We start from the raw sequence: 128,198 nt of genomic DNA, 5'->3' as shown, positions 1-128,198 counted from the left end.
ATCAATTTCTTTCCCCTCTATGGCTATCCGGTTGTTCCCAAACCATTTGCTGCAAAGACTTTCCTTTCCACTTCGAATTACTTTGCTGCCTTTGGTGAAATGCAAATAATTATGTATCTGTGGGCCCAAATTACTGTTTTGTTCATTTTTGTTGTTCAATTAAAAATTTCAAATTGGCCAGGGGTGGCGGCTCACTCCTGCAATCCCAGCACTTCGGGAGGCCAAAGTGAACGTCCACTTTAGACCAGGAGTCCAAAGTTGCCGTGAGCTATGATTGCACCACTGTACTGCAACCTGGGTGAAGAGTGAATCCGTGTCTCCAAAAATATAAACAGACTCAGCATGGTGGCTCACTCCTGTCATCCTAGCACTTCGGGAGGCCAAGGTGGACAGATCACTTGAGGTCAGGAGTTCGAGACCACCCTGGCCAACATGGTGAACACTTATCTCTACTAAAAATACAAAAAGTAGTTGGGTGTGGTGGCGCGTGCCTGTAATCCCAACTACTTGGGTGGCTGAGGCAGGGGAATCACTTGAACCAGGGAGGCAGAGGTTACAGTGAGCTGAGATTGTGCCACTGCACTCCAGCCTGGGTGATGAAGTGAGACCCTGTCTCAAAAAAAAAAAAAAAAAAAAAAAAAAAAAAAAAAAAGAAAGAAAAGAGAAGAAAAACAATTTATGTTTAAAAATATTTTTAATATACCAATGATACGGAGATTACTATAATGAACGATCATAAACCACCAATTGTATTTCACAATTAGTACAATTTTGCAAAAATAGCTTTACATGTATAGCTTCAAAAATAAATATAATTGTTATAAAATTTTGTCCCTAAATACTTCAGTAAGCATCTTTTAAAAATGGTATTTTCCTACAGAGGCACATTGCAGTGGTTGTATGTAACAACAACCCCAATTAAATTTTCAACCTGTGCTTTTTGCCTTTAGACAGCCAGTCCAAGTGGCACCATTTAAAAGGAGTAGTGGTTTGAAGAGTAGAGTAGCCCAGAAACAAATACATAGAAACAAATCAATTCGTTGATTTTCTTGAATAAAGGCAAATGCAGGATTTATAAAAGAAAAAGAGGAGAGGCCAGGTACAGTGGCTCACGCCTGTAATCCCAGCATTTTGGGAGGTCGAGGCGGGTGGATCACCTGAGGTCAAGAGTTTGACACCAGCCTGGCCAACGTGGTGAAACCCTGTCTCTGTAAAAACACAAAAATTAGCCAGGAATGATGGCCTGGGCTGTAATCCCAGCTACTCAGGAGGCTGAGGCAGGAGAATCGCTTGAACCCGGGAGGTGGAAGTTGCAGTGAGCTGAGATCGGGCCATTGCACTCCAGCCTGGGCAACAGAGAGACTGTCTCTTAAAAAAAATAAAAAAAAAATAAAAAAATAAAAAAAAAAAAAAGGAAAGCAATTTCCAACTGGTCATGGCTATTGATATTATTTGGATATATGTCCTCACCAAATCTTACCTCCAATTGTATTTCCCAATACTGGAGGTAGGAACTGGTGATTGGATCATAGAGGTGGATTTCTCACGAATGGTTTAGCACCATCCCCTTGGTGCTGTTTTTGCAGTTGCGAGTGAGTTGTCCTGAGATCTGATTGTTTAAAAGTGTGTGGCTCGGGCTGGGCGCGGTGGTTCACGCCTGTAATGCCAGCACTGTGGGAGGCGGAGGCGGGCGGATCACGGGGTCAGGAGATCGAGACCATCCTGACCAACATGGTGAAACCCCATCTCTACTAAAAATACAAAAATTAGCCAGGTATGGTGGTGCGTGCCTGTAATCCCAGCTACTTGGGAGGCTGAAGCAGGAGAATCACCTGAACCCGGCAGGTGGAGGTTGCAGGCAGCCGAGATCGCGCCAGCTGGTAACAGAGCGAGACTCTGTCTTTAAAAAAAAAAAAAAGTTTGTGGCTGCGCGCTCTCCCTCGGGACAGCGCAGTCGCACAGTCTCGGAGGGGCGCCGCAGGGTACGGAGGGATGGAGGGCGCATGGCTTGCCTCTGCTTTCGCCTGAACGCTGGCGCCGAGGACGCAAGGAAGGGCTCTCCCGCTGGCTGCTTTAGGCCAGCACCTTCCTGGCCGCGCTCCGCGTGCTGGCCGCTGATGGGAACACCACCCAGCACCCAGACTGCAGCGCCCGTCTCCAAGATGACTCCGACGCGGTGACGTCCCTCCCGCTGGTCACCGCTCCGACACCAGAAACCTGTGAAGGCCGAAACAGCTGCGTTTCCCGTTTTAATGCTGGCACTGTCAATACGACCTGCTCTTGGATCGAACGTCAAGAAGGAGAGAGCTATCGTTCACATAATTCGACACTTAGTGATTGTCATGTGGTGAACGGGACAGATTTCTGTGCCCAGTGCCAGTCTGGTGCCAACCAGTTCTACAGTTAAACCCACAACTCGGCCTTTCCTGTCTGCATTTCCAGGTACTACATCAGGTACAACAAAAACCACTGTGACTCCAACCTCTCGACCTGGGCTGAAGTCTACCTTTGATGCAGCCAGTTTCCTTGTCCTTGTCCTGGGTGGGCAGGTTGTACTTTTTCTTCACAAATTCTGCAAATCTAAAGGACGAAATGACCACGCTCTGTAAACAGATCCATTAAATTAACAAGGACTGGCGATTCATTTGTGTAATTCACTGACATCAAAATACTATCTTTCAAGATGTCCCACAGGGATGATGTTATTCCAGGTTCCTTAAATTTCCATGGATGCATATGGGATATTTGGGAGCATTATCATTGAAGAAAAATCAGTTAAATCATTGTGCTCCACAAGATTATTTAAAATATTCTGCATGAATACTTGTGGTTGTCTTTTTTTTTTTTTTTTTTTTTTTGAGACGGAGTTTCGCTCTCCTTACCCAGGCTGGAGTGCAATGGCGCGATCTCGGCTCACGGCAACCTCCGCCTCCTGGGTTCAGGCAATTCTCCTGCCTCAGCCTCCTGAGTAGCTGGGATTACAGGCACGTGCCACCATGTCCAGCTAATTTTTTGTATTTTTAGAGAGACGGGGTTTCACCATCTTGACCGGGATGGTCTCGATCTCTTGACCTCATGATCCACCCGCCTCGGCCTCCCAAAGTGCTGGGATTACAGTCTTGAGCCACCGCGCCCGGCGTAAATAATATTTTCTGGAGATACACCCAACTGTTGCACTAAAGCCAGTTCATTTTTACTGGAACAAGCAAATCCAGTTCCAAGAGCGCCAAAATCTCAAGTACGGCTGGAGCAGAGTTGCACTTCACTGTGTAGAATGGCTTTATATGAGCGACTACATTCTGCCATTGACTGTGTTTCTTCACAATCTTTCCAAGATCTCTCACAAAAAATGCCCTTTTCCCTGTCAGGGTATGTTCACAAACATAGTTATCAATAACATTTCCAAGGTTTGTTCTCTCATCCAACAGGCCAATAGAGTAGTTTGCATCATTAATACATTCTTTCGTCTCAGCCGTATTCCACAAAGCCAAAAGTCGTAAACCAGGAAAAGCAAGAGAGGGCCACCGAGTCTTTAGAATACGCAACAAACTGCCGGGCGCGGTGGCTCACGCCTGTAATCCCAGCACTTTGGGAGGCCGAGGCGGGTGGATCGGGAGGTCGAGAGATCGAGACCAACCCGGTCAACATGGTGAAACCCCGTCTCTACTAAAAATACAAAAAATTAGCTGGACATGGTAGCGCCTGCCCGTAATCCCAGCTACTCAGGAGGCTGAGGCAGGAGAATTGCCTGAACCCAGGAGGCGGAGGTTGCGGTGAGCCGAGATCACACCATTGCACTCCAGCCTGGGTAACAAGAGTGAAACTCCGTCTCAAAAAAAAAAAAAGAATATGCAACCAACTGCTACAAAGACTTCTACAGTTGATCCTACTTCAGAACAAACTGATACATCTCTCAAATAATCACAAGATAATTCTGGCAGCAACAGCCCACTTGACACCAAGCTGGATGAATGTGAGTCTTGGATTTCTGAAGTGAAGACCTTCATGGACAAGTTGGGAGACGGAACCCGGCTATCATCAGCTGGGTTCCGAAGGTGGCTCAGCGTTGACGTCGAACTGCTCTCCAGACAGCCCTTCTCCTAGGCCCTCTGGGTAGTTGCATACTTGGTCATAAAGTTTGCTGTGAGATAACGGCCCAAAGAGTCAGGTAAAGCGTCGTCTCTTGTTTGGCAGAATTTTTAAAGAAGGATGTGATGACCTTGCGCAGAAATACCCTTGGCGGCCTGGGCCATAGGCCGCGGGAACGACACGGGGGTAAAGGCGCGGCCCCGACACCAGCTGTGTAGCCGTGGCGGTGGCGGGAAATAGAACAGCGAAAGCAAAAGAAGAAATGCCTGGGCTGGGTGGAGAGGATTCGGACTCATCACACCGCAGAACAGCAGAGAGAGAAAGGATGAGTTTTTCAGTATTAGAGTGAATCAGCAACCAACAGAATAGGAAACATTTTTTGCAGTCTACCCATCTGACAAAGGGCTGATATCCAGGATTTACAAAGAACTAAAACAGATTTACAAGAAAAAGCCCATTAAAAAGTGGGCGAAGGATATGAACAGACACTTTACAAAAGAAGACATACATGAGGCCAACAAACATGAAAAAATGCTCATCATCACTGGTCATTAGAGAAATGCAAACCAAAACCACATTGAGATACCATCTCACACCAGTTAGAATGGCGATCATTAAAAAATCTAGAGACAGGCCAGGCGCAGTGGCTCAAGCCTGTAATCCCAGCACTCTGGGAGGCCAAGGCGGGTGGATCACGAGGTCAAGAGATCGAGACCATCCCGGTCAACATGGTGAAACCTCGTCTCTACTAAAAATACAAAAATTAGCTGGGCCTGGTGGCGCGTGCCTGTAATCCCAGCTACTCAGGAGGCTGAGGCAGGAGAATTGCCTGAACCCAGGAGGCGGAGGTTGCGGTGAGCCGAGATCACGCCATTGCATTCCAGCCTGGGTAACAAGAGCGAAACTCCGTCTCAAAAAAAGAAAAAAAAAAAAAAAATCTAGAGACAACAGATGCTGAAGAGGATGTGGAGAAATAGAAACACTTTTACACTGTCGGTGGGAGTGTAAATTAGTTCAACCATTGTGGAAGACAGTGTGGCGATTCCTCAAGGACCTAGAAATAGAAATCCCATTTGACCCAGCAATCCCATTAGTGGGTATATATCCAAAGGATTACAAATCGTTCTATTATAAGGACACGTGCACACAAATGTTCACTGCAGCACTGTTTACCATAGCAAAGACCTGGAGCCAACCCAAATGCCCATTGATGATAGACTGGACAGGGAAAATGTGGCACATATACACCATGGAATACTATGCAGCCATAAAAATCGATGAGTTTCTGTCCTTTGTAGGGACATGGATGAACCTGGAAACCATCATTCTCAGCAAACTGACACAAGAGCAGAAAATCAAACACCGCATGTTCTCACTCATAGGCGGGTGTTGAACAGTGAGAACACATGGACACAGGGAGGGGAGCACCACACACTGGGGTCTGTTGGGGGGAAATAGGGAAGGGATAGTATGGGGTGGGGAGGTGGGGAGAGACAGCAGGGGGAGAAATGCCAGATACAGGTGACGGGGAGGAAGGCAGCGAATCACGCTGCCACATGTGTACCTACGCGACAATCTTGCATGTCCTTCACATGTACCCCCAAACCTAAAATGCAATAAAAAAATTGAATAATTTTAAAAAATAAATAAATAAAGCAATGCTCACATTAGAAAAAAAAAAAAAGTGAAAACAGTGGCCAGGCGGGATGGCTCACGCCTGTAATCAAAACACTTTGGGAGGCTGAGGGGAGAGAATCTGTCTGTAGAGGCCAAAAGTTCGAGACCAAACTTGCTAAAAGTTTTTTTTTTTTTTTTAATTAAAAAAATTTAAAAATAGCCCAGCGTCATGGCACACACACATGGCCCCAGCTACTTGTGGGACTAAGATGGGAGAATCACTTGAGCCTGGGAGGAGGAGGCTGCAGTGAACCGAGATTACGTGGCGCTGCACAGTGGCTTCTACAGTGTTATTTATAGTGAACTAGTAACTTTTAAAAGTTTTGTGGGCGCAGTGGCTCACACCCGTAATCTGAGCACTTTGGGAGGCCGAGGTGGGCGAATCACCTGAGGTCAGGAGTTCAAGACCAGCCAGGGCAACATAGCGAAACCCCGTCTCTCCCAAAATGCCAGTACTGACAGTTTGATATAATTTGTATTAATTTTTAGGTGCCCTGTTAATTTGGGGGTTTTAATCTCAAGAGCTTTGTTGATGTTTTTGGAGGATACTTGCTATTTTTCAAAAAGTAACTTTTTACCATGTAAATTTGAATACAGGCTTTACAAAAATATGATCTGTAGTTTTTCTTTTTTTTTTTATGTAGAGCAGTTGGAAAATTTTCCATTTAAATAACCCTTAAGATAATTTTATAAAAATGTATTTATTTTATTTATAATTAAAAATTTTATGCATAAAGTTTAATTTGTGACAAACTCTAGCTATTGACTTCTGAGAGAGTCTTATACTGTCTAATGCTATTAATGCACTAGAAAATTGTCTTCACTTTTATAAATAAGCAAATGTTCACTAATGCTTGCCTTGATTAATGAGAAAATTTTAAGTTGGTAAATTTATATAAAGTATTTATTTATTTTATTCCATGCCATTTCTAATAAAATGGAAATGAAGGCCATTAATATAATTTTAATTATTTGCCACAGATACATTTTTGGTGAAAACACACTTTGGACGCCATAATTTCCTTCTCTCAAGTGTAGGTGGCTTTAGTTTAAGAATATTTAGTTTTAGCCGGGCGCGGTGGCTCAAGCCTGTAATCCCAGCACTTTGGGAGGCTGAGGCGGGTGGATCACGAGGTCAAGAGATCGAGACCATCTCGATCAACATGGTGAAACCCCATCTCTACTAAAAATACAAAAAATTAGCTGGGCATGGTGGCGCGTGCCTGTAATCCCAGCTACTCAGGAGGCTGAGGCAGGAGAGTTGCCTGAACCCAGGAGGCGGAGGTTGCGGTGAGCCGAGATCGCGCCATTGCACTCCAGCCTGGGTAACAAGAGCGAAACTCCGTCTCAAAAAAAAAAAAAAAAAAAAAAAAAAAAAGAATATTTAGTTTTATTATATAAATTGGAACATAAACTTCCTTTTTCATAAAAACAAAATGGTGATTAGGTGCTATAGGCCAGATGTCTCACTCAAAGAAAGTTGAATTATAAGTAATAAAAATTTTGGCTATCCTCGGTGACTCACAGCTGTAATCCCAGCACTTTGGGAGGCCAAAGCGGGTGGATCACCTAAGGTCAGGAGTTCAAGACTAGCTTGGCCACCACGGTGAAATCCGTCTCAACTAAAAATACAAAAATTAGTAGGGCATGATGGTACACACCTGTAATCCCAGAAACTCTGGAGGTTGAGACTGGAGAATTTCTTGAATCCAGGAGGCAGAGGTTGCAGTGAGCTGAGATCATGCCACTGCACTCCAGCTTGGGTGACAAAGTGAAACTGTATCTCAAAAAAAAAAAAAAAGCAAAAAAAAATTTCATTAGCTTAGGTATAAAGGGAAAGTTTGGATGTATGCGAGAGTATGCCATGACATCCAAGAACAAGAGACATAGCTGGATCTCATGAAGACTTAAACCGAAACTAGGAAGTGACTGGAAACCAGAGCAGCCATTTAAATTTTCTCTTCCTCCCGCACCCTGCTTCCCTTAGTTATGAACCTTATTCCTGTATGTCTGCTTTTTTAAATTTTACTTTCGGGAGATCAGTTTCTTTTTCATGTCTCAACTATGTGGTCTCTTAGTGTTGATTACATATCTTGATTACAGTCAATTAATACTGCAATGAACTTGAGAGTGTAGATATCTCTTTGATATGTTGATTTTATTTTTTTGAATATGTAACTATTAGCGGAGTTGCTGAACCATATGTTTATTCTATTTTCAATTGTTTAATGAATTCCCAGATTGTTTTTTATAATATCTGCCCTGATTTACATTTTTATCAACATTTTATAAAATCATTGTTGTAAATACTTATCTTTCTTTTTTTGGCAATAGCTGTTGTAACAGATATGAGGTTCTATCTAATTATGGCTGTAATTGCCATTTCTCTGATGATGAATGATGTTGAGTATTTTTTTATACTCCCATTTGCCTTTTATATCTTCTTTTAAAAAATGTTCAGGTTTGGCCAGGCACAGTGACTCACTCCTGTAATCCCAGAACTTTGGGAGGCCAAGGTGGGCTGATCATTTGAGGTCAGGAATTTGAGACGAGCCTAACCAACATGGTGAAACCCCGTCTGCGTTAAAAATACAAACGTAGCTGGATGTGGCGGCACATGCTTATAATGCTTATAGTCCCAACTAATTGGGAGGCTGAGGCAGGAGAATCACTTGTACCTGGGAAGTGGACTCCATCTAAAAAAAAAAAAAAAAAAAGATTGGGCTCTTTGCTTATTTTCAGAATGAGGTTGTTTTCATACTATTGAAATGTCTGGGTTCTTATATATATTTTTGCCACAAAGTCTTACCCTGTCACCCAGGCTGGATTGCAATGGCTCCATCTTGACTCACTGCACCCGCCACCTCCCGGGTTCAAATGATTCTCCTGTCTCAGCCTCCCAAGTAGCTGAGATCAAAAGCACCTGCCACCATGCCTGAATAATTTTTGTGTTTTTAGATGCTTGTTTACAGGTGTGAGCACAGTGCCCAGCCCTTTTTATCTATTTTTTTTTTTTTTTTTTTTTTTTTTTTTTTAACGAGTTTCGCTCTTGCTACTCAGGCTGGAGTGTAATGGCACGATCTCGGCTCACCGCAACCTCCGCCTCCTGGGTTCAAGCAATTCTCCTGCCTCAGCCTCCCTTAGCTGGGACTACAGGCGCACGCCACCATGCCCAGCTAATTTTTGTATTTTTAGTAGAGACGGGGTTTCACCTTGTTGACCTTGATCTCTTGACCTCGTGATCCACCCGCCTCAGCCTCCCAAAGTGCTGAGACTACAGGCATGAGCCAGGGCAACCCGCCCAGGTATTTCCTTTCCATTGTTCAGATGATAACATCTCCAGTGGAAGATCCCTTAGGCTTGCTGTTGTCTCCTGAATGCCATCCCAGATGCTCTGGAAGCATCTTGCTTTCTCAGAATAGATGTCATAGGCACCAAGGTATAGCTACTTTGCATCAGGCTTGGTTCTCTTAGCGATGTGTTAAGAGACCCCGTTGAGGGTTCTAGGGCCACATGTCAAATTGTTCCATGTGCCTCTAAAATGGGTGATTCTGCTGTGGGCTATTTTTAGCAATAGTGCTAGAAAAGCTATGCTTTTAAAAAGTGAACAGTTCACAATTGTGTTTCCAATGTAATTCTCATTTAGCCAGTCCTTAATTGTTTCTCAAAATAAAAATGTGGGCTGGGTGTGGTGGCTGACGCCTGCAGTTTCTGCAGTTTGGAAGGCTGAGGTGAGAGGATCGCTTGAGCCCAGGAGTTTAAAACCAACCTGGGCAACATGGTAAAACCTCATTTCTACAAAAAATGAGTCAGGCACTGTGGTGCGTCCTGTAGTCCAAGCTACTCAGGATGCTGAGGTGGGAGGATTGCTTGAGCCTGGGAGGTTGAGGCTACAGTGAGCTGACAACACACCACTGCACTGCAGCCTGGACGACAGAATGAGACCTTGTCTCTAAAACAAAACAAGGCCAGGCACGGTGGCTCACGCCTGTAATCCCAGCACTTTGGGAGGCTGAGGCGGGCGGAAGGTCACAAGGTCAAGAGATCAAGACCATTCTGGCCAACATGGCGAAACCCTGTCTCTACTAAAAATACAAAAATTAGCCAGGCATGGTGGCACACACCTGTGGTCCCAGCTACTCAGAATGCCGAGGCAGAAGAATCGCTTGAACCCGGGAGGCAGAGGTTGCAGTGAGCTGAGATTGCGCCTCTACACTCCAGCCTGGGGACAGAGCAAGACTCCATCTCAAAAAACAAACAAACAAACAAAACAAATTCAAAAAACCAACGAACAAAATAAAGATCTTATGAACAGGCCAGGTGCAGTGGCTCATGCCTGTAATCCCAGCACTTTGGGAGACTGAGTGGGTGTATCACCTGAGATGAGGAGTTCAAGACCAGCGTGGCCAACAAGGTGAAACCCCATCTCTACTAAAAATACAAAAAGTAGCCAGGCGTGGTGGTGGATGCCTGTAGTCCCGGCTACTCAGGAGGCTGAGGCCGGAGAATCACTTGAACTTGGGAAGGGAGGTTGCAGTGAGCCAAGATCGTGTCATTGCACTCCAGCCTGAGGGACAAGAGCGAAACTCCATCTCAAAAAAAAAAAAAAAAAAATCTTAGGAACAACATATTTATTAAATTCAACACAGCATTCCCCACTAAATGTGCCAAAAGTGAGGGTTTCAAGTTGCTAAATATGTCAGTTACATTTTACGGAGATTGAAAGATGGACACCTCTTACCTGATGGGAGAAAGCCACCAAACTGTACAAGTCATTAGCTTTGATTTCTAAGAAGCAAACAAACAGAGGTATAGCGTTTTCTTGCCTAGATCACTCGTCTTAGAGCACAAGACTTTCTAGAATCCCGATTTTCAGAATGTGGCTAAGACCTGTCAGTGCCGTCTTTCTCAGAGGTGAGTTCTTAGCGGAGATAGAAATTGTTCCTTTTCTTTTCTTTTTTTTTTTCCAGAGACAGGGTCTCGCTATGTTGCCCAGGCTGGAGTGCAGTGGCTAGTCACAGGCGTGATCCCACTACTGATCAGCATAGGAGTTTTACCTGCTCCATTTCCAACCTGGGCTGGTTCACCCCTCCTTAGGCAACCTGGTGGTCCCCCGCTCCCAGGAGGTCACCATATTAATGCCGAACTTAGTGCGAACACTCACTTGGCACAGTGCACTACAGCCCAGAACTCCTGGACTCAAGAGATCCTCCAGCTTCAGCCTCCTGAGTAGCTGGGACTACAGGCACACACCACCACCCCTGGCAAAATTGTTCCTTTTCGATTTTTATTTCTAAGAGGAGTTAGATTTCGAGCCAGAGAGAACTATTTAAAGAAAAGGACGGGGAGCCAGTCCAAAGAGTGTTAAACTAAAGTCCGGAGACAGAACCTAGAAAGTCGGTAAACACTTGGAAATCATTTGAAAAACATTTCTTTGAGTGTGCTTTTTCTCAGGAAAAAGAGTTCATAAATCTCATCAACTTTTTGGAATAGTTTTGGCATTGACAAAACTAACCCTAACCACCACCACCACACAACCAAGCCACAACACTGAGGCTCTGACAGAGAAATGTTGTGACTGAGGCCATGCAGGTAGTCCGTGGCAGAGCCCAGGGTAAAGACAGCTAGACGGTGTGCTTGGTAAAGAAGTTAGAAGTTTTTAGCTCTCTGGCTAGGGATCTTCCTGTTACGTGAAGCCAGAGTGAGAATGATGACATGCAGAAATAGCAATTAAATTTACATATATATGTGTGTGTATTTTGAGACAGAATCTTGCTCTGTCACCCAGAGTGGAGTACAGTGGCATGGTCTCGGATCACTGCAACCTCTGCCTCCTGGGTTCAAGCGATTCTCCTGCCTCAGCTTCCCCAGTAGCTGGGATGACAGGCACCCACCACCGCACCCAGCTAATTTTTTGGATTTTTAGTAGAGATAAGGTTTCACCATGTTGACCAAGCTGGTCATGAATTCCTGACCTTGTGACCTGCCCACTTTGGTCTCCCAAAGTGCTGGGATGACAGGCATGAGCCACCACACCTGGCCTAAATTTATATATTTTTAAAAGGGTACATTGGTCAGGCGTGGTGACTCACGCCTGTAATCCCAGCTACTAGGCAGGCTGACGCAGGAGAATCGCTTGGGGAGAGGTTGCAGTGAGCCAAGATTGTGCCATTGTTCTCCGGCCTGGGCAACAGAGGAAGACTCCATCTCAAAGTAAAGCAAAACAAAACAAAACAAAACAAAAACAAACAAAACAAAAAAAAGGAAAAGAAAAAGTACGTTGAGATTTGAAGAAAAAGAAAAGAGAGCTGTAGGTGACGGACTAGAAATAATGTTGGGAGAAATAATGTGAGATGAGTCCATAGAATGAGACTCTGAGAATTTTTATTCCTATTTATGAGAGGAAGAGAGAATGAGGTGGTGAGGGGTACAGAACGATGAGAAAGTCCTTGTCAATCACATGGCTAGAGACTAATGATCACTGAGAAGGAAGTAACATATACAATCACATGCAGAGTATTTTCTCAATCAAAATTTCACTAGGGTGCTGCGGAAGTAAGCTGGCTTTACTTCCCCAGCGGAAAACCAGAAAGAAACACACGGCCCCGAGATCCTCAGCAGCCTTGTCCCAGAACTCAAATATGAGGATGAGACAGTCCCTGGGGTCACAGATGAAAAAACTTCAGAAGATGTCAAGAGAATCACACTTAAAGAAGTTTGTTTTTGTTTTTTTTCCAGATGGAGTCTTGGTCTGCTGCCAGGCAAACGTGCAGTGGCGCGATCTCAGCTCACTGCAGCCTCTGCCTCCTGGGTTCAAGCAATTCTTTTGCCTCAGCCTCCTGAGCAGCTGGGACTACAGGTGCCCACCACCACGCTCGGCAAACTTTTGTATTTCTAGTAGAGAGGGGGTTTCACCATGTTGGCCAGGATGGTCTCCATATCACTTGACCTCGTGATCCACTCTCCTTGGCCTTCCAAAGTGCTGGGATTACAGGTGGAAGCCACCACGCTGGGCCAAGTTTTTTTTTGTTTTGAGACAGGGTCGTCTTGCTCTGTCACCCAGACTGGAGCTCATTGCAGCTTATGTTTCCCTGGTTCAAGCGATTCTCCTGCCTCAGCCTCCAGAGTAGTTGAGATTACAAGTGCACACCACCACACCTGGGTACTTTTTGTATTTTTAGTAGAGACGGGGTTTCACCATGTTGGCCAGGCTGGTCTCAAACTCTTGATCTAAAGTGATCCACCCACCGAAGCCTCCCAAAGTGCTGGGATTACAGGCGTGAGCCACTGCTCCCTGTTTAGACTCAGACTTCTATCTCCATGATCCCCCTCCCTCAAATCCGCCCCACTCAAGCGTGCAGAAAACTCCCTGACTCATGCATTCTGCACTGGAAAAGTGAGATGGAGATGGCCAACCAGCTTCTCCACCATCGTGGGTTCACTGACAGGAGACCTGTCTCCGACTTAACCCACAGAAAGCATCTAGTGTGCCTGAAAGGAGAAATAATATCCCAGAGGACAGCCAGAGACAGAGGGGAAGGCAGGATTGTCTCCAGCTCTAGACTGTCTGCTCTAACTTGGCTGAAGGAGAGAGTGAATCAGCGTGGCTGTTCAGAAGCAGCACGTGGTAGGTTTGTTTCAGAGGTCCCCTGGGCACATCCTTCCCACTCTCCTGAATGTCCCCTTTGAGACCTCGTCCCAATGGGTGGCACTCAACTGCTTTCTACACCGAGGCAAACCTGGCTTATGCCACCATCTAGTGTCAAAAAGGAGGCGGGGACCCAGCTGGAAATCAATCAATCAATCCATCAATCAATCAACAAGCAAATTAAAAATAAAAACTCCGGTGGTCGAATTCCTCGCGTGCGGCGACCGTGGACCGCCCGGCATCCGGCCGGACGAAGAGCCCCGGTCCGGGGCGCCCGGGCGGCCGAGCAGGCGGCAGGGGCGGCGCTCGGCTGCTCCCCGATGCGGCGGTGACCCCCGGGGCTGTGAGCCCGGCGCCCACCGTCAGAGCCCCACCCCCACCCCGCCGCGGGCAGCGCCCCCCGGGCACCGGGCATGCCGGCTGCCGACTTGGGCTCGTGGAAGCGCGTCCACCAGCCGGCAGCGCAGGGGGGGCCCGGCCCGTGCACCCGCCCCCGCCGACCTGCAGCCCGTGAGCCCCGCGTGGACGCGGCGGGGCCCCGCGATCGGCCCCGTGCCAGGCCGCCCGGGTCCGAGCCGCTGCTCCTGCGGGAAGAGGGGTCGCGCCTCCAGGAGGAAGTTCGCCTTCTCCGGCAGATGAAGGAGATGTCGGCCAAGGACCCGGAGGAGTCACAGGGCGGCAAGTCCTCCGAGGTCCTGTCGGCCACCGAGCTCGGGATCCAGCCGGCCCAGAAGGCGCAGGAGCCGGCCAGAGCCAAGGAAGCCTTGCAGGCTGGGCAGTCCAGACGGAAACGCATCTGCAGAAGCGTGGAAGGAAAGGCGGCCTGGGCATTCCCGCCCCGCGGCGGGCTCAGGGGCTGAGTCCACCCGGGCCTGGGCTCCTCGCTCACCGCACAGGTCGGGGCAGGCCTTGGAGACCAGCTTTCAGTTCCCAGCTTGTGTCAGCTCCTGCGCCTCAGACCCCGTGAGCCTTACACTAGTGGGTGCCCACACTCACCCGTCTGCGCCTGCAGGCTCCCGCTCCCGGCCTGTGCTGACTCAGCCACTCCCCACCTGTGAGTCTCCGGGGGTGTCTCAGGCTCACCTGCACCCTGTGCTGATGCAGCTGCTCCCCGTCTGTGCGTTCCCGGGGCATCTGCTTACCTGCACCCTGAGCAGTGGCTTCCGTGCTGGTGACTATATGACATGCTGGGACACATCCCTGGTTTCTCCTGAGATACGACCCAGACTCAGGTGCGCACCGGGGCTCCGGCTGAGTTTGATTTTCACTGCGCTACTGCTCTTGGCGGTGGAAGCTGCTTTAGCTCCTCGCTGTGTTCGGATAAAAACGTGTAAGATAAAACCCCTGGCCCTGAAGAGGGAGACCCAGGCATCTCAGATCAACTTCCAATTGACTATCACACTGTCGTTCGACAGAAGAAAAGGCTGACTGACTGTCACCTCCTGTTTCACCTGCCTGTAGGTGGCAGGCTGGGTCTTGTGGAAACTCTCCGGAAGGCACTATTTTTACTTAAAACAAGATCAAACCTGAAACCTTTTCACGTGTGAGTCCTAACACTGTAAACCGGAATCCTTTCATCTGTGATTCCTGAAGCTGTAAACCGAGACCCCTCTCATATGTGATTTCTAAAGTTATAAACCTAAGATTCTTCCATGTGTAATATCTAAAGTATAAGCCTATATAAAGGCAGAACCTTCCTTTGTCAGATGAGCTGAATTTGGACCCCCAGCTGTAATAAAAACACTTTCCTTTCCCATTCGGCGCTCGGGAGCTCTGTTTCTCGTGGCCGATCCTGTTACAGGTCCAGAGACCTTGGCTGTGGGTGTCTTTCCACTGAGAAGCTTCTGTGGAGCCCCTGAGGAGCCGCCTGCCTCAGTGAGACATGCCCACGAGCAGGAGAGAGACAGGCAAACAGGTGGTGCCTTATCACAGGGCAGCCTCGGGCATCTGAGGCAACACAGCCCAATGCCCAGCCCCCTAGGATCTGGAGTAAACTAGTAGGAGTCAACACTGTTTTCTGTGCCTGGAAATCCCAGTCAGGACAGCCACATCCATCCGCACATGCGCTTCAGCTTCTGATTCTGCACAGGGAGCCTGGTGTGTCCAGTGATGCGTCCAGGGCTGACGCGCCAGCACTCACTTGCACACGGACACGCTCTCCTCTGTCCCAGCCAGACGACACGTGAGGGGGACACGGCCACTAACCGCCCTCACTGCTAACAGCCCCAGACTCTCCCTCCTCTTGTCGCCATGGCCGCAGCCTTCCTCAGGCCTCTTGCTCTCTCGTAGGAGCTCTCAGGTCTTAACCCAGCTCCATGTGACCCTGCTCCTGCTGTGGGTTCCCTTCTTCAGGGACTCCTCTCTAAGGAGGACGATCTCCAGACATCAGAGCAGCACACGGCCCTTCTCAGCCTGACTCCTCCTCCCAGCCCCATGGCCAGGCTGGCTGCTCCACACCTTGGTCAATCTCTTTAATAAGAGTAAATTCTTGCTGATTTCCTGCAAATGCTGTGTTCCTCCAGCCCGAGAGTGTTTGCAAATGGAGGCTGTTGATGCATTTCTTCTTTTTTATTTTTCTTTTTTCTTTCTTTTTATCTCCTTTCCAATGAACTAACCTCTCTGGGAGTTGCCTCAGGCCCTACACAAGGTGAGAAGTGAAGTCTCAGCAGATGGAGGGTGGGCAGCGTCTCTCACTGCAGGGCGCTGCTACGTTTTAGCTCCACAATTAGTTTTCCTAGAACTCCCAGGACAGCACTCAGCCACACAAACCATTTGGCACAGGCCTCTGAAGTCCCTTGCATGAGCCCTTTTAAAATATAAAAGTAGAGAAACTCTCCTGGTCACCTGCTGAGAGACAGCTGGTGATGGCGGGGCATGGTGGGCATGGCTGTGGTGTGGGGAGCAGGAAGGTGGGTCTGTGAGGTCCCCGCTGCCCTGGGCTTCCTGAGACCCGAAGTCCCCACAGCTGTGGGTCTTGCGCCTGCAGCCCAGACCTGCAGAGAAGACAGCGAATGGCGTCTGGCACTCTGCAGGCCTGGCCCTCTGAGGAGGGGGAATTGTTAACACTGGGCTCATCTGCCCTACATTCCTCCTCCCTACTGAAAACATAAACTGCTCCGAGACAGGTCTCGCAGAGAAGAACCAGCCCAGAGACGGATGTGCATGGAGAGCTGCCCTCTGGGTGTGGGGAGGCCACTCACACCTGCCTGGGAGGGAACGGCTCCCTGAGACCACGGGGCATGCTCATTCCTCTCTCCCTCTCTCACCCCCACACACCCCTCTCTCCTCTCTGAGCACACACTGTCCTGGACTCTGCAGTTTCCAGCTTCTCTGTCCCTCCAGAAGTCAGATCTCAGCCTGTGCTGACCCCGTGGTCCTCAGAGTTGAGCCTCCAGGAGGCAGAATCTCCACCCACAGGGAACACCAGCAACATCGGGGGTAACCGGGGTCCTGCTGCCAGGACAGCCGGGAAATGCCTCAACATCTGCTCTGCTGGGATGACCCTGCTCTGGATCCCAGGGCAGGTCTCAGCCCCAGTCAGCAGCTCAGCCTCCCAGAGCTTCCCTGGGCTCCGGTAAGTGCAGGAGGCTGATGATGACATTGACATGGGACAGCAGCCTCAGTGCTGATCACGCAGTGCTCGAGACCACGGGAAAGGAAGCCCTCAATTCCCCTGCACTGTCAGGGCCAGGGCCGTCCCCCACTCTAGCCAGGCCGCGCCTCTGCTCAGTTCTTCCACCCCAACCCAGGGTACAAGGCCTGACAGGCCTGAGAACGCCGTCCCTCTTGTCTCCGCCTCTCCATGACTCGGCCATGGGCTGCTTTGATGCAAATAGCACAGTAGTTCTGTGTTGAAATCAGTGTTACTGAAGTAGGCTTCATAAATCATACGTGTTTATATTAAGAGCACAGCTTGTGAGAAATGACTAATATGTGGAAATGGATAAACAAATGTGTGTGAGTGACTGTGTGTGTGTGTGTGTGAGAGTGTATGTGTGAGTGTGTGTGTGTGTGTCTGTGTGTGAGTGACTCTGTGTGTGTGTGTGTGAGTGTATGTGTGAGAGTGTGTGTGTGTGTGTGTGTGTGTGTGTGTGTGTGTGTGTGGAGAGAGAGACAGAGAGGGAAAATCTCTTAACTACTCTACAATGAACGTACAGACTAACCCACCATCCCTGGCCCCAAGTGCCAGGAATTTGCTTTCTGTCACTACAGATGAGATTTCGCTTGTGTAGGATTTCATCTTGTAGAAACATGTAACACGTCCTCTGTCATACCGACCTTCTAGCCCTCAACACGGCAGCTTTGAAATTCACTCATGTTGTGTGTTTATGTTGCGCAGGGCTGCTCTGGATGGACCTATTTTAATCTGTTCACCTACTGGCAATCACTTGGGTTGTGTCCAGCTTAATCCATTATGAACAATCCTGCAATGTCCCTTCCTCTGGATATCATTATGTGGACACACAGTTTTGTTTCTCTTGGGCACTTCACTAAGGCTAGAATGAGATACCTTCGGGCAGAGTCTATGTGAGCTTTGGGAAGAGTGAGCAAGCATTTGCAGGGCGGCTGTTGTCCTGGCAGCGGGTAACAGAGATGAGCTTGTCCACGTCCCTTCAAGAGATCTTCACGCTCGACTCCCTCTGCGCCATCACTGTGTTTGCGTAATGAGACAGCATGACGACTTAATTTTCCATTTGAGACTACGATGCTCTCTATACATGTTACATGCTTAGTGGGCATCTGCACAGATTCTCTGGCCAGGGGCCGTGCGGCACCCTTCACAGGTGCTCCCTGAGCAGTCCCTGTGGGTTCGCCAGCGTTGCTGCTGCTCTTCGTCCTGCGTCCTCCACGCTGGCCTGTGCGGTGCTCACTGGGAACGGGAAAGACCTGCAGGAGCAAGGACAGCTCCCTACGCCTCTGGGACCGCAGCTGGCACCTTGGGCCAGGCTCTGCAGAGCAAGGACAGTGGGAAGGCTCCTCCCGGTCCGCGTACCATGAGCCCACAGCGGCTGATATACAGCGACTCGGTAGTGGAGATTGTCCCATGAGTCCCCTGGAAAGGAGCTGCTGTGTCTGAGCCCCACCCCACAGGGCTCCAGTGTGACCCCAGGCGCTGGGGCTGGCCCTGCGGGAGTGGGTCTAGAACAGCACCGCATTGGGCCATCTACGCTAAGGCCAGGCTCCTCCTGCTCACTGTCCTGGCTGCCTGTGCAGCTCAGGGGACCTTCTGCACTGGGGGAGGGCAGGCAACACTGAGCCTTCCTGCCCCATCTCCCCGCCTGACCTTTTGGTCATCTGTTTTCAGGAGCCACCTCCCAGGCTGTGGTGACTCAGGAAGCGTCACTGTCCACGGCTCCTGGAGGGGCGCTCACTCCCCTGTGGCTGAAGTGCTGGGGCCGTCATCACCAGTGCTCTGCCTGCTGCGTCCATCAGAAGCCCAGCCGAATCTCTTCGCCCAGGGTCTCATAGGTGACACCAGCAACCGGGGCCCAGGGGTCCCCATCAGATTTTAGGCTCCCTGCTTGGTGTCAAGGCTGCCCTGTCATCGCGGGGCCCAGCCTGAGCAGGAGGCCGGTGTCATGGTCCGTGGCACAGCGAGCCTCTTCACAGGACGCAGATGGCCCCTGCAGGGCGCTGTGGTAAAGTCCTGTAAACTAGGTGGCCTACACGCAATGGAAATTTACTTCTCAGTGTTCCGGAAGCTGGAAGTCCAACACGGAGGCCCTGGGGAGGCCGCGCCTTGGGGGGCCTGCCCCCTTCCTTTGTGGGCAGCTGGCTTTCTGCTGCGTCCTTGCCGGGCGGGGGTGGGAGAAGCTATGGGAGCCTCTTTCGTTAGGCCTCAACCCTTAAGACCTGATCATTGCATAGAGACTGTGCTTCCTGAGGCCATCGCACTGGGGCTTGGATATCCACACGTGGCTTTGTGGACACACATTCAGTGTCCGGCTGGGGCAGCTGGAAGGGCAGTGGGGGAGGAGGACAGTGAGCTGGAGACCAGCAGGTTCTATGGCTCTTTCCACTGATGACCTCTTGACATTTTGTTTCTGGGAAAAAAGGCCAAACAGATTCTTGGAGAAGCCGCTTCGTGAAATGAGCGTGTCTAAGCAGTGCGTGGGGTGGACGTTCGGGGACTCGATGGTGTCCCTCACGACGCCTCTTCCGGGCGGCGTGTGCTTTCCCAAATGCCTGAGTATTACTGGTCAACCAGTGTCATCGGAGATGCCTTATGGGTCTTGCAATTGGATAAGGGGTCACTCGATTGCACTTCCAGGGGCCGCCGGCACTCCATGACCGAGCTGTGTGCAGTGATGAGGCCCTGGCCGCTCACCCAGGTCGGGACTTGGAGGGGCCGTCCCAGCTCCGGAGGTCGTCACGGAAGGCGCTGAGTTTGCTACAACTGCTCCACACTGAGGCCGATTCCTGAAATTCCGCAACCACAGGAGTGTCGTTAAACCAGGAGTAAGCGGAGGGGCCGAAACGCCAAGTTGCCGCTGCTAGACGTGGGAGTGCAGTGCAGACGGGAGAGGTCCACTCCCAACCCCAGCTGACGCTCTCTGGGAGAGCCGGGTCCCAGGTCCTAGTGGCTGGGAGCGAGCTGTGCCCGTGCACGTCCCGCAGTGCAGACCAGCACCAGCACCCAGCCCAGTCGCTCTATGCCCAGTTCTCAAGAGATGATAACCCACAACACCCAAGTGTCTGATATTTGATGGTGGCAGAGGCAGAAAAGATCAGGTCGTGTGGCGAAGAGAATCTTTGAGGAGCAAAGCAAGAAGGTGAGAAACAAGACACTCCACGGCCATAGACATAATTGCTTTTTAAATTGTATCATTAACGTTTCACAAATTACACGTATTTCCTTTTTTTTTTTTTGGTTTCATCCCCCTCCCGCTTCCTCGTCTCTGAAGCAGCAGGCCTGGCTGGGCTGCCCCTGGGAAGCCTCTGCTGGAATTCACTTGGGGTGGCTGGCAAAATATTAGGGAAAAATTACGGAAAGTTATAGATTCGTCTCAAGCCTTTTGGAAGGCTGAGAGGTTTTATCGGGACAGGCTGAAGGCAGCCGGTCCATTACGTTAGGGAAAAGACGGTAAGAGGCTTTCCCAGTTAAGTGTGTCGATCCCACATCCCTTTGTCTCTAGTCTTTTTCCTCCTGTAAACTTTGTGCTGGGTGGTCCAGTCAGGGGGAGGTGAAAGGGGAATTACCGGTTAACGGTGTTTGCTCTGGGCCACTCTTTTCACCATGTTAATTATCCACGGGTATGTTGGCTTAGAACCCCTGTGATGGAATTCATCCTGAATAAACGTGAGGATGGACAGGGGTCTGTCCACTGGCTGCAGTCACCCTCTGAAAGCAGCCGACGACCATCCCGAGCCCACTTGAATCACTGAAGCAGGTGTGAGTGCATTTATTCACCCATCGTTGAGTCCGGGACTGCAGGACAGCCCCCTGCGGGTGGCGGTTGACGTCTCAAGCCTCTTCTGTGGCGCTCTCTCTCCAGTGTGTGCATCTACCTGGAGTGTCTTCATTGTCACTGCTGGAACCATGTCTCCTGCGGCCAATCAAGCTCTGGAGACACAAACACCAGCAAGAAAGGCGTTACCCAGAGGAGCTGACCCGTCCTGCCTGCCGCAGGGGAGGCCACACTGGCTCCCATAGCAACTGCCTGCTCTGTCCTCTGCCTTCTCAGAACTGATCTGGGCTCTCTGGCATCAGAGGCCTTCATCAAGTCACTGCTCACATTTGCAAACTTTCCTATCAAGAGAGGACCGCCTTTCAACCTGCCACTCCCCTGTCCTCTAGGTCATTACGGCTCTCACCACCAGCCTTATCAATGTGGGGCTCCAACTGCTACGGGCAGGCTTCAGGTCGGTGATCCAACAAGCAGACCCTGTGCCAGGTCAGAGCCGCTGCTGCAAGACTATCCTGTGCAGACGGGAACGTTCTCTCTGCATTGTGTACAGGGCTGCTGGGTGCTGGAAACGTGCCCAGCGTGATGAGGGACTAGATAATACATTTAAAAAATTAATTAAAATAGATACCCCGGCTAATGACTGCCACCCTGGAGAGCACAGTGCCGGGGATCCGGACACGTGGGGGACATCACCCCACCTCCCTGGGTTTTTCCTTGCAGAGCAGCTATCAGTGGACACATGCGATCTTTCATCTAGTAGGTACTTCCTGCACACAGCCACAAGTACTGGCCACTCTGTGACGCCCTGGGGGTGCTAAACACTGGGTCGTATCCAGGTCCTAGAGGGGTTCACAGCTGGGGGCAAATTGTAAGCAGAGTGAAGAGCATGGCCCTGCAAACCTGTGCTGGAAAATCAGGAAGGTGGCAACAGAGGGGAGGGGACACCTCGCTGTCCCCAGGAGCCCACCCTCATCTCCCCTGGCCCTGGCCACAGCCTGGAGCGTCATGAACTACACACATACAAAGCATAAATTCGATAATATTTAAATAAATAAATACACGATCATGGAGATGCGAGTTTTTCATTTGGAAACTGACCATAGTGGCTGTGCTGCCGAGGGGACACGAATGCAGGGCCTCGCAGACAGCCGCACTCAGAGAGCAGCGGGCGCATCCACACGCAGGCGCCCACCCTGTACGCCAGCCTCCCACCCTCTGAAGGGAGTTCACCTGCTCCCTGAAACGCGCCCATTGCTCTTTATCTGGAAAGTCAGCTTCCATCACCACTTCCCTGATCCTCCCCCCTCACGGGAACCCAGAATCAAGGCGCCTCCCCAACCAAAGCCGGAAGGAAAGTTCCACTTTCCACGTCACCTCCACTTCTTCTCAGCAAGTGCGTGATTCCAGATCACGCACCCCTTTTACTCATTCTCGGATGGTCTGTGATGGAAACGGGAAGGGTTCCCTTGTTCCCCGCACAGGGCGTGCGGTGGGGGCGCGGCCCACTTCTGCGGACGGGCAGGCTGTGGGGCTCTGGCCCCACGGCGGTGTCTAGGGGTGAGAGTTTGCATCTGAAGCACCAGTGGGCGTGTGTCACAGGGTGTCTTCTAGCTTGCTGTCTACAGGTGGCACCTGTTAACCCGCTCAGTTAGACCCTCTACTTGTCACAGGGACACGGGGCTTTCTCGGTCCCAGGGCTTCTTGCCTTGGCGTAGGGAAGAATCGGATCACACGTGGGCTTGGAGAATGAGTGCGAGGTTTTACTGAGTGGGAGAAGCTCCCAGCAGATCGGGCAGCTGGCAGGGAGATGGCTTTCCCCTGGAGGTGGGACAGTGGCGGCCCAGCCCTTCCCCAGCGGTGGGACTCTTCTTCGACCACTCTGGCCAAACGCCACGTCATTCTGCCTCTGCCCGTGGCCTGCCCGCGTGCTGGCACCTCACAGGGCATCCCTCTCAGTGTCCAGCCGCCTCGGTGTTGCTCCATTGATACGCTTCTCTCAACGTGGTGGGCCAGGGTGGTCGTGGGAAATGCAACCTTTGAGCACAAAGGCAGGAGTGCTTGTCCTCACCTAGGTCCGTGGGGGTGGAGCCCTACCAGGGACCTCACCCTCCTCTACCCAGCCCTTCCCTTCCCCTGTTTCGTATCATTTAAAGGGACCACGCTCTTCCCCTCCCAGCACTTCTGTATCATAATTACAGAACGGGTTGCTTTAGAAAAACAGAGGGGAGACTGTAGTCCAGTCAAAACCCCACAGGGAGGGTGAGGACACCCGTGGGACATGCAGGAGCTTTCCCTGGAGGTTGGGTCTCCCAAGTCTATTTTGGCTGGCAATTGGGAAATTCGTAATCCCAGAAGGAGGAAGCACAGGTGCTGAGGGCAGCCCCTCTCCCGGTTTGTTTATGAGCTGAGGCTGCCGTCCACGACGGACCCTGTCTTGCCAGGAAACAGTATGTATCACATGGTATGTAGATTGCCAGATTTTCATACATGAGCCAACTTGAAATGAAATACATCAACAAAGTGTCGCCCCTATTTTGGACAAAGACAGGCACTCCTTCCTTGCTGTGAGGTGGGACTCCCCCAAGCAGCCTCTCAGGGAGGCTAGGAGGACAGAGGGGCTGGCTGGGGATGGCTCGGGGCCCTGGCTTGAGATGGACGCAGCCCTGCCGCGCATGGGCGTGGTGGGTTTTCTGCATGGGCTCCGCTGCTGCTGGGTCATCCTCCTGGGTGGAAGAGGCTTGGAAAAGAGATGCAGGACTGGGATGAGGCTCAGAGTCCTCAGCTGTGGAGCGAGAGGCCACCTAAATCATCAGGAAGTGCTCAGTGTCCCCGTGTGCCCAACTCTACACTGTGATGCAACAAGAAAGTCCCCTGGCCTCTCCTGCCATGTTTAACTGCTGCAAAACTGCCAGTATCTTCCTGACATCTCCCTGGACCTGCTCACACAGGCCGGAAGGGCGGCTCCTTACAGGGGGAGGTGTGGGCCAGGAGCCGGTGCTCTAACTCTGCCGTCCTGGGGCGCTTCAGCCAGGCTGACGGGCCCCACTGATCACCAGGGGTCCTGCCGGTTCTAATGCATCACTTCCAGGATGTGTAGCTCACAATTAATCACTTCCAGGATGTGTAGCTCACAGAACATTTCTGAGGATATTTTCCTGGCTTTATTGAGACAGAATTGAACAATTATAAATTTATATATATATGTTATACAATGTGAAGTTTTGGTATACGCAGACAATGTGAGATGGTGACCACCATCAAGCTCATAAACATTCCCGTCCCTTCACATGGCTGCCATTTGTGTGTGTGGTGAGAATATTCCAGGTGCGCTTTCTCAGCAGATTCCGAGCGTGCAGCTCGTCACTATCAACCACGGCCGCCATGCTGTGTGCCAGGTCTCCAGAACGCACTCATCACATAACCGAAACTCGGTGCCCTTCACCAGCTCTCCATGTTCTTCACTCTCCGACACCACCCTTCTACTCTGTGTCCATGACTTGGACTTTTTAGGCTAATGGCTGGGTGAAAATCTGTGACATCTGCACAGATGACCTGGGCTATGTGAGCCCTGGGGCCGCCTTTCAACCGTGGGTGGTGTCTTGGAACTGCACATGCCCAGGTACCTCCAGGCATATGCATGGGGCTGGATCACCCCTGCCCTGCGACCCAGGAGCCCGCTGCTGAGGGGGGAATGCCACCCAGTGGTCCTGAGCTTCCGCACGGGGCCCCGCCCCTCACTCACCTGCATCTCTTTCACAGAAAAGCTCAGGAGCGTGGGTCATTCTCTGTGCCTCATTTTCCAAGGCACAGGGCTAGAAAGTGAGCCCCTGGGCAAGGCTGTGGTGAGCCATGAATGTGTCAATGTGTGGAAAGCACACAGTGGTGGTGGGGTTCCCCTAGAGAACGTTGATGTGACACCTGTGCTGTGTAGGTGGGACACGTCTCCTGAGGAGACACACTGCCACACACACTCCCACACACGTCTCCTGAGGAGACACGCTCCCACCCACACGCTCCCACACACACTCAGTCACACTGCATGACACCCATAAAGACCCCCCCAGAGTCCCACGTACACAAACCCACCCACCTCGAGGGACATGGCTCCTCCAGGGACTGTACAATGAGGCCAGGGTTCTTCACCTGCAAAAACCTCTCCTTCCACCGCCCCGCCTTGTGCCCAGCGGGAAGCTGGAATCGGATCTCCAGACTGAAGGCCGCAGGAAAGCCCCGCCTTTCTTTCCATCTGGATTTTTCATCAGCGAGTCAGTGATTGCAGAATCCAGGCTGTTTTCCTGAGGTCACCTACAATTACAGGAGAGAAGAGACCACGAGGACCAGTCACGCCGCGTGGAGTTTCTCAGGCCTTTTGCCCCCTGCCCCGTGAACACAGAGCCCCAGATGGAAAGCGGTGGTCAGAGGCCCCAGAAGCCAGCACAGACACCCTGGGGGAGGTGCAGGCTTTCCCTGGAGGAGGCGTCTCTGTAGTTCACGTGGCTGCCAATCACCACCCTCTTAATCCAGAGAGAATTTGCGGCTGGGCAAAACTTCCCCTTTCACACAGCTCAAAGCCTGATACTGCCCCTCCCGACTGCCCTCTCCAACCAGTGTCATCTGGAAGAGTCGGCCAGGGGCAGTGCAGGCTGCTAGAACAAGGCTGGCTGGGCGAGGAGGCTCCCCGCTCTTACCCCAGCACCTTGGGAGGCCGAGGCAGGTGGATTGCTTTGAGACGTTGATCCCCACCTGCGGGGGCCTGTCCTGCAAACCCTGACCCTGTGACAGATGAATAAATACCCTCCACACACAAAGTACCGTGAACAAGTCAGCTGCTCTCAGAGGGCCATTGGGCTACCCAGCCCTCCAACAGCTGTCCCTCCTCGCATTGATTCAGTTTAGATTTAATGACAGAAGTTCTAAGTCAACATGCTCATGGATAATTAACACGTTAAAGGTTTGGTTCCAGGGCCCAGAGCAAACACCATTAAGGGGTAATCTGCCTTTGACCTTCCCCCAGACGGCCATGGGCTCAAAGGTTAGTTTTCAGACCACGTGAGTAAACAAGGGAGTTAGAGACAAAGGAACGTGGGGTGAACAGACGTAACTGGGGAAGCCTCTATTACCCCCAGTTTGTACCCGTGACCTCATGCTCTGAGGGAAGAGCCGGCTGCCTTCAGCCTGTTCCATTATTACAAGTTATGAAAACCTTCTGGCCTTCCAAAAGGTTTGAGACTCTACCTTATAACTTCCCCTGATATTTCCCTTAATATCTTGCCAGCCACCCTGTGTGAATGCCAACATTGCTTGAGGCCAGGAGATCAAGACCTGCCTAGGCAACATAGTACGACCCCCACCCCCATCTCTACAAAAATAGAAAGAAAATTTGCCTGGCATGGTGGTGTGCGCCTGTGGTCTGAGCTGAGATGGGAAGATCACTTGAGCCCAGAAGGTCAAGGCTGCAATGAACTCAGATCGCACCACTGCACTCCAGCCTAGGCAACACAGAGACCCTGTCCCCAGAAAAGAAAAGGTAACAAAATACCATGGGCTGGGTGGTATAAACACAGTTTTTTTCTTTCTCGCAGTTCTGGAGGCTGGGATGTTTCAGAGCAAGGTGCTGGCACCATGGACCAACATGGCATGATCCTTAATGTCTATGGAAGAAGCTACATATTCTATGATTCAAGCTAGGTGTCATTTTCTAAAAAGGCAAACTCTATAGACAATTTAAAAAATCAGCTGTTTCCAGCTGGGTGTGGTGGCTCATGCCTGTAATCCCAGCACTCTGGGAGGCTGAGGTGGACACATCACTCGAGGTCAGGAGTCAGAGACCAGCTGGGCCAACATGGGAAAACCCCGTCTCTACTAAAAGTGTGGTGGTGGGTGCCTGTAATCCCAGCCACTTGAGAGGCTGAGGCACGAGAATCACTTGAACCTGGGAGGTGGAGGTTGCAGGGAGCTGAGACCGCACCACTGCACTCCAGCCTGGGGAACAGAGTGAGATTGGTCTTAAAAAAAAAAAAAAAAAAAAAAAAAAAAAAGCTGTTTCCAAGGAACAGACAGAAAGAATAACAGGTGAAGCCCAGGGGGTTGTCAGCAGAGAACAGTGAGTGCACATGCAAGGTGGAGCCAGACATTGCAAATTAAAAAAAAAAAAAAAAAACCATGAAAATGCAAAATAGAAAGTAATCCGTAATGCTAAGACATAATAGTGTGTAAATGCTGGCTCATTAACCATGACAAATGCACCATTCTGATATGTCAATTACAGGGGAAATGGAGGAAAGGGGCCTGTGCTAACTTCAGTATCTAACTTTTGCTAACGTAAAAGTTATCCAAATAATAACGTCTATGAATTAAAGAGTCATTTTGCAACACTATTTTGGGGGCCGATCTACTGCAGCAAATGTTGAACAATCAGCTCATGTCTAATCAGGAGCTTCAGATGTGTTTCGCTATTAAATGTGAACCAAAGCTGAGCTGTGAGTGTATCTTCCTGCGGTAGTGAAACACTACTGATTGAACAGTAAATTAAAATTTTCTCACATGAATAACAATATGGCTTAGCATTTTTATTGATTTATTTTAAATATGCAACTTTGAAACAAACCTGCAATCGTTATTCTTGAATCAGCAGAAGGGCTGAGTCTCCGCAGTGCGGTCAGCTCACCATCTGCAGGTGCGCCTGTGCTTGGTCGGGGGCCCCTTCTTGACTTGCTGCTGGTCTGGGGCTGTATAGATTCTTGAAGGAGGAAAATGCTTTTCTCCTCAAATTCATCAGCTAAGAACCTGGGAAATGCACTCACAGTAAAGAGAGCTGCTGACATCTTGTTGGCAGAAGACCAGAGGAAACGGACCATACTTTATGCAGAGCTCAAACGGTGGGTCCCGCGGCACTGACTCCCCGATGGCCTCTGAGCCAACGCTGGGCTTTCGGAAGATCTTGGGTTTTCACGTGCACTTGAAACACCTAAGAGACAGGTTGTGTGGAAAATGCCTTTATGATGAGACGGTCCAGAAAGGCAGCTGAACAGAGTGACTGAGCATGGAGGCTGGAGCCCGAGGGCCTGGGCTCAGTCCCACTTAGAGCCACGAGATCCGGGGAACGTCCTGCAACCCCTCAGCCTCAGGTTCTCTGCACTGCCGTCTAAACACTTCAATAGGGCTGACTGGTTAGCACGATGAGGCCGAAGATCATTGAACAAAGTTAAAGCTTTAGAAAAAGCGGCTGATTCTTCAATGCTCCACGATTCCTCCATCATTAAATGCCTGGGAGAAGCTACACACTTGACAGCGGGTGACCAGAGAGGGGACATGGATGCTCCAGGGCAGGGAGGGTGGAGGTTGGCTTCTCTTCATTTGCCTGTGTGGGAGGCTTTACAGCCCACGGACAGTACATGTGATCATCTCCTGTGACGCCCACGTCAGCCCTGAGGGTGGGCAGAGCAGGAGCTGTGGCCTGCGCTTCACAGTTGGAAGAAATTCTCTCAAAGGCGTGTGACCTTCCAGTCACCACACTGCTGTGTGATGCACCTGGGGCAGAAACGTACCTGAGGCCTTGGGGCCAGAGATGTCTTCACACTCCAGACCTCCAGATCGTGCTCTAGACCCCCCAAAACACGAACTCCCCTGACTCTCAAGACGTCCTGACCCAGGGTTTCTGTGGGAGGGCTGATGTCCTGGAATAGATGCCTGAGCCCTGAAAAGAGCTTGGACACAAGACCCGGCCTCTGTCTCTCCCTTGCCATCCCAGACCCCAAACAGGATGTGGGTTTATCTCAAATGAAGCCCCTTGGAAAGGCGAGGGTGATTCAAAACAGGGCAATCCTTTCATAGCAGCGTCCCAGGCAGCTGCCATGGGCTACACGTTTCCAATGATAAGTTGGTTACAAGGGACCCCTGCAGCCAACTGACCCCTAACTGTATTAGGCTTTGTAACACCCAGCTGTATTAGAAAGCAACATTCTAAACGGTCACATGACCGCTTCGATTCCCTCCACTTGACCAGCCCTGGGTGAGCAGCTAATGCCCTTGTCTGATAAGGGGCACCTGAGCTGGAGTGTCAGTGGCTTGATGAACTCGGTTTATAAAGCTTCCCGCCTGACTTACTATTGATCTGAGCCACTGTCTGTGCAGCTGGACTAAGGCCTGGCTGAGGACGGGCAGTGGCTGCACCAGCACAGGGTGGACCTTTCTTCCTGTTCATTTCTTCCAAACCAAAGTCAGCGTCTTCAGACTCCTATTGCATCCCGAGCCCTGCAGGGACAATGCACAGAGTCCCTTCTCCTCTTAGAGGGAATCCTCCACAGCTACAGCCTGGACAGCCCACCCCAGGACTGTCGCTGAGGACCACCCAGGTCCTATTTCTAAGCAAATGTCCATTCCTCTAACCTGAGGGCCCTGTCTCTTCTCACCACTCTCCCCAGCAGCGCCCTAAACAGTAGGGATCCTGTCCTCATCCCACCACATTTATATGAATATCAAAACCCCAGTCTTTCCTTTACAAAACCAAAATGTGGCACACATACACCACGGAATACTGTGCGGCCATAAAAAAGAGTGAGCTCATGTCCTTTGCAGGGACATAGATAAAGCTGGAAGCCATGATCCTCAGCAAAGTAACACAGGAACAGAAAACCAGACACCGCATGTTCTCACTCGTAAGTGGGACTTGAACAATAAGAACACATGGACAAAGGGAGGGGAACATCACACACTGGGGCCTGTCAGGGGCAGGGGGCAAGGGGAGGGGCAGCATTAGGACAAATACTTAATGCGTGTGGGCTTAAAACCTAGAAGACGGGTTGATAGGTGCAGCAAACCACCATGGCGCATGTGTACCTGTGTAACTAACCTGCACATTCAGCACGTGTATCCCAAACTTAAAGGAACATTAAAAAAACAAACCTCGGAATCAAGATTGCTAAAGTACTGTGTGATATTTTGGCAACAGTATTCAAGAGTTTGACTTTTTTATTTTTATTTTTGAGACGGAGTTTCGCTCTTGTTACCCAGGCTGGAGTGCAATGGCGCGATCTCGGCTCACCGCCACCTCCGCCTCCTGGGCTCAGGCAATTCTGCCTCAGCCTCCTGAGTAGCTGGGATTACAGGCAAGAGCCACCACGCCCAGCTAATTTTTTTTTGTATTTTTTTTTAGTAGAGATGGGGTTTCACCATGTTGACCAGGATGGTCTCGATCTCTTGACCTCGTGATCCACTTGCCTCAGCCTCCCAAAGTGCTGGGATTACAGGCTTGAGCCACCGCGCCGGGCCGAGTTTGACTTTTAATTCACCTTTCTTGTCATGTCTTTTACAGAATTTGCTATCATGATTTTCCCAGTTAAAAGAGAGCAGTGTGAGCGTGTTCTTGTACATACAAAATTGAAGTTACTTCTATTTAAAATATAGATAGACTCACCGGGAGACAATAAGGATCGACGTTTGCATGATGGAAAGATATTACTTGCATTAATTTTTAGGTGATGGTTGTTTACCTGTGGCGCAGTGCACACATGTGACATGCACAGACTGCTGCCTTCTTAGAAACACTGTTACCACCACCCAGATGTAAATCCCTGGCAGTCCCTCTGCAGCTAATTTCCGGGCAGGAACCCCAGGACATACCTACCCTGATCATGATCAACACATTTTAACTTTATGTTTAAACATCATATAAATGCAAACCCACAGTATGTACTCTTTTGTTTCTGGTTGAAAATTACATGTGAATATGTGAATTTCACCCACGTTCCACGTGATGAAGCATCCGTCATTTTGTTCTGCTGAGTCAGTATATAACGTTGTAGAAAGTTGGCACAACTAGTTTACACTTCCGTGTTTTTTACATTCACTCTGCTGTTTCTCATGATGGTTGCTTGAAACAAGGCGTCTGTGAAGTCCCCCAGATGGACACCAACATCCTGGGCTCCTACATGTCTCTTGGACACAGATGGCAGGAGTGAGACTGTAGGGTCACAGGTGCTGATGACTGTAGTGCACACTAGAAAGCCACTTATCAAAATGGTTGAAACTAAGTATGCTCCCGGAGTAACCTGACAGTTGAAGGTCCTCCACATCCTCACCACCCTTTGCATTTTTGTCTCTGATAACGTGCCTATTCGGGCGGGTGTAAGAGTGAGAAACTAGTTTCAGTGTGGACTCTGCTAATGACTTGGGATTGAGTGCACTGTCATGAGCTGAACTTGCTGAGGTTTCTAGGATTTTGATAAGTCACATAACCTTCTGAGTTCCTGAATGACTATTTAAGGTGCTTTGTTAGAAGAAGGATCCAACAGGCAAAATTGCAGAGGGATATGGAACAATGGAAAGATATTAGCGAGGTCACTCTAGATTTCAGAAAAAAAAATAGAAAAGACATAAAATGGACATGTCACTAAAAATGCACAAATATCACAACAAAGCAATTTAGAGAAGGCAAAATGTGGGTGAATAAAAGTCACATGAACACACGTTCTGATCCTTTTGAGGTGAAAGAAACCCCTGGGGAGCCCAGCGCGTCTGTGTGGGAGGAGCTGCCTGGAAGGGCAGAGAGCAAAGCAAAAGGGCTTGTGGGGAGCAGGATGGGAGCGGCAGGAGCTGCCAGAGCCCCCTCAGCAGGAAGCCAGGGAGAGGGTGTAGAGATCAGCCAGCCAGGGGCAGGGGTCGGCAAAACCTATAGGTTCCTGTGGATGCCCTAGGATTGTGCAGTTACCTCTGAGTGAGGCATGAAACCAGTGAGTGTTGAGCAGACAACTAATGTTGCAATTTAAAAAACAAAAATAAATTTCCAGCCAGGCTGTGGAGCTTCAGAAGCTCTTACTCACAACTGGGATAACGAGGTCAGCGATCCGGCAGGACGTCCCTCAGCACATAGTAACACTAAGTGTGCACCCGCCATGCAGCTAGTCCACTGTGGTTCAGAGACGGAGGGAAACGCGCAGGGGAAGTCCTCACTGGTCACGTGGTGTCGGCAGCGACCTGGCTGCTCAGCACAGGGTTTAAACTAAAGTGTAGTTTACACAATGCTGACCCGCTGGAAGTGATGGAAATGGTTCATATGCATATGTGGATGAAATTAAATGTTTAAGTCTGAGTTTAAATCTTAGAAAAAATAACAAATAAACCAGATGAGGCCTAAAGAGGAAAAATTATTCGCTTAAGAAATGGAAACACATTATGAATTCTCTAAGTATCTCTAGGGATGATTTGGAAGTCGGACTGGAACCACATGATTTACACTTGAGTTAGTGACTCAAGAGAAGGAGGAAAACACGATTTGAAATGGTGATAAAGAAAAATATGAGAGGCCTTTAGGTGGCTGATGATGAGTGTTAATAGTGTGAGTAAACTCTGTGCTTCTGGGTCCCAGGAAACAACGACAGAAAGTGCCACACATGCTCTGCTGGCACAGCTGGCAGGAACAAGTGACCTCCCTTCAACCCACACTCCCTTTATTTTTTATTTATTTTTTGAGGCGGAGTTTCGCTCTTATTACCCAGGCTGGAGTGCAATGGCGCGATCTCGGCTCACCGCAACCTCCGCCTCCTGGGTTCAGGCAATTCTCCTGCCTCAGCCTCCTGAGTAGCTGGGATTACAGGCATGCGCCACCATGCCCAGATAATTTTTTGTATTTTTAGTAGAGACGGGGTTTCACCATGCTGACCAGGATGGTCTCGATCTCTTGACCTCGTGATCCACCCGCCTCGGCCTCCCAAAGTGCTGGGATTACAGGCTTGAGCCACCGCGCCCGGCCACACCCCCTTTATTTAGGATTCCCGGCTGCCCTGGCCCCTCTCTGACATCGTGAGCAGCTTCAGAAAGGAGGATCAGGACAGCCAAGGCTCCCCACCTGGGATGCCCCGGTGTGTCAGAGGCAGGAAGGCTTTGGGGTCTCAGGGCAGTGTGGGACAGTGAGGGACACTCCTGAGATGGCCTCTCCCAGCTGGAAAATGACTCAGAGCCTCCAGGGGAGTTTGGTCATCGTGGTGCCCACTGGGTAGGTTTGGGTGGCAACACAGACCTGCTAGGACACACCTTCACCCCACCGGGTCAGCTGTGAGAACTCAGGGCAGAGGGGCCCAGGAACAGGCGGGTGACAGCTCTTATTTCAATGCAGTGGCTCTGCTCCCGTGAAAGTTTTCCGAGATGTAAGGTGGCTTCGGAAAGCTCAGGCTCCACAGCAGAGTGTCAGGAAGCGGAGTCGCATCTGAACCATACCCGGGGCTCCTGTCTTTACCCTCCTCACTCACTGTACAGAGGAGGGGGCACCTCACCTGGGGACAGGGGATCCACAGTCGGCTGTGCTCCACACACCCGCCCTCCTCACTATGCTGATTCTGACCCACAGTCCCTCCCCTCTGTCCAATTTAGGGTCTGTGGCCCAGGCAGGGCCGGCTCAGCCACCCTCAGCATCCGAAGGTTCTGAACAAATGCCACAGCTGTCTGCACTGAGGACAGCAGCAACACTGGCAATGCTGACAGCTGGGCCAACATGACACATTCTTCACATATACACGCCGTGAGCATTTTCTGTCACTCTGCACTTTGTAAGTCATTTCCTTAAAGGGGATTTTTGCTATGCCAGATAATTTCAATATTTATGTAAACCAATGCTTTTTTCTCAAGATCAGTATTTTTGTGTCCTAAAACAACTATATATATGTGTGTTTGTATGTGTATATATATACACAACTATATATCTGTATACGTGTATGTGCATATATATACAACTATTTGTATATATACACACACACATATATGTTCATATAAAAAACATTAGAATTATATCTCAAAGTTCTGTTAAAAAAAATCAATGGCCTGATATTCTAGTGCTAAGGGATGGCTTAATTTAAAACATAGTTTCTAGTAGATTCCTTTAAAAATATTATAGCAGGGATTTCCAGATCCCCCCGACTCCCACCTTTTTATTATTTTTGATTATTTTCCAGAGTCTTGAATTCAATGAGGTGAAGGTAGAAGAAAGCATTTCGAAAGCCAGTGGGTACAGGAGAGCTGGTGTCGGGGGAGGCAGAGTGGGGAGAGATGCTCCTTTAAATGGAAGCCTCTGGAACCCGCAGAAAGCAAGGGTGAGGTGGGCCATCCTCCTGCAGAGCTACCAGAGAAAGGCTTTAGACCCAACACTCCTGTTCACAAATACAGACAGAGGCACCTGTTTTCTTAAAACAACTCTTTCTATATAGAAATAGAAATAATTAAAAGAGGAAAATTGCGGTTTAGTTATTTCATTCAATTATTAATGAATAACTTACGAAACAAACAAAAACTGTAAAAGTGGAACTCAAATTATTGTTTAATAATCTGGATCTGTGGCTCAGATACAGATTGAGCAAAACAGCCATAGATGATGCCCCAGCCGTGGAAGATGTCCCAGCTGTGGAAGATGCCCTCAGGTGTGGAAGATGCCCCAGCCGTGGATGATGCACCCAGTCGTGGATGACGCCCCATCGGTGTATGATGACCCATCGGTGGATGATGCCCCAGCAGTGGACGTGGAAGATGCCCCAGCCGTGGATGATGCCCCCAGCTGTGGATGATGCCCCCAGGTGTGGATGATGCCCCCAGGTGTGGATGACACCCCCAGGTGTGGATGATGCCCCCAGGTGTGGATGACACCCCTGGCCGTGTCCCATTGGTGAATGATGACGTATCGGTGGATGACGCCCCATCGGTGGATGACGCCCCATCGGTGGATGATGACCCATCAATGGATGATGCCCCAGCAGTGGACGTGGAAGATGCCCCAGCCGTGGATGATACCCCCAGCCGTGGATGACGCTCCCAGGTGTGGATGATGCCCCCAGGTGTGGATGACACCCCCAACCGTGTCCCATCGGTGGATGATGACGCATCGGTGGATGACGCCCCATCGGTGGATGATGCCCCAGCGGTGGATGACGTCCCATCGGTGGATAACTTCCCATCGGTGGATGATGTCCCATCGGTGGATGATGTCCCAGCGGTTGATGATGTCCCATCGGTGGATGATGTCCCAGCAGTTGATGATGTCCCATCGGTGGATGACGCCTCAGCGGTTGATGATGTCCCATCGATGGATGATGCCCCAGTGGTTGATGATGTCCCATCGGTGGATGATGTCCCATCAGTGGATGATGCCCCATCGGTGGATGATGCCCCAGCTGTTGATGATGTCCCATTGGTGGATGATGACCCATTGGTGGATGATGCCCCAGCAGTTGATGATATCCCATCGGTGGATGATGACCCATCGGTGTATGATGCCCCAGCAGTTGACGATGTCCCATCAGTGGATGCCCTATCAGTGTATGATGACCTCTCGGTGGATGATGTACCATTGGTGTATGATGCCCCAGCAGTTGATGATGTCCCATCGGTGGATCATGCCCTATCAGTGTATGATGACCCCTCGGTGGATGATGTCCCAGCGGTGGGTGGATGATGTCCCAGCGGTGGGTGGATGATGTCCCAGCGGTGGGTGGATGATGTCCCAGCGGTGGGTGGATGATGTCCCATTGGTGGATGATGACCCCTTGGTGGATGATGTTCCATCGGTGGATGATGTTCCATCGGTGGATGATGACCCCTTGGTGGATGATGTTCCATCGGTGGATGATGACCCTGATGCCCCAGCCCTGGATGATGACTCAGCTGTGGATGAAAGCCAACAGTTGTTTTCAAGAAAAGTCTAGTATACAAGTCATTAGTGAGATTTATCAAGAAAAAAGGGAAATCACAAAATTAATATCAGAAATTAATAGAACGACATAACCACAGAGAGAGCAGAGATGACAGAACAATGAGTGGACAGTATGAATACATAACTTGTTTTAAAGCAACATTTTGTTTCACTTGGGCTGGTGGCCATATGCTGCAGTAGCCGGCCAACAGTGAGAGTCTCCTCATGGAGGAGGCTTGGGTCGAGGCTGAGGGTCTTCAACCCGCATGCACAAGCAAGTTGCCATGAGGGGATGGAAACCAGACTACCACCCAAGTGCTGCACAGAGTTCCTGCCTGTCCCTCTCCTCGCCATTTTCAGCTGGCAGGGCTTGAGCACTTTAGGGCTTGGGAAGATACTACTACTAAATCTACTAAAAGGGCCGGGCGCGGTGGCTCAAGCCTGTAATCCCACCCACCTTGGGAGGCCGAGGTGGGTGGATCACAAGGTCAAGAGATCGAGTCTATCCTGGCCAACATGGTGAAACCCCGTCTCTACTAAAAATACAAAAATTAGCTGGGCATGGTAGCGCGTGCCTGTAATCCCAGCTACTCGGGAGGCTGAGGCAGGAGAATTGCTTGAAACCAGGAGGCGGAGGTTGCAGTGAGCCGAGATTGTGCCACTGCACTCCAGCCTAGCGCCTGGCGACAGAATGAGACTCTGTCTCAAAAAAAAAAAAAAAAAAAAAAAAAAAAAAATCTACTAAAAGACACCACCGATCCTTATGTGCTCCGGCCAGCTGCTGAACAAATGAACTTCACAGCTGAAGTGGGCAGCACTGGCCCGTGTGGTCCCCCAGTCCTCTTAGAATCTGTGAGCTTGGGGCCGACTGGAGGGTGGACAGTGGGAGGAGGCGGAGGATCAGGAAAATAACTGATACTAGGCTTACTATGTGGATGATGAAATAACCTGTGCCGCAAACCCTCATGACACACGTTTACGTATGTACCAAACCTGCTCATCATGCACAGGTTCCCCTGAACTGAAAAATTAAACAGAAAAGGACGTGTGAGCTGATCCAAACACCTGGGGATCTTTGTGCTTTTCACACTGATGACTACGCCGGTCTGTGGGGGGATGTGCCTATAACTGCCCTGGGTTGTGTGACCACAAAGGCCACTTTATAACGATGGGCAGTGTCTGGGACCTCCTTAGGGCTTATACACGAATGCTGGACTCCCTGCGTGGTGGCGAACACCCCCTGACTAAGAGCATGCCAGTAGTTTCCAGTGTCAGCACAGGTCCACACTCCTGGGCTCATGTTTTCACTTTTTCATTCAGGAACTCGGGAGCTGGGATCACCCCTTGGCCCTTCAGGTTCTCCACCTGAGCAGTGAGGATAATCAATGGCTCTGGTGAGGGTGGAGGAGTCACTGTACAGACAGAGTAGAGTGGGGCTGGATTTTAGTTTTTAGAAGTGGACACTGGCGAATGGGCTGTGTAAACGGGAACTCTCTCCTGACAACACACACCGCCTCGCCTGCACAGAAGCTCCACATTCACATCACATGATGCAGCCTCACACGAGACACCGCCAATCCTCACGCACCCAACTCAGTGCCACCCAAAAGGGAGCACAGCTGCGGCCTCAAAATGTGGCCATGATTTTTCCCTGGGGAATTCAGGTTTTCACAAAACACTTTCACTATGCTTACTCCTATCACAATCCCAGAATCAGGGTGGCACTTCACATTGAAACCAGCTTTTCTTTTTTCTTGACAATGATACCAGAATACTTACCAGAGTCACACTTCAGAGTGAACACCGGCACTACCTGCAATGCAGAAACAAAGCTTTATGAGGGCACGTCGTGCTGTGGATCGTTTGCACAACATTCTGTTTCTCTCAGTGAATACTGAAAACCTGATCAGAAACGTAGTCAACTGCTACAGTAATCAGAACAGCATGGTACTGGTACCGAAACAGAGACATAGACCAATGGAACAGAACAGAGCTTCATTGGACAGGACAGAACGGGCGGCCACAGAGGCCTGGGACAGATGTTTTGTCCCCGCAACACAGCAGGGAGCACACTTCATGGCGTGCTGATGCTTACTGAATGGTACAACTGAGGACTGGGTGATTCTGTTTGATACGGCAAGTCTACTTCGCCACGACAGGCAGTGCAGCACATTAGTTTACAGATTAGCCTTTGGTGTTAGGGAGATCCAGCTGTGGGTGTGTCTCGTGAATAATTTACTTACCTGAGACTCACATTCCTCATCTGTATAATGAATAGAACCAAATTAATAATGCCTCAAAGTGATGCTTCAAGGAGGCAACATAGAGAAGTGACCACATAGTATCCAAGACTCAAATGTGTATCAGTTATCCTTTTCATTTTAATAACTTAAGCACCTGTTATTAAGAACAGTCATGTGGCAAAGTGACATTTTGATCAATGATTACTTACATGGCTGGGGTCAGACGGGCGTACACAAACCTACTGGCCTGCATCGTTAGATGAAAACAAAATTTTTGGTTAAACATTTTAAGTAAGATGCTATACAAATGAAAAACTAACAACAGTGATGGAATTTTTAGGAAGAGATGAAACTAAGTTCACAAGGATTTGGAGAAATGTCTCCTCAAATATGCTGCTACAGGAGCATGAATTAGCATCACCATTTTGAAAAATATTTGGCAGTATTCATGTCAATAAAAGATATGTTCCCTTCTAACAATCTGCTTCACAGAAATGAGTGCCAGTATTATTCCAAAACCATTGACAAAAGTACTCAAAGCAACATTACTTCTCACAGCCATAATTACTTAAAAACAGAAAAAGAAAATTCGATGTCGATCAACAGTAGAGTGGATAAACTGTAATATGTGACTACGGAGGAATGGTGTGCAACAGGGAAATGGAAGAACTACAGTTACACTTACGAACATGAATGAATTTCAAATCATAATGGGAGCAAAAAAGCCAGACACCGAGAAACACATACTGACTTATTCTATGTATAACAGTCCAGACCTGGAGAGGTCTAAACGAGTCATTAGCAGTCAGAGCAGGTCCCTTAAGGGAGAAGATTAAAGGAGGAGGGAGATTTCAGGGAGGGACAGGGATGTCTGCACTTGTGCCATCTCACCCTCTCAGACGTCACGGTCCCAAAAGAGGGTGCTGGCAATATTTAGGTGGTTCAAAGGTGTCATGAAGAAAAGCAAATGACACACAGCAGCAAACTCAGGTCTTTAATGAAGTGCCCCAGACTGGATAGAGGGTGCCCACTTAGTTTTGTATCTTATTATGTAAAATGAGGATCCTCCAAAGAGAAAAATGTCATCCGTAGCATGGACAGAATTACGTGCTATCAGCACATTTTATCACAGGAGTTTCCAGCACAACTTTTAGAAATCTGTGAATAAAAGGTCCAGAACTTAACTTATAAATATCAACTTAGAGAACAACGGAAGCCTGATTTTTGAAGACAGGAAATAGTGTAATGCCATCTTCTGTGGGAAGGAACTCTTGGTTTCCCAAAAAATTAGAAAACTGGAGAGAAAGAAGCCTCATCTCAGCATCGGTGCTAGGGGTGGGAAGTGGAGGCTACAAATGTGATCAAGGTCAGACTTCTCCCGCCTTCCCAGGAGACTGGAGATGTGCCAGCGTGCCCAGAGTGAACATTCACTCTGCCATCCACCCCCTGGGAGACCCCTTTAAACCCACAGAGAGGACAGAGATATAAATATGCTATAACAAATCTTAAAGGGTGATTATCAATTTTCCTTTGGCACACAGCAGAACTTTTTCTCTAAGTTCAAGTAAATGCCTGTGAGAGAGATGTTCCCACAGATTCCTTCCTTCCTTTACAGATGACACTCAATGCTCAGCCCCGCATCCCTTGTGCATAATCCCAAGGAGTGCTGATTAATCCAAACCAAAGGTTCTGATGTTTCCCTGGGCAGAAAAGAGCAGGCATAGGAGCAAAGATCATCTCTAATGAACACAGCACCCTCACAACCCAGAGGGACAGTTCCTACCTTTACGACAACAAACTTTGAAAAGAACAAACCAAACCTCACACACATTTTCATTTTCTTTCTGATTTCATACCCCCTTCTTCAGCCCCTCAAGCAGCGGGGGTAACCTGAAGGCTCTCAGCAACCCTTTCCCATCAGGTCCTACCTGGAAAGTAGTTCCCTACCTTGGGGGTCGTCTTCAGTGAGCCTGAAGTCGCTCCCCAGAAGCCAGCCTTTAGAAACAAAAACATCAGGACAAGTCATTAGAAAGAGTGACTCACCCACACCTCTTCCTCCAGCTGAAGCCACGCTGCCTCGCACATCATTCCCTGGTCTTTGCTCTGGGTAGACACACCTTCCTACAGCCTCTCTGGCTGGAGTTCTATATTGGCCAAATCACTTTCTCTCAAGAGACCCCCAATCCTCCTTCCCAGCAGGATCCCAGAATCAGGTTTCTATACACTCAAGCAGCAAGTTGGTCCCTCATGAAGTGAGTTACTTCACAGTACTTACTTCTTACTCTCTCCTGGGATAGTTTCTGCAATTAAACAAGAGGACACATTATGAGGACGAGATTCTGCGGTGCCCTTCACATAGAGCTGTTGTTCCCTTGGCAAGGGTAGAAAACCAGAAGTGGTACAGTGGCTGAGCCACAGGTCAACAGCCCCAAAACCATGAGGATGCTTATGGAAAGATAAGATCTTTATTCACAGAACTCACCTTTAAAGTGGATTTAATGGGCAAACACACAATGTTTAATCCAAGGAGAAAAACGTGTTGAGGACAGTGCCTCTGCATTACAGCCCATAATGGATGCTGCCACTTGAAAACCTCTCAGCGCACTGCGTGTTAGTTGGGAAGACACTCCCACTGAACTTCACCCCCACAAAGAGAATTGCATACGCTGTACATAATGTACAATTTCAGATTTTCATATCAAAATTAATTGACAAGAAATCAGAAAAGCAAAATGTCTTTAAAGACAAAGAAAAAGAGTCTTACATAGAGGCTTTGCTCCTCCAGGTCTTCTTCCTCTTCCCAGGATCTGAGTCCGACCGTGCTCGCCTGGTCAACTGTAGACACTGGAAGGACACAGAGGGGTATAGAGGTGGGTGATTATCAAGCACGGACTGAGTTGCTGCTGGGCCGTCCCCATGGGTGGAAGAGGGCTGGCCAGGGAGGGCAGCAGGAAGGAGATGAGACATGGAGGTCTCCGCCTCGTACTGGAGGCATCATGCAGCAACACAAGGGTCAACCGAAAATGAAACTCAAAGGCAAACTAAGGTTCAATGGAAGAGTGCCCTTCTGCGTCTCACACGTTTTGAAGCTCTTTTAAACAAACAGCATATTCAAGACTATGTCAGTGCTCTAGGACCCAATCATGCTGGTGCCAGATTTAGCATCAGTTTTAAAGATGCATAATAAAAACCTGGGTCTACCCAGCCCCTTATCTGAACCCAGAGACTTTCTTCTATTGATTCCAGGTTTTAAAACTCTTTCAACCAATTGACAATCAGAAAATCTTGAAATCCTTCTTATGAACTGGAGCCCCGACCTTCTCCCACTTTCTGTGGTCCTGTCTTTCTAAATGGAAGAAATTTACATCTTGCATGTATTAATTGATGTCTTATGTCTCCCTAAAACATGTAAAAACCAAACTGTACCCTGATCACCTTGGACATATGTACTCAGGACCTCCTGGGGCTGTGTCACCAGCATGTCCTTAACCTTGGCAAATTAAACTTCTAAACTGATTGAGAACAGTTTTAGATAACTTTTTGGTTTGCAATGTGTAATCGTGGTGGGGTTTACTTTTTAGAGGAGGACACTAGGGATTTATTGTGTCAAACAGAAATAACAACAATATTTATTTATATGATTTACGTCCCAAGAATATTTTTCCGTTTATGGATTCACATACAGGGAAATGACTGTCACATAAATGGATGTCACTGCAGTTCTGTTTTTTAGACTTTTCAAACCTTGAATAAAAGCTAAGCTGAACAGACGGATTCAATTCTAGGCAAAACAGTCTATTGTCATTATGTACTAAACTTTTGTTACAGTAGAAGAATCGGAAATATTGAAATTATATTCTATAAAACAGCCGGTGTTAATCACGCAAGAGTCCCTTCTTCAGTCCACCTTTCCTTTGTCATGCATCTGTAGTAATCGCCTAGAGAGGATCCTGTCTTTGTACTCGCCAGTCCATTGAGCATAGTGTATTTCAGGAAGGGAGACATGGGCTGGATGCTGATGTGTTTTAACTCTGCAGTGCGGAGCTGCACTGAGTGTGATGAACTAGTAACCCAATGCTTTTTTGCTGTCTTAATTGTCATTGGGTCTAATGAATGTAGTTTGCAGGATTTGATCATTTCTCGGTCTTGTGGTGATAAGAGTTTTCAACTATCTAAAAAATATCTCATTCATCTTATTTGTTTGGGGCCAACTGCTGAGGAATGTTCCCAGCATTGAAAGGAGTTTCTCAATATTTCTAAGTACTGCTTCCTAATATTCTGAACTTGCATTTGACCCTGTTGTCAGAGGCATCTGGGGCAGCTCTGTATTATTCACACCAATGGCTGTGCCATATCCTGCAGTTACATTCACTGTTGTCTGCCCTAAGCCACGTGACTGATGCAGCCATCTTGGAATCATAGACAGCATTTGGGATCTCCATAGACTCATGTAAATCTAGGACTAGCACTTGTGAGGGATACAACCTATGGCTACCCGTGATGGCAGGGTTGAGAGCCATCCTCCTCAGGTTAATAACCGCAGTTCAACAATTCATTATCAATTCAGCATTAGAGCTATATCCCTAGGTTCATATCTTGCCTCCTTCCTCTAGGGGATTAGAAACATAGGCACATTCATTAGCACTTCGGTTTCTCCATTCAAGGAGTGTGTGGATAGTAAACAATCGCTGTTTATGTGAGGTCTGTAGTGAGGATTGAATGGGTGTATTAAGATAAACTGTGTATTGCAGATCTTCAGAATGGTAAATTAAAAAAGAACTGACTTGCTTGATATCTCAAAGCTTAACATCTTCCAGAGCTGCATGCAAACCCAAGAGATAAGCTCCCAAGTCAGGTGCGATGCCATAATGCATAACTGCTCTGTCCAAAAACAGTCATTTCAACTGCACGCTAACCTTGGGACAAAAGAATGAGATACGAGTGTCAAAAATGCTTTTGGAGACATCCTGATTCCACACAGTGGCTACTTCTGAAAAAAACAAACAATTTAAGTGGTCTACAAAATGAGCCAGTGACCTGATGAAAGATCAACAGATACCTATTCAAATGGAACGACCACCAGTTTACGTGGGGAGAATTATCTACCATAATGGAAGGTTCTAAGCATGTGATATCATATCCTGTATGATTTCTTTCTCTTAAATGAAAAGTGGCTCCAACTGAGGCTGCTGACAAGTTATGGAGATGACCGTAGCTTAGCCTTGGACGGTGCTCTGGATAGTGTCATGGGAGACCTGATTTGTGCATTGCATCCTTCTGAGGAGGGTCATAGGTTGGGTGAAAGCATATCTCTGTACATAGGGAATTCATATCTCTGTACATAGGGAATTTTGAATAATCCACAAAAGTATGTTTAAAACTATGTTTTGGTAAGTAACCTGGCCTAGACACAGATATTATCAGTATGTGTTTGGGAAAACTTGTGATATGAGTAGAAGCAACACGCTCTCAAATACTATGAACTAAACATACATTAAGGCTGATGTAAGGAGGGACGCCATGGGAATAGCAACATTAGGTTTCTTTCTTGTGCATTTTCCTTCACATTTCCATGTTCCAGATTCACTTCAGATTCTGAAGTCTAGAGTTTAAAAGATAATTGATGGTGGAAAGACAGAAGCACAAGAGACGTTCCAATATTCTTCCAGTCAACACGAAGAGGGAAGTTAGGTATGAAGAATCTAACCAGAAATACTGCATTTTACTCTATGGAAAAATAATAAATACAACAGCATGAACAAAGAATCAAAACTATAAATTATGGAATAAGTAGGCAAAGTATTTCCTGAACAACCTTACTATGCCAATCGGAAGGACACCATTCAGTAGGTGAATATGAACAGACCTTCACAGTAACAATATACTTGAGAAGAGAGGTATGAAGCTGAGAACTTCTTGAATATTCTGCATATGGAAAATCGGAGATAGTCTACAGGAGTGCTATTCATGCTAATAAATGCATCAAAATTGCAGAGTACAAGGTTAATGCTCAAACGGCAGTTGTGTTAATATGCACTCAATATAAACAATCCAATAGTAAGATTACAAATGTAATTCCATGGATAACCTCTGAAATCATTAGATACTTAGAAAAAAATCTAACCAATGAGATGAAATACTCGTAACCTGATAAGAACAGAATGTGACTGAAAGGAAGTAGAGAGGGTACAAATAACGGAAAAGGCATCCCGTATTCACAGACAGGAAGACAAAACCTGACTAATACACAATACTACAAAATGATCCAAAGACACACAAGAACTACTATCAAACTGGGAACAGTCATCTGTGCAGAAATGGAAAAGACAACCCAAAATTTCTTATGAATTCTTACATGTCTCAAATAATCATAACAATGTTGAAAAAGAATAGCGTTGGAAGATACGCAGTCATGAGACTGAAATCTACGAGAGGAAAAGATACAGAAATTCAGACAGCAGGGTCCTAGCATGGGGGAACCCGTAAGTATTGGAGATACAGAACAGAGAGCCCAAAATCCAATGCATGCATACACAGTCAACTGATCTTCAACAAAGGTGCCGAGAATACACAATGGGAAAAGGAGGGCCTCTTTAGCAAATGATGGTAAAACTCCATATTCTCATTTAAATAAGGAAATTGAGCAGTGTGCTCAAGGCTGTGCTTCTTCCTCCGTTTACAAGACACTGGAGCTCTGCAGTGAGCCCAGAGCAAATCTTCATCCTGTCCCCCACACCCAGAGAGAGCCCTTGATATCAGGAGTAAACAGCAAAGACAGACAAATGAATGTGCTGCCATGAAACCTAACCGTTCAGAAGGTGAGGGTCAGTTTCTCCCAAGCATCTGGGCACACTGTGGAAGAACTGTTGTCTCCAGGATTAAGTAACTGCCATGACAGAACTGTGTCCCAAACCAAAGGCTTTAGCATTTTGCAGTGGCAGAGGCAGAAGAGAGGTGTCCTCAGAAAGACCATCTTTAAATAATAAAGCAAGAAGAGGTGATCGCAGTCAGGTACTCACACTTCTCACCACTATGACATTAAACTCTGACAAGAACAAACCTCGTCCATGTTTTCTTTCTCTTCTCTTTCTACATGCTTGCTCAGGCTCCCAAGGAGCAGGCGGAAGCTGAAGGCTCCTGGGAACCTGCTTTATTAGATTCCACCTATAATCTTGTTGCCTACCTGGAAAGGCATCTTCTTCACCGTTGAGATTTTCTAGAGTCCATTCTTTAGAACCACGAACATCAGAGTAAGTCAGAGAGGTGCACTCACTTCTACTCCCGCTGAAGCCACGTAGGCTCACACAACATCCCCTGGCTGGTCCTCTGGGTTCACATGCATTCATACAGCTCCTCTGACCAGTTATACACTTGCACAATTATTTGCTCTCACTAGACTCCCAATATTCTTTAACCAGAACCCAGATCAGGTTTCTATATATTAAAACCAGCCAGTTTGTTCCTCAGCATGTGAGCTACTTCAGGGTACATACCATAACCACGGAGTGATGAAACCTGCAATTAGACAAAAGATGACGCTATGAGGATCAGATTAATTCTTCTGTACCCCCCTCCTCCCCCCAGATCTGTTAGTCTCTTGATGACTTCAGAAAACTAGTTGTAAGACAATGGTTGAGTCAAAGGCCAAGAATCAAACGTGCTAGTATAGAGGACGCCTGTGGAAAAGACAAGCCCTTTTCCCACAGAATTAATCTATGAAGCTGATTTCCATTGGCAAATACACAATGCCTAAACCAAAGAGGAAAACTGGTGTTGAGGAAAATTCCTCTGCGTTACAGTTGATAATGGATGCTGTCATTTAAAAACATTCTAATATATAATGTATCCGACGGGAAGACACTCCCACTGAATTCCACCCCCACAAAGAGAACTGGACATGTCATGCATAATGTGCCTTCTCAGATTATCATAATTAACAGAAGGAAAGGAATCAGGAAAGAAACAATTCTTTTTAAATTTTGTTTTCTTTTGAGTTTAAGTCCCAGGATGCATGTGCAGGACTGTGCAGGTTTATTACATCGGTGAACATGTGCTATGCTGCTTTGCTGCATGTATCAACCCATCACCTAGGTGTACGCCCCGCATCCATTAGCTATTCATCCTGATGCTCTCCCTCCCCGATCTCCACCTGACAGGGCATTCTTTTTTTTTTTTTTTTTTTTTTTGAGACGGAGTTTCGCTCTTGTTACCCAGGCTGGAGTGCAATGGCGCGATCTCGGCTCACTGCAACTTCCGCCTCCTGGGCTCAGGCAATTCTCCTGCCTCAGCCTCCTAAGTAGCTGGGATTACAGGCACGCGCCACCACGCTCAGCTAGTTTTTGTATTTTTAGTAGAGACGGGGTTTCACTATGTTGACCAGGATGGTCTCGATCTCTCGACCTCGTGATCCACCCGCCTCGGCCTCCCAAAGTGCTAGGATTACAGGCTTGAGCCACTGCGCCCGGCCAGGGCATTCTTTAGAGGACAAAAAAAGGGGTTCCTACCTTGTCATCATCCTCAAAGGTGGTGCTCCTGGAATCCTCAGGTGGAGCTGGAGGGAGAGAGTAAAAGTCAGTGCCCTGGTGGCTGGAGACTGTGAGTAACTCAGGGAGCTTTGCTGCGCGTGGCATATGGAGTGTGGGACTGAAGATTCTGAGACCGTTTCAGAGGAACAACTATGTTCAAATAGTACCGTGAGGGAGTCTCACTAGGTATCTTCCATCTCAGACAATGCCAAGACCTAATCATACTCTTGCTTACTCCCAATTCACAAGAGATAGTAACCAATCAAAAAGCAAGGCTTAGATGTTTGCTATGACATAGGCAGGAAAAACTGGTCTCCTGGGAAAAGTAATCATTAAATACCAGAGCAAGAAACGATGGTTACAAACACAGCCCACAAAGCCCACGGACATACATCCTCTCATCTCTATCTTATTAAAATACAACAGGAACAAGTCAGACCTCTACAGCTTTTTTTTTTTTTTTTTTTTGGTTCTGGCTTCATAGCCCCCTTCCTAGGTTCCAAAGCAACAGGTGTAACCCAACTGCTCCCAGAAATACTCCTAGGGTATCATTTTTGTTTGTTTGTTTGTTTGTTTGAGGCAGAGTCTTGCTCTGCCACCAGGCACCAGGCTGTAGTACAGTGGCGGGATCTCGGCTCACTGCAACATCCACCTACTGGTTTCAAGCAATTCTCCTGCCTCAGACTCCCGAGTAGCTGGGACTACTAATTTTTGTATTTTTAGTAGAGATGGAGTTTCAGTATGTTGGCCAGAATGGTCTTGATCTCTTGACCTCGTGATCCCCCCACCTCAGCCTCCCAAACTGCTGGGATTACAGGCGTCAGCCACTGCGCCCGGCCTAGGGTATCATTTCTACCTGAAAATTGTCCTATTGCAGCTTCCCTCATGGATGGTGCCCACTGGCCGATCTTTAGAGACACACATCTCAGCAAGAAGTTATTTCAGAGAGTGACTCGCCCACCCTCCTACTCCAGGTGAGGTCACACTGGATTACACGAGATCACCCTGAGCTTTCCTCAGTCTTCTCAGAATCTCTCTAGGCTCTATGGAGCCAGGTCTTCAACAAGGCATTGCTCACACTTTCCAGCATTCAAGTGAGAATGAAGAGCTGAAGGAATCACCTTTCCATTTTTCCTTCCACGGGCCCATTACAGGTCTCACCTCCAATCCCACAACACCGAGACCCCAACATTGATGTGCACGCTTTCAGTGAGATGAGTCCAACAATCAGATCCTGGGCCAGGCTCACAGCAGACATGCAAGATAGCGTTCTGTGGGGATGGAAATGCTCTCTGCTGTATGGCTGCTGGGCCATTGCATGGTGGCTGTTGTGAGGAGGTTTTGAGTATTTCATTGTAGATATTTAAGTTTATTTAACCAGAAAGAGACATGTATATGACAGAAGCACACTGGATGGGGCAGCTCCAGAGATCCAGACATGAGGAAGAGCTGACTCCCCTATTCTGGTGTTTTTTGCAGAATCGTTTGCTGTTCTGATCCTACCACACATTTACGGTTACTTCCTGGGCATCTGCACAAGGGCCAGGCACTGTGTGGGGCTGGGCGCATAGGACAGTGTGGACAACATCCAGGTCCAGAAGGATTCCAGCAGGTATGCGCTTACACCCAGTGGAAGAGGGAGGCCCTGCACACCCTGTCTAGACTAGATCAGAGCAGCAGGAGCAGAGGCGTGGGGGCGTCTCACTGTCCTCAGGAGCTTGCCCTCATCTCCAGGGACCCTGACTCAGAAGCGGGGCAGGCTCCAGGATGAGTGCGGGGCTCAACAGGCTGGGCAGGCTGAGAAGAACACCTTTCCACACCTGCACGAGATCCCAGCCCAGGGGTGACCTAGAGCTCATCCCAGGCATGTGTTCATTAACACATCCATGGAGCCTAACATGTCCTTCCCAGGACTGAGCTCTGGGGTGAGGACAAATGAGGAAGACACGGTCACTGCCCTGCTAGTAAACACCCACAGCCAGGGTTCCTCTATTCACCTGTGGGAAGACTCTGACTTTGAGACGGAAGATTTTAAACCATCTCCAAAATACGTGGAAACTGAGATGTTATGGATTCCACGGAAGAGTTGAAAGGATGACCTGGGCTCTGGGATCAGTCCCCATCGTTTGCTGAGATCACCCTGCACTGGAACTCATGTCCCTCCCCACCTGCCCTGGGAGTGCCGCAGCTGCCCAGGCCAAGAGCTGGGGGACTCTGTCCAGTTCAAAAGCATTTCTGGGCCAGAAGACCCTTGGCCAACAGGGTCTATTGAAGAAACATTCCTCAGGAGACTTCCAGAAGAGGTGAAAAATAAAAACTTACCTGTCTTAGCCCCAAAAAGATCAGGCCTGGGACCTCTGTGTGTCTGGCCTGATCCTGAGGTCCATTCCTACTGACTCGTGTCCTGTCTGCTCTGTGTCAGAAAAATGGGGACCTGATTCCTGTTCTGCCCTTCTCAGCAATTTCTGCTGGGGTCATTGCCATCATCACACAGAGATGGAGAGGACATGGGTCAGGAAGGAAGCTCCTTTCTCAAGGCATTTAGAGTGATGTTCACACCAAGCTTTCGACAGAGAGGAAGGCCAAGTGCTACTCACTCCTCCGCAGAAGGGGTCTCATATCCAGCTTGGGCCCCAGTGATGATGCTTAACTGATGCTCCTAATACTGCAACCTTGACATTCTCTTTTAACAATGTCCCAAATGTCCTCACTTTTTACCCTCTGATCCTCTAAATCATGTTCCCCTTCAGGTCTAGCGTGACACTCTCTCTTGCTCTCTCCCTTGGAGCCCACTGAGCAGCTGTCCATGAATTCTGAGAACCTCAACGTCAGTAACACTGACATTTTCCTTGACTCACACACCACAGCGACCCTGCAGCATTGGTAACACTGACATTTTCCTTGACTCACACACAGCAGCGCCCCTGCAGCATTGGTAACACTGACATTTTCCTTGACTCACACACAGCACCGCCCCTGCAGCACCACTGGGAAGCTTCGTCTAGCTCAGGCATCCCCAAACGACGGGCCCGTGGGCCACATGCGGCCCCCTGAGGCCATTTATCCGGCCCTCTGCTGCACTCCAGTAAGGGGCACCTCTTTCACTGGTGGTCAGTGAGAGGAGCACAGTATGCGGCAACCCTCCAACGGTCTGAGGGACAGTGAACTGGTCCCCTGTGTAAAAAGGTTGGGGACAGCTGGTCTAGATTAAAGAAGTCTAGGACAATGCAGTCATGAGAAAAATCACTTCTGGGGTGAACAAGTGACATTGCCCAATGAAACAGTTTTTCTTTTGTTCCATTGGAAAAATACTGACACAAACAGGACAATCAAATTTTACTGAAAAGCAATGCATTTCTACAGAATGCATGCTCCAAAAAAACCCCTCAAACCATCATGTGGTCCACTTGATCTTCATCATGACCTAAAGCAGCTGTCTTGGCTCTCTGTGTGTGTGAAGGTTTTCAGAAGGAAACAAAAATCTATTTCAACAGCAGCATCAATAGAGCATGATGGAGATTCTCCCATCCTAGAGCCGCGTGCTTCATGGAGACATCTGTTTCTCACACCACGCCCCAGATCCTCACACCTATCAGGAACCTGAAGCCAGGGGGTTCTCCAGACAAAAGTGAGCAAGAAAATCTCCCGAATCACCACGTAGATTTGTCATTAGGAAGAAAGTGGTATTAGAATGTGTACAATGTTAGAGAGGGGAACAACACGCACTGGGGCCTGCTGCGGGGGAAGTGGGAGGGAGAGCAGCAGCATAAAGAGCTAATGCACGCGGGGCTTAATACCTACGTGGGGGGTTGACAGGTGCTGCAGACCACGCCACACTTTTACCTATGTAGCAAACCTGCACATCCTGCACATGTATCCCGGAAATTAAAATCAAATTTAAATTAAAAAGGAAATTGCCAGAGTAGGCAAATCTAGAGAAACAGAAAGTAGATTAGCGGCTGCCGAGGTCCAGGGCTGTGGGGCTTGGGAAAAATGAGAAGTGACTACTAATGGGGTTTCTGTGAGGGGGAATGAAAAGATTCTAAAATTAGATTGTGACAATGGCTGTACAATCCTGTAAATACAGTAAAAACACTACATCACCCACTTTAAATAAGTGAATTGTTTTGCATGTCAACTGTGTCAATAAAGAGGTTTAAAAGAAAAAGAACACTTACGGTGGTCACTTGGGGCTGCAGCGGTGTTCTGCAACAAGAGAAACAAACACAAAACACCATGAGCATCAGATCATGCTGGGTGCGGCTGGTGCTGGTCTTTCCACTTGGTGACATTAGAAAACCACATGTCACTGGTCCCCAAATAAAGCACAGAAGATGCTTGTTGAAAAGGTAGCGGGTGTTTTGGAATATTTAGCAAGTATTCATGTCAGCTGGCAAATACAAAATAATTTTGAAGAAGACAAGGGCGCTACTGAGAAATATGCTCATGACCAGTTTGTAGGTGATGCCCTCTTTCGATGGACATCGTCCATCAGGCCTCAGTTGGTCATAACCTCCAGTGACCAGTCGCTAGAGTCCACGACCCCCTGAGGCCTGATTTATGATGGCAGTCAAAAATCATATTCATTTCATAGTCTAGAAGCCCCACACACAAAACAGTTCCAGACAAAGAAATGTATGTTACCGTGTCAGAGGCCACCTCCTCCTCCTCACTCCCAAATGGACACTCCTCTGGATGGTCAACAGGAGCTAGGAGAACATAGAGTGACAGTCAGGGCATTGGTGCTGCTGAGAAATCTCACAAAAAGCTTTGGGGAATGTGGACGGGGGCTGGTGTGGAGCTGCGCAGTTGACAAGCATGGACTGAGCTGCTGCTGGACCATTCTCCTTGGTGCTGAAGGAAGGCAAAGGAGAGGGGCAGAAAGAAATGAAAGAGCCTTGGCTTCCTGGCTAGGGCAACCTCATCAGTGTGAAACAGTCATTTGAAGAACCGGTGAATACAGAAAGGCAGTGTACTATAGAAACAGCAAGGAGATTAGAGCTGCCTAGAACGAGGGGTGTGGGGGTTGGGGAAACAGAGGAGTCACTACTAATGGGGTTTTTTGAGGGGGAATCAAGAGCTTCTAAAATTAGACTGTAACAATGGCTGCACAGCCCTGTAAATATAGTAAAAACACTGAATCACCTACTTTAAATGGGTGAATTGGTTTGCATGTCAACTACATCTCAGTAACTCTTTAAAAGAAAAAGAATACATACGGTGGTGATACTGGGCCTCAGGCTTCTCCTGCAATATTAGAAAAATAAACACTGTGAAGATTACATCATGCTGGGTCCCGCTGGCACAGGTCTTGTGTTCAACTGGTGACATTTGAAAAGCAAATGGCAGACTGGGCGCGGTGGCTCACTCATGTAATCCCAGTACTTTCCAAGGCCAAGGGGGGCAGATAATGAGGTCAAGAGATTGAGACCATCCTAGCCAACATGGTGAAACCCCATCTACACCAAAAACTACAAAAGAGCTTGGTGTGGTGGTAGTGAGAGCCTGTAGTCCCAGCTACTCGGGAGGCAGAGACAGGAGAATTGCTTGAACCCAGTAGGTGGACGCTGCAGTGATCTGAGATCACAGCACTGAAACGTAGCCTGGTGATAGAGAGACTCCGTCTCAAAAACAAAACAAAACAAAACGAAAGATGTCAAACAGTGATCAAGTCACTGGCCCCAAATGATGCATAGAGGATGCCTGCAGAAAATGTAGTGGGTTTAAAATATTTAGCAAGTGTCTATGTTGGCTTGGAAGTACAAAATTATTTTTCAAAAAGAAAATGTTGCTACTGAGTAATATGCTCACGACCAGTTTGTAAGTTATGCAACCTTTTGAGTGACATCGTCCATCAGGCCTCAGTTGGTCATAAATTGCAATGACTGGTCGCTAGAGTCCATGACAACTGAGGCCTGATTTATGATGGCAGTCAAAAATGACATTCTCTTGATGTTCTACAACGCCGAGAAAAAACATTTCTCTTCGAGATGAAGAAATGCATCTCACCAGGACAGAGGGCAGCTCCTCCTCCTCCACGTCCTCCAAAACCAGGTCCTGCAGGACCTCAACAGGACCTAAGAGAACACAGAGTGACGGTCAGGGCACGGGTACTGCTGAGGAATCTCACAAGGAGCTTTGGGGAATGTGGACGGGGGCTGGAGTGTGTGGAGCTGGGTGGTTGACAAGCACGGACTGAGCTGCTGCTGGACCATTGTCCTTGGTGCTGAAGGAAGGCAAAGGAGAGGGGCAGAGAGAAATGAAAGAGCCTTGGCTTCCTGGCTAGGGCAACCTCATCAGTGTGAAATAGTCATTTGAAGAACCGGTGAATACAGAAAGGCAGTGTACTATAGAAACAGGAAGGAGATTAGGGCTGCCTAGAACCACGGGTGTGGGGTTTGGGGAAAACAGAAGAGTACTTCTAATGGGATTTTTTGAGTGGGAATCAAGAGCTTCCAAAATTAGATTGTAACAATGGCTGCACAACCCTGTAAATATAGTAAAAACACTGAATCACCTACTTTAAATGGGTGAATTGGTTTGCATGTCAACTACGTCTCAGTAACTCTTTAAAAGAAAAAGAATACGTACCGTGGTGATACTGGGCCACAGGCTTCTCCTGCAATAAGAGAAAAAGAAACACCGTGAGGAATACATCATGCTGGGTCCTGTTGGCACACGTCTTGGTGACATTAGGAAACCATATGGCAGGCTGGGCGCGGTGGCTGACACATGTAATCCCAGCAGGTTGGGAGGCCAAGGTTGGCAGATCATGAGGTCAAGAGATTTTAGACCCCTGTAATCCCAGCACTTTAGGAAGCTGAGTGGGGTGGATCACGAGGTCAGGAGATTGAGACCAGCCTGGTCAACACGGTGAAACCCCGTCTCTACTAAAAATACAAAAAATTAGCTGGGCATGGTGGTGCATGCCTGTAATCCCAGCTACTCCGGAGGCTGAGGCAGGAGAATTGCCTGAACCCAGGAGGCGGAGGTTGCGGTGAGCCGAGATCGCGCCATTGCACTCCAGGCTGGGTAGCAAGAGCGAAACTCAGTCTCAAAAAAAAAAAAAAAAGAGATTTTAGACCATCCTGGCCAACATGATGAAACCCTGTCTACACTAACAACTACAAAGAAAGCTGAGTATGGTGGTGTCGAGAGCCTGTAGTCCCAGCTACTTGGGAGGCTGAGGCAGGAGAACTGATTGAACCCAGTAGGTGGACGCTGCAGTGATCTGAGATAACAGCACTGAACTGTGGCCTGGTGACAGAGAGACTCTGTCTCAAAAACAAAAAAAACTAAAGAAAACAAAAAACCAGATGTCCAACAGTGATCAAGTCACTGGCCCCAAATGACGCATAGAGGACGCTTGCAGGAAATGCAGTGGGTTTGGAATATTTAGCAAGTGTCTATGTTGGCTGGAAAATACAAAATTATTTTTGTTTTTTTTTTTTTGAGACGGAGTTTCACTCTTGTTACCCAGGCTGGAGTGCAATGGCGCAATCTCGGCTCACCACAACCTCTGCCTCCTGGGTTTGGGCAATTCTCCTGCCTCAGCCTCCCGAGTAGCTGGGATTACAGGCACGCGCCACTATGCCCAGCTAATTTTTGTATTTTTAGTAGAGACGGGGTTTCACCTTGTTGACCAGGATGGTCTCGATCTCTTGACCTTGGGATCCACCCGCCTCGGCCTCCCAAAGTGCTGGGATTACAGGCGTGAGCCACCGCGCCCGGCCCACAAAATTATTTTTGAAAAAGAAAATGTTGCTACTGAGTAATATGCTTACGACCAGCTTTTAAGTTATGTCACCTTTTGACTGACATCATCAATCAGGACTCAGTTGGTCGTATACTCCAGTGACTGGTCGCTAGAGTCCATGACAACTTAGACCTGAATCACAATGGTAGTCAAAAAGAATATTCATTTGATATTCTAGAAGCCCCAGAAAAAAACATTTCTCTTCAAGATGAAGAAATGTATCTCACCAGGACAGAGGGCAGCTCCTCCTCCTCCACGTCCTCCAAAATCAGGTCCTGCAGGACCTCAACAGGACCTAAGAGAACACAGAGTGACGGTCAGGGCACGGGTGCTGCTGAGGAATCTCATTAAGAGCTTTGGGGAATGTGGACGGGGGCTGGAGTGTGTGGAGCTGAGCGGCTGACAAGCACGGACTGAGCTGCTGCTGGACCATTCTCCTTGGTGCTGAAGGAAGGCAAAGGAGAGGGGCAGAGAGAAATGAAAGAGCCTTGGCTTCCTGGCTAGGGCAACCTCATCAATGTGAAATAGTCATTTGAACAACCGGTGAATACAGAAAGGTAGTGTACTATAGAAACAGGAAGGAGATTAGGGCTGCCTAGAACCAGGGGTGTGGGGTTAGGGGAAAACTGAAGAGTCACAACTAATGGGGTTTTTTGAGGGGGAATCAAGAGCTTCCAAAATTAGATTGTAACAATGGCTACACAACCCTGTAAATACAGTAAAAACACTGAATCACCTACTTCAAATGGCTGAATTGGTTTGCATGTCAACTATGTCTGAGTAACTCTTTAAAAAGAGAAAGAATACGTACGGTGGTTATACTGGGCTGCAGGCTTCTCCTGCAATAAGAGAAAAAGAAACACCATGAGGATTACATCACACTGGGTCCCACTGACACAGGTCTTTTATTGACTTGGTGACATTAGAAAAAACACCAGATGGCAGGCCGGGAGCGGTGGCTCACTCATGTAATCCCGGTAGGTTAGGAGGCCAAGGTGGGCAGGTCATGAGGTCAGGAGATTGAGACCATCCTGGCCAACATGGTGAAAACCGATCTATACTAAAAAGTACAAAGAAAGCGGGTATGGTGGTGTCGAGAGCCTGTAGTCCCAGCTACTTGGGAGGCTGAGGCAGGAGAACTGCTTGAACCCAGTAGGTGGAAGCTGCAGTGATCTGAGATCACAGCAATGAACTGTAGCCTGGTGAAAGAGAGACTCCGTCTCAAAAACAAAACAAAACAAAACGAAAAAAATAAACAAAACAAAAAACCAGATGTCAAACAGTGATCAAGTCACTGGCCCCAAATGACGCATAGAGGATGCTTGCAGAAATGCAGTTTGTTTGGAATATTTAGCAAGTATCTATTTTGGCTGGGAAATACAAAATTATTTTTCAAAAAGAAAATGGTGCTACTGAGTAATATGCTTACACCCAGTTTGTAAGTTATGTCATCTTTTGACTGACATCGTCAATCAGGCCTCAGTTGGTTGTACACTCCAGTGACTGGTCGCTAGAGTCCATGACAACTGAGGCCTGATTCACAATGGCAGTCAAAAATGATATGGACTTGATATTCTAGAAGGCCCAGGAAAACCATTTCTCTTCAAGATGAAGAAATGCATCTTACCAGGACAGAGGGCAGCTCCTCCTCCTCCACGTCCTCCAAAACCAGGTCCTGCAGGACCTCAACAGGACCTAAGAGAACACAGAGTGACTGTCAGGGCATTGGTGCTGCTGAGGAATCTCACAAGGAGCTTTGGGGAATGTGGACGGGGGCTGGAGTGTGTGGAGCTGAGCGGCTGACAAGCACGGACTGAGCTGCTGCTGGACCATTCTCCTTGGTGCTGAAGGAAGGCAAAGGAGAGGGGCAGAGAGAAATCAAAGAGCCTTGGCTTCCTGGCTAGGGCAACCTCATCAGTGTGAAATAGTCATTTGAACAACCGGTGAATACAGAAAGGCAGTGTACTATAGAAACAGGAAGGAGATTAGGGCTGCCTAGAACGAGGGGTGTGGGGGTTGGGGAAAATAGAGGAGTCACTACTGATGGGGTTTTTTGAGGAGGAATCAAGAGCTTCTAAAATTAGATTGTAACAATGGCTGCACAACCCTGTAAATATAGTAAAAACACTGAATCAATTTTTTTTTTCACTGAATTTAACTGAATCAGTGAATTGGTTTGCGTGTCAACTATGTCTCAGTAACTCTATAAAAGAAAAAGAATACGTACGGTGGTGATACTGGGCGGCAGGCTTCTCCTGCAATAAGAGAAAAAGAAACACTGTGAGTATTACATCACACTGGGTCTCGTTGGCACAGGTCTTTTATTCACTTGGTGACGTTAGAAAACCAGATGGCAGGCCCCGTGCGGTGGCTTACACATGTAATCCCAGCAGGTTGGAAGGCCAAGGTGGGCAGATCATGAGGTCAAGAGATTGAGACCATCCTGGCCAACATTTTGAAACCCCGTCTATACTAAAAACTATGAAAAAGCTGGGCGTAATGGTGGCGTGAGCCTGTAGTCCCAACTACTCAGGAGACTGAGGCAGGAGAACTGCTTGAACCCAGTAGGTGGAAGTTACAGTGATCTGAGATCACATCACACCGCTGCACTGTAGCCTGGTGACAGAGACTCTGTATCAAAACAGCAACAACAACCACAACAACAAGAGAACCAGATGTAGAACAGTGACCAAGTCACTGGCCCCAAATCACCCATAGAAGACGCTTGCGGAAAATGCAGCGGGTTTGGAACATTTAGCAAGTGTCTATGTTGGCTAGGAAATACGAAATTATTTTTTCAAGAAGATAACACTGCTACTGAGAAATATGCTCACGACCAGTTTGTAGGGATGCCCTCTTTTGATGGACATCATCCATCAGGCCTCAGCTGGTCATAATCTCCAGTGACCAGTCACTAAAATTCATGACCCCCTGAGGCCTGATTTATAATGGCAGTCAAAAATCATATTCACAGCCGGGCGCGGTGGCTCAAGCCTGTAATCCCAGCACTTTGGGAGGCTGAGGCGGGTGGATCACGAGGTCGAGAGATCGAGACCATCCTGGTCAACATGGTGAAACCCCGTCTCTACGAAAGATACAAAAAATTAGCTGGGCATGGTGGCACGTGCCTGTAATCCCAGCTACGCAGGAGGCTGAGGCAGGAGAATTGCCTGAGCCCAGGAGGCGGAGGTTGCGGTGAGCCGAGATCGCGCCATTGCACTCCAGCCTGGGTAACAAGAGCGAAACTCCGTCTCAAAAAAAAAAAAAAAAAAATCATATTCACTTCAGAGTCTAGAAGCCCCACACACAAAAAATTTCCAGACAAAGAAATGTATGTTACCATGTCAGAGGCCACCTCCTCCTCACTGCCAAGGGTAAACTCCTCTGGGTGGTCAACAGGAGCTAGGAGAACAGAGTGACAGTCAGTGCATTGGTGCTGCTGAGGAATCTCACAAGGAGCTTTGGGGAATGTGGACGGGGGCTGGAGTGTGTGGAGCTGGGTGGTTGACAAGCACGGACTGAGCTGCTGCTGGACCATTCTCCTTGGTGCTGAAGGAAGGCAAAGGAGAGGGACAGAGAGAAATGAAAGAGCCTTGGCTTCCTGGCTAGGGCAACCTCATCAGTGTGAAATAGTCTAGGAACCGGTTAATACAGAAAGGTACTGTATGGCTCAGCGAGAGCATCTCATCACACCTGCTGTCCATGTGAAGGTCCAGGCAAATCCCCACGTTTTAGGAAAGGTTACAGGTTTATTTAACTTCTGTGGAACTACATATCCTGCTACTACATTTATCATCTAACCTGGTGTATTTTAAAAATTGTAGTAAAGTATATAGATTTATTATTTTAATTAAGTGTGCATTTTAATGATATTATATTCAGTGAGTCACATTCATGATGATGTGTCAATAATGAGAAAAATCTACATTCATAATCTAGCTTCCACCTGTGGCAATGAAAGAAAAACAGCACTGTAATGTCCAACAGAGAAAAAATAAATAATGACTGCAGAAATTAATGGAATAAAAACCAGGAAATCATCAGAGAAAAGCAACGAAACAAAAAACCAGACATTGATAAACCTCTAACTTGTCTAACCACAAAGGAAAGAAGGAATTTTCAATGTAGTAATAATATCAGTTCAAGAGTAGTAAACTCAAAAAACAATAATAAAGGAATATTCTGAACACATCTGTGCTCACACTTAGATACATTATACGAAGTGAGCTAATTTTTTGGATCTGTTTCAGAAGGTTAAAAGTCTTCTCAGGACAAATTAATCAACTGAATAGGTCTATATTTATTTTAGAAACTAAATCAATAATTAGTATCTTCTCAAAAGAACAAAAACACTACCTTCAGATGATTTTACCAGTAAATTCTACCAAAATTCCTACAAAGAAACATGTAGTCTTTTTTTTTTTTTTTTTTTTTTTTGAGACGGAGTTTCGCTCTTGTTACCCAGGCTGGAGTGCAATGGCGCGATCTCGGCTCACCGCAACCTCCGCCTCCTGGGTTCAGGCAATTCTCCTGCCTCAGCCTCCTGAGGAGCTGGGATTACAGGCACGCGCCACCATGCCCAGCTAATTTTTTGTATTTTTAGTAGAGATGGGGTTTCACTGTGTTGACCAGGATGGTCTCGATCTCTTGACCTTGTGATCCACCCGCCTCGGCCTCCCAAAGTGCTGGGATTACAGGCTTGAGCCACCGCGCCCGGTCATGTAGTCTTATCACACAAGCAAGTAATCATAATTTTAGTATTGCCTTAGTTACATTTTTAAAATGATGTTTCCAAACAAGACACAAGAAGGTTTATAATTGCTGTATTCATAACTGCCCAAACTGAAAGCAAATGTCTAAACATTTGAGATGCCCTTTACCATCAAAAGTGAACCAAGCCTGGGCAACAGGGTGAAACTCCATCTCTACAAAAGAAATTAAAGTTAAAATAAAAAGCTTGGTATAAAGGCATGTGCATTACAGCCATCTGCTTGGGAGGCTGAGGTAGAAGAATCACCTGAACATGGGGAGGTCAAGATTGCAAGGAGCTGTGATTGCACCAATGCACTCCCACTGACAAAATGAGACCTTTTCACAAAAACAAACAAACAGACAATGTAACTTTACTTGTCTGAGTAAACGCTACCCTACCTTCACTTTCAGTGCGGCAAGTTTTCTTAGGCTTCCACTTTTTTTTTACCCAGCTCTTGGCGCGGCCAGCCAAACCTGCAAGGTAGAAATGTATCATAATAAAGACAGTGCTTGACATCTTGCTGGCAGAGGACCACAAAGAAATTAGTAAAAACTTATTCACAGTTTAAACTTTTGATCCTGGTTTTCACCAACTGCTTTTCAACTCTACCTGAATTAGATCTGGGACCTAGGAAGATTTGTTTGTGTAGGCAGATACCTTTATTCAGATGAGACAATATAGAAAAGCAGAAGATCCAAGTTACCGAGAACAGGCTGGGTTCAAATCCCACTTGGAATCTGCACATACATGGGAGAGGGATAAGAACCCATCTGTGCCTCTCTTCCCTATTCTGAGATGTGGAAACTAAGGTCTATGCTATAGATCTACTAAGGTCCATAGCGCCTAAAAGAATGAAATGCAGATAGACTTAAAAAGATTCATGTTTTTGTAAATGCCCTAAAATGTTCAATCAATGTCGGGAAGAATAATCCAGATACTTGGTAGAGGTTGAATAGAGAGAGGGAGCCTGCATGTCTCCTGTGCAGGGGAGGATCGGATGGAAAGTGACTTCTGTGATTTCCCTGATCCCCACATCAGCCCCAAGGGACAGGCAGGGAAGGGGCTACAACCCATATGTTCCAATTCAGTGAATTAAAACTCAGCCATTTTGAGTGACTTGTCCAGAGTCACCACAGTGAGGAGTGACAGATCTGAGGTAAGAATGTAGTTGGTTCCCTGGGGATACAGATCACGGAACACCTGAGTCCTCTAGATCATGCCCTGGACCCTGGACCGAGAGCTCTTCTCACAAGCTTTGTCAAATCCTGCTGCCCAATATATCTGTGGGATAGTTGATGCTCTGGAGACGTGGCAGGTGGTTTACCGCATTTACTGACCTACTTTTTTATCCATATGTTGTCACTTTTACTACTTTTATGACCCATAAGGCAAATATTTTAAGTCTCTCAGTTACCATACACGGTCTGAGATTTTACCTGAATCCACTCTTTCTACCCATCAGGTGATTCTCATCTGCTGGGCTGGAGCTGGTCTACCGTAAAAGAGGACACACGGCACACCACGGAGCTGCCGCGTGCCCCACTCCCGCGCACACGGCACACCACGAGCAGCTGCGTACCCCACTCCCGCACACACGGCACACCACGAGCAGCTGCGTGCCCGACTCCCGTGCAGGCGGCACACCGCGGAGCCGCTGCGTGCCCCACTCCCGTGCAGGCGGCACACCACGGAGCCGCTGCGTGCCCCACTCCTGTGCACACTCTCGCCTTGCTTCTGCTTTCCCAGCTCTGACAATCCTAATTCTGGCTTCCAAACCAATCCTGTACGTCCCTCTCAGTTCTCAGAGGTGCCTGAACCGTTGGATATTTTAATCACTGCTGTAGTGACCATGACTGAACTGTGAATTTCATTTACCATAGTATATGCTTATCTTTCTACATATTTCTTAATAGCATTTAACTTATTTCTTCAGACTTTTAAGAACATTTCCGGGCTAGGTGTGCTGGCTCATGGCTGCAACCCTGACATTTTTGGAGGCTAAGGCAGGACGATTGCTTGAGGTCAGAAGTTTGACACCAACCTAGGCAACACAGTCAGACCTCATCTCTACAAAAAATCTTCTAAACATTACCAGATGTGGTGGTGAGCCCTTGTATCCCCAGCTACATGGAAGACTGTTGTGGGAAGCTCATTTGAGCCGAGGAGATTGAGGCTGCAGTGAGCTATGATCGCACCACTGCATTCCAGCCTGGGTGGCAAAGCAAGACCCTGTCTCTTCAAAATAAAAAGCATTACTGTGTTACAAGTATACCCATTTCATTTCTAACTATCTAATATTGCTGTTTTTATCCTGAGGCTTAATTGCTTTAGTAAGCTAAAAAAAAGGTTTTTATAGAAAAGGTAGTATTTGAAGCAGGCCATATGCACACCTTTTTATAAATTCTAGTTGTATATGCCATATATTTAGAATTATATTCTTGATATACTCAGTCTTCTTAAAACCAGCCTCCTCATATGTAACACAGGCAAAATTCCCATTTTACTCCTAACTCAAAACATGGAGAGGATCAAATAAAATGAAAGAGCAGTCTGTATATTATGTAATGCACAATAAATTACAAAGCAAAGCTTTCTCTAATTAACTCAAAGGCGAAAAGTGCACAGTTAACATCCTTTGCAGAACCCAGAGCAAAATAACATTTTGAGAAAATATGCACTTTGGCTGCCCAGTGAAGTTAAGGAGAAAGCTAAGCTGTCACAGGTCTTCATCAAGACCTCACCAACGCTGGCTTTTATTTTTATTTATTTATTTATTTTTTGAGACGGAGTTTCGCTCTCGTTACCCAGGCTGGAGTGCAATGGCGTGATCTCGGCTCACCGCAACCTCCACCTCCTGGGCTCAGGCAATTCTCCTGCCTCAACCTCCTGAGTAGCTGAGATTACAGGCACACGCCACCATGCCCAGCTGATGTTTTGTATTTTTAGTAGAGACAGGGTTTCACCATGTTGACCAGGATGGTCTCGATCTCTTGACCTCGTGATCCACCCGCCTCGGCCTCCCAAAGTGCTGGGATTACAGGCTTGAGCCACCTTGCCCGGCCGGCTTTTATTTTTAAATAATGAAATACACCTTATTTCCCCTGCTTTCTTTCATGTGTATTACTGCATGTTCTTTTTGCTTTTCTGCGTACCCTATCTTCGGAATCACTCCATAGCAATAAAAAGACATCTTACTCTTTTTGACAGCTCCATACTTCTCCTCTATGTAGAAGCACCAGCTTACTTTACTAGTCCTTTACTACGCATGTCAGTTATTTCCAATATTTAACTACTGAAAATAATGCAACGAGAACTTTGTGCATAGTTTGTTTTACATTTATGGAGTATATCTTCAGGACAAAATTCCTCAATGTTGGATGTCTGGTTTAAATGCATTTGCAAGGTTGTGAGACTGTTGCCAAATTCCCCTTCATGGAGCTGAGCCTTTTTGCATTTCCACCAGCAATCTAGGAATGCAACTTTCCTTACAGCCAAACCAAAGAACGTTCTGCCATGTTTTTGGAATTTCCCTCCATAGGAGAGACAGTAGAGCTGTCATTTGCCTTTCTCTTATGAGTGAAGATGTGTTTAAAAATCGCCTGCATTTCTTTTTCTGTGACTGCTCTATTTACCGCTTTATCATCTACTTTGAGATTCACTTGATTTTCTCAAGTCAGCCTCTTTCAGGTCATCGTTACTCTCCTCTTCGCTGTCGGCTCTCACCTGAACTACTCCACCAGGCTCCGAGCTGCTCTTCTGCTTCCACCCGTGCCTGTATTACAGCATATTCGCACGGAGCCGCTGCTCAGCCTTTTTCTTAGAGAATTAACCGTAACCCCTGGGCTATAATCCTCCAGTGGTTTTCCATCGCAACTGAAGTCCACCTTCTCTGTGAGTGCTCACTATGTGTACAAGGCCGTCACCCACCTTATCCATCCCAGCGCCCTTTCACTCTGCTGCAGCCACCCTTGTGTCTTTCTGTCCTTTGCCTAAAACGACGTTGTTTCTATTTCAGGAATTCCAAAGCAGATATCCCTCCTGGAAGCCCTCTCCCATCATCCTCACAAGGTTCCCTTCACTTTTTTATTTTTAAAAACTATCAAGATGGGGTGTCTCTGTGTTGGCCAGGCTGGTCTTAAACTTCCAGCCTCAAGGAATCCCCTCATCCTGGCTTTCCAAAGTGCTGGGATTAAAGGTGGGAGCCCCGACACACAGCCCATTTCACTTTTAAGACTCTTCACGTGTCACTTAAAGAGAACTTCCAGCTCTTGCCCCCAACCCTCCATAAAACTGCCCTCCTCTTTAATTGATCACCCTGTTTTACTTTCTTCCCAGCACGTCATCACCTTCACTGTTCATGTGCTATCTGCCCTTACCTACGGATCGAATGTAAGGGTCAGACGTGGAATGGGGCTCTATGTTGTGTTCCACTGTTTGCCCCGCATCTGCAACACTGCCAGGCCATTAAAAAGTGCTCAAGAAATAGATTTCATTTTACCCCAAACTAGAATTCTCCCAGATCTGCTAAAGTTGTCTTTTGATTTATCATCTAAGACAGTATCAGATTTTTTAAACTGGTAGCTCTTTAGAATTAAAGACACAAGCTATCGAGATCCACAAAAACATAAATGAAGAATGTTAATGTCTATTTAAAAGTCAACGGTAACTGCAGTTTGACACAAGTATATTTAATACTAAAATACCTTAAATACAAAATGACTCATTTCATGGGTTTAATTATGTCACTAGAAAAAATATATTATCTGAATTTTATCACAAGATATCACGCATCTGTCATCAACATGTGCTTTATGTGCGTTCTTACAATCAAACATAACAGGATTGTGTCTGACTTTATGAAAAAAGACGGCCAATCGCAAAGGGTAGGTAAATAAATAATGCTCTAACCAGTCCATAGTAGACTAAGCAGTTATTCAAAGTCATCAGGTAGAGCAGGGTGCCCTGGCAGGGAAAGACATCCTGGAGTGCTCGCTAGGTGTCAAGTACGGTTTGAGAAACTTATGCCATTATTTCACTGCTTAAAGTAAAAGTTACAAGGCAGCACATAAAATGATCAAAAACTTTTATTTTATAAAAAAGTTTGTCGAATAAAATATGATATTCAAATGCATACCAAAAATTTCCAAAAGAACCAGTAATCAAATAGTAACACAAGTGAGCTCTGGGTATTCTGAGTATAATAAATAATTTTTCTTTATTTTCTACTTCTTTTACATGAAACACACTGATAGTTATTTTAAAAGGAGGGTTGAAAATGGCTACTAGAAAGCGGAAAGACCTGCTGCTCAGAGGTGTCTACATCGTATGCCCATTCTTTCCCTTCCCTGACCCCTCACTTGAGAGAGCCCGCAAATTAGCAGCGCTCCTAAGGTGAGAACACAAAAGGCTGCATGGAAAGTTGATGGGTCGTGATAAAATGGGATATGAGCTCTTACTATCTTAATCTGTGTTACTTATATTACCCCCAGTCATATTAAATACACTGCCAAATAAAGGCAAGATAAGAGGAAATATGCTTGAGTCTGTCTGACATCTAAAGTGGGTTCTTAGAACGTCTCTTTGAAATGGCTTCATGACACAACGTTCTTCTGAAATACTTCAGAAGAGAACAACGAAGCAGAGCATCATTTATGGCATGAGTTCCTGAAACTGGACTTGCCACCTAGAGAGCACTCCAGGATGTCTTTCCACAGCAGTGTGCCCTGCTCTACCTGATGACTTTACATGACTGTTTAGTGTGCCACAGAATGGTTGGAGCACTGGTTGCTGTGATATTTGTGTAAGTCACCAAAAGAATTCAATTCCTCATTACAGAAAGGCTAAAATCTTTCACATCTAAATAGGAATGTATCACTTTCCAAGAAAAGTGATACACAATTTTCTGAATAAAGATATTAACAACAAACTTGGAATGTGCCTATACTTTATATTGAGTGTTCTCAACATGTTTCTTTCTTGTTTTATTTGCCCAGCCAGGCTGGAGTGTATTGGCGCGATCTCGGTTCACTGTAACCTGCAATTCCTGGATTCAAGCGATTCTCCTGCCTCAGCCTCCCAGGTAGCTGGGATTACAGGTACGTGCCACCACGCCTCGCTAATTTTTTGTATATTGAGTAGAGACGGGGTTTCATCATGTTGGCCAGGCTGGTCCCCAACTCCTGACCTCAGGTAATCCGCCCACCTCGGCCTCCCAAAATGCTGGGATTACTGGCATAAGCCGCCACGCCTGGCCAAAGAATAAACACTAAAATTGAGGTTTCTGTTATCCCTCTATTGAATACCACAAAAATACATTTGAAGAGACACATAGAAACTGACTCTCATGCACATACACATAAAACGGTAGATTCTGTGCTCACAAACTACTTTTCCTTCAACTGCTCTGACCTAACACTTCTGACTCATATCCTGTGCTGAATGTGTGGGGCTTTACCTGCCCTCTGGCCAGCTTCTCCTGACCATGGCATTCTCAGCTTCACATCAGTTAGCAGAAGAAACTCTTCAACATTTATTAAACTGTTGATTTGACTGGTAAATTTAGGCCATTTTGTTACCTCTATTTTTATCCTTATCCATTTCAATAAATGTATAGACAGAAGGCAGAGCCAGGAGAGACGGCACAGGCCTGTATTGTCAGCTCTTCTACAGGCTGAGGGAGCAGGAGTGCTTAAGCCCAGGCCAGGAGTCAGAAGCCGGCCTGTGCCTCACAGCGAGGACCCATCTCTTTAGGACGAAAAATGGAGAGGTAAATGTTGCCTGTACGTTGTGTAAATTAAAATGCATAAGGAACTAATCAGGATGAAAGTAACTTCTAAGAGAGCTCTATGTTATGGGTAGACCTTACAATATAAGGCATTCTGGAGTTTGTCAAGTTCTTTAAGAACTGAGTTTGGCATCGCTACGACCTCCATGTCTACTCTGACGACTTAGAACCTCAGTTCTGTTCAGTAGCTGTCTCACAGTCCCTCCAGATCTCTAAGCCTTCCTTTCTGCATCAGCAACATAGGGAGAATACACACAGGCCTTATTGTACCTGGAAGGTTCCGATAAGATGTACATGAAAACACGTTTTACATCCAAAAGAATAACGAAAAGGCTCACTTTGTTCTCTCACTACCTCATCTACCAAATCGTACAGAATGTGACACACAGGCTTCCCGTACACACCAAGCAAGGAGTTTCCACAGCTACTTGCATGCTTGTGTATAAGGTACAGTCTATTAAGTCTCATCATTATTTGTTAATTCTTTCACAATTTTTCAATATTCTGAAAAGGGAGTACAGCACTTCCTCGTTACAAAGGCACACCCATTGTGAGGCTTAATTATTCTGTGAAAGAAAATAAGAGCCAAACGGAAGTTTAAATACAAGAGCGGTAAGACATTTTCTCCATACTAATAAAATCTCTGCCATTAAAATGAAAGAAATGAGCTGATCATGTTGCTGTGTCTTCATGATATAATGTTTTCTATTTCAGTGGACTTAGTTTTTGTTCAAGGGACTGGTTACCCATAATTATCTGTAGCTAGATTCATCTATTTCTAAAATTCTAAGGGATTTTAGACTGAAGGCTGCTGGCCCTGGCTGATGCCTATCACCCAAAAAGCCTATGTCACCCGGTTACCAGGAAACAACCAAGTCAGGCTAGTGGCTCTCAATGCCCCGCCCCACAGCCCCACCCAATGGCTCACAATGCCCATCCCTGCTGCTGCCCACCTTGTGGTCACCTGCCCCAATGTGTGACTGCATTATTCATCCTGGGCTGCCTGAGCTTTCCACTCCTGAGAACAGTGTGTGTGTGGAGGGGAGGGTGGTCGTTATCCGAAGTCACTCTGGGCGCTGAACTCAGCAGAAAACCCTGGTTACTAATGTCAGTTCCATTAGCATCTCGGGTTTTCTGAGTCCGGTAGCTTTCATTTGCTCAACAGGTGCAGTGATACACAATGTTTGACTGATTTTGTAACTGAATGCTCCTCTCCTGTCCTACAGGTGTTCGTTTTTGGCTTCAATTTGACCATAGCAAAAAAATGGAACGTTTCCTCCCTCCTCCCCTTTCCCATCCTGTAGGAAGGGGAGCCATGAAAGCAAACTGTCCCCCACAGGCAGGGGCTGCCTTCCCACTCTCAAGTCTCTACCCTACAAATTCAAGTCTGAAGTCATTTCATCTCTTTTGGAACCTGTAACCATGAGCTAGCTCTATCTGTCTCTCAGAACAAGGAGGTGAACAAAGCCCATGAAGTTCCTGGGGTAGGGCTGAAGAGTCATTCATGTCAAAGTGGGAATTTTAAAGTACTCAGAGCTCCACGGCTAAACTTTTGGGTACAACCAAAACAAAAACCACTTTTTTTTTTTTTTTTTTTACAGATCTGGCAGCAACATTTCAAACCTTTTGCAGTCATTTTAAGCATGTCCCTCAAGTTTGCCTTCAGTTTTCAAATTACAATTGGAAGAAATAAAGCTGCTTCTGTCAAGGTGACTTAAAACCATCTATTAAGAACAACATATAAAGGCCGGGTGCGGTGGCTCAAGCCTGTAATCCCAGCGCTTTGGGAGGCCGAGGCGGGTGGATCACGAGGTCAAGAGATCGAGACCATCCTGGTCAACATGGTGAAACCCCGTCTCTACTAAAAATACAAAAAATTAGCTGGGCATGGTGGCCCGTGCCTGTAATCCCAGCTACTCAGGAGGCTGAGGCAGGAGAATTGCCTGAACCCAGGAGGCGGAGGTTGCGATGAGCCGAGATCGCGCCATTGCACTCCAGCCTGGGTAACAAGAGCGAAACTCTGTCTCAAAAAAAAAAAAAAAAAAAAAAAAAAACAACATATACTCTCTTCCTTGGCAAAGTCTATTTTAAATTTAAGAAGTCTCCAAATATTTGAGTCTGAATTATCCCAATTAGGAGCTTCCTTATCGAATAGGAGAAAAGAAATGGCTGGGCCTTTAACCGGCTCCTTCAGTGAGGTACCATCCTAGCTGGATAGGCCAAGCCAGAGGATGGGATGGAGACTCCAAAACTGGAGTCTTTGAATTTTCATCGAGGAAAGAGAGAGACTAGACCAAAAAGGCCTCAAGCAAGAAGGCTCAACACCAAAGACAAGAGGCAGGACTAGCCTTTGCCCCCCATGCCCAGCCCTGGGAAAGGTGGCTATAGGCAGGAGGGAGCTGGAAGCTGAGGATGTCTCTGGGGTGACGGGATGGGTAGGAGGTGGGGAGGTGGTGGCCAGAGATGTGCCAGAGAGCAAATGGCACCCGTGGCTTCTTTACCTTTGCGCCTCTCTGAGTTGATGCGCCGCAAATACTGGACATCCACCACTCTGGGATATGACACGGCAGGCTCTGCAGTGGTGGATGCTGGCCCTGCAGCTGCCACAGACCGAGTCTCGGATTCACAGCAAGGCACCACCTTCTGCCTGCAGCAGGCACAACAGAGGCCAGCCCTGGGGCCTAGGCAGGAAAGGAATGTATTTCCCATGGTGATATAGAAGGGGACCTTCAATACAAAGCCACACACAAAATAAAAAAAAAAAAAAACAAAACGAACAAAGAAATACAAAAAACAACAGAAAAAACAAAACAAAGCAACACACAAAATTAAAAAAAAAAAAACAACGAACAAATAAACACAAAAAAGAACAACAAATAAAAAATAAAACAAAGCAACACACAAAATAAAAAAAAAAAACGACCAACAGAAAAGAAACAAAGCAACAGAGCAAGCGCCACGGGCACAGACGCTTCCGTGAGAGCAGTCGGAGCTCCTCCTCTCCCCACTAACAGCTTCCGACTGAAGGCTGCTGGCCCTGGCTGGTGCCTGTCACCCACAAAGCCTCCTATGTCACCTCGTTACCAGGAAACGACAAAGTTAGGCCAGTGGCTCACAATGCCATGCCCCACAACCCCATCCAATGGCTCACAATGCCCATCCCTGCTGCTGGCCACCTGTGGCCACCCTGCCCCTCTTGGTGACGGCATTATTCATCCTGGGCTGCCTGAGATATTCCATTTTCACTATACGCCTCAAAGGGCTCTGAAATGTCCCTTCATAGATTCTGTACAGAGAGCGTGTCTAACCTGTGAATAAAAACTAAGAACTAAGGTTTCATTCTGCGTGATAAATCCACAAACACAAAGCATTTTCCTCTGGGGCCCACCTCTCGCCTTCAGCTTCCTGCTCCTGGTTATCTGGGCTTCTGTCTTGTGTGCTCTGTCAGGTTTAGGCCTTGTAAGGGTGGGTTCCATGTCTCCACTCATTTATACGTGCCCAGTAGGGCTGGCTCTTGGGAGGGTCTTCATGGTGACTGAGGCCATGGATCCTTTACACTCTTCCTTGAATACACTTGACATGAAATACTCATCCTGAAACGATGCTTTGAAAGTGATGCTTCCAGTGAATTATGGGTCCACTGTATCATGGGTCCCTAGCACCCAATACATGGCACGTAAGAAATAAATGAAAAATAGTGAGTGAATGAACAAGTGTGCCTACAAGGTGAGAGAAAAGTGGTCCTACTAACTAGGTGTGCTACAAAGGCATGTGGGACTGTTGGATTCGCTATTTCTTTTTCTTTTTTTTTTTTTTTGAGACGGAGTTTCGCTCTTGTTACCCAGGCTGCAGTGCAATGGTGCGATCTCGGCTCACTGCAACCTCCGCCTCCTGGGTTCAAGCAATTCTCCTGCCTCAGCCTCCCGAGTAGCTGGGACTACAGGCGTGCGCCACCATGCCCAGCTAATTTTTGTATTTTTAGTAGAGACGGGGTTTCACCATGTTGACCAGAATGGTCTCAATCTCTTGACCTCGTGATCTACCCGCCTCGGCCTCCCAAAGTGCTGGGATTACAGGCGTGAGCCACCGCGCCCGGCCAGGATTCGCTATTTCATAGTAGGCCTGGGGCTTTGAAGCCTGGCATTTCCTCATTCTAAACCTCAAATTCCAATAAATTACAACCAAGTGGACAGAGGTCCACGGGCCAGAGCTCTTGGTGTGAACAACGTACCTTTTTTGGATGTGATTAATGGACAGGGACTACACAAAACTAAAAACAATGGTTGTGTGCTGACTACCTGCAAGCCACGGTGATAAAGCACTCTGTATACATGATCTTATTCAATGCTTGTTACAAATCCATGAAGTGGATTTTTAGACAAGCTTTCTATTCTGGAGCTTTTTGAACAAGAGGCTAGTATAGTGAGCTTTCCCCTACTCAGCAGCAGATTCCGATATTTGTTGTCTCATGGCCAATCTTGTTACATGTACACTCCTACATGCTTCTCCTCTTCCTCTCGTGATTTTATAGCAAATCCCACACATCATATAACTTTCTCCTGACTGTCTTGGTATATGTCTGTAAAAGATACGATTCTTGTTTGTTCTTTCAAGACAAGGTCTCTGTCACCCAGGCTGGAGTTCAGTGGCATTATCTTGGTTCACTGTGGCCTCCCCTGCCTCAGCTTCCTGAGTAGCTGCAACTACAGACTCACACCACCATGCCCAGCTAATTGTTTTATTTGTATTTTAGTAGAGACAGGGTCTTGCTATGTTGCCCGGGCTGGTCTAAAATTCCTGGATTCAAAGGATCTTCCTGCCTTGACCTCCCACACTACTGAGATTATAGGTGTGAACCACTGTGCTCGGAGACAAGAACTCTTTAAAAAATGTAATCCCAATACCATCATCAACCAACCTTCTCACACCACTGCTCTTTATCACTGTCAACTCTCCTGCTAGCTCCAGATTTCCAGTCATTTCATATATTTATAGTTTGAATCAGGATCCAAATAAAGTCTCTCTTTGGCATTGTTTGATTCACCTCTTGGGTTGTTTTTGATCATGACAGCTTCCCACTTGGATCTCTGTGTTGTCCCTTGCAGTTTATTAATTAAATCAGGCCGTTTCCCCATAGTTTGGATTATGCGAAGTGTATTCTCATTATGCTGTTTCCCATACTGTGAATTTTGCTAATTGTATCTTGAGATGTTGGTTAACTTGCTCTTCACTTTGTTCTAGTTTTTATAAATCAGTAGTTTGATCTCAACACTTGGTCACATTCAGGTTGGACTTGAGGGTCAGGACAAAAAGACTGTGCTAGTTTCTTCTGAGAGGAGGTGTGCACTCTCTGGACATCTTTTCTTTTTTAATTAGTGATGTTAATAGCCATTGATCAATGATGGATTGAACAATGAAGGTATTGTTGTATCATTCCTTCTTCATTTATGAGCTGCCATACTTCCAGAGAGAGATACTGCTACCCTAAGAAGGGCCTTGCATGAAAAAAACAGTAACGTAAATATAAAAGAGATGCTGCTTCTTATAAACTGTGTTACTCACTTGTACAATTTGTAGAGAAAACGCCAGGTCGTGGCTTGATTTCTTCTGTTTACCGTTTTTCAAAATGATGGGCTGTTTCATATATATCCTTCAATGGTGACCACTTCTATTAATTAATTTATGTAGACAGGGAGGGTCTAGCTGTGTTGCCCAGGCTGGTATGCACAGAAGCAGTCATGCCACTACAGCCTCAATCATCTAGGCTCAGGTGACCCTCCCATCTCAGCTTCCTGAGTAGCTGGGACCAAAGGCATGGGCCCTCATACCCGAGTAATTTTAAAAATGTTTTGTAGAGACAAAGTCCCCCTGTGTTGCATAGGCTGGTCTTGAACTTCTGGATGTAGTGATCCTCCTAACTCAGCCTCCCAGAGTGTTGAAATTACAGGCATCAGGAACTGTGCCAGCCCACTTTTATTTTTTCAAAAGGATCACTATGAATGCAGACATTCAAACATATCTGACATATCTCCATTCACTGCAACTATTATCCTGATTAATGTACAAAATGTCCTATCGTTGGTTAGAAGGAGTCCCTTCAGATTGGCCCTTCAGACATGTTGAAGTCATCCTAATGATTTTTGATGGATTCTCTACTATCCAGATCACAGTATGTTCCAGGCTCCTTACATATTTCTGGCCTAGACCTGGAATCAGCACTTTCTCCAGGAAGGCTTGTTTTCTTCCATTGGGCAATGGTATTTTGAGACTATTTTGAGACAACAATCTTGGTGCTTGGCGTAAATAGTATAATTTTAAAACTTAAAAAACTGAGTGGCAAAAAAAAAAAGAAAAAAAGAAAAAAAGAAAAAAACAAAAACTGCCTGGCTCATGCCTGTAATCCCAGCACTTCGGGAGGCCGAGACGGGTGGATCACCTGAGGTCACGACTTTCAGACCAGCCTGGACAACAGGGTGAAACCCCATCTGTACTAAAAATACAAAATATTAGCCAGGCATCATGGCGGGAGCTTGGGAGGCTGAGGCAGAAGAATCGCTTGAATCTGGGAGGCGGACGTTATGGTGAGCTGAGATTGCGTCATTGCGCTCCAGCTTGGGCAAAAACACCAAAACTCTGTCTCAAAAAAAAAAAATTAGAAAAAATTAAAAAACAGCTTTATAGAGGTGTAATTTACATACTAAAATTTACCCATTTTAAGTGTACAATGATGTGTGTGTGTGTGTGTGTGTGTGTGTGTGTGTGTGTCACAGAGAGAGAGAGAGAGAGAGAGAGAGAGCGAGCCAGGGTTCTCGCTCTGATACCAAGGCTGGGGTGCAGTGGTGCCATCATGGCTCACGGCAGCCTCAACCCCTTGGGATCCAGTCATCCTCCTGCCTCAGCTTCCTGAGTACCTGAGACTACAGGCTTGTGCCACCACACCTGTTTAAGTGTTTAAATTATTTGTAGAGATGGAGTCTCTCTCTGTTTCCCAGGCTGTTCTTGAACTCCTGGGCTCAAGTGATCTTCTTGCCGTGGCCTCCCAAAGTGCTGGGATTACAGGTGTGAGCCACTGTGCTTGGTCCAATTCAATGATTTTTAGTATATTTACAGAATTATGTAACAATCACCAAAATCTAGTTTAAGAGCATTTCATCATCCCAGAAAGAAACCTGTGCCCATCAGAGTCACTTTTCAGTCTCATTCCCAGCCCTAGTCAAACAGTAAGCTGCTTTCTATCTCTATGTTAAGCTGTTCTGGACCTCTCATATAAAGAAAATCATGCGATGTGTGTTCTTCTGCATCTGGCTTCTTTCACGAAGCATTGCGTTGTTGAGGTTGACCACTGTGGTAGCAGGCCTCAGAACTCATTTTTGATTGCTGCATAGTATTCCTTTGTATTCCTCACATGTGAATTCCTTGGTCAGTTGATGGGCATTTGGCTCGTCTCCACTTTTTGGTTCTTGAGAGTGTTGTGAACATTCACCTACAAGTCTGTGTGTGAACAACATTTTCATTTTTCCTGCTTTGATACCTAGAAGTAAAGTTGCTGACTTTAAGGCAAATTTGACTTTATTTTAATAGGATTTTTGTCTTCAGCCCCTTGCAGTTCTGCTAGAGAAGGCAATCTTATTTTTAACAATTTTGAGAAACTGTCAGACTATCTTCCAAAAAAGTGGCTGTACCATTTTACATCCCCAGGGGCAGTGTATGAGGGTACTGTCCTCCACATGCTCTCCAGTGCTTGGTGTTATGCGTCTGCTTGGTTGTAGTTATTCTAGTGGGTGGAAAGAGACATCTCATGATGGATTAATTTGCATTTTCCTAGTGACTAACAATGAACACTTTTTAGTATGCTTATTGGACATTAAAATATTATCTTTGGAGAAATGTTTCTTCATGTTCTTTCCCCATTTTTAACTGGATTGTCCTTTAATATTGAGTTGTAAGAGTTCTTCTGGATATCTCAGTTATTAGACATATGATTTATAAATATTTTCTCCCATTCCGCGGGCTGTCTTCCCCTTTCCTGATTGTATCTTTTCATGTGCCAAAATTTTAAATTCAGTTGATGTTCAGTTTTTTTTTTCTTGCTTTTTCCCTCTCCTCCTTTTCCAGGTCTCATTAGGTAGCCCTGACTGGTCTTCAACTGTGCTTTCGATGCTGTATCTAAGACATCAGTGCCTTACACAAGAGCACAAGAATTTACTCTCATGTTTTCTTCTAAGAGTTTTATTGTTTTAGTTTTACCTTTAGGTCTGTGATCTGTTTTCAGGTAATTTTTGTGTATGGTGTTAGGCAGGGACCCAAATTAATTTATTTGTACATGAATATCCAGTTGCCTCAGCACCATTTGTTGAAAAGTCTATTCGTGGTTCATGACTGTCATCCCAGCACTTTGGGAGGCCAAGGCCAGAGTACTGCTTGAGTCCAGGAGTTCAAGGCTAACATCTGCCTAATTCTCCCCATAATTTCTCCAACATCTGTCAAATTCTTCCCCCACACCCAGCCCTGGGTAACCACCATTCTACTCCCTGCTTCTATGAGCTCAACATTTTTTCTTTTTTCCTTTTTCTTTTTCTTTCTTTTTTTTAAAAATGAATCAGTTCCTAAGCAGAGTTCAACTTTTTAAGGATCCACACATGAATGACATCACGCAGTATTTGTCTTTTGGTGCTCTGCTTATTTCACTTAGCATAATGTCGTCCAGTTTCTTCCATGTCATCGCAAATATAACATTTATTTTCTATTTTAAGGCCGAATAATATTCCATTGTGAATACAGAAACACATATTCCTATATTCCTCACAAATCTGTGTTAAGGCTCAGTAGTATGCCATTGTGACTACAGGAATATATATTCCTGTATTCCTTAAATTTTATTGTATGCAAGGATTGTCTTTTCTCCACATCGTCACCAACACGTGTTATCCTAATCCCTGTGAAAATCCAGTGGTATTCCCGATAGAAATAGAAAAAACTGGCCGGGCGCGGTGGCTCACGTCTGTAATCCCAGCACTTTGGGAGGCTGAGGCGGGTGGATCACGAGGTCAAGAGATCGAGACCATCCTGGTCAACATGGTGAAACCCCGTCTCTACTAAAAATACAAAAAATCAGCTGGGCATGGTGGCACGTGCCTGTAATCCCAGCTACTCTGGAGGCTGAGGCAGGAGAATTGCCCAAACCCAGGAGACGGAGGTTGCAGTGAGCTGAGATCGCGCCATTGCACTCCAGCCTGGGTAACAAGAGTGAAACTCTGTCTCAGAAAAAAAAAAAAAAAAAAAAGAAATACAAAAAACTGTTTCTAAAACTTATATGGAAGCACAGAAGATCCTGAATAACCAAAGCAATTTTGACTGAATACAAGAACAAAGCTGGAGGAATCACACTACCTCATCTCAACGTCTACTATAAAGCCATAGTAGTGAAAAAAACATGGTACTGCTACAAAGATAGACATGATCCACCAGTTGAACAAAACAGAGAGCCTGGAAATAAATCCATGGATTTACAATGAACGAACCTTCCACAAAAATGCCAAGAACATGCAGCCCAGAAAAGACATTCTGTTCACAAAATGCCGTTGGGAAAACCTAATATCCACAGGCAAAAGAATGAAATTGAATCTCTCTTTCTCCCTATATAAAAATCAACTTGAAATGGGTTAAATGCTTAAATGGCCGGGTGCGGTGGCTCATGCCTATAATCCCAGCACTTTGGGAGGCCGAGGCGGGCGGATCACGAGGTCGAGAGATCGAGACCATCCTGGTCAACATGGTGAAACCCCGTGTCTACTAAAAATACAAAAAACTAGCTGGGCATGGTGGCGCATGCCTGTAATCCCAGCTACTCAGGAGGCTGAGGCAGGAGAATTGCCTGAGCCCAGGAGGCGGAGGTTGCGGTGAGCCGAGATCGCGCCATTGCACTCCAGCCTGGGTAACAAGAGCGAAAACTCAGTCTCAAAAAAAAAAAAAAAAATGCTTAAATGTAAGACCTGAAAAGCTTCTTGACACTGGTGTAGCAAAGATTTTATGGATATGACCCCAAAAGCACACGGAACAGAAGCAAACACAGACAAATGGGCTTTCATCAAACTAAAACCTACACGGAGCACAGGAAACAACAGAATATAGAAACAATCTACAGAATAGGAGGAAATATTTGGGGATCATACACGTGATAGGGAGTTAATATCCAAAATATTCAATGAACTCAAACAACTAGATAACAAGAACACAAGTAACCTAATTTTAAAAGGACTTGAGTATTTCTTGGTTAAAAAAAAAAAAGACATGAGACAGGTAAATGGCTGAAAATATGAAAAAAAAAATGCTTGACATCAGAAATCATCAGGGAAATGCAAATTGAAACGACAATGAGATGTCACCCCACACCTATTAGGATGTCTATTATCGAAAAGATAGGGTATCTATTGACTTCAGGTGTCATGGTTTCTTTCCAAAATTTCAATTATTTTTCAATTAATCAATTAATTATTTTTGAGATAGGGTCAGTAAGTGTTGTCTGGTGCGATCATAGCTTACTGTAGCCTCAAACTTCCGAGCTCAAGCATCCTCCTGCCTCAGTCTCCTAAGTAGCTGGGACGAAAAGTGTGTGCCACCATGCCTGGGTTTTGTTTTGTTTTGTTTTTTTGAGAAAAAGTCTCCCTCTGTTGTCCAGGCTGAAGTGTAGTGGTACGATGTCAGCTCACTGCAACCTCCGCCTCCCAGGTTTTAAGTGATTCTCCCGCCTCAGCCTCTGGGGTAGCCGGGATTACAGGCATGCACAACCACATCCGGCTGATTTTGTACTTTTAGTAGAGAGAATTTGGCCATGTTGGCCAGGCTGGTCTCAAACTCCTGACCTCAGGTGATCCACCCTCTTCACCTCCCAAAGTGCTGGGGCCTGAGCCACCGCGCCCGGCCATAATTTTTCATATAATTCAGTTTTCACAGAGACAGTCTTTTTATGTTGCCCAGGCTGCTCTCAAACTCCTGGCTTCAAGGGATCCTCTCGTGTTGGGACTACAGGGATGAGACACCACATTTGGTTTTCTTTCTTTTTTTTTTTTTACACATGTTTTCTCTCTCTTGCCAAGTTTAGAGTGTAGTAGCTAATCATGGCTCACTGCAGCCTCAAATTCCTGAGGCTCAGGAGATCCTCTCACCTCAGCTTCCTGACCAGGTGGGATTGCAGGCCTGTACCACCATGTCTGGTCTATTAAAAACAAATTTTTAGTTGTATTGATCTTTATTTTTTGTAGACGGATCTCACTCTCTATGTTGATCAGGCTGGTCTCAAACTCCTGGTCTCAAGGGATTCCCCCCACCTCAACCTCACAAAGGGCTGCAATTACAGGCAGGAGTGCCCAGCCTGAGCTTTCAATTCTATTCCGGTGACCTACACATCTGTCATTGAGCCAGTACAACACTCTCTTGATTCCTTTGCAGCAAGTTTTGAAATTAGGAAGGTAAGTCCTCGAACTTTGTTCTTCTTTTTCAGGATCATTTTGCTTATTCTGTGTTCTTTGCCTTTTCCACGTGAATTGCAGAAACGGTTTGTCAATTCCCTGCAGAAAAGGTAGCTGGGATTCTGGCAGGAATCAGGTTGAACGTGTAGACTAATTTGAGGAGTACTGACAACAATATTTAGTCTTCTGATCCATGAATATTGAATATCTTTCACTTATTTAGTTCTTCTTTGGTATCTTTCCACAGTGAGTATTTTATTCTTTGAGATGCTATTGTAAATGGAATAATTTTATGAATTTCATTTTTGGATTGTTCATTGCTAGTGTACAGAAATACAACTGATTTATGTATGCTGATTTTGTGAACTTGGTGAACGAGTTTCGTTTTGTCTTCTTTCTGTTAATTTTAAGTTCTGAGGTACATGTGCAGAGCGTGCAGGTTTGTTAGACGTGCCATGGTTGTTGGCTGCATCCATCACCACATCACGTACATTAGGTATTTCTCCTAATTCTATCCCTCCCCTAGCCCCCAACCCGAGAGTCCCTGGTGTGTGATGATCCCCTCCCTGTGTCCATGTGTTCTCATTGTTCAATTCCCACTTAGGAGTGAGAATATGCGGTGTTTGGTTTTCTGGTCTCATGTTACTTTGCTGAGAAGGATGGTTTCCAGCTTCATCCATGTCCCTGCAAATGACATGAACTCATCCTTTTTTATGGCTGCATAGTATTCCATGCTGTATATGTGCCACATTTTCCTTATCCAGTCTATCACTGATGGGCATTTGGGTTGGTTCCAAGTCTTTCCTATCGCAAATAGTTTTTTTTTTTTTTTTTTTAAATGTGAATGCCTCAGAATTTGCTGTATACAAGATCATGACATTCAGAAGAAGTAAGACAGTTTTACGTCTTGCTTTCTAACCTGGATCCTTTTATACATCGATCGCCTAGATGTCCTGGCCAGAACCAAAGGTGAAGAGACCTGCTGAACACGGCCATCCTTGCCTTGTTCCCAATCGCAGGGAAAAGGCATTTAGTCTTGCACCATTAAATCTGTTAACTGCTGGGTTTTCACAGATGCTTTCTACCATGCTGATGAAGTTCCTTCCTGTTTCTAGTTTGCTGCGGACTTTTTTCCATGCATGAGTAGGTAATTTTATTCTCATTTACAGAAAAGAAAACCATCATTCAGACAGTCGGCCTCCAAAGATCAAGCCCTGAATCACAGTGCTGTCTCCACAGCACACTCTTTCATTTACGTCTTCCTCTGCCCCTCCTCTGAATTCTCTTTCAGCTCACTTGGGAATGCTGGTGTTCTCCACGAGGCTCAGCCCTCTGCTCGGGTGCTTCTCTCCGGAGTGGGAGGATGGCTTCCGCTGTCACCTGCACGCTGATGACCCCACACTCCCTATCTTCTTGCTCTCACTGAGCTCTGCTGTATCTTCATGCTTCCAAGACTTTTCCACTCAGATACGTCACGGAATCTCAAACCCGTCCTGTCCTAGAATACACTGTCACCTCCCTCCACCCAAGTAGGCTCCTGTGACTCTATGTTCAATACTGGATGCTTCTGCCATTTGTCCTGTTCCAGACTGAAACCTGGTCGTGATCCCACGTCTCCCTCTCTTCGGCCCCTCCTCTCACCTTTTCTAATGAGTGGCCGCGTTCTACCTGTGTTTTTTCTTCACCTGCACTGCTACTGCCTTCCTCCTGCCTCCAGTCTCATTCTACTCAAACTCACCCTCCAGGTTGCCAGCAGAGTGATTTCTCCCAATTACAGATCCTCTGATACTCAGCCCTTCACCGGTTCCCTATTCCCCCAGCATGGGAACAAGGCCTTTGCTCATCAGTTCCACTTTACACACTAGGAACTTCCACCAAAGACTGAAGTCACTGATTCACTTTCTGATGTCAGTTTCAGGAGCTGCATGCTACTTTCCTCATTTGGAGACATTAGACATTATGTCACTAGTTCTACTCTGCTGTCTTTTGCATGTCATGTTGTCTCCTGCCTCAGTGCTTCTTGTTCACTCTGTTGTTGTTGTTAATATTAAGCTCATTTAAATAGAAACAGGGTTCCTGCTGTGTTCCTCAGGCTGGTCTTGAATTCCTGGGCTCAAGCGATGGTCCTGCCTCAGCCTCTCACAGTGTTGAAATTACAGGTGTGAGCCCCCACGCCCAGCCCTGTTTTCTTGTTTTGAGAGCTTCTTCCTCTTTCCACATCATCCCCTCCACTCCTTTCCATCTTGAAAAGCCCTCCTCTCTCGGCCCTCTTCTGTGAACCTCCTCCTAGGTCTTGCAGAGTTAATTATGCCCTCCTCTGTGTTATTTCAGAACATCACGTGTGTTTATAATGTTGCCTTTGTTGTCCTGTACCTGTGCCATTTTTTATTCTCACTCTGAGTTCAGCATTTATACTAGATTTATCTTAAAAACGTTTGTAATTGCCAGTATATAGAAAGTTCTTAAGAAATATTTGTTGTAATCAACTGAATTAGGATTTATTAATAAGCCTCTTTGATGTTAATAGCTCATTGTCTAATTGTCAGCTTAAATACATTGTTAAGATTTCACCCCACCCCTAAGCCAAATTGCTTCCTATGCTGAAAAAATAAAAACACTCCTGTGACTGCCGAAGCCTCCCCCTGCGTGGCCACCCTAGGAGACATGTGGCAGGAGTACTGGGGAACGGACCCCTTCCATCTGCCCTCACTTACCTTCCTCAGGTACTTGGATGGGGCTGTCACTCACGTTACATGCTGCTGCAGCTCCTTGATCAGCTGGTCCTTGTCATGGGACAGAAACTGTAGGGTCAGGACAATAAACGCCTTCATCACCTGCAGAAAGAGGGCAGAAGCAAAATGAGTGTCAACCTATTACACAGCACAGACAGTCAGTATTTATTGAATGAGTGAAAAAACAAGGTGACACTGGACCCTTTGGTGGTTCTGGAGAAGAGGACCAGGTACAAATGCCTGTGCTTCCGATCTCCACTCCATGCCTTGGTAAGTTGCCTAATCTCTCCTTAACCTCAGTTTCCTTCTCTGTGAAATGGGAAAAAGAAAGGTTCCATTCCTCATCTGCGTTCTTTAAAGCTTCCATGAAATAATACATATAAAACATCTAGGTAGTTTACACTATTATCCCTGTCATCAATACTTTCACCATCATTTTTACTATTATGATATACACAATTCTGTGCCTGGGACCCAATGAGCATTTGATAGTTACTGACAATTTATTATTCATACCTTAGTAATGCTATCCCCATTTTATTGCACAAGGCCTTTCATATAGAAGGTGCTCAATAAACACTTTTTAATAAACAAAAGCATGTATGTTCTGCAGCCACATTGCTGAAATGCCAATCTGGCTCCAGCCCATAGTAGCTGTGTGACGTGGACAGGTTACTTAACCTCCTCTGCTTCTCTTTCTTCATCTATAAAGAGTAGAAGAGCTCTTAGATTATTACCTTTTGTGACAGTTCCATTATTTGGCATACAGTAAGTGCTCACTAAATATAATGGGTCATCTTTATCGTCAGAGCCAGAGAGGCCACGGTGCCCCCAGGTCACCATACTGTGGTATCCTTCCCCCACGGTTGCCCAGGTAAAGCCTGGAAGGTGCCCTGGTACCTGCTTTCCTAGTGCCCGTACACAAACACAAAAATCCCTGCGTTCTCCTCACTTCCCCTGGAATCGGGTCTGTGCTGCTCGCCACGGCCGACCCCGCCACCTGTGGGTGCTCCGCAAAGCCCTCCCCACCACGGCAGGCCCAGTGCCAGACCTTGGATGAAGGAGCAGAGTCGGCGCTGGAGAGAACCAAGCCCTCAATCTCCTGCTTGCGAGTCACAGCTTCCCTTGGCACAGAGGGTAGAGGTCACAGGGAGCTAGAGACCCCTGACTTGTCTGTGTCATGGGCCCAAAATGTGAAGACCTGGACTCTGTAGGCCGAGAAACAAAAGACTCCAGTGCTCCCAGGGCTCCTCGCCTCACTGCCTGTGCTGACAGAGGAGGGCCAATGCTTAGTCCCCTGGGCGCTTGGCCCAAGAAACTTTGCCAAACATGGTATCTCTTGGAAGGCTCAAACTTGGTCTTAAACATTTGTGCAAAGTCTGCACACTATTTCCCATTCTATCAGCAGGATTTTTGGCTTCTGTTATGTATATTTAAGGCATAAAACATGATATTTTGATGTACATATACATAGTAACACGATTACTACACTCAAGCACACTGGTATATCCCTTATCTCACATAATTGCTTCTTTTCTTTCGTGGCAAGAGCATAATAATAAATCATAAACAATCACTAACGTTTAGCAATTATTATTACTATGTTCTGTGACATCTTGTGTTGCATTAGAGGAGCACAAACATGAAATAAGCTCCTTGGACCTATGGGGACCAAGACAGAGTCTCCCTTCTTAATCTTATTTCCCACACTTCTTTCAACTGCACAGTGTCTTATTCTGTCTTCCGGACCCTCTTGAATTTTAGTTTGACTCTTCTGTATGCAGGGGTTAGGGAGGTGCACCAAAACCTGGCACAAGGGCACTGTAGACACGGCTCTACTCACATTGAGCTGAGGGTTCTGTCACCAACACATGAAAGACTGTCTGGGCAAGGAAGATCTCACGAGGCATGTGAGGGTGACGGTCAGCCTGGCAGCAGCCACACCTACCCAGTCATTGATAGTGGCAGGACTCCTCCCCAGGAACCAGACGTCGCCCTCTTCACCCACAGTTGCTCTGTCCCTGGTGTAGCAGATGTGCCCACATTCTACTTCGGCTGTCTTCTCTGGGTTACCCTGCAAAGAGAAGAGAGCTCCTTTGTTGAAGGCACTGAATTGAGAGGTGATGAGCCACAACCTGGGTTCCATTCTGGGTTTGATTTCTGCCTCCGGTTCTACCTGGTACCTGGGCATATCTTGCCATCTCTCTGAGTATATTTTCATTACATGACGGGACAGGATGCATGGTACTGTTCTGAGTGGTTGTGATTAAACCAATTTCAATTACAAATTTAAAAAGTATCAATTTGCTTTTGCGTGACACTATACCAGAATAAAATTTCTGCTATAGTGCAAACCTCGCTCCCTGCTATACGCTCAGCATTCACACCGTCTGGACAGGTGAGAGCCATCAATAAACATTAGATGAGTGACTTTTCTTCCCTAAATATCATCTCGTTTGATCCTCACATAAAGCCTGTGAAGCTGGTGTTTTTTTTAAGTTAACTTTTTGCTTTAAGATAATTGTGGACTCCCATGCAGTTATAAAAAAATAATACAGATGGACGCCCCTATACTTTGTACTAGTTTTCCATAGTGGCAACACCTTGCAAACTACAGTTTAGTATCTCGGCCAGCATTCTGACATTAATACAATCCACCAGTCATCAGATCTCCCATTTCACTCGTACTTACGTATTGATTTTTATGCAGTTTGATCACATATGCAGGGTCGTGCATTCACCACCACATCAGGAAGATCTAATGTTGCTCTTTTATATCCACATCCACCTCCTTCTTCCCTTTTCCTCTCCTCTCCCCATCGCTAGCCCCTTGCCAACAACTAATCTGTTCTCTATTTTCTTTTTTTTTTTTTTTGAGACGGAGTTTCGCTCGTCGCCCAGGCTGGAGTGCAATGGCGCGATCTTGGCTCACTGCAACCTCCGCCTCCTGGGTTCAGGCAATTCTCCTGCCTCAGCCTCCTGAGTAGCTGGGATGACAGTCACGCGCCACCATGCCCAGCTAATTTTTCGTATTTTTAGTAGAGACGGGGTTTCACCATGTTGACCAGGATGGTCTCGATCTCTTGACCTCGTGATCCACCCGCCTCGGCCTCCCAAAGTGCTGGGATTACAGGCTTGAGCCACTGAGCCTGGCCCTTGTTCTCTATTTTCATAATTCTGTTGTTTCAAGCACGTTATATAAATTGCATAGTGTACAACTGTTTGAGACTGTTGTATTTTTTCAGCATAATTTTCTAGAGACTCATCCAAGTTGTGTGCATCAATAGTTTGATCCCATTTATTTAGGAAACTGAGTCTCCCTCTGTTACCCAGGCTGGAGTGCAGTTGCGTGATCTTGGCTCCCTACAACCTCTACCTCTTGGGTTCAAGTAATTCTCTGCCTCGGCCTCCTGAGTAGCTGGAATTACAGGCACCTGCCACCATGCCTGGCTAATTTTTGTATTTTTAGTAGAGACGAGGTTTCACCATTTTGGCCGGGCTGGTCTTGATCTCCTGACCTCATGATCCACCTGTCTTGGCCTCCTGAAGTGCTGGATTACGGACATGAGCCACCACGCCTGGCCCTGATCCTTTCTACTGCAGAACAGTATTCCATGTTGTGGGTGTAGCTCAGTTTTTAACTATTTACCTATTAAAAGGCATCTGGGTTGCCTCCAGGTTGTGGCTACTTTGAGTAAAGTTGCTACATACATTTGCATACATGGTTTTGTTGAAGACCATACATAGCACCTTTTTTAGTTCATTTTAAGTAAAAATACAAAACAAAACAAAACAAAAACCCTTATGCTCAAAGAGGCGTATCCACTTGCTCAAAGTCACTTAACGGTTGGTATTTAAGTTTGATTCTTGCTTCACAACCTAGTCACTTGACCCCTAAGCAATATCTCTTGTGGAACATGAAATGGTTTTAAGAGCTATCTGAAAAATCATTTTAAAAACACTGAATCACATCCCTGTTTGGATTCACCTCCAATTGTTCTCAGTGTATCAGGTTGATTCTTAGTTTAGTGCTGACATGCTTTGAACTCTCTGGAAGTCCCGTGAAGAAGATACACTTCAGAACCAGAGCTTTCAATGGGAATAGGATTTTAGTAGTATATGAGAAATTGTTTTTCAACCTGTAGTTACGATTATAATTGCCTTCTGTTTATGGCAAGTAATAATGTTTTCCACTTGTGATGCTAGATCAAGATAAGTGCCTTTATGGACTGAGTTGACAGGCACAAGATTGTATCAATATATGGAAGACTGAACTATACGTTTTTTGTTGTTTTTTTTTTTCAGATGGAGGCTTGCTCTGCTGCCAGGGTGGAGTGCAATGGTGAGATCTTGGCTCACTGCAACCTCCGCCTCCCAGGTTAAAGTCATTCTTCTACCTCAGCCTCCTGAGTAGCTGAGATTACAGGCAGATGCCACCACACCCAGCTAATTTTTGTATTTTTAGTAGAAATGGTGTTTCACCATGTTGCCCTGGCTGAGTTTTTATATGCAACTGAAGTAGGTGTTCATTCAAATTAGATCGTTAGAACCCTTGGATGTTGCATGTAATATTCATAGTAACTATGAAGAAAATGTCTATAGAATATAAACAAAAAGAAATCAGAGGGGAATAAAATGTGTCACTACAAAAAAAAATAAAAGAAGGCACTTACAAAGGCAATGAGGGTCAGAAAATATTAAGCCACACAAAAGACCAATAGCAAAATGGCAGAAGTCCTTCCTTGTCAATAATTAAATGTAAATGGAATAAACTCACTAATCCAAAGGCAGGAATTGGATAAACTAATAAGAAAACATGATCCAAATATACACCGTCTACAAAAGACTCGTTTTAGGCCGGGCGCGGTGGCTCAAGCCTGTAATCCCAGCACTTTGGGAGGCCGAGGCGGGTGGATCACGAGGTCGAGAGATCAAGACCATCCTGGTCAACATGGTGAAACCCTGTCTCTACTAAAAATACAAAAAATTAGCGGGGCATGGTGGCACGTGCCTGTAATCCCAGCTACTCAGGAGGCTGAGGCAGGAGAATTGCCTGAACCCAGGAGGCGGAGGTTGCGGTGAGCCGAGATCGCGCCATTGCACTCCAGCCTGGGTAACAAGAGCGAAACCCCGTCTCAAAAAAAAAAAAAAAAAAAAAAAGACTCGTTTTATTTAAAGACACAAATAGGTTGAAAGTTAAAGGATGGAAGCCAGGCTCGGTGGCTCAAGCCTGTAATCCCAGCACTTTGGGAGGCCGAGGCGGGTGGATCACGAGGTCAAGAGATCGAGACCATCTTGGTCAACATAGTGAAACCCCGTCTCTACTAAAAATACAAAAAACTAGCTGGGCGTGGTGGCGCGTGCCTGTAATCCCAGCTACTTAGGAGGCTGAGGCAGGAGAATTGCCTGAGCCCAGGAGGCGGAGGTTGCGGTGAGCCGAGATCGCGCCATTGCACTCCAGCCTGGGTAACGAGCGAAACTCCGTCTCAAAAAAAAAAAAAAAAAAAAAAAAAAAAAAAAAGAAGAAAGTTAAAGGATGGAAAATATATTCTCCACAAATAGTAACTAAAAGAGAGCTTGGGTTGTTATACTAATATCAGACAAAATAAACTTTATGTCAAAAAAAATTGCAAAAGATAAAGAAGGAAATTTATTACATTAATAGAAGGGCCAATTCACCAAGGAAACAATAATCATAAACACATATGTTATAAACTTTTCAGCCCTAAAATACATCAAGTAAACTGACAAAATTTAAAGAAGAAATATACAGTTCTACAAAAACAGCTGGAGACTTTAATATCCCACTTTTTTTTTTTTTTTTTTTTTTTTTTTTTGAGACAGAGCCTCACTTTGTCCCACAGGCTGGAGTGTAATGGTGTGATCTTGGCTCACTGCAACCTCTGCCTCCCAGGTTCAAGTGATTCTCCTGCCTCAGCCTCCCAAGTAGCTGGGATAACAGGTGCCTGCCACCATGCCTGGCTATTTTTTTTTTTTTTTTTTGAGACGGAGTTTTGCTATCGTTACCCAGGCTGGAGTGCAATGACACGATCTCGGCTCACCGCAACCTCCGCCTCCTGGCCTGCCTCAGCCTCCTGAGTAGCTGGGATTACAGGCACGCGCCACCACGCCCAGCTAATGTTTTGTATTTTTAGTAGAGACAGGGTTTCACCATGTTGACCAGGATGGTCTTGATCTCTTGACCTCGTGATCCACCCGCCTTGGCCTCCCAAAGTGCTGGGATTACAGGCTTGAGCCACCGCGCCTCGCCCTGGCTATTTTTTTTAGTAGAGATAGCGTTTTGCCTTGTTGTCCAGGCTGGTCTTGACCTCCCGACCTCAGGTGATCTGCCCACCTTGGCCTCCCAAAGTGCTAGGCTTACAGGTATGAGCCAACACACCCAGGCCTAATATGCCACTTTTAACAATGAGTAGAAAACTAGACTGATGATCACTAAGAAAATAAATGGAAGAACAACATCAATCAATTGGACGTAGCAGACACACACAGAACACCCCATCCAACAGCAGAAGAACACACATTTTTCTCAAGTGCACATGAAACATTCTCAAGGATGGACAATATTTTAGCCCAGAAGAGAATAATTAATCAACTTTAAAAGACAGAAAGAATACAAAGCATCATATCTAGTCACATGAAATTAACAGGAGAACTTTTTAAAAAATTACAAATTTTTCCATTGTTTGAAAAATTAGATTAGCTGTGGTAACTCACACCTGTAATCCCAGCACTTTGGGAAGCCAAGGTGGGTGGATCACCTGAGGTCAGGAGGTCGGGACCAGTCTGGCCAACATGGTGAAACCCTGTTTGTAATAAAAATATAAAAATTAGCTGGGCGGCCGGGCGCAGTGGCTCAAGCCTGTAATCCCAGCACTTTGGGAGGCCGAGACGGGTGGATCACAAGGTCGAGAGATCGAAACCATCCTGGTTAACATGGTGAAACCCCGTCTCTACTAAAAATACAAAAAATTAGCTGGGCGTGGTGGTACGTGCCTGTAATCCCAGCTACTCAGGAGGCTGAGGCAGGAGAATTGCCTGAACCCAGGAGGCGGAGGTTGCGGTGAGTCGGGATCACGCCATTGCACTCCAGCCTGGGTAACAAGAGCGAAACTCCGTCTCAAAAAAAAAAAAAAAAAAAAATTAGCTGGGCATGGTGGCAGGCACCTGTAATCACAGCTACTTGGGAGGCTAAAGCATGAAAGTCACTTGAACCTGGGAGTCAGAGGGAGGCTGCAGTGAACAGAGATGGCACCACTGCCCTCCAGCCTGGGTGACAGAGCGAGACCCTGTCTCAATAAAAAAGAAAAGAAAAATTAAAAAACATACTTTTTTTTTTTTTTTTGAGATGGAGTTTTGCTCTTGTTACCCAGGCTGGAGTGCAATGGCGCGATCTCGGCTCACCGCAACCTCCGCCTCCTGGGTTCAGGCAATTCTCTTGCCTCAGCCTCCTGAGTAGCTGGGATTACAGGCACGAGCCACCATGCCCAGCTAATGTTTTTTGTATTTTTAGTAGAGACGGGGTTTCACCATGTTGACCAGGATGGTCTCGATCTCTCGACTTCGTGATCCACCCACCTCGGCCTCCCAAAGTGCTGGGATTACAGGCTTGAGCCACCGCGCCCGGCCAACAACATACTCTTAACTAGCCAGTGTATCAAAAAAGATATCACAAGGGAAGTCAGAAAATCTTGAGATAAAAGAAATAAAAAACATAACATACCAAAAACTTACAGATTCAAGCAAACAGTGCTAAGAAGGCAATTTACACACATACCATTTTAGCCCATTCAGGCTGCTCTAACTAAATGTCATAAACTGGGTAGGTTATAAACAACAGACATTATTAGAGTTCTGGAGGCTGGGAATTTAACATCAACTCACCAAAAAATTTGGTGTCTGGTGAGGGTTCACAGATGTCTTGCTGTGGCCTTGGCTGGGAGCAGTGGTTGACGCCTGTAATCCCAGCACTCTGGGAGGCTGAGGTGGGCGGATCGCCTAAAGTCAGGAGTTGGAGACCTGCCTGACCAATATGGTGAAACCCTGTCTCTACTAAAAAGACAAAAATTCGCTGGGCATGGTGGCAGGCACCTATAGTCCCAACTACTCCGGAGGCTGAGACGAGAGAACTGCTTGAACCCTGGAGGTGGAGGTTACAGTGAGCAAAGATCGTGCCACTGCACTCCAGCCTGGGCAAGAGGGAGACTTCCTGTCAAAATAAAAATAAATAGAAATTTAGCTGTCTTGTTGTGGTCTCATATGGAGAATGAAACAAAGAAACTACTGAAGTTTCTATTTAAAGGGCACTAACATCACTAATCAAGGAAATGCAAACGAAATCCACAATGAGATACAACCTTACTCCTGCAAGAACTGCCACAATTAAAAAGTTGAAAAACAGTGTCAGCTTGAATGTGAAGAGGGAACACTTTTACACGACTGGTGGGAACGTCAATTAGTACAACCAGTATGGAAAACAGCACAGGGAGTCCTTAAAGAAGTGAAAGTAGAACTACCGTTTTATCCAGCAATCCCACTACTGGGTATCTACCCAAAGGAAAAGAAGTAGTCACATCAAAAGAGACACAAAGACGCGTGCAAATGCATGTTTATAGCATGATTTGCAATTGCAAAGATATGGAACCAACCTAAGTGCCCGTCACTGATGAGTGCATACAGAAACTGTGCTGTATATACACCGTGGGATATACACTCAGCCATAAAAAGGGATGGAATCACGTCTTTTGCAGCGACTTGGATGGAGCTGGAGGCCATTATTCTAAGTGAAGTAATTCAAATGGAAAACCAAAATATTGTATGTTCTGCCACTTTACTTAATGCCACTAAATGGTATGTTATATTTTACATAAATAAGGAGAAAAAACAAGAAGTCTCAATGGAGGCATACCAACATTTCATGGGCACATAGATATGGGTATACTCAGAGAAATAACACAAAGCAATATATTGACTTTTTAAAAATCAGCCAGCTAGTTTGTAATTAACGTATTAGAACATTCATTTAATTTGTTCTCTTTTATCTGCTGCAATGCTTTCTTAAAAACATCACGATTTAGGCCGGGCACGGTGGCTCAAGTCTGTAATCCTAGCACTTTGGGAGGCCGAGGCGGGTGGATCACGAGGTCAAGAGATCGAGACCATCCTGGTCAACACGGTGAAACCCCGTCTCTACTAAAAATACAAAAAATTAGCTGGGCATGGTGGCACGTGCCTGTAATCCCAGCTACTCAGGAGGCTGAGGCAGGAGAATTGCCTGAACCCAGGAGGCGGAGGTTGCGGTGAGCCGAGATCGCGCCATTCCACTCCAGCCTGGGTAACAAGAGCGAAACTCCGTCTCAAAACAAACAAACAAACAAACAAACAAACAAAAAACCCAAAAACATCACGATTTGCTCTTCTACGATGTGCTAGGACATGAACCCAGGTAAAGACAGAAGGTTGAGGCCTCATTTCGCATGGGCCTATATTACTTTCCTGGGTGTCAAGATCATAAAAACACCATCAAAATGATAAGTTAAAGTGCACTGACTGAATTTTTAAAATAATGAGACACAAAAAAGTTACATTTCTGTTGAAACAAATGTTTTATAATTGTTGTAATCTTTCTGAGACACAGGGTCATGCTATGTTGCCCAGGCTGAAGTGAGAGAGAGGCTATTCACTGGCACCATATTTCACAATACAGCCTTGAATTCCTGGGCTCTCCTGCCTCACCCTCTGGAGTAGCTGGGACTACAGTTGTGCACCACTGTACCTGGCTTCTGGGATTTTCCCACAGTTGAAAATCAGCCAAACCCTAGACAAATTTCTTAGGTAAGTCAATTATTATTGAATTGTTTTTTTTCTTACCAACTCTTATCATCAATACACCTTTTCATTATTGAATTCACTTTGAGATCCTCAGAAACAGACTTACTATGAGTGACATCCCATGACAATGTTACTGATCCGGGCGATCCTTGGTTGTCTTTTTGGAAGAAAGAATTTACCCAAAGGACCAATTTGTAAAGCAAGAAAAGTTTATTTGGGAAGTACAAGTACACTTCAGGAGAGGAGTGGGCTGGCCCTGCTGGAGACACCCCCGTGGCATTGTGCACTGGGATCTTCTGCTGCCTCCGTTCTTTCTTTACCCAGTTCTCACCGAAGTCTGGGATCCTCCCTTACCGTGCTTAATACACATGCACGGGAACCAGTCATCAATACGAACCCTGTCTAATGGTGGCACTGCTTCTTACTGCCACCCCAGGAAGGTAGGGCATTCCATTTTGTGCCCACTGTGCCTGCTCAGCTCTCAGGAATCCCCCTTCTGCCCTTTTCCTTCCTTACCAGGATCTAGTTAACAACATTCTGACAGCTGGACCACGGAGTGAGGACTGGGCAAACAGAGAGGTACTCCGGGGAGTTCTTTCCAACATGGATACCTCCCTCTCGTGCCTGCTCACATCTGACTGTCCGCCCTTACATTGCTTCCTCCGGAGTTGGGACCCAGAAATCTTTTGGTAGATGGGGCAGAGGTCATTCTCTGTAGCGACTTCCTGCTGAGAGGGGCCAGCGAGGGTCTTCAGGATCCTTCCTCCTTGCTTGCTGTCATGGTGAGGAGGTTTTGATGACTGCTGCTGTCTCTTGGAAGGTCTGACTCGTGGTGTCCAGAGGAGACCTTGGTTGTCCTTGAGGGAAAGAAAGAGGTTGATATCCCCACCACAAGATCATGTGAAGTCTGATGGTTTCTAGGTGGGAGCAAATAAACTGAGAAGATTCAGAACGCAAGGCTTAAAAAGGAGAAGGAAGGGAGAGGTCAAGGGTCCCAGGAAAGGGAAGAGCTATGAGAATGAAGTCCAGGTGACACCCAGCACAACCAACCCTTAGTAGCCCTTTCCCAAAGGTGAGAGGCCTGGTTTATAAGATCTCTAATGTGCTCCTGGACCTGCCCAGATATGTTAACAGAAAAATACAAGAAGTGTATTAGAAATGTGAAAACCAAAGGAAGAGATACTAGAACTACCCTTAGACAAGCAGTTCTCCATTCTGCTATTTGAAGACAATGAGCTTGATACGGTAGGAATCCTTAAGTCTTCTCTTGGATTCTATATTCTATTGAGACCTAAACTGTCATTAAACTTTCCACTGCAAGGTGATTCTAGGACTGGCATCATAGTGTATGTGGCCAATGGGTCTGTCCCTTCACTAGAAGTTTGGTACTCAAATCTGCTAGAATTTCCTCCCGTGAAGATTGTGAACACAAATGCTGAGTGTTTATGCCCTGAGTGCTGTCTGCACAGAGCTCCATCTTTCTGTGAGCACCATCTCTGACTTCCGTCTTGCTTAGAAGTCCGTCTGCTCTAAGCTCAATCTTGCTAGGAGCTCCCATCACTCAGAGCTCCATCTTGCTCTGAGCACGATCTGCTTGGAGCTCCAATGGCTCAGAGCAATGTGTGGAGTGCCCATCACTCTGAGCTCAATCTTGTTGTGAGAGCATCTTCTCTGAGCTCCACCTCACACTGAGTGACATCTGCTGCAACAAAGCTGCTTCTTGCTCCAAACTCTTATCTGCTCCAAGCTCCTTCTTGCTCAGAGCTCCATCTGCTCCAAGCTCCACCTTGCTTGCAGCTCCAACCACTCCAAGCACTATCTTGCTCTGAGCGCCATCTGCATAGACATTTACCTTACCTGGAGCGCCATCTAGTCAGAGATCCATCTACTCTGAGCTCCATCTTGCATGGAGTTCCAATCACTCTGAGCTCCGTCTTGCTGGGAGCTCCAATCACTTCCAGCTCCATTTTGCTCTGAGCAGCACCTGGTTGGACCTCATCTTACTCTGAGCAACATGTGCTCTGAGCCCCAACTAAAACCTAGCAACATCTCCTCCAAACTCCATTTTGTTTAGAGCTCCTTTCTGCTCAGAGCTCCTTTATGCTCTATCTGCTCCAAGCTGCATCTTGCGCAGAGCTCCAATTGCTCAGAGCAACGTTCAGAGTGCCAATCACTCCGCGCTCCCTCTCGCTCTGAGCACCATCTGCTCGGAGCTCTACCTTATACCAGCAATACCTGCTCCAGGCTCCATCTTGCTTGGAGCTCCTTCTTGCTCAGAGGTCTATCTTGGAGGTCTATCTGATCTGAGCTCCATCTGGTTCGGAGCTCCAAACATTCCAAGCTCCATCTTGCTCTGAGCACCATCCACTTGAAGCTCCATTTGCTCCAAGCTCCATCTTTCTCAGACCTCCAATCACTCCAAACTCCATGTTGCTCTGACACCCTCTGATCAGAGCTTCATCTGCTCAGAGCTCCAACTTCTCCGAGCTCCATCTCACTGAGATCTCCAATCACTTCCAGCTCCATTCTGCTCTGACCACCATCTGCTCCAAGCACCATCTTACTGTGAGCAGCAGGTTCTCTGAGCTCCCTCTCGCTCTGAGCTCCATCTGAAACCGAGCAACATTTGCTCCAAGCTCAATTTTTCTTAGAGCTCCATCTGTTCCAAGCTCCACGTTGCTCAGAGATCCATCTGCTCCAAGCTCCATCTTGCTGAGAGCACCATTCACTTCCAGCTTCATTTTGCTCTGAGCACCATCTGCTCAAGCTCCATCTTGCTATGAGCAACATGTTTTCCGAGCTAAATGTTGCTCAGAGCTGCATCTGCTCCAAGCCCCATTGTGCTCAAAGCGCCAATCACCCTGAGCTCCGTCTTGCTCCGAGCACATCCGCTCAGAGCTCCAATCTCTCAGAGCAATCACCCTGAGCTCCGTCTTGCTCCGAGCACATCCGCTCAGAGCTCCAGTCTCTCAGAGCAATCACCCTGAGCTCCGTCTTGCTCCGAGCACCATCCGCTCAGAGCTCCAGTCTCTCAGAGCAATCACCCTGAGCTCCGTCTTGCTCCGAGCACATCCGCTCAGAGCTCCAGTCTCTCAGAGCAATCACCCTGAGCTCCGTCTTGCTCCGAGCACATCCGCTCAGAGCTCCAGTCTCTCAGAGCAATCACCCTGAGCTCCGTCTTGCTCCGAGCACCATCCGCTCAGAGCTCCAGTCTCTCAGAGCAATCACCCTGAGCTCCGTCTTGCTCCGAGCACCATCGGCTCAGAGCTCCAGTCTCTCAGAGCAATCACCCTCAGCTCCGTCTTGCTCCGAGCACCATCCGCTCAGAGCTCCAGTCTCTCAGAGCAATCACCCTCAGCTCCGTCTTGCTCCGAGCACCATCCGCTCAGAGCTCCAGTCTCTCAGAGCAATCACCCTCAGCTCCGTCTTGCTCCGAGCACCATCCGCTCAGAGCTCCAGTCTCTCAGAGCAATCACCCTGAGCTCCGTCTTGCTCCGAGCACATCTGCTCAGAGCTCCAGTCTCTCAGAGCAATCACCCTGAGCTCCATCTTGCTCCGAGCACCACCCTGAGCTCCGTCTTGCTCCGAGCACCATCCGCTCAGAGCTCCAGTCTCTCAGAGCAATCACCCTGAGCTCCACCTTGCTCCGAGCACCATCCGCTCAGAGCTCCAATCTCTCAGACCAATCACCCTGAGCTCCATCTTGCTCTGAGCACCATCTGCTCCGAGCTCTAATCTCTCAGAGCAATCACCCTGAGCTCTGTCTCTCTCTAAGCACCATGAGCAGAGAGCATTATCTTTCTCAGAGTTCTAATCACTCTTAGGTCCTTCTTACTCTGAGCACCATCTGCTTGGAGCAACATCTTCTGCGAGCTCCTTCTGTTCTGAGCTACAATCACTGAAGTTCCATCTTGCCCTGAGCACCATATGCTTGGTGCTCCACCTCATTCTAAGCACCATCTACTCTGAGCTCCATCTCGCTCAGAGCTCCATCTACTCTAAGCTCCGGGCACAATTTGTTCAGAGCTCCATCTGCTCCCAAAGGACAATTAAAAAATTTATAAACAAGGAGAAAACAATGAACCCAAAGAAAAGGCACCCTACAGATTGGGATAAAATTATAGAAAATCATGTATCCGAAAAGAACTGTTATCTCACATATGCAAGAAACTAAAGGTAATGTAACATGGCTAGCCTAAAAGTTAGAACCTGAGAAATGCCATGTTATAAAAGACAAAGGTGTTTTTAAAATAAGCTGCAACGGCTTCCCCATTCTCTTTGCAATAACTGCTGACCTTGGCTTCTATGAAAAGTGCTTGCTTTTGCTTATCAATAAGTGCTGAAAAGTTGCTTGCCCTGCATCCCCTCACCCTGAAACCAGGATGTGGTTTTTCAGCTTAAAAACCCCGCTCCCCCTGAACTCGGGGCCACGGGTTGGAGAGAACTGAGTCCTCTGTGGTCGCTGGCAATAAGTGACCCTGCAATTTGACATACTTTTGTCTTGGTGTTGACTTTCTATGCTTGGTCCTGTACAACAGTACTACTAGGTGTGCATAATGATAAAGCAACTAAAACCTTTATTTATCCAAACAACCTGCCACTGCCATAAAAACAGAAAGGCTACCCAATGGTCAGAATGAGGGGGTCCCACACACCACCCCAATGAATATACACTGATGCATTTTTCAACACAACACAAAAAGACACAATGGGTAATAAATGATTTTGAGCAAACTGGATAACCACATAAAAAACAGTGAAATAGGACAAAAATCGATGTAAATGACACTGAAGGCCTAAACTCAATCTTAAAACCATTTACTTCCCTCAGGAACAAAGGGTAAGCACGTAGTTTAGAAGACTAATCTATGCGAACAAGTTGCAAAATGTGAAATATAAAAAGAAAAAGAAAAATTAGAAGGAAAAAACCATAGAAAATGAATGCCATGAATTGACAATCTTTTCCACTGTATTTAACTGCACACGGAAGTCACCACTAATATGTAAACACGTGGAACTATGGAAAACATCGGATCTTATGCTGCGAAAAGAAAACAATGAACAGAAGAGAAGGGGCCTCATACACTGAAAGAAAACTAGGGAAAATCCTGTTTTTGAAAGAGGTCGTTATAAAATATGTGCAAGAAACTAACACTACCATGTGGGGTGAAACAAAGACAGAAACAAAAACAAACACCCCAGCTAAGTCTGGGCAAAGGACCTGAATAGACGTGTCTGCAAGGCAGATGTGAAACTGACTCACAGGTAAAAGAGAAGTCTCTCAAAAGCGCTAATCCTCACAACAATGTCAAGGAAAACCGCACTGAGATACAGCTTCCATCCACATTGAATGAATGATACCTAAAACAGAAATAAAAGTTTTCAAAGGAAACAACTAGTACAGACTTTCAGAAGGGGAAACTCTTCTCATACACTATTGGTGGGAATGTCAATGTCTACATACACTGGGAAAAACAGCTGGAAGTGCCTCAAACAAAGCAAAAACGCCATTTCATCTAGCCAGCATTCCATTCCTATGTGGAAGAGATGCCTGCCTTGCCCTCCGTACTGCAGTACTCATGACAGCCAAGTCAGGAAATGCACCTACCTGTTCGTCCATTGATGAAGGGACGAGGAAACTGCAGTATACATCCAGAGCAGAATATTCTTCAACCATAGAAATGGGCGAAATCTCGTCACTTGCGGCCGCGTGGAAAAACCTGAGGAACATTATGTTAAATGAAATAAGCCAGGCAGAGAAAGGCATATACTGCATGGTCTCATGCATGTGGAATCTGAAACACTTGACCTCATCAACAGTGGTTACCAGAGGCTGTGGGGAAGGGGGGCCTAGGCAGGGATTGGTAATGGGTACAAAGTTACACTTAGAAAACAGATCAGTCCTGCCCTTCTCTTCCACAGCAGGGTGACCAGGGTTAATATTGTAGTGAATTTTCTAAACAGTTGGAAAGGATTCTGAGTATCATCTCCACAGACAAATAATACCTAGAGGACTTCATAGATGCTAAATATTGTGATTTGATCAATATGCTAGGTGTACCCGTATCAAAATGGCCCCTGTATCTTTTAGTTATACACATATACTCTACGGTAATCTCTTTAAAAAAAAAAAGGATACCAATGACGCTAAAATTTACATGAAACCGTGAAACACCCTGAATTTCAAAGCAACCCTGAAAATACAAAGTACATGGAATGCATCACTGTCCTCCATTTGAAATTATACTGAAAAGCCAGTTATCTAAACAATCCATGACTGGCACTAACCGAGAAACCCAGACCAACAGAGAGAATGAGGGAGCTCAATCACAAACCCGAATTCCTAGGGAGTGTACACATTCTGTAAAAGAACACCGAAAGACACGACGAAGAAGGGAAAATCTGTTTAGTAAATGGATTTGAAAACTGGATATCCCTACGTAAGTAAAACAGGACCCCTATTGTGTAAAAAGACCAAAGTTTAACTCAAAATGAATTAGAGACTCATAAACAAAACCTGAATGCATCAAACTCTTCCAATGAGAAGACACACAGTGTGGGTGTATTTAGGTCAGTGTGGATCTGTGCTCAGTGTGTCAAAACAAAATGCAAAACACAAGGGGAAAAACTCATAGGTGATGGACTAGTTTGCTCACGATTCCGGTTTTCCTCATCGGTCACCTGCATCAAAGGACAACAAGAAAACAGACACACATGGGACTGCATCATACATTAGAGTTTGTGCCCAAGCAGATTTTTAAAAAATCCATAAATAAAATAAAAAATTATACTGAAGTTTACAAGAAAGGTTTCAGCAAACCTACATCTGATGAAAGGTTGTCTTCAAAATGTCTAAGCAACAAACAGTATTTACTAGCAAAAACACAAAAGAGAAACTAATAACTAAACAAAATGGGGCCAAAGAACCTAAATAGACATTTCTGCAAAGAAGACGTTAACACTGAAAACAAGTTTTAAAAACTTAGATAACATCACAAATCATGAGAAAGATGTAAATCAAAACAACACACATCATCTCACTAATTCATATGGATGTTATCAAAGCAATAAAATACATGAAAAGAGACACAAATGCTGGTGTAAATTTCCACACAGGAACTCATTTGGTAAGAACATTAATCAGTATATATACTACAGAAACCAGTGGGAGATTCCTCCAAAAGTTTAACCTATACCTACCACTTCATCTAACAAGTGTACTACTAAGTATGCTTTCAGGGGAAAAGAAATCAGTCCATGAGAGAGGCATATGCCATCCTATGTGGACTGCAGCACTATTCACAATTGCCAAGACAAAGAATAGACTTACCTGCCCATCCGCAGATGAAGGGATACTTGGTGGATGTACACAAACAGAATCGTCTTCAGCCAGAAAACCAGAATGAAATTTCATCATTTGGAGCCACACTGTTGAACCTGGAAGACATCATGGTATATGACCTAAGACAGGCAGAAATAGAAAAACCAATGTAGAATCCAAAATGAAAGGCATCACTGCACAGGTCTAGAAAGCACAATAGTTATTAAAGGTTGGACGGAAGAAGGGGGATGGGCAGAGGTCGAAATAGACCCAAAGTTCACTTAGATGAGAGGAATGAACTGTTCCCGCTGTTCCACAGCCAAGTGACCAGAGGCTAACACAACATCACACCCTTTTCACAAAATCTGGGAGATTCCAAATGTTTTCACCACAAAGAAATTAACAACTGTTTCTGATAATAGAGCCTCTAAATATCCTGATTTCATCATTCCTCTATGTCTGCACTAATCAAAATGCCCCACTCTAACTCCTTCTATTGTATACCTTTACTATATGACCAACATTTTAAAAAACGATCTAAATATACAATGCTAAAATTCATGTGGACCACAAAACACAATGAACTTCCAAAGCAATCCTGAGAAATCCCAACTACCTCGGTCGTGTCACACTTCCCGATGTTAAATTTCATTGAAAAGCTAGGGACCCCATTCCACCCAGAGCAGTGGAACAGATTTGAGGACCCAGACGTAAACCCTCACCCCTAACACCATCTGATCTTCAACCAAATCCACAAAAATAAGCTTTTGAGAAAAGACTCCCTCCTTTCAATACATAGCGCTGGCATAAATGACCAGCCAGCTGCAGAAGAAAAACAGTGGGCCCCGTGTCTCACGGTGCACAGACAAAAACTCAAGATGAATCAAAGATGTAAACGCAAGACCTCACATATGAAAAGCCTGCAAGAGAACCCAGAAACACCCTTCCTGACGAGGATTTGGCACAGCATGGATCTGTCTCAGTCTCCAAAAGCACGTGCAACTAAAACAACTATTGCCCAGTGGCACCTAATACACAGAAGAGCTGCTGCACAGAAGAAATGACCAACAGAGTGAACAGACGGCCTGCAACACGGGAGAAAATGTTCCCACGCATGTATCTGATGAAGGCTAATGTCCAGGATCTACCTTAAAGATGTTAAGCAAATCGGGTCGGGCGCGGTGGTTCAAGCCTGTAATCCCAGCACTTTGGGAGGCCGAGGCGGGTGGATCACGAGGTCAAGAGATCGAGACCATCCTGGTCAACATGGTGAAACCCCGTCTCTACTAAAAATACAAAAAAAAATTTAGCTGGGCATGGTGGCGCGTGTCTGTAGTCCCAGCTACTCAGGAGGCTGAGGCAGGAGAATTGCCCGAACCCAGGAGCCGAGATCGCGCCATTGCACTCCAGCCTGGGTAACAAGAGCAAAACTTTGTCTCAAAAAAAAAAAAAAAGATGTTAAGCACATCAATCAGGAAAACAAAAACTCAAAGAAGAAAGGGCAAGGGGCATGAACACATGCAACTCAAAAGAAGGCTTACAGCACCGACACACACGACAACATTTCTCTACCCCAGTCATCATCAGAAAAAGGCAAAGCAGAAGGCCCACGAGATGGTACTGCACACTGGCCAGGATGACGATCAGGACACGGTCCACAAGAGCGAATGCAGGCGAGGCCCAGGAGAGGGACGCTGCTCTGCCGCTGGTGGAAATGCAAACCAGTTCAGATGCCATGGAAAGCAACGTGGGCATTTCTCAAATGACTTTCTCCACATCACTAATACTCACAAAAATGTCCATGAAAGCCACCCTAACATTCCGTCTCCTTCCACTCGCTATGAATACTACAAAAAAGAAAACACAAATTTTTGAAGGCGCCAGCCAGTGTAGACTTACAGAAAGGTAACCTCTTCGACACTATTGGTGGAGATGTAAACTAGTTTACACACTATAAGAAACAGCAAGAGGTTCCTGAAAAACTTCACAGTACAACTACCGTGTCAGCTGGCAGCCCCACCACTGGTTCCACATTTAAAGCAGTTGAAATCCCTGGGCTGAAGAGAGCTATCTGCCTTCCATGGGTACTGAGGCACTTGTAACTGTGGCCAGGGTACAGAACCAGCCTACCTGTCCACACACAGCTGCAGGGATGAAGAAACTGCTGTACAGATACACCACGGAGTACGTTCCAGCCATAGAGCTCTGGGAAATCCTGCCATCTGCAGCCGCATGAAGAAACCTGGAGAACATCAGGTGCAACGAATGAGCCTGGTACACAAAGTCCCATTCCACACGATCTCAGGCATGCAGGCTGAAAACATCTTCATCTCCTAGAAGCAGAAAGTTCAATAGGGGTTACTAGTGGTCACTGGGAAGAGGGGGAGGGTCTGGGAAGGAATCAGTAATGCGTAAAAAGTTACTCTCAGATGAGAGCAATCAATCCTGGTCTTCTATTCCACAGCAGGGTGATTGGCCTTAACACAAATGTATCATATGTCCCAAAGTAACACAAATGTATCATATGTCTCGAAAAATATTCTGAATGTTGTTACACAAAAAAATCATAACTATAGGAGGCGAAGAGATGCTAAATAACCCAATTTGACCATTACTCAGCATACGCATGTATCGAAATCTTCCCCGTACCCTCTAATTATATACATTTATATATGGCAAATGGTGTTTTAAGATATATAAAGGAAACAATGCCAAAATTCTCATGGAAACGTGAAACACCCTTAATTTCCAAAGTTATCCTGAGAAACACAAACCATGTGGCATGTATCACATTCCCTGAGTTCTAATTAAATGAAAATCCCTAGTTAACCAACCCATATGTCACTGGTAAACACAGAGAAATACAGACCAGTGAGTAAAATGAGGGCGCCCAATAATAAAACACAAATTTACATAGAGTGAACACATTTTTCAAAACACGACCAAACTGACACAATGGGAAAGGTTTTCAAAACTAGGTATCCACATGCAAAAGAGTAACATAGGACTCTTATGGTATGAAATACACAATAATCAACTGAAAATGATTAAAGATTATACACAAAACTTGCAACCATAAAGCTCCTATAAAGACAACCTCCGGTGTGCATGTATTTACTGCAACTTGGATGTATGCTCACGATTTGCAAAAACTAACAAAAATACAAGGAAAAGAAAATCATGGACAATGGACTGCTTTGGTAGCGATTTTTTCTTGATTAGTAACCAACATCACAGCTAACCAAGAAATCATACACATGTGGGGCCGCGTCAAACTGAAGAGTTTGTGCCTAATAAACAATGAACAAAATGAAAAAGCATACTAAAAATTGTAAGAAAAATTTAGGCAAACATTCGGTTGGATAAGGAGTTACTTTTGAAAAGGTACAAGCCAGTAACACTACCAGCTGGACGAAAAAAAAAAAAGGCAGAAAAATAACGAAACCAAATAACCTGAAGAGATATTTGTGCAGACAAGAAACTGATGCAACGTTTGCAAAAACGTGGTTTCCATTACTATGCATGAGAAAGATGAAGATCAAAGCCACACTCAGATTATCTCACTCCAACTAGAATGAACATTACAAACAGATTAAAATATTTAAAAAGACAACTTCTAGTATGAATTTCCACAAAGGGGAACTATTTGTGGAAACGTAAATTAGTATCAATGCCATAAAAAACAGTTAGGGGTCCTGCAAAGAATAGAAAAGAAAACTACCATACCATCTAGGATTCCCACTACTGGGTATACATTCAACCTACCTGTCCATCCACAGATAAAGGGATCATACTCTCGTATGCATACCCTAGGGAATATTCTTCGGCCACCAAAATGATGAAAGAGTGTCATGTGGAGCAACCAAGGTGAACCTGGAAAACATTCCGTTAAATGTAATAAGCTGGGCCAAGAAAGACAAACACTGAATCTTAAGATGTCTATCTTAAAGAGATAAAGGGCCGGGCGCGGTGGCTCAAGCCTGTAATCCCAGCACTTTGGCGGGTGGATCACGAGGTCAAGAGATCAAGACCATCCTGGTCAACATGGTGAAACCCCGTCTCTACTAAAAATACAAAACATTAGCTGGGCGTGGTGGTACGTGCCTGTAATCCCAGCTACTCAGGAGGCTGAGGCAGGAGAATTGCCTGAACCCAGGAGGAGGAGGTCGTAGTGAGCCGAGATCGTGCCATTGCACTCCAGCCTGGGTAACAAGAGCGAAACTCCGTCCCAAAAAAAAAAAAAAAAAAAAAAAAGAAGAGATAGAAAGCGCAATATTGGTTACCAGGGTACCAGGGTCTGGGAGATAGAGGGGGAGTGGGGATTGGTTATGGAAGCAAAGTCATCTTAATCTTAAAGGAATAAATCTGAGTGTTCTCTGCTCCTCAGTCTGGTGACTGGAGTTAACAATATTATATTTTTCAAAAGAACAAGAAAGGAGAATTTTGAGTGTTCCCGTCACACAAAAATAGTATCTTATGAGGGAATAGAGATCCTAAGTACCCTGATTTGATCATTACCCTATCTATATGTGTGAAAATGTACCCCTAATTATGCACCTTTATGCTGCGAAAAAAAGTTAACAGAAATAAATACATATTGCTAAAAGTCACAGGGAACCATAAGAGCAATTCATATCTAAAGGAATCCTGAGAAATACAATCAAAGTGAGGACCCACAATCCTCGATATTCAATCACACTGCCAAGCTGCAGTTATGCAGCAGATACATGGTACTTGTACAAAAACAATACCTAGAACTGTGGACAAAAACGGGGAGGGCAAAACAAGCTCAACGCAAATATGGACACAGTCAACTCCCTTTGATAAAGACCGCCGCAATGTGGAAGGCAGAGTCTGCTCAATGAACACCTTTGAGAAAAATGGTATCTGGATGCAGACGAGAGAAGCCGAATCTTTATTTTACAGGATATATGAAAATCAACCGTCCCCCCACCCTCCGGCAAAAAACAAACAAACAAAACCCCGAAGACCTGAACAAATGACCATAAACCACAAATGTTTTTAACTAAAACACAGCTTGGGCATATATTCTGGGTCACTTGAATCTCTGCTCACCTTTGCAAAGAAAAAAAGAAACAGAAGAAAAACCTCATTGACGATTAAATGCTTTGTCACTGAGAAGTATTTTCTTACATGGGTGACCAAAATTACATGCATAAAACGCACAAATAAACATGGACTACATCAACCTGAAAAGTTTCTGCACAGCACAGAAACTACTCTCCAAATAAAAAAAATCATCCTATAGATTAGGCCAAAATTTCAGGTAATCATGTAATTCATGAGTTGTCATCTAAGGTGTACACAAAAAAACACTACAAAGTAGCAAAAGAATCTAATACCTCGCAAAGGAGCTGAACAGACAATTCTGCGACATAAATTCGAACAACAGATAAAAGGTCCTCAAAATTAACTATCCGACAAAGTTAACTGAAAACCACACACAGATCATCTCACACTTATTGAATATTCCTACAAAGCTTTTTTAAAAATAGGAGAGGCCAGGCTCGGTGGCTCACGCCAGTAATCCCAGAACTTTGGGAGCCCGAGGCAGCAGACCACCTGAGGTCACGAGTTTGAGACCAGCCTGATCAATATGGAGAAACCCCGTCTTTACCACTGATAAAAAATTAGCCCGGCGTGGTGGCGGCCCGTGTAGTCCCAGCTACCCAGGAGGCTGAGACGGGAAAATGGCTTGAACCGGGGAGCGCAGGTTGCAGTGAGGCCAGACGGCAGCGAGATTGTCTCCAGAAGCAAAAAAAAAAAAAGGGGGGGGACGCGGGTACGGTTTTGGAGAAGAGCGAACTCATACAGTGCAGACGAAAGCGAAATCAGAATGCGCACCACGGAAAACAGCTAAATACCTGGCGACCCCTCAAAGAGCGGACCGTGCAGACGTCCCCCGCTCTGCTGTGCTCCAGCGAGGCCTCTTTCTAAAGGTCCCGAGACTTCGGAATGACCCCGGACCGCAGCTCGGAGGGTCCCCGGGCCCGGCGCTCCGACACGCTGGACGCGGCTCGCGCACCTCCCCGGCCAGGACCCCGCCACCGCCGCCGCGCAGGCCGCGGGGCCCAGGGGCTCCCAGGGAGTCGGGGCGCAAAGGGAGCGGCGCGGAAGGAGCGGGGAGGCGCGGAGGGCTCCCGGTGGGGTCCGTGCCCCGACACTTACCGCGGAAACCCGCCTCCTGCTCCCCCGTCACGTGGAAGCCATCACGGCTTCTCCGAAGCTCGCTGGGACCGCGCGGCCGCTTCTGGACCCCCGACTTCCCGGCTCCGCTTCTGCCGGCTGCTCCCGCGCCGCCAACGCCCCCGGCCGCCGCTTGCCTCGCCCCGACCAGGTCGCCGCCGCCCCTGCTCACGTCCACGACGAGGCGCTTCTGCCGGCCCGGGGCGGCGCCGTCCGGGCTTCCGTAGAGCGCGCGCCGCAGCGCCCCCGGCGGCCGGCGGACGCCCCACCCCCCCTTAAAGCGGCCGCGGCTCGGACTGCGCGGAAGCGGCCTCGCGTCGCGGCCCAGGCTGAGCCTCCGCCCGGCCTCCGCGGAGGACGAAAGGGCCGGGTCTCTCCTGCCGGCTCTCGGGCCCTGGAGGTGGCAGGGGTGGGGCCCTGGACCCCAGCCCCGAGCTCGGCTGCCTTTGCCCGGGGAGCTCCCGGGACCTGCCCCGCACCCCAGCTTCGCGATCCGCAAAGGAGGCGGCCTGGCCGGAGCTCCGGGGTCCCTCGGGCGCGGCGCCTCGGGATGCGGGGCGGGCTGCCGGGTCCCTCCGCAGAGGCGGCCTTAGAACCCCGGAAACCTGGGGCTGGAGGGACAGTCCCCAGGCCGGCGGGGCCTCCCCGTCCCATCCGTCCTGTGGGAGCCCGGGGGCCTCGCTGGGGCCCAGACACCGCGGCCAAACCGGGGCTGCCGGGGTCCCCGGCTCCCCAGGAGGCAGGCAGGGGCCCTGGGGTCCGGCGCCGCCGCCCCTCCACCCCATGCTGGGTCAGCCCCGGCGGGGCCCTGCGGACGGACCCAGCCAGCCCCTTCCCGGGGAGAGGGACCCGCGCCGCATCGGTGTCTGTGACGCCCACGGGAGGGCCGCGCTGGCCTGTCCCGCGGATCTGGGGCGACGCGGGGGAACCCCAGCCACCTGGCCGTCATGCTGAAACCTCGCCTCTCCTACAAATACGAAAATTAGCCGGGCGTGCTGGCGCCCGCCTGTAATCCCAGCGACGGGAGGGGCTGAGGCAGGAGAACCCCTTGACCCCGAGGAGGAGGTTGCAGACCTGGGGTCACTGCAGTCTCCGCCTCCCGGGCTGAAGCAATTCTCCTGCCTCAGCTTCCCGGGCAGCTGGGATTACAGGCACCCATCACCGTGCGCGGCTAATGTTGGTATTTTTAGTAAAGACGGGGTTTCACCATGTTGCTCAGGCTGGTCTCAAACTCCTGACCTTGTGATCTGCCATCTTGGCCTCCCAAAGTGCTGAGATTACAGGTGTGAGCCACCTTGCCCTGCCGGGTCAGGAGTTCAAGAACAGCCTGACCAACATGCTGAAACCACGTCTCTACTAAAAATACAAAAATTAGCTGGGCGTGATGGCACATGCCTGTAATCCCAGCTACTTGGGAGGCTGAGGCATGAGAATCACTTGAACCCAGGAGGCGGAGGTTGCAGTGAGCCGAGATCAAGCCACTGTACTCCAGCCTGGGTGACAGAGCGAGACTTCGTCTCAAAACAAAAGGAAAAACAAAATAATGCTCAAAATGGTAAAGACAGAAAGTAGAATGATGGTTGCCAGGGGCTAACAGAGGAGGGAATGGGGAGTTTGTATTTAACGGGTAGAGAGTTTTAGTCTTACAAGATGAAAAAAACCATCCCAGAATGGTGGCTCACACCTGTAATCCCACCACCTTGTGAGGCTGAGGTGGGAGGATCACTTGAGGTCAGGAGTTCAAGACCAGCCTGGCCAACATGGTGAAACCCCTTCTCTACTAAAAATTAAAAAAAAAAAAAAAAAAAAAAAAAAAAAAAAAGTCAGGTGTGGTGGTTCCTGCCTACAGTGCCAGCTACACGGGAGGCTGACGCAGGAGAATTGCTTGAACCCCGGATGTGGAGGTTGCAGTGAGCCGAGATTGAGCAACTATGCTCCAGCCTGGGTGACACAGCAAGACTCCCTCTCAAAAAATAAATGAACAATAAATAAATAAATAAAAAGTAGTGTGACTAATGATCATAACGATCATTTCTTCCATTCTATTAACATTCCAAGTACTGTGCTAACTTCTTTAAAGTTTCACATTTTTATCTTCCCCATGACCCTATAAGCTGCATTACTACGTCCATTTATAGATGAGGAATATTAGGGGCCTGGAGACATTGAGTACACCACCCGAGGTCACACAGTAAGGAAGGGGTAGATCTCAGAGTTGCCTGGCTGCAAAGCTGGCGTCCCTTCCCCGCTGCGCCTTAACTGCCGTCTTAGAGCTGGGTTTGAGGATGCCTCCCTGGTCCGGAGTCATTATGACATTTTCTTCTGCAAAGCATGTTCCTGGTAAATAGAACCGTTTATTTTCCACCTATTTATTTATTTTTTCTTTGAGATGGAGTCTTGCCCTGTCACCCAAGCGGAGTGCAATGGTTTGATCTCTGCTCACTGCAACCTTTGCCTCCTGGGTTCCAGCGATTCTGCTGTTTTGGTCTCCCGAGTAACTGGAATTACAGGCACGTGCCACCACACCCAGCTAATTTTTTGGATGTTTAGTAGAGGCAGGGTTTCGTCCCGTTGGCCAGGCTGGTCTCAAACTCCTGACCTTGTGATCAATTCACCTCAGCCTCCCAAAGTGCTGGGATTCCAAGTGTGAGCCACTGTGCTCGGCTACACTGATACTCTTATCCTTTGTCCATCCGTTTCTGACTGCAACAGAAACTTTCACCTTCTAAAAACAATCACTGGGAGTCCACCTTGTGCAGAGGTAGGACAAGCTTCCATGCAGGTAGGGGCGCTGCTGCACCCCCAACGCACATGCGTCCTCCTCTCTATCTGCCTTCAGGTTGCAGCCAGAGGAGTTTAGAGCCTCTACAGAGAGTACAACTTCTCCAATTGGAACAGACTCCCCTTAAAGGAATGTATTTAGGAAGATCATTTCAAGGATACCATGTAAATGCATTTCTCCAAAATATGCTTAGATGGACTTACATAATCGAAAGCTGTGTCTATGGGTTTCACATTTTCTTGGTCCACACAAACCCCTTGAGAGGTCCCTGTGGGCAGTGAGCCTATATGTAGACATCCCCTCCCCTCCTTGATGTCCCAGGCATCGTAGTCCCTCTGAGGGGCTCCCACCCTCTGGGGAGCAGTCCCTCTGACCTGCTCCCCACCTTCTGGAAACTGGGAGGTTGGAGGAGGGGGTGCATGCCACAGAGCCAGCACACAGCAGGGTTCTCAGGCACATCTAAGCCTTCCTTTCTGCTGTGTGGAAATGCTTCCTTTGCAACTGGAGTCTCAAAACCTCCCCTCACTCAACAGGAAGGTGCTGCTCAAAACTCTGGGCACACATTAGGGCTGGGGAGGGGGTAGCGGAGAGGAGAATACAGCCTCCCATCCACCAGGCAACGGGGCATCTGCCTGCCTCTCAGCCTGGTCTAGACCCACCTTCCGGGCTCTGGCTGTAATGCCTTTCTCTTTCCCTTTGCAATTCCCTTGGGTCCTGCCCAAGAAGATAAAGACAGAGCAACCTGCATTTATGAGAGATTCCTATGCTGGGGGAGGGACCTGGAAAAAACCAGAATGAGGGCCAGAGCCAGAGAAAGATAAAGCACCAGGGCCTCCCATACCAGTGCCTGAGGATCCATTTTACTCCCCAAGGATTGACTCCTAGGTACATGCTTTATTTCAATCTATTATCTTTTTCTTTTCATATTCCTTTATGAAGGCACTGGGAAATGCGTTTATAAGAGTTAGGAGTGTTGACATCTTCCTGGCAAAGTATTAAGAATGTATTCCCAGGTTAAATTTTGGATCTCTTTATCACTAGCTACCTAGTGGACCCACGTGAATCAAGTGAGGATTAGAAAATAGGATCCCATGGTGTGATGTGCAGAAAATACCCCACAGATGAGTTGCACGGGAATAGCTGCTTTCTTTAGATGAGACAATGTAGAAAGTCAGCACAACACAGTGACCAGAGCATGGTGCCTGTGCCTGGCCTGAAATCTAAGCCACATGTTCCTGGGACTGTCACTCAACTCCTCTGTCCTCAGCTTCATGTTCCGGAATGCGAACATGTTACTAGGGCCTGCTTATTACTACAATGTTACGAGGCTAAATATAAATACAGACAGTCTTAAGAAAGATCATGGGTACTTCATAAGTGCTGTACTACATAGGTGTTCAACTGCTACACATCTGGAACAGTAAGGAAGACAGGCAGCACTGGTGACCTCCAGAGAGGGGACATGGAAGGTGACAGGTCAAGGCAGGACAAAGGTCCACCTTTCCACATTGGCATGGGCATGATGCTTTACAGCTCAGGGGAAAAAATCTGTTATCTCTTGTGACGTGGGATGGGAAGAGCAGGAGCTGACTTCTATTTTATGGTTTGGGGAACTGAAATGGAGAGAGATTCAGTGATTTACTCAGAGTAACAATACTGATGAGTAATCAAGCTAAGGCAGGAAATTTAGTTAGTTCCCTGGGGATGAAGATCCCTGAATGCCTGAGACCAGGAGTCGATGCCCTGGACTCCAAAGTGAGGACCCTCATCCTTTCCAAATCCTCTTACACCCCAATGCTGCTGCAGGGAAACACTGATGCCCTGGAGGAGGTGCCTGGCCCAAGAAAAGGGCCCAAACCCTGACTTAACTCCCGGCTTGATATTTCAACTCCTCACCCAAAATGCAAGACTTTTCCCCAAAGGAAGCCCTGCTGAAGGCTTGGGGTCCAAATTTATGTCTGTCTTGCCCTCACTTGACCCTGTAGCCGCCTTGTGGGGAGACTTCCCTGTGGTTGGGTGACCTCTCTGAATGACCAGTAGCCTCCTTGACTCCCAACCGACTCGGAATGCAGGACGTTCCCAGCCAACTGCCCCTGTGACAGTTGGACTTAGAATCCGATTCATCTTCAACCGACCAAACCAGGCTGCTGGGCAGTTAAGATTCATTAAGTGAAGTGGCCCGTGGGGCTGGTGCTTGGACAGCTCAGGGAGTGAAGCCGATGAGCTGCCAGGGTTTCAGTGCCTACTGACCAGAACAGCTGCCCGAGCAGCCTGGACTCAGGCCCGGCTGAGAAGGGTCAGAGGCTGATCCAGCTCCGAGTGGGCAGCTCCCTGCTTCTACCCTTCCTCACCGAGACTCAGGCCCTGCTGTAAAAACCACAACGACTTCAAATCTTCTGATGGCTTCAAGTCCACAGCACCGTCAGTGGAGAAGCCGGCAGGGGTGATGACTGATGCTCCACCTGCTGCTGGCCAGAGGCTGATGTAGATGCTCCTGGGGATGGGCAGGAGGTTCCTTGTCCCCAGATCACTTTTCTGGCATATCCCGTATTTGAATCTTTCATGATCTCTCGTTGTATCCGTGAGCCATGAGCATGAGAAAACCACATTGAAAGTAGAGACCACTGCTGATATGCTCCTGGCAGGAGACCACGGGCCAGTGCTCATGTTTCCCAGGTTACACGTGTGTTCACCAGATACCTGGGGGAGACAGAGTCAAAGTTGGGCTCAGGAGGAGGGGTCCTGCAGTGTGGTGGGCACTTACGATACGCAACAGGCTGATTGCATTGGGAATGTTACTCTAATGACAGGAGGCAATTCAAGAAGGCAGCTGAGCTCAGTGGCAAAGAGCAAGGGGCAGATGCCTGATGGCCTGGGCTCAGATGGCAGCCAGAAGTTGTATAACCCTCGGAAAGAGACTTAATCCCTCTATGCTCAGTTCCCTGCTGTGCGATGTGGAGATGTATATGGGGCCTGCCTGTTAGCGTTATGTTATGAAGCTTACTCTAAGCAGATCCAAATTAAGCCCAAAGAAGAATGACTTCATAAGTGCTACAAAAGCGTTCAGATATGAACTATCTAAAAGAATGAGGCAGACAGGTAGCAGTGGCTGCCTCCAGAGAGGAAGCTTGGATGGCTACAAGTCATGGGGTGGGGGGCTGGGGGGGTGGAAGGTCAGTTTCCAGCCTTTATATGGGCAAGATGCCTTAAAACATGCCATCTCTTTTGACCCTCACGTGAGCCCTGTGGGGTGTGCAGAGCCAGGCTGTAACCCTCATTTTACAGTTGAGGGCACTGAAATGCAGAGGGGCCAAGTGACTTTCCCAGAGACACAAAACCGAGGAGGGATGTGCCTGAGGCAGGAAGGTAGTTGCTTTCCTGGAGATGGATCCTCCAAGGGAGGAGGAGGGGTGTTTGCTTCCCTAAGGAGTGACGTGGCGTGGAAGGGGACAGGGATTCTTTACACTATAGGGTTGTTGTCACTCTAGCCTCCTGGTGTGACCACAGGGTAAGAGCAGGCAGGCATCCTCAGGTGTCCCCAATGCCCAGAGAAAGGGCTGCTTACCCCGGAGCCAGCGACCAATCTGACTACAGCCACAACTGCAGGTGTCTCCCTTCCAGCCTCCCTGGTGGTGTCTTTTTTGGGGATGGGTCTCGCCAGGGGCTAGTAAGAAATTATAGCCTCAGCCTCCAGGGAGAAGTTGGAAGCAAGCCCCTATCTCCCTCTCAGGATCTTGTCTCCATTTTGGGTGTGTTTGGAGTGTCTGACTAAAAAGGGCTGTGTGAGTAGTATCCCACGTGTGATCTCTAAATCCCGCTTCCCACTTCAAGGAACCAGTCCACTCGGGTTAATGGCCAGCCTTAGGCATGAGGCAGGGGAAAGATGTGCCCAGGACAGATTGTGAACAGAGAGCAGAAAGTCATCCAGGTGTACTGGGTTCTCTCAGGAGCATCTTTAGGGCCACCAGAAGAAGCGTGATGGGTCATTGTTATCACCCATAAAGTAGAACTACAGTGGGGTCGAGAGGCATCACATACAGTAACATAACTTGAGCTCACCCTGATAATAATAATTGTTCACCTTGGGAAGATGGCAGGCAACACAATCATCATTACTAAGCTGCTAAATGAAAGAAAAGACAACATGTCTACTCTACTTTTTACTGAAATAAGAATCACATTTCCAGGTGAGCACCAGACATATAAGAAAACGCCCTTTAGAACATGAATGAATTTTAAAATAATAACATGAGCAAAAAAGCCAGACACCAAGAAATACATATTGACTTATTCTATGTGTAACAGTCCAAACCTGGAGAGGTCTAAACAAATCATTAGCAGTCAGAGCAGTTCCCTTAAGGAGGAAGTCGACGTAAACGTGGCAGAGAAAGTTCAGGGATGAACCAGGGATGGCTTCACTTGTAGCTTCAAGGACCGAAGGGAGGGAGTGCCATCTCACACTCTCAGATGATCTCTTCCGGATCCTTGATGTTGAGGGTCTCAAAAGAGGATGCTGGCCATGGTTAGGTGTTCAGGGTTCTCATGAAGAAAAGCAAATGACAGGCAACATCAAACTCAGTTCTGGGTTTCATGAAGTGCCCCAGACTGGATAGAGGGTGCCCACTTAGTTTTGTATCTTATTATGTAAAATGAGGATCCTCCAAAGAGAAAAATGTCATCTGTAGCATGGACAGAATTACGTGCTATCAGCACATTTTATCATGTGGGGTTTCCTGAATAATTTTTAACAATCTGTGAATAAAAGGTCCAGAACTTAACTTATAAATATCAACTTAGAGAACACGGAAGCCTGATTTTTGAAGACAGGAAATAGTGTAATGCCATCTTCTGTGGGAAGGAACTCTTGGTTTCCCAAAAAATTAGAGAACTGGAGAGAAAGAAGCCTCATCTCAGAATCTGTGGTAGGGGTGGTAAGTGGAAGCTACAAATGTGATCAAGGTCAGACTTCTCCCGCCTTCCCAGGAGATTGGAGATGTGCCAGCAGGCCCAGAGTGAACATTCACTCTGCCATCCACCCCTGGGAGACCCCTTTAAACCCACAGAGAGGACAGAAACATAAATGTGCTCTAACAAACCTTGAAAGTTCAGAGGGTGATAATCAATTTACCCTTGGCACAGAGCAGAACTTTTTCTCTAAGTTCAAGTAAATGCCTGTGAGAGAGATGTTCCCACAAATCCTTTCCTTCCTTTAGAGATGACACTCAATGCCCAGCCCTACATCCCTTGTGCATAATCCCAAGGAGTGCTGATTAATCCAAAGCAAAGATTTTGACGTTTCCCTGGGCAGGAAAGAGCAGGTGTACTGCAAACATCATCTCCAATGAACACAGCACCCTCACAGCCCAGAGAGACCGTTCCTACCTTTATGACAACAAACTTTGAAAAGAACAAACCCAACCTCACACACGTTTTCATTTTCTTTCTGATTTCATACTCCCTTCTTCAGCCCCTCAAGCAGCGGGGGTAACCTGAAGGCTCTCAGCAACCCTTTCCCATCAGGTCCTACCTGGAAAGTGGTTCCCTACCTTGGATGATGACCCTGATGCCCCAGCCGTGGATGATGTCTCAGTCATGAATGATGCTAACCAGCCAATAGTGAGAGTCTCCTCATGGAGGAGGCTGGGTTGAGGCGGAGGGTCTTCAACCCGCATGCACAAGCGAGTTGCCATGAGGGGATGGAAACCAGACTACCACCCAAGTGCTGCACAGAGTTCCTGCCTGTCCCTCTCCTCACCATTTTCAGCTGGCAGGGCTTGAGCACTTTAGGGCTTGGGAAGATACTACTACTAAATCTACTAAAAGACACCACCGATCCTTATGTGCTCCGGCCAGCTGCTGAGCAAATGAACTTCACAGCTGAAGTGGGCAGCACTGGCCCGTGTGGTCCCCCAGGCCTCTTAGAATCTGTGAGCTTGGGGCCGACTGGAGGGTGGACTGTGGGAGGAGGCGGAGGATCAGGAAAATAACTGATACTAGGCTTACTATGTGGCTGACGAAATTACCTGTGCCGCAAACCCTCATGACACACGTTTACGTATGTACCAAACCTGCTCATCATGCACAGGTTCCCCTGAACTGAAAAATTAAACAGAAAAGAATCCGTGAGCTGATCCAAACACCTGGGGATCTTTCTGCTTTTCATAGTGATGACTACGCCGGTCTGTGGGGGGATGTGCCTATAACTGCCCTGGGCTGTGTGGCCACGCAGGCCACTTTATAACGATGGGCAGTGTCTGGGACCTCCTTAGGGCTTATACACGAATGCTGGACTCCCTGCGTGGTGGCGAACACCCCGACTAAGAGCATGCCAGTAGATGCCAGTGTCAGCACAGGCCCACACTCCTGGGCTCATGTTTTCACTTTTTCATTCAGGAACTCGGGAGCTGGGATCACCCCTTGGCCCTTCAGGTTCTCCACCTGAGCAGTGAGGATAATCAATGGCTCTGGTGAGGGTGGAGGAGTCACTGTACAGACAGAGTAGAGTGGGGCAGGATTTTAGTTTTTAGAAATGGACACCGGCGAATGGGCTTGTATAAACGGGAACTCTCTCCTGACAACACACACCGCCTCGCCTGCACAGAAGCTCCACATTCACATCACATGATGCATCCTCACACAAGACACCGCCAATCCTCAAGCACCCAACTCAGTGCCACCCAAAAGGGAGCACAGCTGCGGCCTCAAAAATGTGGCCATGATTTTTCCCTGGGGAATTCAGGTTTTCACAAAACCCTTTCACTATGCTTACTCCTAACACAATCCCAGAATCAGGGTGGCACTTCACAGTGAAACCAGCTTTTTTTTTCTTGACAATAATTCCAGAATACTTACAGAGTCACACAGGAGAGGCCCAGAAAGAAATGAAAGAGTCTTGGCTTCGTACCTAGGACAACCTCATCAATGTGAAATCGTCATTTGGAAAACTGGTTACTACAGAGAGGCAGTGTACTAGAGAGACAGGAAGTAGTTTAGGGCTGCCTAGAACCAGGGCTGTGGGGGTTGGAAAAAAGAGAGGAATGGCTACCAACAGGGTTTCTTTGGCGGGGGATGAACAGGTACTAAAATTTGATTGTTAACCATGGTTGCACGAGCGTGTAAACATAGGAAATACGCTGAAGTACTCATTTTAAATGGGTGAATGGTTTGCATGTTAAGTACGTCTCATTAAGATTTTTTTGTTTTTTGTTTTTTGTTTTTCCACGAAAGGGGTACATTGCTGATTTTTAGCTGTAGAGTTTACCTGGAATAAGAGAAAGAAAAAAAAAAACAAAAACAAAAACAAAACCATGAGGATCAGCTCATCTTGGGTCCTGTTGGCACAGGTCTTTTCTTCACTCGGTGACGTTAGAAAACCAGATGTCAGTGATCAAGTCACTGGCCCCCAAATAAGGTACAGAGGATGCCTGTGGAAAAGGCAGTGGGTTTCCTAGGAATATTTAGCAAGTGTCCCTGTCTGCTGAGAAATATAAAATTATTTTTCAAGAAGCAAAGGTTGCTACTGAGAAATATGCTTGCTGTCAGACAGTTTTGCCAGTGATGCCGTGTCTTGACTGACATCGTCAATCAATGTGTTACAGCGGATAATCAATGCTGTCATTTAAAAACCTCCCAGTGCATGACGTATTGGTTGGGATGACACTCTCAAACTCCAATGACGGTGACTGGGGTCTGTGAGCAACACAGGCCTGATTCGCAATGGCAGTCAAAACTGATATTCACTTGATATTCTAGAAGCCCCAGAAAATGACGTTTCTCTTCAAGACAAAGAAATGCTTCTTACTATGTCAGGTGACGTCTCCTCCGGAGGTCCCTAAGTGTGCACTCCACTGAGTCATCAAAACAAGCTAGCAGAACACACAGAGACAGTCAGTGCACTGGTGCTGCTGAGGATTCTCACAAGGAGGCTTGGGGGATGTGGACCAAAGTTGCAGGGTATGCAGGTGGGCTGTTGACAAGCACGGACTGAGCTGCTGCTGGACCATTCTCCTTGGTGTTGAAGGAAGGCAAAGGAGAGGGGCAGAAAGAAATGAAAGAGCCTTCGCTTCCTAGCTGAGCTTCTAAAATTAGATTGTAACAATGGCTGCATTGTAAATATAGTAAATATAGTAAAAACACTGAATCACCTACTTTAAATGAGTCAATTGGTTTGCATGTCAACTACGTCTGAGTAACTGTTTAAAAGAAAAAGAATACGTACCGTGGTGATACTGCGCGGCAGGCTTCTCCTGCAATGAGAGAAAAAGAAACACCGTGAGGATTACATCACGCTGGGTCCCATTGGCACAGGTCTTTTATTCACTTGGTGACATTAGAAAACCAAATGGCAGGGTAAGGGCGGTGGAGGCCAAGGTGGGCAGATCATGAGGTCAAGAGATTGAGACCATCCTAGCCAACATGGTGAAACCCCGTCTATACTAAAAACTACAAAAAAGCTGGGCGTTGTGGTGGCGTGAGCCTGTAGTCCCAGCTACTCAGGAGACAAAGTGAGACCTTTTCACAAAAACAAACAAACAAACAATGTAACTTTGTTTGTAAAAAACTAAGTAACAAACTAAGTTGTCAATGTAAGTTTCCTTGTGTAGTTGCATCACCCACCATTGATTTAATGCATTTAAATGGCACAAACGAAATAAATGAAGAACATGACATAGCATTTAATGAGTTTCTTTAATATGGGACACTGGATGAGTAAACTGGAATTCTTTGCTTCAATAAACTTCATGATATAATTTCTATCCTACCTTCACTTTCAGGGGGCAATTTTTCCTACGCTTCCTTTTTTCGCCTCTAACTCGTGGCGCAGCCAGCCAAACCTGCAAGGTAGAAATGTATTTTCAACTCTACCTGAATTAGATCTGGGTTCTAGGAAGATTTGTTTGTGCAGGCAGATAGCTTTATTCAGATGAGACAATATAGAAAAGCAGAAGATCCAAGTTACCGAGAACAGGCTGGGTTCAAATCCTACTTGGAATCTGCACATACCTGGGAGAGGGATAAGAACCCATCTGTGCCTCTCTTCCCTATTCTGAGATGTGGAAACTAAGGTCTATGCTATAGACCTACAAAGGTCCATAGCGCCTAAAAGAATGAAATGCAGATAGACTTAAAAAGATTCATGTTTTTGTAAATGCCCTAAAATGTTCAATCAATGTCGGGAAGAATAATCCAAATACTTGGTAGAGGTTGAATACAGAGAGGGAGCCTGCATGTCTCCTGTGCAGGGGAGGATCGGATGGAAAGTGACTTCTGTGATTTCCCTGATCCCCACATCAGCCCCAAGGGACAGGCAGGGAAGGGGCTACAACCCATATTTTCCAATTCAGTGAATTAAAACTCAGACATTTTGAGTGACTTGTCCAGAGTCACCACAGTGAAGAGTGACAGATCTGAGGTAAGAATGTAGTTGGTTCCCTGGGGATAGAGATCCCGGAACACCTGAGTCCTCTAGATCATGGCCTGAACCCTGCACCGAGAGCTCTTCTCACAAGCTTTGTCAAATCCTGCTGCCCAATATATCTGTGGGATGGTTGATGCTCTGGAGACGTGGCAGGTGGTTTACCGCATTTACTGACCTACTCTTTTATCCGTATGTTGTCGCTTTTACTACTTTTATGACCCATAAGGCAAACATTTTAAGTCTCTCAGTTATGATACACGGTCTGAGATTTTACCAGTACAGCGCTGCAAGTCCTGGACGTCCACCAATCTCGGAAATGACACGGCAGGCTCTGCAGTGGTGGATGCTGGCGCTGTAGCTGCCATAGACTGAGTCTCAGATTCACAGCAAGGCACCACCTTCTGCCTGCAGCAGGCACAGCAGAGGCAGCCCTGAGCCTAGATAGCAAAGGAATGTATTTCACATCAGGTGATTCTAATCTGCTGGGCTGGAGCTGGTCTCCCTTAAAAGAGGACACACGGCACACCACGGAGCCGCTGTGTGCCCCACTCCCGCGCACACGGCACACCACGGAGCCGCTGCGTGCCCCACTCCCGCGCACACGGCACACCACGGAGCCGCTGCGTGCCCCACTCCCGCGCACACGGCACACCACGGAGCCGCTGCGTGCCCCACTCCCCCGCACACGGCACACCACGGAGCCGCCGCGTGCCGCATTCCCGCGCACACAGCACACCACGGAGCCGCCGCGTGCCCCACTCCCGCGCTCAGGGCACACCACGGAGCCGCCGCGTGCCCCACTCCCGCGCTCACGGCACACCACGGAGCCGCCGCGTGCCTCACTCCCGCGCACACGGCACACCACGGAGCCGCCGCGTGCCCCACTCCCGTGCTCACGGCACACCACGGAGCCGCCGCGTGCCCCACTCCCGCGCACACTCTTGCCTTGCTTCTGCTTTCCCAGCTCTGACAATCCTAATTCTGGCTTCCAAACCAATCCTGTACGTCCCTCTCAGTTCTCAGAGGTGCCTGAACCGTTGGATATTTTAATCACTGCTGTAGTGACCATGACTGAACTGTGAATTTCATTTACCATAGTATATGCTTATCTTTTTACATATTTCTTAATAGCATTTAACTTATTTCTTCAGACTTTTAAGAACATTTCCGGGCTAGGTGTGCTGGCCCATGGCTGTAATCCTGACATTTTTGGAGGCTAAGGCAGGACGATTGCTTCAGGTCAGAAGTTTGAGACCAACCTTGGCAACACAGTCAGACCTCGTCTCTACAAAAAATCTTCTAAACATTACCAGATGTGGTGGTGAGCCCTTGTATCCCCAGCTACATGGAAGACTGTTGTGGGAAGCTCATTTGAGCCGAGGAGATTGAGGCTGCAGTGAGCTATGATCGCGCCACTGCATTCCAGCCTGGGTGGCAAAGCAAGACCCTGTCTCTTCAAAATAAAAAGCATTACTGTGTTACAAGTAACCCCATTTCATTTCTAACTATCTAATATTGCTATTTTTATCCTGAGGCTTAATTGCTTTAGTATGCTTTAAAAAAAAAAAAAAGGTTTTTTTTTTTTAGAAAAGGTAGTATTTGAAGCAGGCCATATGCACACCTTTTTATAAATTCTACTTGTATATGCCATATATTTAGAATTTACATTCTTGATGTACTCAGTCTTCTTCTTAAAACCAGCCTCCTCATATGAAACAAGCATAATTCCCATTTTATTCCTAACTCAAAACATTGAGAGCATAAAATAAAATGAAAGAGCTGTGTGTATACTACGTAATGCACAATAAATTACAAAGCAAAGCTTTCTCTAATTAACTCAAAGGCGAAAAGTGCACAGTTAACATCCTTTGCAGAACCCAGGGCAAAATAACATTTTGAGAAAACACGCACTTTGGCTGCCCAGTGAAGTTAAGGAGAAAGCTGTCACAGGTCTTCATCAAGACCTCACCAACGTTGGCTTTTATTTTTAAATAATGAAATACACATTATTTCCCCTGCTTGCTTTCATGTATATTACTGCATGTTCTTTTTGCTTTTCTGCGTACCCTATCTTGGGAATCACTCCATAGCAATAAAAAGACATCTTATCTTTTTGACAGCTCCATACTTCTCCTTCATGTAGAAGCACCAGCTTATTTTACCAGTCCTTTACTAAGCATGTCAGTTATTTCCAATATTTAACTCAGGCGTCCCCAAACTTTTTACACAGGGGGCCAGTTCACTGTCCCTCAGACTGTTGGAGGGCCGCCACGTACTGTGCTCCTCTCACTGACCACCAATGAAAGAGGTGCCGCTTCCTGAAGTGCGGAGGGGGCCGGATCAATGGCCTCAGGGGGCCGCAGTTTGCGGATGCCTGCTTTAGAGCTACAGGCTTTCATGGCCTTCATGTTATTACTCACTTACATTGCCGCATGTTATATCCGCCAACCATCACACCACTTCACATCCAACCACCACTCCGGCTTTGAAGCCGCCGCATGATACTGACATTTCGTAGATGTAGTATGACTATTCCTCTGTATTTCTATCTACTGATGAGGATCTTACTCTCTTAGTATAAACAGTACATTGACTTCCGATCAATAAGCCTCGATAGACTCGAGAGAGAGTAATCAATCCAGCACTAACCCTAGTGACTACTATTCTTCTAGCTTCACTTCTAATCACTGTTACATTCTGACTCCCACAATTAAATACATATACAGAGAAACATAACCCCTATGAATGTGGGTTTGACCCTACAACCTCCGCCCACCTACTCTTCTCTAGAAGATTTTTCTTAGTTGCTATCACATTTCTTATCTGACCTAGAAACTGCCCTACTATTTTACCTCTACCATGGGCAACCCAAACAAACAACTTAATGCTAACAATCAACATCATTCTTACTCTACTTGTGACCCTAGTATTGAGATTAACCTATGAATGAACTCAAAAGGGGTTAGATTGAGTTGAGTTGGTATACAGTTTATTGAAAACAAATGATTTTGACTCATTAGATTATGTTAAATCATATTTACCAAAGTGCCTTTCGCCTACATTAATGCCGCACTAGCATATTTCATATCTTCACTAGGACTGCTAATCTACCGATCGCACCTAATACCATGCCTACTATGTCTGGACGGCACAATAGCATCACTATTCATTACAGCCACACTCACAACCTTAAATATACACTTCATATTCATGTATGTGATACCTATTACCCTTCCAGTATTCGCCACATGTGAAGCTGCAGTAGGTCTAGCCCTATTAATCTTAATTTCTAATCTATACGGCTTAGCTTATGTGCGAAACTTAAATCTACTTCAATGCTAAAAATTATTTTACCAACAATTATACTTGCAATAATACGACTTTCAAAAAGTCATATAATATGAACTAATACAATAACCTGCAGCCTATCAGTTAGTGCTTTCACCCTCCCACTCTTATATTTACCAAATAACTCATGTAATCTATCACTAATTTTCTTCTCAGACCCATTAACATCACCTCTCATAACCCTAACAGCCTGACTACCGCCACTAATAAACTTAGCAACACGGTACCACCTCTACAATAATCCCCTCCCACGAAAAAAACTATACATCTCAATATTAATTGTTTCACAAATCTCCCTAATCATAACATTGACAGCGACAGAATGAATCCTATTTGACATCCTATTTGAAACCACCCTGATTCCTACCTTAATTATCATTACCCGCTGAGGATACCAGCCAGAACGCCTCAACGCTGGCTCCTACTTCTTATTTTACACACTACCAGGATCTCTTTCATTACTTCTTACGCTCCTCTATTACTTCAGTAGCCTAGGATCCTTACATAGACTGACGATAATAATTTACACTAAAGAAGTATGACTTTCCTGAACTAATAATGTTACATGACTAGGGTGCATAATAGCCTTCATAGTCTGAACACCCTTACACGGGCTTCATCTATGGCTCCCTGAAGCCCACGCTGAAGCCCCAGTCGCTGGCTCAGTAGTGCCTGCAGCAGTCCTGCTAAAACTAGGTGGCTACGGCATGATACCAATTACCCCTGTTCTTAACCCCCGACAGAAAAAAGAAGTTACCCCTTTCTTATTTTACCCCTATCAGGTTTACTTATAACAAGTTCTATCTGCTTACGACAAGCTGAGCTAAAATCACTAATCGCCTACTCTTCTGCTAGCCATACAGCACTTGTTATCCCAGTCATCCTTATCAAAACCTCCTGAAGCCTCAGTGGCACAATAATCCTAATAATTGCCCGCGGACTTACTTCATCTTTATTATTTTGCCTAGCAAATTCAAATTACGAACGAATCCACAGCCGAACTATAAGATCTACCCCAGGCCTCCAAACACTATTCCCACTCCTAGCTCTCTCACGACTCCTAGCAAATCTTGCCAATCTTGCCTTACCTCCAACTATCAATCTAATAGGAGAACTGTTAACAATTTTAGCCTCCTTCTCCTGACCCAACTTTACTATCATATTTACAGGAGTCAACATACTAATCACAGCCCTATACTCACTATGCATATTTACTTCAACACGGCGAGGGCCATTAACACCCGGTACTAGTAATGTAAAGCCTCTATTCGCATGAGAGAACACACTAATCCTAATACATAGGGCACCAATCCTCCTCCTCACCCGAAATCCCAAGGTGGCCACAGGATTGACACCCTGTAGCTATAGTTTAACCAAAACATTAGATTGTGAGTCCAACAACAGAAGTCCATAACTTCTTAACTACAGAGAAAGTATGCAAGAGCTGCTAATTCATGCCCCCAAGCTTAACAGCTTGGCTTTCTCAACTTTTAAAGGATAGTAGTTATCCACTGGTCTTAGGAGGCAAAAATATTGGTGCAACTCCAAATAAAAGCAAAAATGCATTCTTCCGTCACTTTCATAATACTGATCCCCTTACTAGCACCCATCATAATTACTCCAACCGCCACAAAATTTTTTAGACCCACATTATGTAAAAGTAGGTATTATCTATGCCTTTATCATCAGCATCCCATCCATAACAGTATTTATCTTTACAGGCCAAGAATCAGTAATTTCAAACTGACATTGAATAATAATCCAAACTATCAAATTATCACTAAACTTTAAGCTAGATTTCTTTTCCATAGTATTTACCCCCGTAGCATTATTCATTACCCGATCAATCGCAGAATTCTCGATATGATATATAAGCTCAGATCCAAACATTAATCAATTTCTCAAGTATCTACTTATTTTTCTTGTCACAATGCTAACTCTAATGACCGCTAATGATCTATTCCAACTTGCTATTGGGTGAGAAGGGACAGGCATTGTATCCTTTCTACTAATTAGCTGACGACGCGGCTGAACAGACGCCAACACAGCAGCCGTACAAGGAATTCCATATAACCGCGTTGGAGATAGTGGCTTTATTCTAGCAATGGCATGATTCTTCCTACACTCCATGAGATTTTCAACAAATATTTATTCTTAGCTCTACCCCAAACTCTTTTCCTCTAATGGTCCTCCTCCTCGTGTTGCAGGAGCGGCCGCGGGGAAACAGATCTCTCCGACACCGAATATTGGAGGAAGAAGTCTATTCGGCCGGGTGCCAGGTGGTCAATTTGCCCAATATCCAGGCTCGCCTAACAAAAGAAGGTTCCTTCTTTATAGAGGCTTATACTTTAGATGTTACACGTGGAAAAATCTTAGGTTCATAGCTTAACATATGAAAAGGGTCTCAGTTTACAGTCTTAGGAATTACATATGAAAAGGGTTTCAGTTCACAGTCTTAGGAATGAAAAGGGGAAGTTTACAGTCTTAGGAAAAGGGAAGTTGATCTGAGATGCCTGGGTCTCCCTCTTCACTAGCAGCAACAGGAAACTCAGCCCAGTTTGGTCTCCACCCATGACTACCGTCCGCCATAGAATGACCTACTCGAGTTTCAGCATTACTTCACTCCAGCACAACAGCTGTTGGGGTAATTGTCTGAATTATCTGCTTTCATCCCCTAACCAAAAACAATTTGCTTCTTCAAACACTCGTTTTATCGCTAGGAGCTATCGCCACCCTATTTACAGCAATCTGTGATCTAACACAAAATGATTTTAAAAAGATCGGAGCCTTTTCAACCTCAAGCCAACCAGGCCTCATAATAGTAACAATTGGCGTTAATCGACTGCGTCTAGCCTTTCTTCAGATCTGTACCCACGCCTTTTTAAAAGCTATACTATTTCTTTCTTTTTCTGAGACGCAGTTTCGCTCTTGTTACCCAGGCTGGAGTGCAATGGCGCGATCTCGGCTCACCGCAACCTCCGCCTCCTGGGTTCAGGCAATTCTCCTGCCTCAGCCTCCTGAGTAGCTGGGATTACAGGCACGCGCCACCATGCCCAGCTAATTTTTTGTGCTTTTAGTAGAGACGGGGTTTCACCATGTTGACCAGGATGGTCTCGATCTCTTGACCTCGTGATCCACCCACCTCGGCCTCCCAAAGTGCTGGGATTACAGGTTTGAGCCACCGCGCCCGGCGCAAAGCTATACTATTTCTATCTGCAGGATCTATTATTCACAGCCTAAACAATGAGCAAGATATTCAAAAAACAGGAGGCCTATTTAAAACTCTACCCTTCACCGCTTCCTCCCTCGTTGGCAGCTTTGCACTTATAGGTGAACCTTCCTTACGGGCTTCCACTCAAAAGGTCTAATCATGAAACCGCCAACACGTCGTATGCCAACGCCTGAGCCCTTACAACTACTCTCGTGGCCACCTCCTTTACAGCCATGGATGTGTGTACTACACATGCAGTCCTTTCAGGAAGCACTATTGTTACTTATGTTATTTCATGCTTTTTTTTTTTTTGAGACGGAGTTTCGCTCTTGTTACCCAGGCTGGAGTGCAATGGCGCGATCTCGGCTCACCGCAACCTCCGCCTCCTGGGTTCAGGCAATTCTCCTGCCTCAGCCTCCTGAGTAGCTGGGATTACAGGCACGCACCACCATGCCCAGCTAATTTTTGTATTTTTAGTAGAGACGGGGTTTCACCATGTTGACCAGGATGGTCTCGATCTCTTGACCTCGTGATCCACCCGCCTCGGCCTCCCAAAGTGCTGGGATTACAGGCTTGAGCCACCGCGCCCAGCGTTATTTCATGTTTTAAATTCTGTCTTCATAGCATGGGCTTTCAGCTATGCCTCATTTAAAACTCACTGGCTGGGTGCAGTGGCTCAAACCTGTAATCCCAGCACTTTGGGAGATGAAGGTGGGCGGATCACCTGACGTCAGAAGTTCCAGAGCAACCTGGCCAACATGGTGAAATCCTGTCTCTGGTAAAAACACAAAAATTAGCTGGGCGTGCTGGCACATGCCTGTAGTCCCAGCAACTTGGGAGGCTGAGGCAGGGGAATTGCTTGAACCTGAGAGGTGGAAGTTGCCGTGGGCCAGTCCAGCCTGGGCGGCAGAGCAAGACTCCATCTCAAAAACCAACCAAACAAACAAAAACCTCCTGGCAATAAGAGAGGGTCAGTATTTATGAAGTGACTCTTTTAAAATACAGACTAACTTAAACCAGCACAAGAGTAGGTACGGTGTTGGAGTGCAGATGCCAGTGAATTAAGGCTCTTTGCTGCCTCCCATGTTCCAAAGGTAGCTTGAGCTCTGACCCCAGGCCTCTCAGTTCCTTGGTGTATAAAATCAATTGAGAATTCAGGGCTCTGAGCCAGTTCCTAGTATTACCTTAAAAGGGCCGCCGGATAGGTTTATTTTGGGCTTTGTGTGGCCAGGATGTGCCCCAGCCACAAGCACTTTGGGAAACAGGCCCTCTTCTTAGGTGATGCTTAGAAAGATGCTTAGATGAAGTGATCATATATTATTAATGGTTTTGATGTTAATGTATGTGAGATTTTTGTATATGTGTACATACATAAATATAGTTCAGACTAATGTAATACCGACTTTTTTCTGAGGCCATGGAATTTTAAAGAGGCCCACATGAAACAAACCCATTTCATGTATTCTATTTCCCACTGAATAAATGGTCCTTGTCCAAATGCATTTATTTTTAATATATCTGATGCTTAACCCATGACCAAATGGACTCATGAAATAAACTGTCTTCCTTGGGTAAGAAGAAGAGTTCTCATGTTTTAAAGGACTTTACATTGTTTCTGCTATAATTTCATATATGAAGAAAATCTAAAAAACTATCCATGAGATTTATTTGTGATTTATCCATGAGATTTATTCGTGATTCACATATTGTATTGTATTCTGTGAATCAATAAAATAATTGAAGATACTAAAATATATTCACTCGTTAAAAAATATGGCTGATGGTTGGGCACAGTGGCTCATGCCTGTAATCCCAATGCTTTGGAATGGAAGGCCAAGGCGGGAGGATTGCTTGAGACCAGGAGTTTGAGACCAGCTTGGGAAAAGTGAGACTCTCATCTCTACAAAAATATATATATATTTTAAATATGGCTGAGTGCGAAAAAACATATTTTTGGATTGGCAAATCAGTTCATGAAAGCCACTGATTATTTACTTTTCAAAGAAGAATCAGACATTTCTAAGACATCTACACTATGGTACACTTTACTACCTACTATTTTAGTTAAAAAAATTAACATAAATTTCATTAGCTGATGTTTTTAGTACAAGAATCAGTTGCATTAAAAATCAGTAGCACTAAGCTGGGTGCGGTGGCTCACGCCTGTAATCCCAGCACTTTGGAAAGCCGAGGCGGGTGGATCACGAGGTCAAGAGATCGAGACCATCCTGGTCAACATGGTGAAACCCCGTCTCCACTAAAAATACAAAAAATTAGCTGGACATGGTAGCACGTTCCTGTAATCCCAGCTACGCAGGAGGCTGAGGCAGAAGAATCACCTGAACCCAGGAGGCGGAGGTTGCGGTGAGCCGAGATCACGCCATTGCACTCCAGCCTGGGTAAAAAGAGCGAAACTCTGTCTAAAAAAAAAAAAAAAAAAAAAAAATCAGTAGCACAATGAACTGTAAGCATTGTAAATGGTGACTTGACATAACTGAGCACTGAGGTGAATTGAGGGAAGCATCTTTCTCTTGCTGCTTGTTTATATCATCTCAAGTCTCCCCTCACCACTACTCTCTGTCCACCAGTTCCCTCTTGCCCGTGTGCTCCATTCTCTTGGTCACTCATAATTATTTAGCCTGTGAAATTAATTCTCTGTTAACAACTGGCTGCTGTATAACTACTTCTGAACCTCTTGCCAAATATTACTATAAACCAATGAATTTACAAAATGTGTTCAAACACAAAGATGGGCGAGAGAGATCCATCTTTCATTTTCTTAAAATTGCCTGGACGCTCCTTAAGATCTAGTGTATTTTTTTCCCCCTGGGCACAAATTTGGTCCTGACAGTACTATTTCAAGTGATTACTTATTCAATTTTGTCATTCAAATTTTTAAATGGAAACAAAATGTCTAAGGATCTTAGCAAAAAAAAAAAAAAAAAAAAAAAAAAAAAAAGATTTAAGAGTGTCAGAATTGGCCGGGCGCGGTGGCTCAAGCCTGTAATCCCAGCACTTTGGGAGGGTGAGGCGGGCGGATCACAAGGTGGAGAGATCGAGACCATCCTGGTCAACATGGTGAAACCCCGTCTCTACTAAAAATGCAAAAAATTAGCTGGGCATGGTGGCGTGTGCCTGTAATCCCAGCTACTCAGGAGGCTGAGGCAGGAGAATTGCCTGAACCCAGGAGGCGGAGGGTGCGCTGAGCCGACATCGCGCCATTGCACTCCAGCCTGGGTAACAAGAGCGAAACTCCGTCTCAAAAAAAAAAAAAAAAAAAAAAAAAAAGAGTGTCAGAATTATTCTGATCCAATGGCTTTGGTTAAGCAAATCTTTTTAAAACAGCTGAAATAGTATGTGCATTTTACAGATGAGACTTAAACATCCTTAATCTAAATTGCCCTTATTTTCTGAATACCTAGAAAACTATTTGCAACTTGAATATAAGCATTCACGCTAGACTAACGCAGAAAAATCTCGGGCAAATCCATGATTAATATATATATGTATTTTCTTTTCAGATGGAGTTTCGCTCGTTACCCAGGCTGGAGTGCAATGGCGCGATCTCGGCTCACCGCAACCTCCGCCTCCTGGGTTCAGGCAATTCTCCTGCCTCAGCCTCCTGAGTAGCTGGGATGACAGGCACACACCACCATGCCCACCTAAATTTTTGTATTTTTAGTGGAGACGGGGTTTCACCATGTTGACCAGGATGGTCTAGATCTCTCGACCTCGTGATCCACCCGCCTCGGCCTGCCAAAGTGCTGGGATTACAAGCTTGAGCCACCGCACCCGGCCGACAACTGCCTACATTTAAAAAGCACCTTCATGAGAACCAAAAATTAGGTGAGCACTCATATACCTGGTTTTAACTTCAGAGTGCTGAAAGAGGCACTGAGCAGATGGGAAAAACGGTCTTGAATATATTACACGATTTCTCCCATATCCCCAGGCATTGAACTCAGTGTCGTTCTATTACAGCACATAGAAAAACCAGACCAAACTCAGTTTACACCTGCCGACAGAGGAATTATTATTTTTATTTTTATTTTTATTTTTATTTTTTTTGAGACGGAGTTTCGCTCTTGTTACCCAGGCTGGAGTGCAATGGCGCGATCTCGGCTCACCGCAACCTCCGCCTCCTGGGTTCAGGCAATTCTCCTGCCTCAGCCTCCTGAGTAGCTGGGATTACAGGCACGTGCCACCATGCCCAGCTAATGTTTTTTGTATTTTTAGTACAGACGGGGTTTCATCATGTTGACCAGGATGTTCTTGATCTCTTGACCTCGTGGTCCCCCCGCCTAAGCCTCCCAAAGTGCTGGGATTACAGGCTTGAGCCACCGCGCCCGGCCCCATGATTAATATTTTTTTCCAGTTTGCAATATCCAGCCCTATTTAAGAAAGGGTCTTAATGAATGCTGCTGTAATAATTTAAATAGAAAATTGATTTCATTTCTGCATTCTCACTGTCATTTCAATCAGAATTGCCACTATCACTCACATCTTCTATTCATTATTGCGATTTCTATCTACACTCATTTCACAAATGAAAAATATATTATTAAACTCATCATATTTTCCAAAACTGTAAGTAAGCACATGAAATCCTCTTCTTTGTAAAGAGCTGCCAACATGAGACGGCAAACTCTAGCTAGTAAAGCAAAGGATGGATGGTTAAAATTCATCTTTGTAAATTACAGCTGCATTTAAATTTAATTGTCTGTAAACTAAAGGGTGCTTTTCTCCTTCTGGATAACCTTAAATATTTCACCACGGCTTATTCAAACTACTGTGAAAACCTATAAAGGGTGCTTTTCTCCTTCTGGATAACCTTAAATATTTCACCACGGCTTATTCAAACTACTGTGAAAACCTATATTCCTCATGATTACATCCATTCTGGTCTTTGGAAGAAAAACTAGCGGAGCTTAAATGTATTATAACCTTCTTAGACACATGATGTCAAAACTCAGTTTACTGGAAAAAACATATTACTATTCTATACACACACAAACTCCATATAGTAATTCCTTATATTCACATTATAAGCATATTATATCTGTGTGTATTTGTATAACACATATATATAACATACGTATTACATGTATTTATAGTGTACATTTATAGTTTTGTCAACCAAATACTTTAAGGAATATGGTTTAAGCACAAAATATAATACCATTCAAATTTTTTTTTTTAATTTTATTTGAGACGGAGTTTCGCTCTTGTTACCCAGGCTGGAGTGCAATGGCACGATCTCGGCTCACCGCAACCTCTGCCTCCTGGGCTCAGGCAATTCTCCTGCCTCAGCCTCCTAAGTAGCTGGGATTACAGGCACGTGCCACCACGCCCAGCTAGTTTTTTGTATTTTTAGTAGAGACGGGGTTTCACTGTGTTGACCAGGATGGTCTCGATCTCTCGACCTCGTGATCCACCCGCCTCGGCCTCCCAAAGTGCTGGGATTACAGGCTTGAGCCACCGCGCCCGGCTTCAAATTTTTTTCTAAATCACAGCTTATGGGCGGGTACAGTGGCTCACTCCTGTAATCCCAGTACTTTGGGAGGCTGAGGTGTGTGGATCACCTGAGGTCAGGAGTTCGAGATCAGCCTGACCAACATGGAGAAACACCATCTCTACCAAAAACACAATAATAGCTGTGCATGCTGGCACATGCCTGTAATTCCAGCTACTCAGGAGGCTGAGGCAGGAGAATCACTTGAACCCTGAAGGCAGAGGTTGCAGTGGTTCCTGTGGATGCCCTAAGATTGCGCAGTTACCTCTGAGTGAGGCATGAAACCAGTGAGTGTTGAGCAGACAAATGTTGCAATTCAAAAAACAAAAATAAATTTCCAGCCAGGCTGTGAAGCTTCAGAAGCTCTTACATCTGGGATATTAAGGAGGTCAGCGATCCGGCAGGACGTCCCTCAGCACATAGTAACACTAAGTGTGCACCTGCCATGCAGCTAGTCCACTGTGGTTCCGAGACGGAGAGAAACGTGCAGGGGGAAGTCCTCACTGGTCATGTGGTGTCGGCAGCAACCTGGCTGCTCAGCACAGGGTTTAAACTAAAGTGTAGTTCACACAATGCTGACCCGCTGGAAGTGATGGGAATGGTTCATATGCACATGTGGATGAAATTAAATGTTTAAGTCTGAGTTTAAATCTTAGAAAAAGTAACAAATAAACCAGATGAGGCCTAAAGAGGAAAAATTATTCGCTTAAGAAATGGAAGCACATTATGAATTCTCTAAGTATCTGTAGGGATGATTTGGAAGTCAGAGTGGAATCACATGATTTACACTTGAGT

At 46.5% G+C, this 128,198-nt stretch overlaps 1 protein-coding gene across 6 annotated transcripts; it reads right to left on the bottom strand.

Annotated features, from left to right (window-relative positions):
- Window positions 1-37,911: 37,911 nt before the first annotated feature.
- On the bottom strand, window positions 37,912-79,779 carry LOC141582475 (uncharacterized). 6 transcript variants are annotated; one of them, XM_074390522.1, is made up of 19 exons: window positions 68,944-79,766; window positions 68,057-68,236; window positions 59,170-59,244; window positions 57,359-57,420; window positions 56,246-56,273; window positions 55,646-55,713; window positions 54,830-54,857; window positions 54,246-54,313; window positions 52,854-52,881; window positions 52,272-52,339; window positions 51,482-51,509; window positions 50,907-50,971; window positions 50,441-50,468; window positions 46,242-46,288; window positions 45,231-45,252; window positions 40,502-40,581; window positions 40,013-40,037; window positions 39,685-39,732; window positions 37,912-37,984 (listed from the first exon to the last, which is right to left on the bottom strand). In XM_074390522.1, the coding sequence occupies exons 1-19, from the start codon at window positions 69,041-69,043 to the stop codon at window positions 37,977-37,979; spliced, it is 1,056 nt and encodes a 351-aa protein (XP_074246623.1). In that variant the 5' UTR covers window positions 69,044-79,766; the 3' UTR covers window positions 37,912-37,976. The 6 variants fall into 6 exon arrangements, with proteins under 6 accessions (XP_074246623.1, XP_074246624.1, XP_074246622.1 ...); XM_074390523.1 differs by lacking the exon at window positions 37,912-37,984 and having other exon boundaries at window positions 39,644-39,732; window positions 68,057-68,282; window positions 79,738-79,779; XM_074390521.1 differs by lacking the exon at window positions 37,912-37,984 and having other exon boundaries at window positions 39,644-39,732.
- Window positions 79,780-128,198: the final 48,419 nt, after the last annotated feature.

The sequence above is a fragment of the Saimiri boliviensis genome, chromosome 20 (assembly GCF_048565385.1).
Source record: "Saimiri boliviensis isolate mSaiBol1 chromosome 20, mSaiBol1.pri, whole genome shotgun sequence".
Taxonomy (NCBI): Eukaryota; Metazoa; Chordata; class Mammalia; order Primates; family Cebidae; genus Saimiri; species Saimiri boliviensis.
Note: the sequence above shows the minus strand (reverse complement) of the source record. Positions and strands in the feature narration are given on the sequence as shown.

What these genes read in the sequence shown, in the direction of transcription:
- LOC141582475 (XM_074390521.1), bottom strand. Translation starts at nt 69,043, where the DNA reads ATGAGTGGAGACATGGAACCCACCCTTACAAGGCCTAAACCTGACAGA. An exon ending in TGAGGCCCAGTATCACCACC is followed by an intron (nt 50,972 to 51,481) that starts GTATGTATTCTT and finishes ATGTTCTCCTAG; the next exon opens with CTCCTGTTGACCATCCAGAG. An exon ending in CCTTTGAGGATGATGACAAG is followed by an intron (nt 45,253 to 46,241) that starts GTAGGAACCCCT and finishes GTCTAATTGCAG; the next exon opens with GTTTCATCACTCCGTGGTTA.